At 49.7% G+C, this 133,617-nt stretch overlaps 3 protein-coding genes across 4 annotated transcripts; 2 read left to right on the plus strand and 1 right to left on the minus strand.

Moving 5' to 3' along the window:
- Positions 1-21,448: 21,448 nt before the first annotated feature.
- On the minus strand, positions 21,449-71,978 carry SLCO2B1 (solute carrier organic anion transporter family member 2B1). Of its 2 annotated transcripts, XM_032180564.1 has the most exons (15): positions 71,909-71,978; positions 59,813-59,916; positions 50,708-50,845; positions 50,400-50,562; positions 48,920-49,147; positions 47,666-47,764; positions 45,779-45,909; positions 36,945-37,053; positions 31,398-31,562; positions 29,703-29,895; positions 28,763-28,916; positions 24,375-24,544; positions 23,222-23,286; positions 22,662-22,782; positions 21,449-21,925 (listed from the first exon to the last, which is right to left on the minus strand). In XM_032180564.1, exons 2-15 carry the CDS (start codon positions 59,891-59,893, stop codon positions 21,751-21,753), a joined length of 1,992 nt encoding a protein of 663 aa, XP_032036455.1. In that variant the 5' UTR covers positions 59,894-59,916; positions 71,909-71,978; the 3' UTR covers positions 21,449-21,750. The 2 variants fall into 2 exon arrangements, with proteins under 2 accessions (XP_032036455.1, XP_032036456.1); XM_032180565.1 differs by lacking the exons at positions 50,708-50,845; positions 59,813-59,916; positions 71,909-71,978 and having other exon boundaries at positions 50,396-50,409.
- Positions 71,979-86,520: 14,542 nt separating this feature from the next.
- LOC116502059 (disintegrin and metalloproteinase domain-containing protein 21) lies at positions 86,521-118,735 on the plus strand. Its single transcript, XM_032207783.1, has 19 exons — positions 86,521-87,429; positions 95,898-95,962; positions 96,049-96,127; positions 96,674-96,750; positions 97,559-97,751; positions 99,703-99,777; positions 100,594-100,665; positions 101,241-101,410; positions 102,242-102,317; positions 103,307-103,461; positions 105,551-105,719; positions 107,948-108,140; positions 109,684-109,789; positions 110,696-110,879; positions 111,963-112,040; positions 113,812-113,923; positions 115,383-115,491; positions 116,520-116,574; positions 118,503-118,735. Exons 1-19 carry the CDS (start codon positions 86,521-86,523, stop codon positions 118,539-118,541), a joined length of 2,916 nt encoding a protein of 971 aa, XP_032063674.1. The 3' UTR covers positions 118,542-118,735.
- Positions 118,736-125,015: 6,280 nt separating this feature from the next.
- WDR73 (WD repeat domain 73) lies at positions 125,016-129,900 on the plus strand. Its single transcript, XM_032207794.1, has 9 exons — positions 125,016-125,202; positions 125,292-125,343; positions 125,483-125,550; positions 125,927-126,015; positions 126,660-126,748; positions 127,459-127,526; positions 128,243-128,407; positions 128,607-128,981; positions 129,500-129,900. The coding sequence occupies exons 1-9, from the start codon at positions 125,016-125,018 to the stop codon at positions 129,736-129,738; spliced, it is 1,332 nt and encodes a 443-aa protein (XP_032063685.1). The 3' UTR covers positions 129,739-129,900.
- The last annotated feature ends 3,717 nt before the right edge of the window (positions 129,901-133,617 follow it).

Raw genomic sequence — 133,617 nt, forward strand, 5'->3', positions numbered from 1 at the left:
GTCTGGAGAGGAGGAAGGTGTGCGTGTTTCTGCCCTGGACGTGTCCAAAGTGTGGGCAGTGTCCACCAAGGGGCTCAAGGACAGCCAGTCCTCGGCAGCATTTGCTCTGTAAAATCCCCCTGTGCAAAGTCAGGAGCATTCCTACAGCAGGAGCTCCTGAGAGGGAGCTCTCTGCTGGGTGAGACAGTGGTGGGTACCCAAAAAAATAATAAAAAAAAATAATAATAATAAAAAATAAGAAAATAAAAAAATAGGGCCAGTGTTGGGGAACAGCGTTGTTGGTTTCCTCTGCACAGCTTTCAAGCCTGTAGAGTTGCACGGTCCCTCGCTTGTCCCCTCTGAAGACATGCTGGGGAGCATGCACTGACTGAGACCTCTCCAACATCCTTCCCCCCTGTTTTAAAAGAGCTTTCTCAGATGGCACCAGGACACAGCTTCAACAAAGCCAGCACGAACAGGAGCAATGCGCCCAGACAGCCCTGGTCTCTGTTGGACCAGGGAGCCAATATTTGCTTGGGTGTTTGTTTTTTTTCCAGGAGAGGAAAGATTGATGGGAGAGCCGGGCAGGTCGCTCACCCACAAAGCCCACCTCTTCCCCTGCATGGTGTGAGCTCAGATGCAGGCTGATCAAAGCACCTTCCCCAGCCCACCACTGCCCACCACACTCAAATTTTCCTGCTGAAAACCAAACGAGTGAGGCTGGGTTTCTCTCAATCCTTTTGTTTCTGCTGCCAGGAGAGGTGAGCTGCAAAGAGGGGGGTGACCCCAAACAGCCAAGCAGATGGCATCTCCTAAACTCCTTTGCTTTCCTCTTAAGAGCTGAAGGCAAAGTCGTTGCACAATATGCATTGCCAGCAAGTCATCAGCCCCCAGAGATCTCTCTGCGCTCTCCCTCTCCGGAGTCTAAGTGGTTTTCTTGCTGTCCTCAGCTCTTCAGTGCCTTCCAGCCTCTTTTCTTCCCCGATCCTGGCTTTTTTGTACCCCTGCACTGCAAACGCCTCCTCATCCCTGCTGCTCTCCGTTCCTGGCAGATCTCCCCTTCCCTGACCTCTCCGTGGAGCTTTTCTCCCAGCTGCTTGTATTCGAGGACTTTTGTTCTGAGAGCAGGCCCTTCAATCATGAAGAAATACAGCAGCTTCAGAACTCTGTCTGAAGATAATTATCTGCACTAGCTTGAAGCCACGTGGCAAGTATATGGACTGAACGCCTGCACAGTGCAAGTTCATTCACACAGATAACATCTGCATGAGTGTTTCTCCTCTTTTACGCATCACAGGGTAAAAGGCTTTGAACCAGAGGTGGTTAGAGAGCATTCAGGGAGAAGGGATGCTGTCAGATGTTTCTGCAGTTGCTTATCAGCTGCGTGACACCAGCCTGGCTCTCTCCACCAAAACACGGACAATTTTGCTGAATGAGCCCACCAGAAGATGGGAATGCTCTGCTTGGCAGTCGCTGGTGTTGCCTCTCTCCAGCAGAGCCGTGCCAAGGCTCTGACACATCCCAGGAGCTGGCAGGAGCACCTGCCCAGCCCTGAGCTCACCTGCGACCCAACAAGCACCCTGGACTGCAAGGGACCGAGCATTTGGTGCCACCATGGCACTTCCAAGGCAGACGGCTGCCCTGCTTATCTCCCTCCCCCTTCCCATCCTGCCAGATACTGAGCAATTTGAGGCCAGATCCATGGATTTCAGATCACTGTAGACAACCATGTGGCACAAACGTGAGGAACAAGCCCATCTGCAGCCTCCCATCCCATGCTGCAACCCCCATGGGGTGGCAGGAGACCCTCTTTGCCCAGGTGCACCCTAAGGAAGGGAATGGAGGGGCTGAATTAGGGCACAGGGGCTTTCCTCACAGCCATGGGCTCCGTAACAGAGCTGTGCCCAAAGGCTGTGACACAGGACGGGCTGCTGGGATGATTTACACCGGAGGGCATGAGGCTCTGTAGAGCCTCCAGGGTATCAGGATGAATTGGCTGCCTTTATCTCTGCTTTCTTTCCTCAGCAGTTTGTCGCTAAATCAGAGGGATGTCAGATGTTATCAGCACCTGCAACTTTTTTTTTTTGGAAGTGATACAAAAGAACATAGGTGACTTTGAGAGTGCTGAAAAAAAAAAAGGAAGCAAGAGGTTAATAAATCTTCCTGTGAGCCATAGGCATGCCGGTGTCCTTACCCCATTGTGGCCTTGCACGGAGATGTGACACCCGCTTATTCCTTTGCCACGCTGTGAAGCCCTGCTTTGAGCTTTTTTTCTAAATAAAACAGAGGTGGGAGAAGGGGAATTATGCCAAAGATGGGTTATTGCAGGAAATTTCAAGGTGTCAGCCTGCAGCCCCTTCCATCATGGGTGGATGAGCACAGCCTTCTCCTCTTCCTCACCTTTCCCTCTTGAGGCAGGTGTGGCTGCCCCATCAAACATTAAAACCTCACCACCTCTTTCCTTTGCACTTTTCAAACCCTTTTCCAGCAGTGCAGCTCGGCGCTGGAGGAGATCTGTCATCTATTAATTAACTCGGTGCCTGACGAGTGTCATCTCGCTGCGAGGAGTTTTGAGGACGGCGCTGAAAGTGATTAAGGGCTCGAAGGAAGCGATTTATCAATGGGAGATTAAAAGAGTTAAATATGTAAAGCTCGAGTGAGTGATGGCGAAGGAGACTCTGACAGCTGCGCAAAGTGCTTTGAAAGGTACAGGCACCCCAGAGCAGTGACATTGCTGAGATGGGGCAGCTCAGCAAAACCCCAGGGGGAAGCTCAAGGCAAGCAAGGGGGCTCAAAGCAAGCTCTGCAAGCCTGTGGGTCCACACCGGGTGCTTCTTTAATGCAGTAGGGAGTAAAGAGGCATTGTTAGAAGGCCAGAAATTCGGTTTCTCCTCCTTTTTTCCCCAGCAAGGCTGCTCAGTGCCCCAAATTGCTGTGTGTTCAGCACTGCTGCATCTTCTGACAAAGCAGGGACCTGCTCAGCACCGTGCAGACTTGCCCTGGGGCTGGCACGCACTAATCATGTCAGTCAAGGCAGAGGCAGAGTGAGCAATATCTCCTTGCCTCTGAAGCACCGGGTTTTGCTATCAAAGACACGATCAAAACCTTGGGTCTGAACGCATTGCTCAGAGGCTGTCTCTGCAGAGCAATAGGCTGTAAGTCATCCAGGCTGGACAAAAGCACAAAAAAACCCTCACATGGGGCTGTTAACAGGCAGCATCCACCCAGAGGAGCTATGGATGGGCTGCGTTTCCTTTCCTTTTTTAATGTCCTGCAGAAATACTGGTTCCCAGAGCTGCTGGTTTCTTTGCCTCCCTGTTTGGCCGAGCTCATCGCTGTATCTCAGAGGGCTGCAGCGTGTTTGTGTGCTGCTCGGACCACGGTTAGATGATAACCCAGCTAATGAGCTCCTTGGTGCAAGCCCACGTAGCCGAGAGGTCACTGCCAAAGTGTTCCTGTGTCCTGATCCTTTGCTCTTCTCCCCATTTTTTCTGACCTTGTTCTTGTCCAGAACGGCTACATTACCCAAAGCTTCTAGAAAGTGAAAAAAAAGGAAGAAGAAGTGTTGCTGCTAGTCTAGTTCTTAATCATTTTTCCTTTAAAAAGTTTGTGCCTCTTAAACCAATGCTAATTATACTTTTCTTATGGGCAGCATTTTATCAATACAGCCAATTGGGACTGGAACACCAATTAAAGTCAGGGAGAGGAGAACTACAGCTGTAGCAGAGCACCTGATTTTTGCAGAATTATGACATCAACTTAATTGCAACTTTCCAATCCATTTTCCCCCCAATTAATCTAAAGTGCTCTATTCTTAGGAGAATTTCAGAGCCGTGATAAAGCAAGTCAATGCCCTGTTTTCTGACCCTCTGCTAAACTGCTAATGACTTTTTTGGCGGGTTTCATCTCTGTTTTAATTAATGATGGACACAGGCAAAACCTGGTTAGGAAGGTGCTAGCAAAGTTGTGTTCTCTCTTCTGCTGCCGGGCCATCCTCTTTGGCTTTGGATGCAGAGGAAAGAAGTGGCTGGGGTGACTCAAAACCGAGATGTCAGCTGCCCAGCTTGTCTGCTCTGTCCATCTGAGCCCCTTCTTCACCCCAGCACATCCCCAGGCCCCTTTCTTCTGCTCTGGCTCTCCACCCGAGATCTTTTTTCATCCCAGCACATCCCCAGGCCCCTCTCTTCTTCCCTGCCCCACCAACATACCAGCATGGTTGGGACCAAATTTCTCCCCAGCCCACTGTCCTGTGTCTAAAGCAATAGCCTACGGAAAAAGAGGACAAGCACACAGTGATGCTGTCCCAAAATGCTCTCACAGACATGCCGTTCCCTGTCCCTGTTCCCTGCCCCTTTGCCTCTTGGCCCTTGGTTTTCCCTGCAGAAGCAGATCCCCCCTTCTCCTCCATGGGGGATTTCCATCGCTCGCAGCTTCCAACGTCTGCGCTTGCCAAAAAGATGCCTGAGAAGGATCCTTGGGGCTGCAGGGAGGACTTGTGTAGGTCTGCAACTGAAATACCCGACTCCTTCAGGCTTGGTGAGTGCTCACACACTTGGATGGAAGAAGCACTTTCTGCACTGACCTCTCAGGAATGCAACCTGCAATTATCTGCACTGCTTAATTGCTGGCTCTCCCCCAGCCTGTGCCAGCCAGATCTTCTCCAAATAATGCCAGGACATGGAGTAGGATGGCACAGGGATGCTCCCAGGAAGCAAAGTGGATGAATCCTTCAGGTCTGGGCATGGAGGAGGTTCAGCAATGTGGACACCTCCATGTGATGCTGCCACCCCACCGGGTTTAGCACGATTCCCTTCTTCCACCTGGAGCTTCCAGCCCCGCTCATGAGCTCAGATATTTCCTCCAGCCCACGACAAACCATCGGTGTGTGACCTGCTGCTGTGCACGGGTCACAAGAAGAGCGATTGTGGCTTTCTGAGAGCTACGAATCGTTCTTTAAAGCGATGGAAAATCTCCACCTCCTTCCGTGATCCGCTCGAGTGGCTAATTGCTCTCCGTGCTAATTGCTCTCTTTGCCTTCTTGCAGCTTGGACGTTGCCGGCGTTAGCCTGCAGCATCTGGCCCTGGCTGTCTGCTGGCCCTAGCTGGCCAGAGGGAATCTTCCCTCGTATCAACCCTTCTCTGTCTTTTTTGGTAAGCACGGGCAGCAATTTAACAGCCTCTTAACCTTTGCCATAATTATCTCCGTAGCCAGGGCTCGTTTTGTCTCCTGCCGTAACAAAGGCTTTTCCAGCTCCTGAATCATCCTTATACCCCTTCCCTGAAGTCTCTCCCATTTATTTCTAAAGCTTTTTGGACCCTGGGTGCAGGAACAGATCCATCACCTCAAAAAAACTTCCCAGGGAGTGCAGCTACAGCTGTTGGCACCTCCTGGTCCCTGCACAACTTCCCCTTAGCGCATCCCAGAGCTGGGTCCCCCCCCAAATTTGTGGTGCTCAGCTGGCGTGCTGCTCTTGGTGCAAACCATTATGAGTGTGCGAGACCCAGTCAGGTACCCGATCAGGAGAAATCAGGACTGGGAGGGACTGGGGGAGCTCAGCTAGATGTGTGCTGTCCCAAAGAAAGCAACAAAACCATTCCTGGATGACGCTTGGCTAAAAACCTCCAGCAACAGACCCTTCCTCCCTCTCCCTCCAGAAAAAAAAATCTGCCTTAGCCTGGCTCTCCCTTGCTGTAATTTCAGTCCCCGACTTCTGCCCTGTCGCTGGAGGAGCTCTCTATTTTCCCCCTCTTTGCAGTGACCTTTTGAATAATTGAAGACCGCTGTTGTGTCTCCTCGCAGCCGCCCTTTTTCCGGACTAAATGACACCCAGCAGCTCGTGTTTGCCCAGCCTCTGATTATTCTTGCTGCTGTCACACGAGCGCTCTTCGGGTTGTCCTTGAAGGGAGATGTCGAAACCAGCGGTCTGTGAGTGGAGAAGAGGCAAAGTGCCACTTTTGTCGTCACCTCCTCGCTGTGCCAGCCCCTAAAAGTGGCCTGGGGGATGCCGGGGGTGAGGCTCCAGGTGCTTGCAAGGGGATCTTGCTTCTGGGACTGCACCCACCAGGCTTCCCAGCAAGGCTGGGTGCTGTGAGATAAATGGTTGTGGGTCTCCTGAACCGAGTTTCACTCGGGGGGAGCTGTGGTGACAGTCCTGAAATTACTGGGGACATTGCTGTCGCGGAAAGGAAGGCAATTAAGATGCTCCTGAGCTATCTGAGAGCGTGAGGTGCCATTCGTCTGTGCCAGAAGCCCTGGCATTTATCAAAGCTTAAAGAGAATCAGGCATGGCTGACCTGGAGGGGAAAAAACATCTGTGAGAAGCGATTGAGAGTTGTACAAATGATGCAGGTCAGATTCAATTCTCTGTTCGCAGGGGGAAACCATTAGAAATCACTGAACCAAAGTTTTGCTGGTGATGATGGAAGGGACTAATGAATCTGGAAGTTTTATGAGCAACTGCCTGGGCTGCCGGAGGAGAGTGATTAGTGGGGAAGGGCGTGCTATTTGTCATGATAACCCCGTCTCATATCTGGAGTATTCTAATGGAGAAAACAAAACAAAACAAAACAAAACAACTACAAAAAAAAAAAAAAAAAAAAAAAAACAAACACAAAGCCACAACAAAACAAAAACAAAACAAAAACCCCACAAGTATTTACAAGCTGCCCCCAATTTTAAAGTCTTCAGTCTGGTTTTGCTTGAGACAAATATTTCTAAGGGTCAACGTTTACACCCAATCTAAGCTCTTTTTGGTGCATTTGCTATATGTTAAAGGTCCCAGTGTCATCAGGTACAAAAAAAGCATCTGAGGGGTCACTGAGTGCTGTTTTTCTCCATAATGTTCCTTCACTCTTGTACTGGGTTTGTTTCTAGGTCTCGCTGCACTTATTTCTGGAAATCCCCAATGTGATAGCTGACGTTGGCTCCAATGTGGTCCACAACCTCCCTCCCAAACCTATTTTGCATCAAATCTTCTTTGTCTTCTCTCTTTTCACTAACCCATAGCAGAGATAGTGTTCTCATTCAGAGAACTGACTTGCTCAGAGCTTGCCAGAGACATGACAGAGGAGAGAAGCCAGGGACGTAATGAAAGAAGGCAGAAATGCTGGCTGAGGAAGGAGACAGAGCACTTTTCCTCTTGTAGTGTCAAAAAGCATCCAAATTCCACCCAGGTTGGTCTCGAGGATTTCATACAAAGACAAAAAGGTCACTTGAGTCAGAAAAAATCTGTACAGATTTGAGGGTTTAGCTATAACAGCCTTGACCTTATGGCTTCTACTTTCACTGCTGTTCCTATTGACATCCACCCAGCCCCGAGCACCACAGCCTGCTCCTTCTTGGGTGATCCACCTAGAAATGAAGAACAATAAGGTGACATCTCAGGAGAGTGCCCATCTCTTGTGGCAACCATCCATTTCTTAAGCTTGGACACAAAAAAAATCCTTTTTCCCATCAGCTCACTTGGGGGTTGGCAAGCAGCTGTGTGCTGGCAGAGATCATCGTGCCTCGACATGGGTGGATAACACGGTCCCAGGGAGGGAAGGACACAGATTTCTTCTACCTCCTGCAAAATGGGATTTATTTATTATTTTTTTTCCCCATTGCTCCTGCTCTTTTTTATTCTCAGCCTTTGCCACCATCCTGGGACTGGCTGGTGTGAGACGTCCCAGGACAGGAGATCCAGCTCCATCCCAGCAGGGCCCCAGCACCACAACTGATGGCACATGGGGTCCCTCAGCCACCCATGGACTCCTTCAGGATGGAGCTGTGGGGCCAGGGGACACCCTTGGGACTCACATTGGGCACCCTAAGAAATGTTTCCCCCCCTGGGTTTGAACAAGAAGCCTTGTCTGCCAACGCAGCCATGCAAGTCCTAGCAAAAGGTTTTCCTGAGAGTCTTTATCCCAATAGGAAAGTGATTTCCCAGTCAGTTTTAGTTCTTTTTGATATGCTGTCTTCATCTTTGTTGCTTTGTGGTGTTAAATAGCTGCTGTTTCACTCCAGGAGAGCACAAATCCCTGTATTTCTGCCCAAAAGGGGCAGAGGGAGTCACAAACGAAAGCACTCATTCTTTTTCTGTCTCCCTCTTATCTCTAGTGCTTAAACAAGATTTCTCTTGTGTCTTTTTCCTCCTTGATCTTGTGATTTTTTTTATTTTTTTTTCTTATCCTTTTTTCTTTCTTTTTTTCTGGTCCCATCAACTTATCCTCTTTTCTTCCTCCCCTGGGTTTCTGGAGTTCCTAACTTTTATGTATAAACCCAAAAGCTCTCTTTAATCAAGCACAGCAATTAAAAAGCTCTCAATTACAGATGTCACCCGATGTCATGGTTTACTCCTGGCTTCAGGACTGTGAATTCACCTATTATTTCAGTGCCTGAGGAAATTAGAGAGGAATTAAGCAAGGAGGATTGGAGCACAGAGGGAAAGCACCCCAATGAGTGGCATCCCCCTCTCCAGCAGCCCCAAAAAGTTATCCCTGTGGATGCACCAGCTGAGAGCTTTATCCCAGATCACATTATTGAATTTTATATTGTATTTTAGTGCTTTTGCAAGCTGACAAGCACCAGAGAGTTAGAAGTTTGCTGGGAAGCCTTCCCTGCACTCCCTAGGATAAATTAGGAGAATCTGAATGAGAAAGAAGACGTATTTCCTGGGGGTTTTCATGTCCCCATTTCAAAAGATAGAAAAAATAATAAAAAAAGAATAAAAAAACGATAATAGCAGTCCTAAAGATTAGAGGTAGTTTCCCAAAAGGCTGGAAACCAACTCAGGCAACCACGCCAAAGCTGCCTTGGCAGGCAGGCTGCCTTCAGCATCGCCTCTTCCCTCTGTGTGCACTCCAACCCTCCTCCTCCTCCTCCTCCTCCTCCTCCTCCTCCTCCCCAGGCTGCTCCGACGGGCCATGGAGAGACGTGCCAAGATACTCTGCCTTCTCTGAATTCTTGGATATCCGATGGGGACGGATGTGGGAGCAGTGCCCAGAGGGGGCCACGCTCATGTCCTGCATGCTGGGAAGCTGCTCGAGGGCAGCAGGTCAGCTTTCCAGCCGAGCGAGGGCTGTCTGGAGCATGAGCCATCAGCTGAGAGTCCTGAAGATTTGGTTTTGGCCAAAGACCTGGTTTTGCTTGATTTGGAGGGAGACTGGAGCTTACTTTGGGGAAGGAGGTGATTCCCAGAGGAGCAGACCTGGCATCCCAGAAGACGAGAAGACTCACAGTGTTTCCATGGTACAAAAGAGAGATATATTTTTTCTTTATCTAAGCTTCTTCCCCTTTATGGCAGGCAAATGTGGAAGTGAAATTTGCCTTCTCAAAGCCAAAGCCTCGCAGCTCTCCCTGCCCTAGCAGCTAGCCAGGGCTGAGCCACGATCTCTGGGCTTTGCCAGGGATATAAATTATTGCCTCAGTTCTCTGTTTTTTCTGGACCATGCTTGTGGCTGAGAGGACAGCATGGCCAGAGCTTCACCCCTGCTACCAGCACCAGGCTGTGCCTCTCGCCCTCATTATTTATTGACAGAGACACAGCCTTTAGCAGCGAGTCAGGGCACTTGCACCGGGGTTTGCTGCAGATTAAACGCTTTGCTGTGCGATTTGGTTCAGATATTCCCGAGCAGTGAAGTGTATTGCAGTGAAAATGAGCTGCAGAGAGCCTGTAAATCCCTGGCTGAGAGGCAGTGGAGCTGAGTAAGGCGCCTGGGTGCAGCCTTGGGCATCCCTGTGGGAGCTACACAAGGCTCTGCCGCTGTGCCAGGAGGAGGGCGATGTCTGAAAGAGGGCAGGAAAACCACGCAGAAGGTCTTCACCATGGATTTTAATTGATGTGAAGTTTGCTTTGGATCTGCTCACAGCTTTCAGTGCTAGCAGGCTGGAAGTTTTCCAGCAGGACAGCTTACGCACTCGAGTGTGCATTAAAATGCATCTTCAGATTCTCTCTCCATCCTTAATGCCCAGGAGCATCAGACTCATGGCGCATGTGTCCCTGTCCCAGCACAGCTCCTACTTCAAAAGGGGTTGCAAGAAGAAAAAAAAACCTCTCTCAGGATGGGTTTCCCAGCGAGAAGGATCATTCCGTGTCCCGGGAGCCAGGCTGGGCTAGCTGCAGTGATGCTGTCACTTTTGGCCAGAGGATTCACCCCGGAGCAGGCTGGTCAGCATTTACACCAAGCTTTTCATGCACACACGTGCATAAACCACAGCACTGAGCTCTGTGCAGCCGCAGCACTTCAGAAATTCCCTGCACTTAGGGCTAGGGTTGGCTACAGCTGAAATTTGGGGAAGGGAGGAAATTGCAAGCTACTGGGCTGCTGTGCTGTGTGATGGAAAATGCTGGTTCCCCTCGTGGGATTCACACGCGCTTTTTATACATTCCTCGCAGATCTGCCCTTTCTCAGGGGCTGGGCTCAGCACGCTGTCATTTCTGATTGCATTTTGTTCCTCGGGAAGAAAGCACAAGATGGCCATTAAGAAATGCCAGGAGAGGAGAGGAAACAATCTCACAGGAAAATGACAGCTCGTGGGGCATGGGCTGCCCCAGCCAAGGTCGGGGAGGGATGGATGGATGTCTGAGCCCTGTCTGGGGTGCAACAGGAGCTGCAGAGCAAGGAGACCTAGAAAAGGAGAAAACAGTTATATTTACTTGGGATTTACTGTATTTACTCAAGCACAAGGTGATGGTGATGGAGCTGGAGACAGTCCCTGTGACACCCCTTGCCCGCGAGTGCCTCCAGCCCTGCAAATCCTCTGCATTGACCTATACCATGATTGCAGAGCCATTGTCATCACTTCCCTGAGAATTTATTCATTAGGAAGTCTGAATATGGCTAAAGCAGTAAGTAAAGAGACTTTTTGCCCTGGCCACAGAGGCTCTGACTGGCCACAGCAATGCAGGTGGATTCAGGTGGTAAGCAAAGTGCAGAGCATCCCCTGCAAAAAAAAAGAGCTTACAAAAAAAGAGCTTCCCAGAGATGTCTGGGAAGATCCAAGCTGAATCCTGAGAGCTTTTTTTTTTTTTTGAATATTTAACATAGCTGAAGCTTCACACAGCACAGGAAAGTCAGGCTGATCTTTGTCTTCAAAGCATTTCCTTTCTACACCGTCTGGCCAAGGATCTCAGCTGGTGGCCACTGAACTTTGGTCTGGAGGGCGAGAAAAGCCTGGTGATCCTTTGCAGTGCTCAGCCCATCAGTTGGCTCGAAGCTCGTGCCTGAGCTGCTTTTATTCAAGGATTCCCACTTTGCGCCTGTCCAAGGGACCCTAAATCCTTGTGGCTACCTTGGGGGGTTGGTTCAGAGACCAGACAGTGACCAGGCAGCTCAGGAGCACATGGAGAGCATTTGCTGAGGAAAAGCAATCTTCAGCATCCTTCTCAGGATCCCACGCCGCCTTCCTCCAGCTCCAGAGTGCTTCTGAAGACCCCTGATTGGGGTCTGGGGGGAAAAGGGTGTCTGTGGCACGTGCAAGCACATGCATGGGGACACAGAAGACCATTTTGCTCCTTGGGTTGTTGTGCCACACTGTGGGCTTGCTCTTTTTTACCTGCAAATCCCACCTTTCAGTCTCAGCTGCTACTGAACACATGGCTCCATGATACAGCAGTACCATGTTGTGCTCCTAATCCCACCTCTGTGCCCGGGATTTCCCCCAAAATTGCCATTTCTCCTTGGCCAGACTTATAGAGCTGCATCAGATAAATGGTGCTTGCTCCATCCATCCCTGCTATGACAGCCTCGGGGCACGCACGGTGTGTTCAGTGCCCTCCCCACTGACCTTACCAGTCTTTGCTGGAGTGTGCTCCCAAAAAAACAAAGGGGGAGAACTGCAATTCCTCTGCCATGATCAGGGGAACTGCATGAAACAGCTTGGGAACATGAGCAGTGTGAGTGTCAGGGCTTGTAGGGTGGATGGGGAAGCTGAGCGGGGGCTCCTCCTGTGGCACAGGTTGGTGGTTTTGTGTTTTTATTTTATTTTATTTTATTTTATTTTATTTTATTTTATTTTATTTTATTTTATTTTATTTTATTTTATTTTATTTTATTTTATTTTATTTTATTTATTTATTTTTTTTTTTCCCTGGCGGTGACTTTGCTGTTGTTTTCTGGGCACAAACTCAGCAGATCTCCAAGTCCCCATCCCAGGGAATGGGGCACGATGGCTCATGGAGGCCTGGCCATCCGGGTTTCTCTTCCCAACCTTTTCCTCTCCAAGATGTCCAAGCCAAATCCCTTCACTCTATACAGTGCTGGTGTCCTGGGGCCAGGCTTTTTCATACCCCTGGATTGTCCTGTGATAGGGGTTATCACATTATCAGTAACTCTGCTACCCCACTAAAGCACTGTGGCTTATTTATTTTATTTTATTTTATTTTATTTTATTTTATTTTATTTTATTTTATTTTATTTTATTTTATTTTATTTTATTTTATTTTATTTTATTTTATTTTATTTTATTTTATTTATTTTTTAATGCAGAGAGCCCCAGTCATGAAATCAGAGATTCCATGAAATTCCATCAGAAATCCTGATGCAGGCACACGGGGGCTCTGATAACAATTTCTGCCTGTTTTTTGTAAAACAGAGATCTCTGCCTTGCAGGGATGGGTGTGCTCAGTCAGCCAGCAGCACGTGGAGGTTATGAATGGATGGGGTTAAAACGTGGGGCAAGGCTTTCCCAGCTCCTCTTCCCCAGGTTGCTCTGACCCCTGCAAGGGGTCCCCATGGGATAAAGTGCCCCAAATGGGGCCAGCAACCCTACTGCTTGTGAAGATGCAGTTATTTAAGTGCACCGAGGCACAATGGGAAGGGCACTGGTTTAAAAGTTATTATTACTATTACTATTACTATTACTATTACTATTACTATTACTATTACTATTACTATTACTATTACTATTACTACTATTATTATTAACAACTCTAATAACAATAATTTAATAATAATTAAATTAATTTATATTAATTTATAATTTAATTAATTTACTAATTTACATTAAATAATAATAGTAATAATAGTAATAATAGTAATAATAGTAATAATAGTAATAATAGTAATAATAATAATAATAATAATAATAATAATAATAATAATAATAATAATAATAATAATTTAATTAAGGGTTTTTAAATTAAAGCTGCAGCTGTGCATGGACCAGAAGGAATCAGAGCTGAGCTTGAAAGCCCCCCATTGCCCTCCAGGGCTGGGATCAGCCCCAAAACTGCTCTCCAGCACCCCCGGCATGATGGGATCTGAAGAGCACTCAGGATCTGACGTGTTTTACCAAACCGTGCTCTTCAGGACTTGGCTGCTTTGTTCACAAGCAGCGTTGCACTGCTGTTGTCTTTGGAAAGGTTTAATCCCACTGCCTGCAGAGCCATTGTGCTCCTCGGAGTATTTACAGGCAGGGGAAAGGAGCCCCGGAGGGGACCGCGTGCTGGCTGTTCTTCCTGGAGGAGACACGCAGAAGAATAATGATTTTTTTCCAATTTATGGACTCGGGGCACCCTGCAGTGGGACATGTTCCTGGTCGGAAAGGGATGTGCTGGAGAACATCCCCTTCCCCTGCCTTTCCCATCGCCTGCGCAATTTTCTCACTGCCCAGCCCATAAACAAGCGGAAGGAGCAGCTTCCCCCCAGGTACCCAGACAATCCTTATTATTATTATACGTTTCTGGAGAAAAATAAACATGAAATTTCTTGGTGGAAGGAGGCAGGGCAGCTCCATGTTAACCCTTGTTAGCCTTCCCTTTTCCCTCTTCCACGGGGATGCATGGACAGAAACCAGCCTGGTCCATCGCAGCTCCTTCAGTGTCTTCCCCTGAGCTGCTCGTGTCTGTCCCCATGGGATGCCCTTGGTGGATGGGGCATACAGGAACAAATTTCAGACCTTAATTAAGTCTTAATTGACACTGCACATAGACATTCATACAGCAAAATCGACTTTAAAAAGAACAAAAATAGAGCACACGGAGGCATGGAAGCATGGAATGGTTGGAAGGGACCTCAAAATCATCCCATGGGCAGGGACATCTCCCACTAGGAGACTTCTTTTGGACATCTCTAGGGGATTTGTTGGACAAGCTGAATCACCTCCCAGCTTCAGTGAAGATGCTCGTGGCTTGAAACTGGTGGGGCTGGGAACGGGATGGTGGGGACTGCAGAGGAGCCAGGTGCCGTGGGGACAAATTTTGGCCTGGCTGCCTGCTCTCTGCAGCCAGCACCGAGCTCAAATCACTGCTGACTGCTGCTCTCTGAGCTGCTCCTCACCTCTGGGCCCTCTGTTCCCAGAATATCGTCTGCAATTGCTCCCCAGAGGTAATGGGAATCCTGGACACTTTGCAGCCGGGATTTCAGGGAACGGCGTTGGCACGCTGAGCCGTTAATTGCAGATTTTCTCCAGCTTCCTGGAAACAATAAAGCTGTAATATCCTCCGAGCTGCCTGTCATTACCCCCGTGGTCCCAGAGCAACACTTTGCCTCGTGTGCCAAGATGCTTAAGGACAAACCCCAGTGTGGACACCAGGCTTCACTGCCGGAGATGACCAACACGAGGACTCTGCCTCTGCCTGCTCCGGGTGCAGGAAAATGATCCAACAGGACTCGATACAAGACCTAGAATCAGAGAATCAGAGGATATCCTGAGTTGGAAGGGACCCATAAGGATCATCGAGTGTCTCGGCGATGTTCCTCTAACCCAGATGGATTTCAGCTGTTTGCTCACAGATTTCAGCCACTCCGTCTCTCCTGCACACGTACCTGCTGGCACCAAGGTCTGCTCAGGACCACTGATGTGCAGCACAAAGGAACACGACAGCAAAATATCCAGTCCTCCCCATCTCTCTCTGATACCTCCTGACTGGTAGTGGCAAGCTGTTTTTTGGAAAGAGGTGTGTAAGGGGTATTTTTTTGCCTCAAAATCTTGCCTGATTTGGCTTTTGTGAATTTAAGCTTCTGCAAAGCTTCTTGTCCTGGGTTTGGCACAGCTCCATCCTGTCCCCGAGGGGATGGGACATGCTGCCACCTCCACGCCAGCCTCCTGCTGCCATCACTGGTCTGCACCAGAGGCAGCAGTGTGAGAGGTGTGAGCAGGACCCACATCCAGGTGGGAGCGGGGCTTTCCCAGTGCTCCCAGTTCATTTCCTGCTGGTGTGCCCATTTCTCAGCCTCCCAACCCCAGCATCCTCACCACGGACCCCCATGGAGACACAAGGGTGCACCCAAGGGTTTCCCGGTAGAAAATCTCTGCAAATCTTTGCAGGTTTCTCTCCACCTGGGTGCTGTTTGGTTACGGCCAGTCCCAACATACAATGAGGTCGTGGTGCTGGGAGAAGCAGGAGATGGGGATGGAGAGGAGAGAAACCTTTATTTAACAGCTCGTACAACAGCCTGAAGATTTCAAAGTCAAGTTGAGCTGGGGAATTTTTATTTTTTATTTTTTTTCCCCCCTGAGGTTTGCTTGGAAAATTATAACGGTGTGCAGAGCTTGGAACCATCTCAGGTTCCGGTCTCCTTAGCAAATGACATTTTAACTAGAAAAGTGAGGTGAGAGGGATTAAAACGTTATGACAGCCTTTATCGGCGCTGTCTGAAAGCACTCGTGTCCTTCAGCGCCCTGAAAGCAACAGATTAGGACGAAGCTGGGAATATTCTCAATGACGCAGTGTCAGCCCTTATCAGATCTGGGGGATAAGGGATGTTGTTCTCTCGCCGCAGTGATTTCAAAGCCTTCGACAAGAAGCTCCCGCACGAGTTTGTTATGAGTGCATTAAGCCCCAAAAGATGAATTTCATATTTCAAGAGTAATCATTACTCAACCTGTCTCCGAACACAGAAGAGGCTTCCTGATTTATTCTGCTCTGTTTGTCTTGGACCTTCAAGTAAGCAAAGCTGGAAAAAAAAAAAAAAGAAAAGAAAGGAGGGCACTCAGAAATAAGTAGGGAAATGCACTCAATTTGGTAATACTGGGACAAAGTTTTCTGTCCCAAGGTGCAAGGGATTTTTTTCTTTCCGCAGAGCCCAGCAAGTGAATTCTGGTGAATGCCAGTTTAATTTAATCGACGTTAAATTAGTTGATGGAATTTTCCCTTGGGAAGACGGAACTCTTTAGAGACTCTGTAGAAAGCACAAATTTGGGGTTGATAGCTGTTATGCAATGGAGAAGGATCTCTGTCACTTCAGTTGGGTGCAGCAGGAGCAGCTCAGACCCTTCCTGAAGCCATAAATCCCTCATCTCTTTCTCTCCTCCTCTCATTTGGGATGCCAATAAAGGCAGGTGACCCCTTCTTCACAATATTTCTGCATAAGACCTCAACCTGAGACCTGGGAAGCAGCACCAGATCATCCAAATAGGTGTGATTCAGTGATCCTCTGCCTGCTGCAGGACCGCAGGGTCTGTAACCCCCCCATGGACATGTTCAAGGACAAGGCACGTGCTGCTGGGACGTGGATGCTGCCAGATGAAATCACAGCAGCACATTTTGCTGCTCCCTGAACTGCCCAAGACATTGGCCTCAGCAGAAACCCCAAATGCAGGTTTTCCTGCTCCCCACTTCTCCGATGCTTTATAGGCTGGGCTCTTCTTTCCTTTTGCATTTGCAACCATACCTGATGCAATTAGGGGCATAACATTTATGTGGATCTTGCATCTTGCTCCTCTTTGCACCTCATTGCATTTTTTTTTATAACTTTTTTTCCTACTTCTCCATCTGCCTCTTCTGCCCTGCTGATGACTTCTGCACCCGAGCCCTCCTTCCCCGTTTGCTCCCCGCGCTGAATCCCAGCCCATCGATTTTGGGAGGTTTCTCCAATTTGCCACGAATGATTTGAATGCTAATCCTGCCATCTGCAGCGCTGCTGACCTCAGGCAGGAGTTTTATTAGCTCCTCTTTGCCTCATTATCCAAGTCGTTAATTAATCTATTGATCAGTGCCAGAGACAGGACGGACCCTTGTGAGATTCTGCTAGATAAATCCCTTTGGGTAGGCAGGAGACTGGAAGGGAAGCTTCCCAGTTATGCCTGCTCTTTTCCCCCTCTCTGCATGGCTGGTAATTATTTTCCCCCTCTCTTGTGGCTGGTAATTATGGGAATATTTTGGGGGTAGGGTCAAAATCCTTGCTGCAGTTGAGATATTTCCCCAGGTGGGCCAGCTGCGAGGTGAGAAATTAAATGTTTGATGTGATTTCTCTGTGTCAATCCGTGGCATTATCCTCCAAGTGCTCACATGGCAATTAATGACTCCTTCACCGTATTTCTGGTGGTCAGGGTCAAGAGGAGGGGTCTGCACCTCTCTGATTTCCCAGTTTTCCCCTTTCTAAGATCCTTCAGGAGCCCTAACCTCTGTGGATTGTGGGGTTAATTGATAGAAATTTAGTATTTGCCTCTCTGGTCTTTGCAGTATCTTGGTGGGAACTTACCAGAGCTTCCTAAACTGGGCTTTTCTCCCTTTCAGACACACATTTATATCCTCTGCCTTCCTCTTCCCCTGATTTGGGACTGGGTTTTCTCTTTCCACTCACCCCAACCCCAGGCAATGCCCAGGTGCTGGGATTCTCTGTATTTTTGCTACAAACCAGCTCTTTCTGCTGAGCATTTTCCAGGAGCACATTTCAGGTTGCCAGAGGCAGGTTGAGTGAATGCTAATGGAAACACCCAGGGGGGTTGATACAGGATTATATATATATTTTTTTGGTATTTTTGTGAGCAGTGACCAAGCCCACATGGGACCTTCTGTATCCCCCGTGATGGAAAACCCTCTCCTCTAACAGCAGCAGGAGAGCAGGAGAAATCCCTTGGGCTCTGATTGCTGCAGGGAGGTGTCCAGGAGCACCGTGGAAAGAAAACCAGCAGGGGTAAAGAGACCAAGGGGGTGCTGAGTTATTTAAAAGCTCCAACTTTGCTCTTTTCCAGAAGAATGAGCATCGTGCCTAGCTGTAAGTAACTCTCAGCTCTGTGAGTGCCTTGGATCAGCTCAGACAGCCAGCAACAAACCAGATTCACCGAAACTTTGGCAATTCTGTTGACAGTTTTCTTCTCCTGATGGTTTTCTCCTCCTGATGCTTTCCTCCTCCAGCCTGCATGGTCTGGAGCCAACAGTGACTATTCGTGGGCTGAAGACGACAGCCTGGTGGACAATCTATTTAGTGGGAAGGGGTTAAAACCCCATGGATGGCACCAGTGTTGCTGTCCACAGCATGCAACTTGTCGGAAACCTTCATGGAGGTGGAGGTTTGGGGTGTGGGCTCCTCTGCTGCAAGCAAAGGCTTTAATCATGGTGAAATTGGGTCAAATTGGAGTGATTACTGAGTTGCTGTGGTTTTGGGGGCTTGGAGGCGAAGCTGTGCCCAGCTGGGTGCTGCACATGAAGGAACCAGAGGGAGCCCTGAGGTGGCGGTGATGGATTTATTCAGTTTAGGAAACACAAGCCGGAGCGAGAAGTTGGATCTGTTGGGCTTGCTGACTCCAAAAAAAAAGGGGAAGGCCAAAGGGTGATAGATAAATAAAAATAAAGTTGTTGTCAAGAGAAGAACAACCAGGTTTTCCCCTGTGTCCCCCAGGGAAGGGCAGGAGGAAGTGTGTTAATTTTGCAACAGAGATTTCTGCAGGCTGGTCAGCATCATCTCATGGACAAGTATGCAATCAAGCCAGAAATTGGTATAAAGTTCATTACCTGGGCTAAAATAAACCCAAAATGGGTTTATTTTAGTTCTGGGGCTCCCAATTCAAGAGGGATGGGGAAAATCTGGAGAGGGTCTGGGGAGGACCTGGGGCACACGGTTGGTGAGAAGAGGTTGAGGAGCTGGGTCTGTGTAGGGTGCCCAAAAGGATGCTGAGGGAGATCCAAAACCATCCTGCAGCCCCTGAAGGGCGCTGACAGAGGTGGAACTGAACTTTTCTCAGCCTCAGCATGGAGCATGGCAGGGGAAAACAGCCACAAGGAGGGTCTGGGAGATTCAGGAGGAGCCCTTTTCACCAGAAAGGTGGTATTAGCCCTCATCCAGTGCTGGTGCTGGTCCTGCCAGCCAGGTCTCTTACAACAGCTCTCTGATTTCTGGTCCTCAGCTGAGCACTCGATGGGCTCCTACGATGCTCTAGCTGGCAGTTATTAAACTGGAGACTGCACTGCACTGGACACCAGCCACCACATTAAAAACATGAGTAAGAAGAGCATCACCATATGATTATATGATGAAAATATGCTGTAGACTCCAGATGAATCTGCAAGGGATTGACATGAATGGGGTGATTTAGTGACTCTACACAAAAGCAGGTCCCAGTCCCATTGATGTTTTCCTGCAGAGCTGTCTCTGCTCACTGCTTTCCTGCCTTTGCTGGGACCTGTGTCCCCTGACAGCTCCCTCCCACCTGGCAAAGCTTCCTTCTAGTTGGGGAAATCATCTTCCCTCCTGCTTTAAATCATCCTTTTGCCCCTGTGCAATCCTCGCTGGCCCAGGAGGCATCGTTTTACCTCCAGGTCTGCAGTGCATGCTCTTCCTCATCCTCCTCTTCCTCCTTCTCCTCCTCACCTTGAGCACCTTGCCAGGTTTCCAGGCTTTTAGCTCCCTCCCACTAGCAGCAGGATCAAGCCTTTCCAAGCAGCCTTCCCTTTATCTTCCCTTGCAGCTCAGCCCACTTCCAACACGTTTCTTAAACAGCTCAGAAGAGAAGAAGGGGAGAACTGCTTTCATTTCTCTTTATAGAACCTCCAGCCCTAATTAATGGAAATTGCAGCAGAAAAGAAAAGAAAACAAACAACCAGAAAAAAACCCACAAACTAATAATAGCTGATCACAAAGCTGAGAGCTGCTGTTTCCAAATGCCTTGGCTGCTCACCCACGGAGAGCTCTCCTCTGATGGAGGGGTTATGAGGAAAGTCAGAATTTGCACTGTACTGTGCATTGCTTGAGAAAAAATCTCTGTAGGATGTGAAAATATGGATACGATGCCGTGGCCATCGTGTGGGTGCCTTCTGCCTGCCCCAGGAGCCCAGGAAGCCTGGCTACTGCTGGGGCTGAGGGATGGACCGATCCTTGCAGCATGGGATGCTGCTGAAAAAACAAGCAAAGGGATGGCAGAGATGTTGCAGAAGGACCGTGCTGGTGGACCAGGACTCCTGGACCTTTGTGGTGGCCTCTGGTTCTCCCAGGCATGGTTTGGTCCACAGGTGGGTGGGAGGTGCAGCCTTTTGGGCTCCAGCCCCTGCCCAAACGGTTCTCCCCCCCAATCCAGGGGTAGTCCTGGCTCAGCACACCGCAGCCCTCAGCTTTTGGTGCTGTATGAAACAAATGGTGTTGTCGTTAGCTTGCTCTGGTTTGGAAAGTACCCTGGAGGAGCTTGAGGTTGGGCTGAACGAGGCAGGAAACCGCCTGCAAGCCGAGGACTTGTGCTTAGCCAGGAAAGGCCCTTCTCTGCTGGGTGCAGGGAGGGTGCCACCAACTCCTGGGCTGCCAGGAGCTGGAGAAACCACTCCAAACATCGTGGTCTGCCCCTTCCCTCCTTCTGTCCAAAAAAAGACTCATTCCTATTCCACACCTGCTGACAGTTTTGGTTTGGAAGCTTATTTTACCTGGTCACGATTTGGAAACCAAGAACAGTGCAGAGTCCCCAGATTTGTTTTTTTGATGCTCATGGTCAGAGTCACAGGGTCACAGAAAGGTTCACGTGTGTAGTGGGAAAGGGGAACAAAACCTCACCAGAGCCCAAAGCCAGGCAGGAAAGCAGGGGCTAAGCCCCAAACCTTAGTGTAGGATCAGCTGCCAGGCTGTGAGGAGTTAATAATGGATTTTCTCCACAGTGTATTTCTTTTTTTTTTCCTCTGCATATTTGGGCTGAACTTAGAAGTTTTGGTTTTGCTACTGAATTCTACTCTTGAGCCAAAAATTACAAGGTACCAATGGTCTGTGATGGCATGCGGATGGGACAAGGCCACCAACACAATCTACGCTTGGGTGGAAAGGAGCCCTGAGATGGAAAGAATGCGGAAAATAAGGGAAGCTGCACCAAAATAATACCAGGCTCGACCTTTGCCTCATAATTACGGCTCCCTCTGACAGCAACCCCTTCAAGGAGCACAGCGAGGCTGCCTGCTCTGTGGGCAAACCCATTAACCACGAGCTTTGCTCAGCCTGCAAAAGGGCTGGGCTCCCCTTCTGGTCCTGCACCCCTGGGAAAAGTTTTGCTTTTCCCAAACAAAAATATGGGAAGGAACCTTAATGTTATGTACTTCAATAAGGTACTGTGGCAAGATAAGGCAAAAATAAGTTATTTTTGTTATTACTGCAAAATGTGGCTGTGCTGCCAAGGTGCTACAAGCCTGCAGCTGGGTGAAGCCTTCAAGGATAGAGAACATCTTACAAGAGCAGAAGGAACAAGAATAATTAGCATTTTGGGGGAGCAAGGACAGATCATCATTCAAGGGTTCACTACAAAACACTTTTTTTGTAAAAACCATTTATTAAAAAAAAAAAAAAAAGCCAACAACTCTCAGGTCTCTGGTTTATGGTCAGTGCTGGCGTCGCTGAGACTGTCAGTGGGAACAAACACTTTGAAGGATAAAAATCCAGAAAATTGCAATGTCCAAAGGTTAATGTGCGTGGACTACCCCCCGTGAAGGTGCCACCTGAACCACTCATGCGTGGACGGGCTCCCAAGGCACTGCAGAGGAAAGTGGGAAGCAGCCCCATCGTCCATCACTCCGAGCATCCATCCTTCACAGTTCGAGTGCAGGGTGACTCACACAGCTTCGCCTCCCTGGGCATGGATGACCATTCACATTTTCAGCATCAGACTTTGGATTCTGGGCCCTTTGTGGTGCTTTCTGTCAGTTTCTTCTTCTCTGGGTCTGTCTTTGTCTCTGGTACGTTCCTGGCTTCCATCTCCTGCCTCCTGAGGATCATATACACGGTCGCGAAGCACAGGAAAGCGCCCACCTCAAAGAAAAACTGGAGGCCAAGATACCTGTGGTGTGGAAACACAATCAATCAGGGCAGGAAGGGCTTTGCTGTGTGAACCAAGCACCAAAACCCGACATCCCCAGGCACCCAGAAGACTCCGAGCGTGGGGTTGGGTTGCTTGGGCAGAGCTGGCCCCACTCAGCTGCAATCTGGGCTCCTAAGGAGGATGGCAGAAAGAAGAGGAATAGCCATCAAACCTCTTTGGTGTTGGGTTAACAGATCACATCTCCTGGTAAAAAGGAGACAGATAAAAACATGTCTTGGGGCTGAGGGTGAACAGGACTTGCTGCAGCTACCGGGCAGGGACTCGTTTAGCAAGGATGAATTTGCAGTGGGAATGGAAAAACACCTACAGCTCCCTTCCAGCCCCTCCAGGGTGCACAAATCAGTTTTGGTGTCCTCTGTGTGTCTCCCTGTGGGAAGACAGACCCTAGGGTGCAAAGTATCCTACAGGGACCCCGGACCAGCTTGCGGGTAGCATTGAGGGGTGATGCAGTGCTGAGTGGTGGTGAAGGGGTTGGGACAAGCACAGTCCTTGGCATAATTTTGGCTTTTGCCAATGATTTCCCTCCAAGCCTTTCCTGGACACCACTGTGAATTAGCAGAGGACCTACAAAGACCATGAAAAGTCCAACTGCTTGACCACTTCAGGGCTGACCATAAGAGCACGTTATTAAGGGCACTCCTGTGGCATAAAAGGCCGCGCTCCCCCCATCCCTCGTCCCCACCACCAGCCCTACCTGTGCCTGAAGAGGTTATTGTCGTAATATCTGCAGGCTGCATTCCTGTCACACTTCTTCTCCCAGAGGATGCAGGTGGTGTCGATGGCGCTGCCATACAGAACGGGTCCTGGCATCCATGCTGCAAGCAGAGGGGGTTTTGTTATGGCATGGGAGTGTCTGTTTGGGACAGACCCAGCCCCATCTGGCTGCAGTTCTGGGGGCCTCTGGGTGAAAAGGAATTACCACCACGTGAAAAATATCCTGTGGGATTGGGGGACGTGATTTGCAGCCACCCCAATTTGCCAGGAAAAACATGGGAGTGTTGGTACCCAGCCAGAGGCTGTCCTCCTGGACCCAAATTCACTCCCTGCCCTCCTTCACTTAGCCACATAGATGCACCCCGATGGAGATGCCTCTTCTCCTCCCCACCACGCACAGCCTGGGAGGCTTACAACAGTGTGAAAATCTGCACAGAGAACATTTCAGCGGCCCTGGGACAGCTCAGGGACGAAATCCACATAAATTCCAAAGAGCTGCCACGATTTTCCAGGGTGGCATTTCAACAGATTTTAACTTACCTAAAATTCTCAGCAGCATGAACTGTATCCCAACGGCAAAGGATTTGTCTTCGGGCTGGATGCTCCTGAAAAAAAAAAATATTAAAATGAATAAAATTGAAAGCGTGCCCTGCTGCACTTGTGCAAGGATGGATATTTCCCTCCCTGGCATCGCACCCCCAACCAGAAAGTCACCCTCCAGCTCAACCACCAGGAACCCGGGGCAGTTCCCACTGAGGTCAGCAGAAAGGAGGTCGGTTCATTAACTAGGGCTGGAAGCTCACCGCGGTCTTTTCTTGGCCTGGAAAACCTACCCGGCCCCGCAGGAAACAGGGAGGAGCTCAGCCAAGTATTTTTGCTTTTAATTTAAAGAGTCTGTATGAGTGAAACCCAAACATTATAGCCACTGGTTCTGCCGAACAAGGATGGCTTTCTGTAACTGAACAAGTGATTTACCCGTTGAGGATGTGACTTTTTTTTTGTGATGTGTTGTCCCAAGATATATTTTGGTGGCACCCCAGGGTTTTTCAGCCCATTTTGGGCTGTGGTTCCTGCCGGGGTCACACCAATAGCACCCCAAGCAGCAGCACACCTTTTCCTCTCTCTCTGGCATATGCAGAGCTCACTCGTGGCATAAATAGTGATTTAATATTGCCTGGGGGTCGAGGTAAAAATAGGCTTTGACCACAGCTCCTCCCTGAAAAGCAACTGTTCTGAGTGCATTAACCATGGAAATGGGCTTGAAGGTATCATTTATATACGATGTGCAATTAAACCTCCTAGCTTAACACAGAGCTGCATTAAAAAGTGATTAATTAATGGCATGGCTTGTTACTGAGGTATCAGCCGTGGGTGGGGAGAAGGAGCAGGAGGGCTGTGGGACCAAATGGGGAAGATGGACTGCCACGTGCACAGCCAGAGGAGAGGGGCAGGGAAGCTCTGCTCTCCCTTAGTCCCACCAACACGTGCCAAAACCCCATAAAAACAGCAGGAGGAACTGTTCACCCCGTGCTCTGGGGGAAGCAGGGCACGAGGCTCAGCATGAGGGTGATTCAACCCTCCAATCCCCCAGAGAGACCCTTCCTCCTCACTCCTCGGTTTCCCCAATTTCTCCGTGTCCTCAGAGGAGCACCCAGGGGTTTCACCCAGCCCCGTGCCACCCCGGTGTCCCCACCTGAGGATGAGCATGAAGGACGGCGTGTGGGACGTGCTGGCAAGGATCCCTGCCACACAGGAGAGCACCACGAAGGGCAGGAGCAAGTGGGAGCAGTCGGTGCCGCAGGTACCAGGCTTGGCGAAGCCCCCTGGACCATTTCTGGAGATGCAGCTGCAGTTGGTGTAATTCTGCAAAGGGGAGAGGAAAACCAGAGGCTGCTCATTTGATCACGGCAGTGGGGATGCCAGGGATCGCTGCCAGCTGTCAGAGGGAGGGCGGGTGTTTGGGTTTTGTCTGTAAATAATTAGCGGTAATTAGCACTCAACACTACTGGGAGCTGGGAAATAAAAAGAAATAATGAATCTGACAGAGGGTAGCAGGCCGAGCGGATGAGGAAACACATTTTTCCATCCCCACATCCAGCTCCCAACATGCTGTCCCCTCTGGAAGGAGGTCCAGTCCCACCAGATCCCATGGGCATCACTAGGATGTCGCATGTGTGAGCTCATTTGGCTGATGGGGAAGCAGAGCTGGGCCCACAGTGGGGCTTTGGTTCCATGTCTGTGCTTCCAGAGACACTTGGACGTGCTCCCAACCCAGACACATCCTTGTCTTGTCCACGTGAGCCCCAGCAATGCCTCCCTACCCCTGCAGCCATCCTTCTGGGCTCGTGCTCCCCGTCCTTTTGATCCCCGCCTGCTGTGCACCGAGGATGCTTGGACACGGGTTTATTTAATGCCATCATTTGTCAGCTGAATGCTCTGGCATCGTGAGTAAATCTGGGTTCTTGGCACGGAACAGTCTCACCAGCAGCTGATAAAACACTCGAACCTGACGTGAGCTCGCTGGCTTGCGTTATATTTTTGGGGCAGAAATCTCCAGGGGATCAGCCGGGCACCATCCTGCATCCCCAGCTTGTCTCCTGCAGGGGGTTTGGCTGCGAGATCCTGCACCCCAGGGTGATGCTGGGCAGGGCTGGCAGCCAAAACAGGCAGAGGAGCAGCCCCCCTGCAGCACCCAGGAGCTTTACACCCAGGCTCAGCGCGGTGTTAAACCAGGAAACAGCTCCTGGGAGAAAATGCAAAACCTCACCTTTGAGAGAGGGTCATAAATAAGCGGCACTCCGTTTGCAAAGGAAGGATGCCCCGGGCAAGGCATGAGATTTTCTTCTATTTCTCCAGCTTTTAGTTATAATTCTCGTTCTTTTTTATTTATTTACTTGTTTATTTTCCCTGAAAAACTCATTATTTGGAGGAGACCTTTAAATAAAGAGGGTGTAATCTTGGAGTTCCCTGAGGGGGACAGACTTCCCTGCTCCCCATCACTGCCAAGGGAAGCAGCGTGACTGATTCTTGTACAAGGGATCCACAAGGATCTGCTCCTTGCTGAGAGCAGGGGGAAGATTTGGGATGAAAGGGGACGCAGCCCCTCCTCCCACCTCCAGGAAAGAGGATTTAATATTTCAAATTAAGACCGGGATTTATCTCCTCCAGACATCGGAAGTGAGCTAAACCAAACCAGGCTCCTTCTGCAGTCATCGAAGGAGATGTGGGTCTCAAGAGGATGATCTAACCCCTCCATAGATAAGTGTCCATGATAGCAGAGATGAGTTTGGGCCAAAGCCGTTAAAAAAAAAGAAAAGCAATTAGATAAATTAAAGCTCTGTTGATCTGTGTGATCACCACCTTTTCCAGAGAGTCAGTCACAACATTTAGGGCAGTTGCATAAATATAAACGGAGAAAAAGGGCTGTAGATGCCTGGAGTGGAGCCCAAAAGCCATGCTCTGCTTCTCTCATCTGAACTCTTGGAGGATTTCAGAGCAGGGAGCATGAGCCCAGTTGCAAAACCCTCTGAGCAGGGGGGAGAAGCCACAAAGCCATGGGTGGCCCATCCCAGTGAGAGTCATCGTCTGGGACATGGTGCCACGAGGCTGCTCTGTCTGCTGGGACAACCACTGGAGCAGTGGGATAAGGAGGAAAACCGAGAGCATCCCCACAACAGGGCTGTGAATCTGGGCAGGAAGGGGCTGCTGGATGGCAGGCGGCCAGCCCTGGGTTTGTCAGGGTGGTGTGCCCAAAAAAAACATCGGGCAATTGTTTTCTTAAGAGGCAGAGAGGCTCCCATCCAACTGTGCATGCTTTTCTCTTCGCTTTTTTTTTATCCCTAGCTCAGACCGGGCAGCCATTCGCATTTTGGGATGTCCACAGACCAGCTGCCAGCAGAGGGATGTCCCTGCCACCACCCATGGCAACTTGTGATGGGTTTCTTTATGAGAGACAAACCCCATGGCACAGAGGTACCCTCAGTCCTGGGTATCATTCATGAACGACCTGGATGGTGAGGCAGGATGCACCCTGCAGGAGGCTGCAGGTGCCCAGGGCTGAGGTTTGCTCTGCAGATGCCTGAGCTCAGCTCTGAGTCCAGCATGGTAAAGAAGCAAAGCCCAGCATCTGCAGCCCCATCACTGCACCCCAGGGAAATGTAGCACGGTCCAGATTCTTCATGCTGGCTCAGGGCTTGGCATCCACGCTGGGGTGCAGTCACTGTGTGGAGGAAGCTCTCACAATTGGGCCAAGGCTCATCAATACTTGGAAAGAAGGTCTGGCAAATGGGCTCAGTGCTAAAGGAAGGAATATCTCTGGCTTTCCAAAAAAAAAGTGTTTTCATGACACCATAAATGGAGCCCTTATTTTGTTGTGGCTGTATGCAACAATACCTAAAATGACTAGAGGACTGGGCGATGTCCAGGAGCAGGGGATGTCAAAGGGCTGGAGATGTCTTTCCCAAGGAAGAAGCAGTTGAAAAGGATCTGCTGTACAAAAGGCAGGCACAGGAGTGCATAAAAGCACACTGGGGACTAAGCTCTGGCAGAAAATGTAAATGTTATTAAAATGAAGTGCTGTTAATTAACAAAATGCAGCTAAAAAGTGCCCAGGCGGTCCCACGCTGCTAATGTATCCTGTGCCAAGAACACGGCGGAAAACCATTTACCCTGTATGCATTGCTAACAGTTTTCAGCTAGGTTTTTGAACTGGCAAAGATTTCCTTATTATGCATTCGCTGAGCCGTATTGCCTGGAGACCCAACAGGCAAAGAGCTCAGTGAAAGCCCAGCCCTGGGACAAGTCTTCCCGGCCTGAAAATGGGAGAGAAATCATGCTAAATGTCAATGGTATGTGAGCTGGAGCAATGGTCCCTCTAGGTTTGGCCTGCCCAGAGCATACAGAATTGCTAAAAGAGTCCCCAAAAGTAAGATTTACCTCTTCTCTCTTCATCCCTATACACAATCTACAGACGCCTGATGTATGGTGTGGCATGCAACACCACTAAAATAAGCTATATGATAAAAACACTTGGGTCATTTTTCCCCAGTGTAGGTTTCAGATGTGTGTTTTGGGCTAATATTTCACCCCTACACTTCAGGGGGGCAGTTTGAGCTGAGGGCAGTTTTGCATTTTGCTGCATAAACTCCAAAGCCACCATGGCCTGGGTCAGTCCAAGCATGGTTAGCATGGGTGTGCTGCACAGTTGCTGACAGCATGAGGAGAAGAAACAGAGCTAGACAGATTATTTGAAAACTCATTCACTGTAATCTTTGAGCAGCATTTTGTGTCAAGCCAAAGAAAACAGTATTGGGTGAGCAGTTTGGGTGATGCCTGCTGCAGGAAAGCAGAGCTACATGAAATTGTGCCACCTGCGTTGCTATTTTGCCTTCACACCTTGCAAAAATGGAAGCACTCAGACCTCAACCTGTTTCAGAGAACTTGATGCCTGAATTAGGAGCCTGGTTTCCATAGGTCCCTACTCAAGGAACGCGGATTAGCCAATTCACAGCAGGAGCCTGGTGGAGGGGGGGCAGCTGACCCCATGGAGAAAGTGTCTCTTGAGTACGAGAGGTGTCACACTGGGTGACCAAAGTGCTTAGCCCCCTTCCCTCAGTGCAGGACACGCAGCTAAAGGAGGTGACCTTGTTGGTCACAATTTAGGATGAAGGGAAAGCAGAAGGTCCTTGTGTCAATTGTGCAAGAAGTCCACTCAAGCTCCCGGATAACAAGGGAGATTTTGCAGCTGGGTCCATGGTGCAGAACCCAAGCTGGGGTGAAGCAGTGGATGAGCAAGGACACCTCGATGTCCTCAGAGGCTGAATATCTGGAAGCTCTCTGCCTGCTGCCTTGGCCAAGAACCAGTGCTGGCATGGGCTCTGCTAGACAGAAAGTGCTAAGAGACACCGTCTACAAGGGGTTTTCCTGGGACTTTCTCAACCTTCCCCTGCTCGTCCCACAAGGTGACACAGACCTGGTACAATGCTAACGAACATCAGAGGACCTGATGGACCTGGGTGCTGCATTGATCATCACTCATCAGCTGTCCCAAGCCAGGACACTGGCTCGGTGGGAATAACTCACCAGGACTGAATTGTTGTCGATATTCACGACCTCACAGCCAGCGTGGCAGGGCGAGATGTACTCGATACCGTCAGAGCCGCAGATGGGGTTGTAGGCTTTCTCGGGGCAGTTACAATGGAAGCTGCACTCCAAGGTGTGGAGCCCAAAGTCAGAGCTACAACAGAAAGAACGTATAAATGCGTGGTACTGAGCATCATTAGCATGCATCTTATATGGGAGATATTTTTGGGGATTATTACTTGGAGGTATTACTTGGGGATTAGTAAAGAAACAATGATTGTTTAATGCTCCCCCATAAAAAAAAAGGATGCATAGAAATTCCACTATAAGCCACAGAGCCTTTGCTCAATGCCCAGGAAAAACATCCTGACCACCAATAGTCGTGGGAGTCGCCCACTTCCTTCATTCTGCATTCCCAGCCCTAAATGCAGGGTGAGGGCAGCGATGCCTGGCTGTGGGAGGTGGAGAGCACAGGGCTCGAGCCAGCTCTCACTGTGACTATGGGATGTGCACGAATCAGCTCGTAGAAACCCGGATCAAACCTTTGGAGAGGGCAGGCAGTGCAGGGAAGAAGCTCTGGCTTTGAGGGTACACTCCTTAGGCTGGCCTCTGGCCACATTACTGGCCTCATGAGTAGCACGCCAGGCTTTCCAGGATGAAATTTGTATCCTGCACTATTTGTGCCAAAGAAAGCATTCGCTCGGGTTTCACAACCCGTCAATGAAGCTAGAACGAGTAAGGACACAGCAGATTCAGGCTTTATTCACAAAAATGTAAATTCCTAGCTTGTTAAGCGTTTTGCAGAGGGAATAACCCCAGCCCTGGGTATATATAACCCCTAACTCCCATCTCAGCCCCCAAGCATGCAGCTGGGGGGGCCAATAGTGATGCTCCCACCACCAGCAGCCACCCATCCCAGCCCCGTTAGTGCTGTTGGTACCTCTCACTGTAGGTGACACCGGCGACCTTCTGCGTGGGGCAGCCGAGGAAGAGAAGGGGGAAGGCCACGAGCAGGCAGAGCAGCATGCCCAGGACGCACATGGCACTGCACTGCTTCAGGGACACCTGGAACCTCTTCAGGATGGCACCACCCACCACGATGCCCACCATCGCCCCAGGGATGTTCACAGCACCTGGGAAAAGACAGATCCTTGGTATCCATCCTCCAAGCCATCTCAGGCCCAGAGGATTTATCGTGGGATTTCTATTTTTTTCAGCATCACTGATCTGGAGGGGACCAAGGGTTTTGCAGAGAGACTGCTGGAATAATGCTAAGGTCAGAAAGCAGCTTTGCAAGGACAGTTGGCTCATGCAGCAAACAGGCTCTGTATCGGTGCATGGAGGAGATGGAGGAGCTAGTGTAAAACTGTGATTAATCCAGCAAACGTGATTTTTTTTTCAGACAGGAGGAAATAACAAGTAAACCCAGAGAGGATATTTAATTTCTGCATAATGAAAACATTGATATAATAATGTGGCTGCTTCTGTTGTCATCATTACAATCATTACTGTGAACATTCCCATGATGGACTTGGAGTTTTGAAAAACCCACCTTATATTGGGATACGTGTTTAATTCATCAAAAAATCAACAGGGAGGTTGCCTGCAGCCCATAAGTACCCACAGAAGGAAAGGATTTCCAGCTACAGAAAGCTTTTTGTATAACAGAGAATGATGAAGCAGCAGCTGGGAGAGCTACTGGGTAGATCCATATGAGAAATACAGTGCACATCTTTAACAAGTAACACCCTTTAAAGGGTAAATCAAGCCTGGGAACCACTGCTGCAGCATGTAATCTTCCAATCTGCTTACATTCTTCGGATTTATTTGTTAGAGACTTTAGGAGATACTTACTCTGAGGATGCATTGTTTAAAAATACATTTAAAATACTTCTTTGTCTGTTGTCTAGACCTCAGAATGCTCCAGTGGATTGCAAGCTTCATATTTGTGTTACCACAACAAGCTTGCACAGGCAGGTCCGAGCCCAGGGTCGTACATTCTGGGTATTGCAATGCAAGTTAAAGCAGTCTGGTCTCAGGAGAGCATATCCTGCTTACAACTTCTCCTTTTCCTTCATAACAATGCCAACAGCAAGAAATTAGCCCAACTTTTATGAGCAATTAGTCTAACGATAGTAAACATTTTGAAGAGCTTAGAGAGGATTAGCACACCAACCAGGCTGGTCTCTTGCTGCAAAGTGTCTCCAGAATGCAAGCGTGGATTTTTGCTCTTTTTCATTTTATTTGCTCTCTACTTTTGAAAAGAACCATAACTAATGATTAATGCAAAGTAATCCCTTCCATAGAAATGTGCACAATTCAAACACGATGTTTCTTTGCTCCTTTAATGCAATGAATTCATCTCCTCTCCTTGAATGTAGTGAGCTGCTTTGGATAAGCATTTCCCAGGTCTTAACAGGTTTTATCTGAGCAAAGCCAGGTGGGAGGTAAAGGAAAGAAGGTAGCTAGTGCCTGAGAAGTGAAACGGGCAGGGACCTCGTGCTGTGTCTCTCTGGGGGTGATGGAAGGAGACTGGCAGCTCTGGAGGGAGAGTTGCTCCTTCAATCATCTCCAGATGATTTTCTAAGAGGATCTCAGAAGCTGGCAAGCCCCTGAGCGTGACAGCAACACTTACCGATGATCATGTTGGCAAAGGAGGCCGTGAGGGAGAACTGTCTCTCCAGGAACTTCCCCATGAACGTTGCCAAACCAGCGACCATGGCTGAGAGGTTGACCTGAGCCAGCACCACCAGCAGGAAGACGGGGTGGCGGAGGTTCCTCAGCAGGACCATAGGAAAGTCTGAAAGGAAAAGGAGAAATCTGCTGCATCCAGGAGAGGTGAATGGCAAAGTATTACTCAAGGTAAGGCATTGAATTTCCCTGATTTTTATTTATTATTATTATTATTATTATTATTATTATTATTATTATTATTATTATTATTATTATTATTATTATTATTATTATTATTATGCAGAATTAACTACTTGGGAGGAGTGAGCTCTTCCAAAGATTTCATTCATAAAGGTCAAAATGTGTTCTTTCAGGGTTTACTATTTCAGGCTTGTGTGACAAAGTGGACGTGAAGAAGTCAGGAGAAAGCATCAGGACATTACAGAAACTGAATGCCTGAGCACTGCAAAACAAAAAATGTGGAAATTATCTGCTTGAAATGTTGACAAAATAAATCCTGTCCTGCACGGCATTTTGAGGTAAACAAATGAGCCATTTCTAAGGGAAAACTCTTCCCATCAGAGCATTTTTGGCTGCTTTTAGTAATCCAGTAGCAGCCATAGAAAAAGCACAGCTTTGGCTGAAGGCAGAGATGTGGATGAGCAGACACAGTGGTGTTGTTTGTTACCCATGGGACAGGGACCAGGAAATCCAGTCAGCCCCCAAAAAAGAGTTTTCTGCAAATAAAGCAGCTTCCTTCTCAGCTAACAGCAGCCGTCTAACAAGATGTGTCTTGTGGGAAAGGGCTAGAGGCGTCAGCAAGCTCTGAGTGAAGCATCTTGACCCAAGAAAACTGATAGCTGGCCTCGACACCTGGGCGATGTGCTCGAGCAACCCTGAGCATCTGCTAATGCAGAGGACAAATCTGTAGCAACACCTCCTGCCGGGCTCTTATTTTAGAGCTGCCAGGGACCTGGGATGCCTTAGGAGGAAACCAAGTGGTTCTGGGGTAGCTTTTCAGCCTCAGATGAAGCTCTGTGCTCATCTCCTGCCTCCAAAGGATGGGCTGTCCTGGGCTGGCTGAAATCTGTCCCCCACTGCCCAAGGGCAAGTCCTGAGGGCTGCAGCATCGAGTGGTTGCACACATGGTCCAAGTAAACACGGCCTCAGCTCCTTTCCCTGAAACTTTCTGGCATGGCTTCTTGTAAAAAAAAAAAAAAAAAAAAAAAAAAAAAAAAAAAAAAAAAAAAAGTATGAAAAGGAGCTGGGAGGTCATTAGGAGTTAATTTATTTCTTTGCTGTGGTTGCAGTTTTAATGTCCTTTCAGTTTCAGTGGCAAAGATGCATTTTTTTGATTACAGGCAAGACAAACACCAGCAGATTCCCCTGTGGCTGAACCCTCACTGCTTAAGCAAAGACCTCTTTGCTCAAAGGCATCCACCCCGCGGGATGAAGGCTGCTGAGCTCTGACACCCGCCAGCTGCAGCTCTCCAGCCTGGAGAGATTTCTCCCTCGTGCAGAGCCTGAGCCCCCTTTTTGCTCGTGCCTCTGCTCCCCCTCATTCTGTGCCTCCTCCGTGCTCTTCGTCCGGCTTTGCGGCACGCAAGCAAAGGGCATGCATAAAGGCAACTTCCAGACAAACAGTGGCTGAGCTTCCCAGATGAGGGCTCTGGAAGCCAATATGCTGGAGCAGAGATAAGGAATTAACGGGGAGGATTAATGCGAGGGCCTGCCGTAAATTAATGGTGTTAATTCTCCGCAGCTCACAAACAATCGGGACGATCTTTCTATCTGCTCCAGCAGAGGCTGCGGCAGGGAGAACCAACTGGGGCTCGCCTGGGAACTGCCCCAAGCTGTGTGTTTGTTTTAGCTCTTTTAGTCCCCAAAAAGTCACACGTAGAGCAGAGACCCATTGGTGGCTGCAAGGAGTGACCCGCAGGCAAAGGCAAAGCTCGTGTTTGCAGGGGCATCGTGTCCCCAGCTCGGCTCTCTGTGCTCAGGGTTAGGCAAACAGCTCGAGGCATTGGCGAGCAACCGAGGGCTCTAGGGAGGGTGCAAGGGTGCAAGGTCCAAGAGCCAAGGACCCTGAAACACCAAGATGCTGGAGAGCTGGGGGCTCTGCTGTCAACCAGGGAGGGAGGGGTTGTGACAATATCCCAGTGCTGGACTGACGTGGACCTCAACAAAAGGAGGTGATTTTGCTCTGAAGTATCAATGAAGTCTTTGGTTTTTGAAGCATATTTCTGCCTAGTTTGCATACTGGAAAATCTTAGTTGAAAAATTAACTTACTTGGAAAATCTGTTGCAAATATGAGACCATTTTCTTGCTGAAAGATCTCCAAGAGCTAATTCAGCTTTCTTTGCGGAAGAATCATCTACAAAAGGATTTATTTTTACCTAAAGTTCTCCAGTCTTTACCCTGTGGTCACCAGGGCAGAGCTGTAAGGCTGGGACAGCCGGCAGGTCTCCCACAGCACGTTGGGAGGCAGCAAGGTTGCTGCCCTTTGCCATCCCCCTCTCCTTACAAATTTGGTCTGCCTTATAGCTCCAGGGAGGAAGCTGGCCAGATACTAAAAACAAGTGGAAAAAAAAAGTTCTAAAAACTTTAAAATAATGAACAAAAAATCCTTGAAACCTTCTTTAGGCATCCTAGAGAAACAAACAAGTCACAAGCCCCAGGTTTTAATTGCTTTGAAGATCACCTTTAATGGATTAATTCCCAGTGTGTGCAACAGAAGCTGAACATCCTCCCAGGTGTTTTCAACAGAAGCTGAAAAATTAGCAATGGAAATGACTTCTAGCTAGCTAAATCCCACTTTCCTGATTGCTGTGAGCAGGGCTGCAGAAGGAGCACGTTGTGAGTATGAGAAGCAGGGTGCAACCCAATGTCACCCGGCGCATCTGTGCAGGAGCCAAGCCCGTTCCCCACGGTGCTCTGACTTTCCTAGTTTTGAATCACTCCAGCAAGCGGAGCCTGCTCACTTCTTGGGTAATCGACCTCATTGTTAGGAAAGGTCCCCAGTGCTTTGCCTGAGTGTTTATCCTGTACACAGCTCCATCCTGTTATTGCTGGTTGTGGAGGGAAAAGCTCTTCCTGTCCTTGAAGCACAGTTCCCAGGGCTTTGCAGAGTGCTCCTGCTGCTCATCACACCTTGTCCCAGAAAGATTTAAAGCCCAGTGGCTTGCAGAGAAACGGAGAACACGAAGCACCCCCTGGGATGGGCTCTAACCCATCCTCGCTTTGTTCCCAATAATATAAGTGACAAAAAATCCTTCAAGCCTTCTTTTGCTCTGTTATCTCCATGTGCACTGAAGCAACAGAACAAATGACAAAATGCATTTCCTTCTCCACAATCGTGCTCCATTTTGCATCATTTAAGCCGAACTAAGTGACTCAACGGCATTTCTGAACATCTTTCTCCTCCAGGCCAGCTTAGTTACTCAGTGCTCGCCTCTGCCAAGCCTTAAGAAAGTGATGAAGTCTAAAAGGCATTCCTCATCCTTTCACTGCTCCAGGAGGAGCTTCAAGTGCTCTGCTGAATCACAGCCTGAACAGGCAGCGGCTGCCTCACCTGGAGCTTCCTCAGCCTTGGGCCAGGTTTGCACAGGGAGCTGCATTTTCAGCATTTTACAACCTGCTTGTGGCATTCAGAAAACAAGCAGGGGGAGGACTCTGTGCGAGGGATGCAGGAGGAACAGGACTGAATATTGAGGGGAAGACATGAGATGTAGATCGGAGGACACCGCTCCTGAAAGGGCCTGCAAATCTGCTGAGCTCCATCAGTTATCTCAGCCTGCAAAGGGAGCGTCAGGGCCAGGGGCTCGTGAAGAAATCCTGGGTCAAAAAGCTCCTTTCTGCAGTCCACTCTGGTGGGCACAAAGTCTGAGCCCTGCCATGACAAATGCTAGCAGCCCTTAAGAGCCCTGGGACAAACATTCTCTCCTTTATGCCTCTGTCCATGTCTCGGTGAGTCCCAGCCCCGAGATTTGTCATTGCTGCTATTAGAAAACCCCAGGGATTTCAGCAAGGTTGCTCTCCTGGCTGAAATTGCAGCCACATCATCATTTTCTGGACTGGGATTTAGGGGATAAATTCTCAGAAATAATGAATTTATTAGCACAGCCCGGATGCAAACCCTGAGCACAGGTATTTCCTTCTCTGCACCCAGGCGCGGAGAGCTCATTTTTATTCATTTTTTTTTTTTCAGTGGCAGAGAGCAGAGTGTTGGTGTGAAAATCCCATCTGAGCACCATAAATCTGTTCCCACGCAAGAGCTTCCAGCACCGGTGTGCTCGGCGTGCAGCTCGGCACGCTGGTTTGCTAAATGATGGTGCAAGCTCAGCGGGGGAGCAGCCCCCTGGCTCGATCCTCTAACTCAGCATCAGGCTGCGATGAGCAAAGGGTGCAAAGAGCAGGATAGAAACCTGCCCACGCTCATCTGGCTGTGCATGCCTTCCACTGAGCTTACTAAAACAGAGAGTTCCTAATAAATGAAAGGGAATATGGAAGAAGCCGACGTGGGTTGGCTTTGTAGGGCTCCTTGCCTTAAGTAATTGCCAGAGATCCAAGTATTTCTTTCAAACAAATGTGACCCCTTAGCCGTAGCTTACAGAGACCAAAGCCCAGCTGATTCCTTTCAGCTCTAAGAGGCTCCCTCAGCCCACTGATTTCCAGACAAGCTCCTTGCACTGGATTAACACCACTCTACACAAAGATGCAGCTGATTTTAGTTGCTCTGACCCTGGCTCCAGGCAGCGCTGGCCGTCCTCAGCAGGACAGGCAGGGCAGCCAGGCTGTCGTATTGTCACCTGCCTTGAAGGATGGGACCTGGGGAGAGTTTTTTGGGACTAAGAGCTACTTGGGGTGGGACTGTGATTGCCTGGAAGATGAGAAATAGTATCTCATTGCACCCAAGCTGCAAACCCTGCTCTAGTTGTGCATCTGGAACAGGATCATCACTGTCCCAAGCTAACCCAAGGAGCTGGGGGTGCCCCAGCCCTGGCAGTGCCCAAGGCCAGGCTGAATGGGGCTGGGGGTAGCCTGGGCTGGGGGTAGGATGTCCTGACCATGGCAGGGGGGTTGAGGGGGCTTTAGGGTCCCTTCTAACATGAATCACTCCGTGATTCTATCAGAGATTCTCTCTCTTTCCCTTCCCATGGCTCCCTGCTTGGGCCCCACTTTCCCGCCTGGCTTTGGGTTCTGGTGAGGTTTTGTTCCCATTTCCCACTGCCCACATGAGGCACTGCTCCCAGGTGGGGAGATGGTGCTGAGCTCCCCTGGAAGGATGCTTTGATCAGCATGGGGTGGTCCCGAGGGCTTATATAGGAAGAGGCTGGCATTGCAACCTATCTCTTAGACACCTGCAGGGATGGGGACTCCACCACATCCCCGGGCAGCTCGTCCTGGTGCTTGACCTTACTCACTGAGGGTGCACTCAGTTCCCTCACCCAGATCATTACCAAAATGTTAACCAAAATCCCAGCGAAGCAGGAGGATGCACAGACTTACGTTTGATGAACTTGGATAGAGAGAGGTTTTGCACTTGTTCAGACTTTGACCTGAGCTGGCTGAGCAGATCCTCGCTCTTCTTGCTGCCACTCTCCTTCCCACTCGTCACCTGGGGACAGAAGAGAGTTTGTCACTGCCAGCCTTCCCACTGAACTCGCCTCTTCCACAGCTGCATTGCTGAAAGAAGGGAAAATCCCCCTCCTGAATCATGGCCTGGCTCTCTGCTGAAGGGAGAGGGACAGACAGCAGCCCACACTTCTTGCAGACAGAGCTTAAAATGTCCTGGGCTCTGCCAGCAGCATCTGTGGCTGCTGGGAGAAGCCAGGCAGACGCCCTCCCTCCTGTCCTGCCATCAGGATGAGAGCATCCACAGAGACGTCTGGGTTACAGGGGTAAAAGGCAACTTTCTCCCCTTTCCACACAGCACTGAATCACATTTCAGAAATACCCACGGACGCAGAAACTCCAGGAGAGATGCACCTGGACCGCGGGAGAAGGTCCACCTAAAGCAGGTGAAGGACACTGCGGTTTTGGATGGAGGATGAGCATTTCCCCTGAGTCTCGGTGCTTACCGAGCTGTGCAAATGCCTTTGCCCCTGGTATCAGCAAGGAGAGCAGCCTGCAATTACAAGGAAAAAAGGTGCAGGGTCTGGGATGGAGACGCTGACACAGAGGCACCAGAGCAAAGACTTTTGGAAGGGGAGCTTCCAACCTCCCAGCACCAGCAAGTGGGAGGCCAGGAGGGGAGGTTTTTTGGATGCATGATCCCCTGTTCTGCAGGCTTTTAGGGGACTCAATGTTTGGAGGATGCTAACTAGATGACGAGTGATACTACACAACTATAATTGCATACAGTGCTCAAGGGTAGTGTAGTTTTCATGAAAAAAAAAAAAAAAGAAAACCCACAGTGCAATTTTAGCCAGAAGCCCTGAGCCAGCAGAGCCCTGTCTGACATCCCACATCAGCTCAGCCACCGCTCTGCTGCAGCTCCTGACACAAACTTAACGTGAGTCAGATGAATGAGTTAATTCAACAGAAACTAGATGTTCTTCATTCCCCCAAAGAACTGGACAGCTCATCAGCTAAAATGAGCTCTAGTTCTCCGAAAACAAGAATGATTATTAAGCACTGGAGAGGTCAAAATGTCCCGTGCTGTGAATACCACAATCTGTTCTCAAGAGCCTCTGCAAGGCAGCGGTGGGATTTTTATAGCTCCTTTCCTGGTTGTCATTGGTGGAGCTTGGAGATTCATATATTTTTATTTTTTTTTTCAAAGGCAAAGACAAAATCCAGCTTCCTTTTGGTTTTCCACGAGGGTGTCTCATAGGACCAGAAACGCAGGTGCTAAAACTGCAGAGCTTTCCAAAAACGCATTCAAGCTCTTACTGACTGTGGCTTCCTCAGATGCCAGCTGCTGGCATTTCGGAGGGGTGACAGCCTGCTGGGCACTGCCGGCACATGCAGGACAAAACCCAAATCCCCAGGACAAAATTCCCCAGCTCGGGGTCTCTCGGCACGAGGAGGACATCTCCGTGCGCGTCTGCTGCCTTAGCACCGAGCAGCAGCTGCTCTCCGCAACGCAAAGCAAAGCCCTCGAGGAGAAGGCAAACTCTCCCCACAAAGGCTTGGCCCCGCTTCTGCTGCCTGAGTGGATCGGGAAATGCATTCCTGCAGGGTGAAGCAGGCACGTTTGGATGCTGGGAAAGCAAGCGGAGGAGGGAACGGGGTAAATCCTGCCCGCTCGCTGGGCACCGGCACGCTGCGCTCCTGCAGCTGGGGATTTTGGCATTGCTCTGTGCTGGTGGTTTGGCACACCGGAGTCGGCAGGTGAAATAGCACCACTGGGTTGGTTGTGCGTGGCTTCCCGGCCGTCTGCGGCAGCGTCTTGTCAAAAGAAAACAAACGAGTGTGGGAAGCGCCTTGCAAAACGCCCCCGCGCTTGGATTTTTCAGCATTGTTCCTCGGAGGGTTCAGTGAAGAGGCCCGCACTGCATTCCTGGTTTTTGCAAGCCTTTTTTATCTAAGGCTCTCTGGATACATTTAGGGGGGTGGAGGAGGCACACTGGGTTCGGGGAGGCTTAGTTAGGACCCCAAGGAAGCACCAGACAAAGCTGATGTTTGTGCACGGGGCAAAGCAGCACCCACAGGGGCAGGGAGAGGATCTTGCCCCCCCTGGGGTGCTCCTGGAGCCAGAGAGGCCTGGAGCTGGTGATGAGAGCCCAGCAGGGCCCCGAGGTGCCAGGCTGTGGGGCTGTGATCACGTCTGGATCACTTTTGACATTGGAGGCACCTCTGGGGATCATCTGGTTGACCCGTGCTCAAGCAGAGCCACCCAGAGCAGATCCCTTCCTGCAGCTCCTCAAGCACCGGGAGCTTTGCATTAGGAAGAGCATCCCCAGCCTGACCTTGAGCGGGGGGGAAATCCTCCACTTCCAAGCACAGACTTGAATAAATCAGCTACAATGGAGCAGGGCTGGGAGCCAGGGGAGGAGCAGGACCTGCTTTGCAGGAAAGGCGGATGAAGGTGGCTCTGCTGCGAGCCGGGCTCCTGGATATGGCACCTGCGACAAGGGCAGCCTGGTTTAATTCATGTACACCACAGGCAGAAGGGATAAAAGGTCTGCTCTGTGACAGAGAAATATTCTTTGCTTAATTTGGGGATTCTGCAGAGTTCCCCTCCGGCTGTGCAGAGCCTCGTGCTCCAGGCTCAGTGAAAAACAAGGTCAGCGAACCCATTTTTGTATTAAACAAACAAAATGTAAAACCTCGTAGACGGAAAAAGAACTGGTTTCCCTCCCGACAAGGTCGTGCTCCCTACAAACGCTCCTTTATGCCTCTCCCAGCACGTGTGGGTCCCGCCAGGGCCCCTGTTTCCTAGCGTGTTAAAATAGCCAGCCCACAGCCTCGCTCGTGCAAAACTGGCTGTTTTTAGCTGCCATTTATTTGTGCCTGTCTTTAAAGCTCCCTGGGGAAAATCTGACCATTGAGCCCGACCTGTTCCAGGAAGGCAGGCACCTGCATGCCAGTGCTACTTGGCCTCCGGATGCTCCCCAGATTGTCTTTCCAAGCTGCTTTTTGCTGGTGCTTTTGGGGGCTTCCCTATTAAAGGGAAGCCTCAGAGCAGCACAGCCCCGTGGCTCCGGGGACAAAGTTTTCTGACAAACCCTTTGATTTCCCCACCCCAGCTTCTTTCACCGTTCTCCAACAGGCAGCAACACAAAGAGGAACAAACTTCTAAGAGTTCCCTGTGGGATATTTTCCTTTTGGCTTTCCGTGTGCCCTGGGAGCACGCCAGGTCGCTGCTGGGTCAATGTGGGAGGGTCCGAATAAACGAGGACAATTTGTCCCAAGACAGAAGCTGGAGAAGTTATTTTCACTTCCCCTCCCTGGAGCTGTTGCACAATGTCCCCGCTGCACAGAAGGGACGATGAGTGACTGCCACTCCACCACACGGGACCTGGGAAGTTCACACGGAGCCCGAGGCCACCGCCAGGCAGAGCTGTTGGCTGTCTGCACCCTGCAGGTACCCTCGGTGGGCTGGGGAGCTCCCAGCCTGCAGGACACGAGGCTGTCAGCTCCTTGAAGGTTTGAACTCACTGGTACGATCCCCTGGCATGGCTCAGAGCAGTACCAGTGCCCATGGGGCATCTTCAGGGCAGTGTTCTACCTGTGGGAACATCTCATCACAGACTTTCTGCTTCAGGACTCGAGGGCCAGACATTCCCAAACCTCGCCAAGCAATGCCATCCCAAGCTCTTGCAGGTATATGGTAGCCAGGGCACATTTTCAGGGTTTCTCCATGCACTCCTATCTTTTGCCACCACGCAGCAGGTGCTTTTTGGGGATGAAACAAGTTGATGCAGTCTGCGGGCTGCTGTCCTGGATTTGGCAGCTCCGTGCCTCATGGTGTGAGGTGCTAGATGGATGGGTTTATCCATGGGAGATGGGGGTGACTTCCTAACGCTCTGCTCCGCCACAGAGGTCTCCAGATTGCGGCTGCAGGTCCATCTTGGTGCTCTCTTCTGTCCCCAAGCATCTCTTCAAACTATCTGGGGGTAATTAAAAGCAAAACCTGGAGAGATGAACAACAGGGGACTCATCTGCCCTAGAGACGGAGTCGAAATCCCAGCAGATGCACTTTGGGGGTCACCACAAAGCCCATTGTGTTGCTGCATGCCCTGAGCACTCCTACATTTCACATCCCTTCTCCCCCATCCTACATGCCCCCCAAAATGTTCCATTCTGCAAAGGATTTCATCCATTGGCCATTTCCATCCTGTCTTACAGGAGATAAACCTGCTGGCAGCAGGACAGTGGCTCCATCCATCTCTAGCAGGAGAACACAAGCGGTGGGTCCTGAGCAGAAACCAGGGAGCACAGTGCAGCTGGCTGTGGAGCTGAGCAGCTCATAAATGCACTGGATTTGCTGAGCTAGATGGAGTTTGCACAGATGTGCAGTGAGTGGTCTTCAGCTGTACCGTGAGGTTCCCTTTGGTGGCTTTCCTGTGACGTGGTGACGTGGTTCTTTCCATGTTTGTGCTTCCTTTCAGCCCTGTTTTTGCACTTCTCCAAGCCAAAGCACCACACGTGGAGCCTTGAGATGAAGAAGGACCCAACACGAAAGAGGCACCATCCCATTCATTTCTTCTGGTTTGCATCCCCATGTTCCCAGCTGGATGGGCAACCTTGGGTTAGGGTGGGTGGATCTCAGCAGCCTGTTCTCCCCTTTCAACAGCACCAGTGTTTAAATAAATAAAGGGAACCCAGTAAGTCTGGTCTCTACGTGCAGCACCATAGGGGAAAACAAGAGTTAAACTGGAAAACGTGAAAACTAGGAGACTAAACATGACATTGCTAAATAGAAAAAGAGAACAGAGCATCCCAGAGGGATGGACTGGGCTGCTGTGAAGTGCCAGTGGCTTCCTTAGTGGTTCGGTGCAGAATCCCCAGCTATTTTCAGCAATCCCCTTAGCATAGTAAGAAGACTTCATCTTCAGAGAAGGAAGGTGGGAATTGTGCATGCAGGAGGGGCTAGTATACAAAGCAGGAAAACCTAGGCAACTAGAGGGCTGCAATAACAGAAACCAAACCTAACTCTGTGCGAAGAGCATAGCCATGTACTTAGGGCTGAAAAAGAGGAATTTCAGCTCCACGTCTGGAAATGAGAACAACAAATTGCTCAGGTCCATCTCCACAGACACCTATGGTGCAGCCATGGCACACACAAGGATGCAAATTTCTGGAACTGTGTTCTGGGAGGTCTGGGGGTGAGCACTGATGTAATGGACCATTATCTGAAGGGGGCTGAGTGACAGTAAACCAGAGTTGCCAGGGCATGGACACAACAGGGACGTGTCGACCTGCTTCCCATAAAACCACCTGAGCTGCCTCACAAAGCTTCTGTTTGCATTTAATGTGTGCTGGCACTGCAGGGGAGGCTTTGTCAGGGGGGTGAGGCAGTGCCAGCCACCCCCTGCTCACCGTGCCTGGGAGATGGTTGGCTTAGCTTGATGGCTTTGGAGTCACAAAACAAAACCCAAACAGGCAGATAATGGAGTGTGCAAGACAGGTCTTGCACGCCAGAGGTTCTGAACAAGGGCAATGCCTCTGCTTTTGTTTAAGGTGCTCCAGATGGCACTTTTCCCTCATCAAACCCAGGTATAGATGATAGAGCACAGAGCAAACTGGCTACACAGGGAAATATTCAAAGGCTGTAGTTCCCCACAGTCCAGGACAAAACCCTGAGAAATGGTTCAGGCTCATGGAAACAGCTTTGAACTGGAATTATTAGGGAAAAACTGGTTTTGACTGGAAGCAGATTGTCCAATAAAAGCCTGTTCCACTCATCCTCCACCCGAGATCCTGACAATTTTATAGCTTTGTTGTGATTGTCCTCAAGTCGTGTTATTCAGGATATTTTGGTGCTAGAAACTTGCTGACGGGTTTCAAAGCAGAGAAACAAAAATGTTTGGAGTCAGGAGTGATTGATTTGTGAGAAAAGGTCAAAAGAGGGGTCTGGAGTGATCGATTTATGAGAAAAGATCAAGAGAGGGGTATGGAGTGGTTGATTTATGAGAGAAAAGATCAAAAGACTGAACTCTGTTCACATTAAGTGCAAAACGTGTTCATGTGAAGCGCAAAAGTCATTGCAGGAACTTCAAAGGAAGAAGCTGTAAGGTAAAGGCAAAGCTGAAATGTGGCTGTAGAATAAATAATACAGATCTGTCTTGGCTGATGGGAAGAGCCAAATAAATCTCCAAAGAGACTGTTATCCAGTTTGCTGGATGATGCCCACTGAGGAGGACAGAGACCTTGGTTTGGAGAGACCACCAAGAGCTGAGCTGAGTGAGCCAGGAGGGAGAAAAGAAAATGAAGGTGGGATGGGAATCAGAGAAGAGAATTAGCACTTTCAGCAGCAAGAAGGACAGAGCCATGGGCCAGCATATGCTATGGTGATCTTGCTTGGTGGGTTCTGCCATGGGGAAAGGCACCAACAAATTGTTCCCAGGCAGCTTCATCATCTACAGCAACGTGCTCCGGTTGGGGTAGACGAAGGCAAATTTGGGGTCAATGCTTTATTAGCATCAAGCTTTGCCTGGAGTCACACATTTCCTTCCTGTGCCGCATTTCTTCCCAGCTCTGCCCATCCTTCCTGCAGGGTTTTGCAGTACATCCCCGGCTGATGCTCTTTTGTAGGGGAAGTTTTTCTCTAATGAGCTCAATGGTGGGTGCACTAATTGGGTGGCTTCAGAAACGTCGCTGCCTCCAGCTCACTGGAGAGGAAAGGTGGCTGCCCTTTGCGACCGAAAAGTGTTCGTGTTTTACCTTTAGCTGAACACTGATTTACTGCAGGGGCAAGCAAGTGAAAACAATATTAACTTTTTTTTTCTTTTTTTTTTTTTTTTTTTTTTTTTTTTTTTTTTTATTTCCTGCAATAACTACAGAAAAAACTCCCGTGCAAATGCAGATTTCCTACAGAGCTCTGAATCTTCCACAGCAGATAGAGGTTTTACCCACAACAGCTTCTGGGAAAGTTTCTGAAAAGGCATTTTTTTAAAGCAGAACCCTCTGCTGCTGCTGGCAATGCTGAGACCCCGATGGGATGGGTACGAGCCCAGCTGCTGGGCTCACCAGGCCCTGGCATCTCCCACCCTGCAAGGGGGAGGCAGATTTTTGCCATCACTTGGAGTATTCCCTTATGTATCTTTTTAAACTCTAAGCAGTTTTCAAAGGCTTTCTGGGGGAAATGGTAAAATGAGGAGAAATTCAAGTAAAACCTGGGCTGCAAAGAGATAAATGGATGCTCAGCCACGTGGGAGCATCCCTTAGAGTTAGCAGCTAGTAGAGTGAGAGGATGTTGTTTTTGTTGTTTTTGCTGTTGTTTTTGCTTGTTTGTTGTTTGTTTGTTTGTTCTTTATATCATTATCCAGCCAAACTGGAAAACTCTGAAAAACTGATCGCATTGATCAGAGTGCAGCACTCGTAAAAGTACGGTTGGTTTAGTATGAAGCACGTTATTTTCCCTCAAGAGCCATCCACGAGATTAATGTTCTCATCAGCCCTAATAAAGAACCTTTCTGCCGATAAGGAGCGCACCCCCATCGCACACCGAGCAGGTTCTGCTAATACAGATCATCCGTAATGATTTTAAAGTGAACCAAGCTTCACATGGACAAATCAGGCCCATTGCATTCAGTGTCACCCTCATCCTGTGAAGGATGATTTTCCACCCTGTTACCTCGCCGGGCTGCAGCTGTTAGGGGAACCTGACAGCGTGTAAAACCCAGGGGTGGATCACCGTATTCCCCTGAAGTGCAAACGGCACAACAGGTTGCATTGTACAAAGCAGGTGAACCTTAAACCTTTATAAGAATCGCTCATCACTGCAGAAATTTCAGAGAAATGAGGAATTATCGTGCACCAGGCGGTGCATGTACTTGTTTAGACAAGAAAGCTTGACAGTGTTCCAAAATAAAATATATGTGAAAGGCAATTAGGCAGGCTGGAGCATGGCCAAGGCATCGAGAGGAACACAATTTCACCAACTAAGCGCATCCAAGGAACTCCAGCAACCAACAGCGTTCAAAGCCTTCCCACAAAGGGACGGCTGCTTCTCTAGAACAACAATTTGTTTTGAATTATTCTCCACAACACGCCTTTTGCCAGAAAGCCAGGACCTGCGGCCAGCAAAGCGCTTGGGAAGCTCACGAGCCATTTCACGTGCTGGCACGGGCCCTAACACACTCAGCAGGGCTCCAAAGGGATCGAGACCCTGGTAGAAAGCACAAAGGTGATGGGCAAAGCTGGATGGTGGAGCCCCATGGACAAGTGAGCGTTGAAAAGGGTTGTGGTTTGTTTTGTTTTGTTTTGTTTTGTTTTGCAATGGGAACAAAACAAACTGCCCACCAGCCTCAGTATTTCAAACACCCCCAGGCACAACCCACTTCTAGGGAAAGGCCGGTGATGCACTATTCATATTTCCTATGAAATGGGGCTGATCCTCAGGCACATGTGATCCTCCTGAAGGGAAGCAAGGGCCAGCAGTGCAACAGCTGCCACCAGCTCCCAAATGAGACAAAACAGAAGGAGCAGGACCATTGCTTCCCCAGAGAAGTGGGAAGTCCCAGCTCCACGTGGGCCAGGAGAAGGCAGGACGTCCGTCTGCATTGGGCTTGCCTGGTGCTGAATATTCCTACACTTCTGTGCTATTTTGGTGTGCCACCATGCAATTACCACATCCCAGAGATGAGACCAAAGCACAGCTCGCAGCAGGCTTTAAGGAACGGCGTGTTTGAGCACAATGCCACCAGGGCAACCCGCAGCACCTCTCCTACCTCTTTTGGCATTTCCCGTGGGAAGAAGAAGTAGGGCACCGCAGACACGGCCACCAGACTGGCTGCCACCAGGAAGCCAAGCCACCAGGCGCCGACCCACCGCGGGTCCTTGTTCGTGAGCTGCACCTCATCTGCAACACAGATAAAACAGCATTTAGTCAAAGGTGACCAGAAAGACCCCAAAGGGATGGTGCTGGGTGGCCCCAGGCACCCGAGACATGAGTGTGCTGCATAGTCGTGGCTCCCAGCTTGAGGACTATCAGTTTTGGGGCATGCTGCTATATCTCAGTTCATTTTTCAGTGTCACCAGGGTGTCTAAAACTTCACTCAGCCCTTCAGATGGGAGTGACTGAGATAAGGATGTCCTAGAGCTTCCCACTTCTTCACCCTTCAGAGGCTGATCTAGGTGATTCTAGAGGATCTAGATAAAGTCCATCCTGGCTTTTTGCTCTCAGCTCAACAGCAGAAGGAATCCAACTCCCTGCTGCTGCACGTGGCCTGAGGAGAGCTCATCCATCATCTCTGCAGAGATGGAGCATGCAGCTGTGGTGGTGAGCTTGCAGCGAAGAGCATGGCACAGGCCCAGGCACCTTTGTAAGGGTGGCAAGGGGTAAGTGAAAGATCATGCCTTATAGTAAGTTTGTTTTCCCTAGCACAGATTTCCTTAGTGCATCTGGGGTTCATGGCCAGGAGTCTTCACCTGTCAGGACTCCAGAGACATCTCTGAGGTTCACCAGCCAGTGAGGAGGATGTATTGCTGCAGTAATAAGCTTGGAGGTTGTGTGATAGGAGGAGGCATTGTAAACCATGTTCTTACTTTGTAAACATCATAAAAATATAAAATCATAAAAATATACAGTGACAAAGTCCAGGCAAAAAAAGTCTCTGGTGAAATCTGTGAGCAGGAGTGAGCCTGGGGCTCCAAGAAGGAGCCAAAGCTTCACCTACAGCACCAGCACCCACTGCTCATCCACCCCCTGCACTGGTGCTCTGGTCACCACCCAAAGGAGCCTGTCAGTTGTCCTTTTCCTCACGTGAGGATATGCTGTATAGTGTGAGTTTGCTCTGATAATAGCTGGGGAAGATCCACTTGTGCTCCAGACCAGCATCCAAGAGCAGCCAAAAAGGAGATGACTACAAAATGTCTTGTTAACATGCCTCAGGGAGAGACAAAGGTTGTAAAGGAAATCCCTTTCATGCTCTTCTCCTGCACTACCTGGCTTTCCTCTTCTACTTGTTTTCACTTTCCTCCCATCCTACCTTTCCCTCTGCTTTTTCCCATCTGAGTCCTGGTACCCATTCTCCATTCCTTGTTTCTTATTTCTCCCCTTCATCTTTCTTTTTCATGTTTCTCTCTGGGTTTTGCTTGTCCTCCACATCCCCCTTCCTCCCCAGTGCTGGCTAGAGGCAAGATGCTCCCACTTTTCCTTCTGGCATATGGCATAAAAATTGTAGAAGAGTGAAAATGAGGTCTGTTCTAGTATCACAATGCAGATGATCATCCCCCTAACCAGACCAGGCAGCAGCCCAGGGCTGAGAGTTTCTTTTGGGTTCCTTCCAACTCGGGATATTCTATGACCTCCAGGTCTGAAGGAGAAAGAGATGATTGAATACGGGTTTCCAGCAACACAAGTTGGATGGGAAGGACACACAAATCTGGGGCATCCACCCCAGATTTGATGAGACCAGTTCCAGAGCATCCCTGGGTGCTGGAAGTGACTTCTCAGGTGAGACAACAATCAAAGGGAGCCAGAGTATGCCCCATGGGTTGCACTCTCAGCCCTTGGGGGTCGGGATGCCCAGATTGGGGCTGGACTGCTGCTGGTTCAGTCACTGGGACGCAGCAGGGAGGGTGATGGGTGGCTCTCCAGGGGTGCCTTCACTCACCTTCGGTGATTTTGTCGATGTCGACGTAAAAACGCAGCATGGCAGAGCCCAGCATGAAGGCCACCCCCGGCCCGATGACGGTCACGGAGAACAAGATGCCTGCGGAGATGAGAGCAGAGAGGGACTCAGCCACACACGAAGAAACCATGGGGGACACAAAGTGGCTCAGGGCAGGACCATGGTCCACAACACTTTCCTCCAGTGCAGGCTGTTTCCCAGACAGCTTTCTGATCTGCCTCCTATGGGGATCTATCCTATCTACGGGGATAACAACCCTGTGCTTTTCCGGGCTCCCTTTGCAGGAAAGGTTTTGCAAAACTCAAATCTTTCCTGCTACTTTCCTCCAGCGCCTTAGAAAAGCTGAAATACACCCAGAAACAAGATGTGCCCCTTGACATAAGAAATCTGGGAAACACAAAGTTGCTCAAGGAACTCATCATGCTGTCTGAATCACTTTCTTCAGCATCACAGTTTACTGACTCTCCATTACAGGGTAATGGAGATAAAAGTTATCAGCAAACTCTCCTCTGTGAATTACTGATGAAGACATCAAACACGTTGAGGATTCCACTCCTATCTGACAGATGGTCTGTTTAAATATGCTGAACAGGTCTCTAGCACGTACTGGAACAAAATTTGATGTGGTACTTCCACTTTCTTGATGGTAATGACATGCTTTTGAGCCTCCCTTGCTGGCCCGTCCAGTTCAAAAGGCTGTCACAGACAGCAGCTGGAAAAGTGCTCAAAGGACCTGCAAGGGCCATCTCATCTATCCCACCTCTCTGTGACATCCCTTGCAGGCTGCCCAAGCTGTTCTCCAGCACTCAGTATGCTGACGGATGCTTGTCCACCTCCCAGATGATTGATCCTCCTGCTTTAGCTTCCTACCGTTTACCCTATACCTAAACAAAGTTTTAATTTCTGTATCTTAAGCCCACAGCTGCCTCCTGTGAACACAGGGAGATTATTTCATTTCTCCTTGTTGAAGCCTTTTTTTGTGTCTCTCTCTGGCTTTTACTCACAGGCCAAAAATCCCAGTAATCCCAAACTCTCCCCTAAATCATATTTCCCAGCACTGGTGTCTGTAGCCTGTCCAAGCTTGAAGCAGATCCACTAATTTGGAGAAACCTTCCCGGTGCTGGGAAGAGCAGAAGGGCTAGAACAAGCTCTCATTAGTGCAAACGAACGCTGTCCTGCCTTGCTATAGAGAGATAATTCTGGTTTCCCCTCTTTCCCCATTGTCCCCCGCCTTACCCAAATAGAGGGGAGAGTTCTGCTCGCTGGCGAAGTCATCGATGTAGGAGATCCCAAAGGGCTGGATGGGGACGCCGCCGATGCCCAGCAGTGCCTGGGCGATGAACATGACAAGGAGCACCTCGTGGTTCTCCCTGGCAGTGTGGGGGGCACAGACGGTGTCGCTGAGGTTCCCCTGGGACTCCAGCCCCTCGGGCTGGCACAGGTCGGTGGTGTTGCTGAACATGCCTGCGGGGACAAGGGGAGAGGGTCTGAGGGGCTCGGTCAGGAGAGAGCAAGTTTTCTGGAGACAGCAGCAAGCACGTGGATGTGCACGCAACAGATGTCGGGTGGGAAACATTGGTGAAAGGAAATCCCAAACCAGATAGATGCTTATGGAAGGGGAATTGGATAGGGTCATAATGAAATGGCACCAACGCAAAGGTTACTCTGCAGATGTTCGCAGCGAGACAGATGTGCGTGCCACGGCAAGCTACCTCCACGGAAAAAGCAGAGCTGAGATCGCTTCCAGTTTCTCACAATAAAGTGAGGAAAACTACAGGTTTTGTAACTCACTGCTCAGGAAATGAGAACGCATTTTACCCAGAAATGTATTACAAAACTGCCTGAGTGATAGCGCTGATTACAGATCATGTAGCATCCCGATCTCCCTTACATACCAGAGGGGAAATGTTTATAGCAGGATTTCCATGGTTATACCCCAAATCACTTGTAACTCTGAGCGCTTGACACAGGGCCACCAGCACCAGCCACTCCTAAAATACATGGCTAATTGTTTCCAAACTGTCGTTAGCATCTGACCCCATTTGTATCTGAGAATTATTCACCTATTAAATCTTCCTTTGTTGGCCGTAGCTGAGCAAAGCAGCTGCGCTTTCTCTGATGAGCCAGAGAAAAGCCATTTGTTGGAGGCTTCTAAAAGATTTGCTGGAGGTTTGTAGCAGGATCTGGGGAGTAATAAGAGGTGATTTCTCCCTTCTTTCTTTCCTTCTTATCTCTTCACCTTTCAGGAAGAACATCCCGGATCCACCCTGCTCCTGTTCTCCATGAGCAATATTCACCTGTGTGTCTCCCACAAGGGGCTGATTTTTGGATGGGGTCTAAAACTTCAAAGCTCAAGGAGATCTCAGGTGCACAGGGCAGCCAGGGGAGATGCCCCAAAGCAGGAGGGGTGCCCCTCTGCTGCCCCACTGGGTCAAATGGGGCTCCTTGCACACCTCTTCTGATTCCTTCCTGAAAAAGGCTTCGGGTGATAACGTTCACCACACCTTACTGAGGTCATGGGAATGAAAATAAGGAAGAAGCTGACGTGAGTGAGGTTGGCTTGGCACGGGTTGTGGGAAATGAAAGCCCTGATGGCTTGGGAAAACCATCCTGCTACCTGGAGCTTGCCAGCAGCACAGAGGCACAGAAGACAAGGGGGACCAGAGGTTCCTTTATCTGTCCCAAAAGGCATAAATTCAGTTCCTAGAGTACCTACTGGCAACGGACTGGTCGTACTCGTAGGGCCCTGTGATGAAGTGAGGGAGCGACATGAGGAAGCCGGCCAAGGAGACCAGGATGGCGCCGCAGCCGATGAAGCGAGGCCTGTGCACCCGGCTCCCGAAGTAGCTGATGAAGACGATCAGCAGCGTGTTCCCAACCTGCAGCAGGACACAAAACCAGAAAGGCTCAGAATATTTCTGGTTTGAGGGACACAGACCTCAGAAATGCTGGGCGAGGGAATGACAGGAGCGCGGGGAGAACGTCTGCTGGGTGGACAGGGTTTCAAAACAAGCAGGTTTTCACCTCGTTGAAGGATGCGAGGAGCCCTGAGGTCTGGCTGGAGAGGCCGTATCGTCTCTCGATGGTGGAGATGGAGCTCTTCAGGTAGCCAGAGACCAGGAGCTGGGAGAGCTGCAGGAGCCCATGGCAGAAAACAAAGAACTGCCAAGACAAAAAGAGAGCACCCAGCATGGTTACTGCAAGCTGCAACACCGCCACAGATACATTTCCATTCAAGAAGGCCAAAAACATCCTGGTTGTGTCAGGAGCAGTGGGGCCAGCAGGGCCAGGGAGGTGCTCGTCCCCCTGGGCTCTGCTCTGCTGAGGCCGCCCCTCGAGTGCTGGGTTCAGCTTTGCGCCCCTCACTGCCAGAAGGACATCGAGGCCCTGGAGCCTCTGCTCACAGGGAACCAGGGCCAGGAGCAGAGGGAACAGCCTTGAGTTGTGCCAGGGGAGGCTCAGGTTGGCAATGAGGAGACATTTCTGCTCAGCAAGAGCGGTCAGGCCTTGGGACGGGTTGCCCAGGGAGGTGGGGGAGTCCCCGTCCCTGGGGGTGTTCAAGGAGAGGTTGGACGTGGTGCTTGGGGACAGGGTTTGGTGGTGACATTGGTGGAAGCAGAGGTTGGACCAGATGATCCTGGAGGGCTTTTCCAACCCTAATGACACTATGATTCTGGGATTCTATGATCCCTTACACAAAAGCATGGTTATGGGATACAAACTTTAAATACTAGCCACGCTCCTGCTACTGGTGGTCATCTGAAATTAGGTCACACCATTAAGTAGCCTTCTGCCAAAAGTGACAACGTGCTTGGTGCTTGTAAGGAGAGTGTAGTTCCTTCAGCAGAAAACGGTTGGATAAACAAATCATTTTACTTTGCTGCTAGTTTGTGTTGGCTTCGATCTGACATCCAGCAGCAGCAGTGGAAGGTTGCACAACCTCCCTGCTCCCGTCCAACCCGACCTCCGAAGCCGCCCTGCGCTGGCAGATCTGCTGGGACAGGAATGAGCCCTTCCAAACGCAGCAACAAACAGCATCTCCAGAGAAAGTCAGGAGAAGGTCAGGGAGGAAAATTCAGATTTTTGTTTCCTTTTCTTTTCTCTTTTTTTTTTTTTTTTTTTTTTTTTCTTTTTTCATTAGCTGTTGCAAAGATCTGGAAGCAAGGATGTTATCTTGTACTGGAAAATGTGAGAGTTCTTCACTTCCAGAAGGAAAATTTATCAAAGACTGTCAGCTCCCAGAAAAATAAATAAATAAATAAATAAATAAAATAAATAATAATTTTTTTTTTTTAAAAAAAACAACACTGACCTCATCTCCTCCATTGTTAGGGACATATTTGTGCATGCCCAAGTTAACGTGTGGCTCGAGCCACACAGCCTGAGGGCAGCACCCATCGTCCTGCTCCTCGTGCAGAAGCATTTCTCAAGCACCGAATGAGCTGGCCCAGGAGGAACGGAGACCCCTTGCCCTTCATCCACATCTCTGCAAAGTTCTCAGCAAGGGAAGGGAGATGACAAGCGTTCTTTCCCTGCTGCCACATGGCTCACCACAGGCATCCTTCACTGTCGCAATGCCCCGAGGAGACGGATTGCTCATCCCTCTGCAGGACAGCCTGAGTGTCCCTGATCCTTCCAGACCTGTTGCCCTGGCCTTGGACACTGCACAATGCCACAGGGTACTGCTCTTGGCAGATGTTTTCCCAGCTGTGCATTGCTCTGGCTCTGACGGCTTTGCAGCCAGCTCCCACCAGGCAGGAGTTTCACTGGAAGAGCTGCTCAGCCTGGCCTGGGCTTCTGCTGTGTCTCGATCTGATCCAGGGCTGAAGCGGGGCCTCTGCCAATTTGGATTGCTCCATGAACCATGGCTGACATTTGCAGTGCAAAAAGGAAAAAGGAAGATTTTCAGGCCCTGTTGGCTTCCTGGGAACCAGAGCACCAGGGTATGGGTACCACCACCTTCAGTGATGTGTTATCATCCTGCAAGCAGGGTGCAAACCATGACTGTGCTGGGGCTCAAAAGATGTCACCCAGCCAAAGGAAAACTTTCCCAGAGACAGCTTCGCTAAAACTCCTACAAGCCTTGCTGTCTGTGTCCAGGCACTGTTTTCTGCATTCGTGAGATCAGCTGAGAATGTTGAGGCCAAATTCTTTGTTTCCAGCACACAGCCCAGCGGGTGTCCGAATCCAGGATCTTCACAGCACAGCTGACATCAGCTCCCTGCTCAGCAGCCCCTCAGCACTACCCCACATCTTCAATCCAGGAGGGCAAAGTGTCTGGGAACCTGGTATTTTATCATCTCCTATCTGAAGATGGGCAAAGTAAAGCACAGAAAATCAAATAAAAATTAAAGTAGCCTGCACAGGACCCGCAGTGGCTTGGTGACAGCACTGGGCACAGACTCTAGTGCTTCTGGCCCTGGGGACATTTGCTGTTAGCCACCAGATCACAGCACAGCTGGTGATCTGCCAGGAGGAGAAGGAATGAGCTCGTGGACATCAGATCTGCTGGAGGGACACGTCCCTGCTATTCAGCTGCACGCAGAGCGCTGCGTTTCGTCCTGCAGCAACAGCCGCTTGTTTACACTTCTCTATCCGATGAAGACATCTGGCTCTCTAAACTGTATGGTCTGGAAAGATGCTCTTCACGCCTGGAAGGAGAGACTGCAGCGTGACCCTTGTAAGGGAGAGATCTCCCCGAGCACTACCAGCTGCAGAGCATCAGCTCAGCCCTGCTCCAGAGCCTGAGCATCAATGCCTGCAGCAGCTCCAGTTTCCAGGGGCCATCTGCACAAGCATGCTGACATGCATTTCTCCTGTCACAGGAGATCTCAGTAGGGATAGCCCTGCAGACAAAGCCTGCTTGCAACTAAATCCTCCCCTGCCAGCAGAGCCTGAGTCTTCATACTGCCAGCAGAAGCAGCAAGAAGCTGCAGAGAGCAGTGCTGTTAAGGAGAAGGCAACGGCATTAAATTAAATTCTTTCTGTTTACGAGCTCCCAGCAAACAAACACCTTGCCCTAGCCCATCCCTTCACACCTCTGAGAAAACAGCCCCTGATTCCTGAGCTCATTACCAGCCTAACACAGGCTGGAATGAGGGGTGTGATGCCGAGCCCTTGTGTCTCCACCAATCCAGCTCACGGCTGCAAGCCTGAGTTTGGTCCCGTCCCAAAGGCGAAGTCTGTACTTGCAAATAAAACAGGCTGGGGGCCATTCTCTGCTGCCAACATCATTGCAAGCAGAAAAACCTGCATCCATCCTTCCAAACTCCCCAAGCCTACAGAGAAGGTGGTTTCATCCAAAATCCAGAGGACGTGAGCCAAGGAGGTGCCCTGATACTGCCCAGGGTCTTGGGATGCAAAATATCCTCTTGGAGGAGCCAACCTGGGGGGCAGGGGCAGCCTGCCCAGCTGTGCCCCTGGCCAGGGGTTTGGTCAGCCAGTGGTTTCAGAGCTCTTGGAGTTTGACACCAGCATGGTGTTTGCATTTCTATCTGCCCTTTGGTCCTGGAGCGTGCAGATTGCCATAAACAGTAGTTGTGATATAATCAAGGTTCGTATTTGGAAATATTGGGACTTCTTATTGTCACAGAAAAATATATATTCATGGGAGCATGTGAGAGCGAAGGCAGCGTTCAGAAAGGGAAAACACCAATTTTCATGTATCTTGCTATTTCTGCAGCCCACAGATCAAACCCTATGTGTGTCCCCATGGTCTGCTCAGGCTTGGGGATGTCCTCCAAGAGGGACAGAGAGCCAGATTTGGAGTGCGCAGAGCTCCTTCGCTGCAATCCACAGTGCATTTTTCTAGGCTTCTCCTTCTGTTTTCTGCAGGAGAAATGCAGTACTGCAGGTCCTGGCTCTGTGCAAAGGTATGAACATCCTGAGGGGATTGCAGCAGCTTAAGGGACCCAGTGGGAGCTACTGGAGGGACCAAAGCAAGTCCCAGGCCCCTCAGAGGGAGCAGGAGTCGTGGACGAGCTACAAAGATGACCCCCCCGGTATGAGCCAGCAGGATGAAGCCAAGGGAAGGAAATCCCTGTGGGCTTCCCAGCAGAGCTTCCTGAGATGGAGGAATCGATAGCAGAAGGGCTCCTTTGGTCTTTAATTAAACATTTCAACCTCTTTTCTTCAACGCCTGCCTATTTTACTGTGATTGCTAGCAAGGACATGAGAGGTGCTCACGTCTAACATTTCTGCACTGTTCCTGTGTGCTGAAGTAAAGAGGTTTACAGAAACCTGGATACCCGATTGCAACGGCTCTAGGTGCTGCCCAAAACATTCAGAAAGTCAAAATCAAGGTGGAAATGGTTGAGAAGGAAAAATCAAGCAGGAATATGAGGAATGTGAAGACCATGGTCCGCAATTTCTCCAACTTTTGCAGCAATTTTAAGTCAAATTGTTCTGGGGAAAAAACAAAACAAAACAAAACAAAAAAAAACAAAAAAAAAGCTCCAGAAAAACTTGGCTTTTTGCATAATCAGCAAGAATTTCTGTGCTTCCCATTTCTCCACCATGGGGATTTACTTTTCTTCAGCAACAAAGTGGGAGGCCGTGCAAATAAAGCTCTGCAAAGCCAAGTCTCCTTCTTGCTCCTCAGGGAGCCATTGTGGGCACCCACCCTGTCCATGGGGCACTTTTAGGCTGGGGAACATTTTAGTGAATGATAAACAGAGCTGGTAATTGCCAGTGTCTGGCTCCCAGTTTGCTTCCTCGGAGCTGTGGTGATGCTGGTGGGCTGTGCACCCCCTCCTCTGGGACCTCTCATGGTTTTTTGGTGCAAAAACCCATCAGAGCTGGACAAGTGAGGACCCAGATGACACCCTACAGCTTTCTCGGCTTTGCTCCTCACCATCCTTCTGTGCCATTTAGTTATTTTTCTCAAGGACTTCTTTGGATTTGGGACCAGAGGGATAATCTGACCTGGGTCAGACGGGCAGCAGGACTTGTGTCCCTGAGAGGCACACTCAAGGTCTTCCCCAGATGTCCCAGGGAAGTCCCTGCCATGCTGCTTCCACTTGGTTGGGAGCCTTTTGCTGGTATTTTAAGCATAGTTTTTGTGCCTTAGAATCCTGTGGCTGCGCTTGCAGAGAGGAGGAAATGGGACTGGGAGGAATCAGCTCATTCCAGTTTAATCACAACCAGTGGCATGTAAGTGGGTGCAGGGCTCCACCACTGCGCAGAATGACTTGTAACACGGGGCAGGAACAGCTCTGCTTTGCTTTTAAACTAAGGCACAGAGCAGAAAGCATCAAGGGCTGAAGCCAGGGTCAGCTGCACGACTGAAGGACAGGCGCTCCCTTCAACGGGATGTGCATGCTGTCCCTCGAGGAGGTGTGTTGGATCAGCAGCTGTGTCTGCAAATGAGCCTGGAGGCCACCTCTGGGATGTGAAGGTCCCTGGGCACATCCTCAAGGTGCAGGATGGCCACAAGCAAGGTGTGGTGAGGGAAAAAAACGTGGCTGTGGGACCGTGTGGTCCCTGAGGAGCTGCTCACCTTCCTAGGGGTTTCTCAGCACCACCACAGGCACGATGCCTGGGGACACACACACCTCCTGGGCAAGGTGAAAACACCAAGCAGGGATCAAATAAGCAGCCCCAGACTCCAAACGTCCAAGTAGCCTTTCAGTTGTCCGAGTAGCCTTTCAGATATATCCAAGCAGCCTTTCCAAGAAGCCTTTCAGAGGATCTCAATGTGCTTCTCCACATTTTGTGCTGCCCTGCAGGGAAGCAGCTTTTCAGCTGAGTGGCTCTTCCCCGACTCGAGCATTTGGCATTAGGTGCAAAACGCTGCTCGGAGCCAAGGCAAGATGCTGGACTTCGATGGAAGCAGCAGCAGACCTGACATTATCTGTTCTGACGGACTGCAGGAATTAGTGTCAGATAGCTTTAAAGGCTCATAGCTCATCAGCCCAGGGAGCATTCCCCGGGAGGACAGTTTGAGTTAATGCCTCTCAGTTGCATTTTGACACATGGCAATTAGTTTTCATGCCCCAGGATCTATATACATCTAGAAAAGGCATTCCTCAGCCACTTCAAATGCATAAACCACATTGTGCAATTGTTTTGTGTTTCTGCAAGAACCATTCAAGCCCTGGTCTTGAAGTTATCTGTTCTAAGGAAGTCATCTATTCATTTAGAAACCGGACAGGGTGACTTAACTTCTTGAAAGCCAAAAAAAAAAACTAAACAAAACAAAAAAACAGAGAGAGGTCTGAGGAAAACATCCTGTGCTAAGTACAATTGTGTACTTGGTGACATGCGTGGTCAGGTCAGCTCTGCCAGAGGGGTTAGAAGAAGTCCTTCAGCAGTTCAGTGCAGGGCATAAAAGAGGCTTTGCTCCCCGTGGCTGTGGGATGCAGCCAGGGCAGTGCCTGGCTGGGACTTTGTCAAGGCTGGTCCAGAGATTGCATCTGTGTTTGTCCCTGCAGCCTCCTGCGGTGCTGCTCAGACCTGAGGGGTCCATCAGGGTTTCCCTGCTGATCTTTCCAAGCAGAAAACCATCTTTACGGTGTCCACGAGGAGCAGAAGTGGTCTCCTCCACCCATTTCCACCCAAATCCCTCACTTTCTGCCCTTCTCTGGGTGGGTTCCAGGCACCCTCCAGGAATATTTTAGCAAACATTGCCAATTTGAGAGCTGGCCAGGTTTAACTTGCAATGATCCCTGCCCAGAGCCTCCTGTCCGTCTGCCTTCACAGACATCTCACTCAGCAAAATAGATGTGGACGCTGCTCATAGACCTGTGCTGATGTTGCACCTTGGTGCCTTTAATCTTTGCCATTTCCAACCACTTTAAAATATCTTCGCAGGGAAAAAAAATCAATGGGACTTTATTTTTAAAGATGTTCTTGCTGGCATGTAAGAAATAAAACTGCAAGGACTCAAAAGAGGCTGGGAGAGAAACCTCAGGACTGCGTGGCACTGAGCAAGCAGCGCTCCCCTCTTCTGTGCCTCCAGCCCATGCATTTCTGGTAACCCACTGCCTCGGGGACTCTGAGCTCATTTTGCCTCTTCCACAAGGGAGGAGCAGGGTTAAATTCACCCACATTTATGAAAAAAAAAAAAAGAAAGAAACCCACAAAGCTAAACAAATCTTCCCCACAAAAACGACAGAGAGATCTTAAGCTTTCAGCACTGGCTGCTGCCTTTTGCTCTGCAGCCCGATGAGACTCTAATGGTAATTGACGTCCAGCTACACCGTGTGTAGCCTTAAATTGGCAGTAACACCATCGCTATAAGTAAGGTGCAATTATTCAGCCAGAATAAGGTGCAATTATTCAGCCAGAGGAGCGTGAAGCAGGAGTTGAGTCCAGAGAGAGTTACACCAGGCATCTGATCAGGGTGCAGACCATGGTTGTGCAAAAAGGTCCTCAGCATGAGTCCAGCACGTTTCATTTCCATTAGAGTTTGAAGAGCAAGCTCTTACTTTCATTAAAATTAAATAAGAAGACAGCACAAAACTGGTATCCCACCTGACCAAGTCACTAAGGACTTCTTTCAATGAAACCACCGATTCCTGCACATGCTTGCAATGACTTGCTAAGAAAAGCTCACGTTAAGCGATATATGTACACACTACATATATATATATATAAAAAGAAAAATCAAAGAAAAATCCCCAAAGAAAATCCCCAAACCTGTGGCCACACAGTGACAGCTTGTTCTCAGTTTATTCCTCCAGCAGACAGATTTCCATCTGCTGCCATGCTGCAGCAACTTCAGCTCCCCCAGGCCTCTGTGTCTCAAGTGCCCATTTTGTAGTTGTCTATTCCCCTAGCAAAAAGTCTCTGTACCTGTCATCTCTGTTTAAACAAGAGCGTCTTGGAAGTTGATCTTCACAAGCCCAATGATGCACTCCACTGAACACAGAAATTGCCATCCAGCTGGGCAAACCGCTATCTTGGTTTTAGTTGTCTGCCTCTTTTGACATGAGAAAAGAGCACAAAACCTCCAACATGTCCTTTTTGCAGAAAAGGAGATAGAGATATGAACTGGTGCAAGGCGAGTGCTCACTTTTTCCTGCATCACAGTGGCCTGTGATGATTATTGCTTGCACTTTGCAGATGCTTGTCTTCTCTAAACGTTTATGCCTTTTTTCTCTTTAGAGTGTCTTTGCACTGTCTTCTCCAACAGGATTTTCTCTAGCAGTGCCTTGTGGCAGACCACCAGTTGCACAAGTGGTATGATAACACCATCATCATCGCATGGGATTTTTTAAACTACACACAGCAGAGGATTCCCCACCACCTCCGTGAGCCAAGGATCACAGCTCCTCCTTGTGCAAACAGCTGCAAGCACCTTCACAAATAGGAGCCGAGAAGCTCCCATGCTGCTGACAGAGCCATGGGTGACAGGCCCCGTTGCCAAATTTCGGCTTCTGTAACCTCACACCTCTTTCCAGCTTTGAGAAGGAGAGGGGAAGGCACCTTCCACCAGGCTTCCCAGTGGCTCGCCCCTTTGGGTGCTCCAGGGCAGAGGATACCTTGCTACCAGACACCTAAATTTTGGAGCTTCTCCAAAGGGTTTAGGAAATGCTACACAGCTGGCTGCCTGCTTTGGGCCCCAGCATTGCTCTTGGTGAAGGTGTGGAGGAAACACCTCTTCCTTCCTTAGGAATAAATGCAGACAATGGCAGGGTTTAAGCCAGCTCAGTGCCATTCCTCACCCTTCTGCAGATGCCTCAATGGGAGCTAACACCCCGAGCTCAGCAGTCTGCTGGGTGCTGAGCCTCAAGAGCAAGCACCGATTCTCCCTTTCTACCTTTGCTGCCCCCTGTTGTGTGCGTGAATTTAGCATGGATATCACCAAAAAAAGTTATTTTCATTAAGACAGGCTCATAGCTGTGGGAGTTGTTTCTCCTGAAGGCCTGCTGTGGGCACGGGGAGTTCCAGTGCTGGGACAAAAACACTGCAGGACCTCAAAGCTAAATGTGCATCACCGTCCCACCATGAGCTTTAGGGCAGAGAGGGCTGCTCCTCCAACAGCATTTCCACCACAGGGAGCACCCCCAGTGCTTTTCACGGGCGTTTGATAAGCGAAAATCCTCTCAACGCCTTCTGCAGGAACCTAACCTCCTCTTCTCCCAGCCAGCAACACAAAGGGGATTACAGAAAGCAGGAGGTATTTACCTTGATACTGAGAAATGGGTTCCTGCAGAGTGCTTTCCTGGGCCGATCCGGGTAGCTGCTCTTTGTCGCGGTGCTCGTCATTCTGTCAGGTCTGCTTTATCGGCCTGCCAAAATAAATCATGCGGCACAATGCTAAGTGCTCTGTCTGAATCCGCCTTGCTCAGCACAGCAAAATCCTGTCGTGCTTTGCAAACACCCACGGAACAGGCACATGGTCATCGGAAGCAGTTATTAATTATTCCTGTTTTTCGTTTCTTTCCGCGCTTCACTTCTGCAAAGCAGCGGAGCAGCATGCAAAGCACAAGCAGGCGAATCCCAAGGGCGCGCTAGAGGTTCAGAATTATCAATTGTTTCACTTCAAAGCAACAAGGCACAAACAGATTGAGTAACGAGAGCTGGGCCAGGATCCTGGTACTCATGAATCCCAGTGGTACCAGAGGGCAACTGGGGTTTGTGCTGTTTAACCATTATCCAGGCCAGTACTGATTAACATCATTATCAGTGACCTGGGTGAAGGGGCAGAGGGAGCCCTCAGCACGTTTACAAGTGACACAAAACTGGGGGAGAAGCTCACACAGCCTAGGGACGTGCTGGCCTCCTGAGGGATGTCATCGGGCTGGGGAAGGGGCTGCAGGAGCATCCAGACAGGCCTTGAATATCTCCAGAGAAGGAGACCCCACAACCTCCCTGGGCAGCCTGTCCCAGTGCTCCGTCACCCTCACTGGGAAGAAATTCTTTCCCATGTTGGTGCGGAACTGCCTGGGCTCCATTTTGTGGCCATTGCCCCTTGTCCTGTCCCCACAGACCACTGAAAAGAGGTTGGCCAAACCCCACTGTCTTCCACACTTAAGATATTTGTGAGATGGGGAAGATGCTAAAACTTATCCGAATTACTATTGCAACATATATGGTAAAATATCCTAAATGATATGAGAACCTAAAAATATCCCAATTATAGGGATGTAGATGAGAACCTTGGGAGAAGCAGATGTAAAAAGAAGATATCGCTCAAGGCCAACGGATGAGGGAAGAACGAACAACTCGTTAGGGAAGAATGAACAACTTGTTGGCAGGAAACAAGGCAAAGATAAGCAAAAAAGGCCTAAATACTGTCCAACAGAAGGTCAAAGTCCAGAAAGGTAAAACGTTTAACCTCCTCTTCCTCATTGCCTTCATCCTGAAAAACCCTTGCCCACGACCACCAGGCATCAGGGAGGTGCAGCCAAGAGGAACGAAGGGCAGGGAGTATGGAAATGAGTACTTGGAAGAGGTCCGCCTTTTCGGGGAAATTAATGAACTCGAGCTCATGTAATATATAACAGTATTCATGTATAAAATTGTGAGAGATGACCAGGCAGGTACGCACTTTTTGAGGGAAGCTATTCCCAGTGCACCACAATCAAGTACACCTACTTTACAACCCTATGGCTATGGAATATTTTCTGTGCATCATTTGTCCTCTGCAAGATATCCTCGTTTTTCTTCTGGCATCACCACACACCCTGATCAACGATCCCAATTAGTAACTGAATCTCCAGACCTCCCCTGGAGCACCAATCCCACCGTGAGCACCAGCCACAAGGAGTGTCCTAGAGCCTGGGACACGATCTGGTCCCCACCACGCTCGTGTAAATCCCCTCAGCCTTCAGCTTCTTCCCATGGTAGTGCAGCTGCATAAACTCCATGGCATCTCCTCCTCATTCCATATTGCTCTTGATCCTCTCAGCTTTCTAGATGGGTTTGCAATAAACACCCACATGGTTGAAGAGATGGGAAGGAAAGGAAAGGAAAGGAAAGGAAAGGAAAGGAAAGGAAAGGAAAGGAAAGGAAAGGAAAGGAAAGGAAAGGAAAGGAAAGGAAAGGAAAGGAAAGGAAAGGAAAGGAAAGGAAAGGAAAGGAAAGGAAAGGAAAGGAAAGGAAAGGAAAGGAAAGGAAAGGAAAGGAAAGGAAAGGAAAGGAAAGGAAAGGAAAGGAAAGGAAAGGAAAGGAAAGGAAAGGAAAGGAAAGGAAAGGAAAGGAAAGGAAAGGAAGAATATGGGTGAGCCTTGTCTAAGCTCCTGAATGGTGCCGGAGCAGAGCTTGGCCAAGCGTGAGGGACCTGCCTGGACACGACTATCACAGCAAGGCAAGACCAGGCTCACCGGTTGCAGCACAGCACTGGTCCACTGCCAAGCGTCCTCCTGGCCTCAAACTGGTTTCGTCTCCCTCTGCCTGCAGCAGGTGAGGTGCACTGAGGGGTGTGCAAGATCCCAGACAGTTCTGGAATCGCTGCTTTGCAGAACCGCCTTCCTGACAACAAGCTACAGACAGTCATTTTTCTGCCTAAAAAGGGAGGGTTTGGGGGCCCCCCTATGGGCTTAGAGGCAGGAGGCACAGGCAGCTCCATCCCTCCATTTGGTGGCTCTCAGCTGGATTAAACCTCTCCTCCCCTTCCTCTCATTTTCACCCAGTGTTTTTGCATCACACCTGGGAGCATCCTTCCCACACTCGCTTTCTGGCTGCACAACCACCCAAATTTAACTGCTCAAAGCAACACAAAGCCATGGGAATCCATCTCCCTCTCCCTATACCACTGACCTCCCTCCTTTCGGACCAGTTCCTAGACCCAGCTTCACCCTCCCCACTCATTGGAGTGAGTGATGTGCCGGAGGCTGATGTCTTTGTGGGGTTTTTAGTACCCAGACTTCCTGCTCAGGAAGCTGCATTGTTTGCAGGCATGTTAAACCCATTAGGCTTGGCCTTGTTGTTCAGTACACCCTAATAGATGTTTCCATCTCAGCGAGAGTGGCATCTGCAAGCTCTGCAGCAAATGGGGTGAAAGGCTTTACATTATTATTTTTTTTGTATAATTCTATTTTCCCCGACATGAGAAGCAAAGGAGCAAGTATCGTAACCTCAAACAAATTAACAAATGTACTGGTCGATGTAAATTCGAGCAAGGAGAAGCTGCCTTAATTGTAGTGCTTATACAGCCCTCAAATGCACTGCACAGGAGAGGTAAATTCAAGAGCGGGACCTGCATGCCACTGACTTACAAGCTCCTTGGCATCCTCTGCAAAAAGCAATCTCTGCCCTCAGCCCCATCTGAAGAGACGAGATATTGCTACAGCGAAATACAGGATGGGATCAATAAAGTAAATCTGATCATAAATTAAAGCATCCGTGAAAAGCTCCCCCGAACCCCAGGGGAGTTAAGCAGTGCAGGAGCAAAAGCACCCGCCTGTCTCCGGACCACGGCGTCCAATATTGCCTGTCTGACGGAGCAGCACGGTGATGAATTATTTAGAGCCTCTGAGTTTGCTGCTGGAACCTCCCGAAAGCTCAAGGGCGACACAGCAGGATGAAACAGGGTGCCAGGGTGGCAAAGATGAGCCCAGATTTCCAGCAATGGGCACAAATTCCCTGGCTACCTCAATGCTTTTGCAAGTCCATGTTGCCAAAGATCCACTCCGATCTACCTGAAAAGATGGGATCCTGTGGTCTGTAGAAGTATTTTGGCAGATGCACAGCCAGGTCTGCCTCCATCCCACCTTGCACACCTTCATCTCACCTTCAGCAAGGTGTCCTGCTAGCATTTCCCTATTCCCTTGCAGCGTGTGCTGCCTATTAAACACGGTGAGCCACTGAGACCCCCAAGGGGAAGGAGGCCTGAAATGCTGTAAAGTTGACAAGCCATTCAAAATGAGAAAAAAGCTATTGCATTTAGAAACTGTTTGTCAATAACGACTCTCTAAGAATAAAGTGAAACAGAAAAAAACCTTTTATCTCCAAAGGGCAAGAACCAGTCCAAAGACGAAGGCAGATAAGACAACTGACAGCCCAAACTGCTGATAGCAGCGTGCTGTGATCCTGCAGGTGGGGGTGGCAGGGGAGGGAGCAGGGAAGGGACAGCAAACACCAGAAGACAAACCCACGTCAGAGCGAGGAGAGGGGAAAGCAGAAAGGGCAAAACCCAGCGGGTTCCAAGCATGCTCCAGGGGCCAGGAAGAGGATGCACAGCCAGGAATTGTTATTTCTGCCCTGCTCCAGGTAGCCCTACTCATAACCATGGGGTTCTGCATGGGATGGTGGGCAACACGATTGGAAATGGTGAGAAAAAGCAAATCCCAGAGTGCCACCCTGTGATTTTGCAGGGGCTGACTCAAAGGCTCTCCCAGAGCAGCCGTGGCACAGGACTGGGACCAGCTCCCAGTGAGCTGCTTTAAACTGCAAGCCTCAGTTTCCCCAAGAACAAGCCAGAGAACCGATGCCACCTGCCTCCACACAGTGCTTTGGGTCCCCAGCTTGCCTGCAGCCTCTGTGCTTGGTTTTGGTGGTGATGGGAGCAGGGACGGCTCTGGTGCAGCTGCGGGGGGTGAGTAAGAGCCTTCCCAGAAAATCATTTTGCAAGGCCTTTTTGCAAGCACCCGTGCCGTGTCCTCAGCATTGCAATGAAGGAAACAGCCCCGGCTCTGCTGGAGGAGGCTCTGGCAGATGCTGCGCATGCAGAACAGCAGAGCCATTTACAAACACATCCCACCTATCTCAGTTAGTTATCCCGGAGCAATCGGGCTGTGCTTGCACAACAAGCTGTGTTTATGTGGTGAGCTTAAGGAGTGTCACGTAATGCTGTCGGCGAGCAGGGGATGATGTCTGGAGGCTGTCCAAAGGAGCTGTGCCTGTGCCTGAAGCCCCTGCACACGTTTGCACCCCCAGCACACTGTAGAGCAGCTGTCTCAGCCCAGCGAGGTATTTATTGCACCAAAGGCTGCTCCGTTGGAGCTCTCAGTGGCACATTTCCCCTTTTCTCCCCCAAATCACAAGAGTGTGCAACCCATTTTCCAGGGAGATTAAGCCACTGCAAGGACCCAGGGTGACAGCAGAGGACCTGTCACCACAGGCGACGTTGCTGGCCCTTGCACGAAGACCTTCAAGCCAGCGCTGTGCCCTGACGAAGCAGAAAATTGCTTCCTCATACGCCTGCAAGTAGACTCGCCAGCAATTTGCTCCTTCCATAAAGCATGCAGGGACTTTCCGTGCTCAGCAGCAGGGCTCAGGAGCCCAGCGAGGCGCAAGCGTGAGCAGGTCTGATGGGCAGATCCATCAGCTGATACTCTTCCAGCTTTGGATGAAGGGTTTGTCCTCAGAACCCACAAAATTGCCATTCATTACAGCCTTGCTTGCCCAACACCTCATCAACAGCTCCAGAAACCTGCAGAGGGGTTGTGGAGCCTGCCTGGAGATCTGCTGGAGTTTCCCTGATGGAGATCTTCAAAAGCCAGCGTGGCTCCGGGTGTCCCTTCTCAAGAAGGGTGTTGGACCAGATGGAGCCAGAGGAGCCCCCAACCTCAAGCACTGGGATCCTGGGTTAGAGCAGGGGCTGTGGTTTGGGGAATAAGCTCCATCTGTACCGAGCTTCCTCAGATTATCTCACAGACCTCTGAAACATAGCTTAAGATGTTCTCTCTATCCCCAAACTATCCTTTTTTTTTGACACCTGGGCAGCAGAAGTACCCCCAAACATCCCAAACACGACCGATTTCTCTAGGAATTGCACAATGATCCTGGCTGTGATAGCAGGGGACAAGGTCTGTGGCACCCCAGTCACGTCCTGCTCCCGAGGACATAACCCCGTCCCGATGCCTTTATTCATAGCAGCACAGCTCTTGTTAGCTGAACGAGGGACAGCAAGCACAGGGCTCGGCAGAGCTTCAATAAATAATGGCAAATGTAACACAGCAAATTAAAGCCCAGCGGGGAGACCAAATGCCAGCAAATATCCCGTTATTTGTCTTCTTCCTGCTGAATTTCTACACAATTTACATTCAGCAGCGGTAAAACAGGAACGGTGTCAGCGTGCTTGTGAGTGTGCCCATGTTGGAGAGGAAATAGTTTAGAAAATGTGGGTGGGAAGATGCTTTATAACAGAGCAGAAGGAAAAGGCGTTGTGTACACATCATCCCCTCCTTGGAACAAGAGCGAGGGAGGAAACAGATGCGTGGCTGCGCCCCAAAGCTGCATCCATCTTGCACCACCGAGCTAAAAGAAAGTGAAAATGAGATCAGCCCGGCCCAGTGATTCTTTGTAATGGGATGTGTCAGGGACGACACATGGCAGGGAGCACCCAAGAAGCAAAGTAAAAGGAAACGTGTTGCTAAGAAGTACAGGATTTAGAAGAACAAACAGAAAATCTGTGCTGAAAGCTGAGACATGACCAGGGGTGCTGAGGGACCAGGTGGGCTCTTGAGCCCCAGCCCCTTCTGATGTGCACAGGGGGTCCCCAGGTTTGTGACGAGGGGATGCTGGAGCCTGTTTGGAGGCTCCTCACCTGCCCCAGCACTGCAAGGCGTGGGGAAGGGCTTGGAGCTCTCCTGGTGGTACCGAAATGGAGATGGGGACGAGATTTTTGTGGTTGTGATCACCACCGTCACAACCTCGGGACCGGGAGAGCTCCCGGTGCATGGGCTGGGGTGGAATCATCACCTGCCAGAGGGGGAAGGCACCGCAGAGCAAAGGGAAGGGGACGCAGAGAATGCAGCAGGAGAGGGGAGACTTTGAGATCTCCAATCTCAGCAAATCACATCAGCAACGAGGCCACGTGCAGTCAGAACCATCCCTCGCAGGGGTTCATTTTCAAGGGAGCTGGAGGCTCTGGGTCAGCACCCTGCAGCCTGCCTGCTGCCACCACGCTCCTGCTGCTTCCCAAGATCTGTTCCGTGCAAAAAACCAAAGCCTCTCTGAGCCTCGCCGCAGCTCCTGCCCTTGCTTCTTGCAACCGCCAGCCACGTGAACTCTGCATTTGTTTGTGCTGGCAGTTTTACTGGGGTGAGGGCAGTTCAGCTCAAGGACACACAATGCAACCACCATACGAGGCTTTGCATGGTTAACTTGTTCCCTGGAAGGTTTTAGGCAGCATGTTGGATAATCGATCCTCTCATCTGGATCGTGCCAGACACCAAAGGTGCTTTGCAATCCCTTGCAGGGAGACAAACAGACGTGGGGTGTACCACAGCACGGTGATGCCTTGCGTCCTGGCGGGGGATTTTCTATTTTAACACCACCTCCTGTGTGCTTAGCGAGGAAACACACCCTCCTCCAAGCAGCTGGAGACCCGAGGGTAGGAGGAAAGACAAGGAGGGAGGTGTGAAAAGCCTTTCCCACCCGGGAGCTGCCTTTCCTTCTGCAAACACAGCGCCCGAGTCTGCAGAGAAACACCTGCCAACGCAACAGCAGGCTGGAGGAAGGTGATCCCAAGCCAGAGTTTTCCAGATTTGGGCTTTTTAAACCATTTATGTATTTCTGTTTGTTATTTCCCCTGTGCTTCGCTGAGGCTTGGGCAGGAGGAAAGACTGAGAAAAAGGATGAAGTTTTGCTGAGCATTTACTTCTGAAGAGCTGAGTATTTCTATTTCCAAGCAGCATCTGGAGGAAATGCGTGAAAACGAAAAAAAAAGCCGGCATCCAGAGAGGCTCTGGATCTGCCAGATGCAGACATGTTCCGATGAGAAAAGTCGGCTTTTCAAAGGGGAAGCTGCTGCAGAAGAAAAAAGCTGGAGATGCTGCAAAACCTCACACCTCATGAGCACGAGCAAAGGCTCCCTGGAGCAGTCCTCCACGAGCAATCCAGATGTTGCCTGTTGTATTGTCTATAATTCCTAGAAGTGACCCCAAATTGTCCATCGTTGGTTGTGGATTTGAAGCCCAATGCTGAGCTGCACGAGGAGCACCTGCACACCAGCTCACTTGCTTCCTACCCCCTGGCTTAGCATGTTCAAGAAAAACTCATTTTTCCTTCCAGGTGGTCCCATTTTTCATGGATTAACCACCAAAACAAACCCAGATTTTGGGGGAGATTGCAGTAAGAGTGGTGTAGAGGGAATGGCACCCACATGCCAGAGGGATTCATCAGGGGGTAGGCGCAGGGAAATGCTGCTAGAAGAAGAACAGGGAAGTGAGAGTGGAGCTTAGGAGAAGTGAGAAATGTCCTTAGCCAGCAAAAGACAGGCTGAGAGGAGCTGCTTATAAATACCCAGGAGGAAACACCGTGGGTGGGGAGAACTGGGGATATCACGGGGCAATGATGGGACAAGGAGCAAGGGTTGGAGCAAGGCAGGGTTGGTGGCGAGGGCAGCCCCAGCCCGGTGCAGCAACTGAGTGCTAGAACCAGCCAGGGAAAGAGGAAAAAAAAACAAATATTTTGGGCAAACTCAGGCAGCAGAGCTCCTCTGGTCTCAGGTGGTGCGAGGAGAGGTTTGGAATGAGCATTTGGAAGAATTTCTTCATGGAGAGGGTGGTGGAGCACCGGAGCAGGGGGGTGGTGGAGTCCCCATCCCCAGGGGCATTTCAGAGATATGAGGATGTGGCCCTGAGGGACACAATTTGGTGATGGGACTCCATGGGTCAGCTTGGTGGTTGGGCTTGGTGACCTTGAAGGTCTTTCCAAATCTGATTTCATGGTTCCATAAGTGCTGGGAGCATTGCCCAAGAGAAAAAAGCTCAGCCTGGGGTTGAGTGCCTGGACGTGCCCAAAGGGTCCAAGAGGGCTCCTCACACCAGAGCAGCCTCTGCAGCAGCTTGAGGCCACATCTCAGCTTGGCTGCCTCCAGGACACAGGTTTTCAGCTCAAATTCTTCTCCTCTGTGGGTCGTTCATGGCTGGTCAGGAGCCAAGCACCATCACGGGTAGGGCTGCAGTGTCTGAATCACGATTCAAGCCAGAAATTCCCTGCTCTGCAGCACTGTACCACGTCTGCATCGGCTGGATGGTTGCTCTCAAAGAGTTGTGGTCAGCAGCTCAATGTCCAGGTGGAGATCAGCAATGAGTGGTGTTCCTCTGGGGTCAGTACTGGCACCGGTGCTGCTTAACATTCTATGATTTCATTCTCAAAATTGGCAAAATTAAGCCTGGAGGTTAATGACAGGTCCCGAGGTGGGTCATGAGGCTCCCCAGCCACCCCTTGAGTCTACTTTTAGCGAGTTAATGGCTCAGGAAACCAAGAATTTGATCTGTGGGTGGCTCAGGATGTGGCACATGCAGCAGGTGCAGGATGCAACCAGGACGTGCTGCCAAATTGCAGTGAGAGCAGCACGATGCAGACCAGCACCAGGGAGGCACTGGGACCAAACTGGGAGCCAGGAGTTTCAGAGGGGGATTTTGGCTTTGGTTTTGGCCCAAGCAGGATCCCAGAGATCCCTGGATGTTGCAGAAGAGGCAGCACACCCCACATCCCAGCACAGCTGGGTTGGGAGCGCTAAGGGGAGCCAGGACGAGGTGTTTCAGAGCCAGGGAACGAAAAGCGAGAAAAATGGAAGAGCAGGAGAAAATGGGAAACAGGAAAAATTAGAGCACGTTACGAAACAACTAAATCACACCCAATAAAGCTAGGAGGATGGGAAACAGGAGGGTTCTCACAACCAGCTTAGTGCCAGCGGTTTCCCTTTCAGCCCTTCGCCAGCTTTTGGAGCAAACTGTCCAAAGCAGAGCAGGGTTTTGTGTGTGCCTCTGCAAACAGGGCTGCACGGTCGCGTTTCAGGGAACAGCAAAGCAGGAGGATGCCACAAGTGGACCTGAAGTGTGGGCACAGCAGTGGAAGATGTTTCTTCTCCTGCTTTTTCACCTTTCTGATGTCTTCCATCCGAGCACAGGACGCCACAGATCAGTGCAGGGCAGAGAGTGGGAAAAAAAATAATAAAAAACACGTGGTCATGAAATTTCTGCAGACAGCTGATAAAAAGCCCTTGGGAGCAGATCGATATGGCTTGGACCAGGGGTAAGAAATCATATCCTGATGGGAGCTCAGATAAAGGATGCTCCATCGCCGGCTGGAGAGGTACCAGCTGCGTGGCACTGCCTCAGATGGATGCTCCAGGAGGTTATCACACACGGCTGGTGGGATGAAATATAGACCTGGATTCTGATAAGCTCCCAGAGCAGCTCAGCCCTGGCCTCTTTGTATTGCTGGGTAGCCTGGGTGCTGCCCAGCTGCTCACAACCAGCCCTGAGCATCTCTCTCTGTCCTATTTATCCTTGTCCTTTGATTTACTCCAACGTCCTTGACTGCTATTTCCCTTCTCACCACGGACCTGGAGCACTAAGAGCTTTGCTCACTGGAGGAAGCCCACGGTGCTGCTTCCTAAGAGCTGCCTCGGACACACCAGGTGTGATGGTAAAAGCAACATGCCCTTCCCCAAAAGCACCCAGAGGGATTCCAGGGTTCATCCTCGAGGTGTTTCACGTGCTTTTTGAGCAAAGACAAACCAGCCGAGCACGGGAGGGACAACAGGTTTTACAGCTTCCATGGCTGGACAGAGATGAGGGCTGAAACCACGGAGGAAATTCCAGCTGGAAGCTGGCAGAAGGAGCAAACTCTGGCACAAACAGCGGGGCTGCACGAAGCACTGTGTCTTCTCCCAGCATTTTGGGTTTTCAAGGAGGATGGGCTGGTGCTAGAGCTGGGAACCAGGATGCTCCGAGGCTTTAAGGGACCGCACAAACCACCTCCACCATTTGCAAGCCCACAAAAAAAAAAAAAAGTGTATTTCACCCACAAAAAAAGCAAGTTTCACCCCAGAAGCATTTCACTCAAGAAGCATGTTTCACCCCAGAGCAGTTCAGCAAGGATCCAGCTGGGACCCGGTGCCCACAGGGCTTTCCCCAGGCACCTCTCACGAGCCAAAATTGCCCATCACGAGCAGCAGGGATGCAGCTGGTGCCCCGTTTGCAGGCACCCAGCCCTGCAGAGCTGCACCAACGCTTCCACCCTGCCCTACACCTTCCCCCCTGCCTGCCACCCCTTCCCTCTGGGGGTCCCATCAGCTTTCTGCAAGCAGTGATCCATCCTCCTTGAATTGGTGCAGAGCGGTTCCTCTCCCGAGAAATGCCCAACCTGAGAAGCTCCAGGCTGGGCAAGGTCCCCAGGTGCCACCGCCACTGTCACCAGATCTCGGGGATCCAGGGCTGCCCGGCAGTGCTCCCCCAAAACCAGCCAGGACAGGGGGTGAGAGGAGGTGTTCCCATAACCACCGGAGCAAAGATGCAAGAGAAAGGAGCCCTGGCAGCATAGGGGACAGGGAAAATCCCTGGAAAGTGAGAAATAAGTGAAAGCCTTAGGGATAAGGAAAGTGCAAAGTGGAGCTGCTTTACTGGAAAAAGAGGCTCAAATAAGTGGGAGCAGAGAGGGAGCAAAAAAAAATAATGTGCAGAAAGCCCTTGGAGAACTGGCAATGCAAAACATTTGCAATCACTCCTTTTTTTCCCCCTTTTCCCCTTCCTTCCTTCCTTCCTTTCTTTCTTTCTTTCTTTCTTTCTTTCTTTCTTTCTTTCTTTCTTTCTTTCTTTCTTTCTTTCTTTCTTTCTTTCTTTCTTTCTTTCTTTCTTTCTTTCTTTCTTTCTTTTTTTCTCTCTCTCTCTCTCTCTTTCTTTCTCTCTTTCTCTCTCTTTCTTTCTATCTTTCTCTCTTCCACTCTCTCTCTTTCTTTCTTTCTTTTTTTCTTTCTTTCTTTCTTTCTTTCTTTCTTTCTTTCTTTCTTTCTTTCTTTCTTTCTTTCTTTCTTTCTTTCTTTCTTTCTTTTTCTTTCTTTCTTTCTTTCTTTCTCTCTCTCTCTCTCTCTCTCTCTTTCTTTCTCTTTCTCTCTTTCTCTCTTTCTCTCTCTCTCTCTCTTTCTTTCTCTTTCTCTTTCTCTCTCTTTCTCTCTCTCTCTTTCTTTCTTTCTCTCTTTCTCTCTCTCTCTTTCTCTCTTTCTCTCTCTTTCTTTTTTTTCTTTTTCTTTCTTTCTTTCTTTCTTTCTTTCTTTCTTTCTTTCTTTCTTTCTTTCTTTCTTTCTTTCTTTCTTTCTTTCTTTCTCTCTTTCTCTCTTTCTCTCTTTCTCTCTTTCTCTCTTTCTCTCTTTCTCTCTTTCTCTCTTTCTCTCTTTCTCTCTTTTCTTCTCTTTAACTTTTTTTTTTTTTTTTTTTTTTTTTTAATCCCACCAGACAAACCCAGCCCAGGAACCGAGCAGGTTCAAGGAGCCGTGTGAAAGAAGGCAGCGAAGAAAGCAGCAGCGTGAGGAACTTCGCAGCCTCCAACCTGCGAGGCGTGGGGCAGGCGCAAGAAGAGCCCGGCCACCGCTGCCATACTCACAGTTGTAGGATTCGCCCCGTCCCCGTGTCCCCGTGTCCCCGTGTCCTGTCCCGCTGGGCTGGGAGCAAAAGTTTTCCTCTGGCAGCAGCTGTCCCCGGCCATTGGGTGCTTTTACTTCCCAGCCCGGAGGTGGGGATGGGTGTGCGGAGGTGGGGCTTGGGCTCCGTCTCAAAAGCCGGAGCACATTTTAACCCAAACTTTTGCAATCGTCTCCTTCGGTAGGATTTTATTTTCCTTTCCTGCAATCCGAGCGATTACAGAGCCGCCGATGTGGTTTGCTGATGCAGGGCTTTGCAAACTGTTCATGGTCACGGTGCAAGCTGGGTTTGCCTTTTTTTTCCCCCTTTCTCAAGGGTCCCATCCTTAGCAGGCTTTTTTTTTTTTTTCTTTTTTTTACATTCATGTTCTTATTCCAGCCTCTGCCTTTGAAGCTGTGGTGCTGTCCTGGGGTTTGCGATCGGGAGCTTTTATAACCCCGTGCTATTTACTTTTCGGCACTGTTTTTTTTGCATTAATCTACATTTTCAGATAAGGAACCGAGGAATTAATGCACAGGCAGCCCCGGTTCTATCTGCCAGGAGGAAAAGGGGATTTGTGCTGGGGGTGTCCACGTTTTGGGTTGTGGGATGGGGATGGCTGTGAGGGGGCGTTGGGGATCCCCTCTCCTTGGTGTCACTGCAGGGTTTGTTCCCTCTGTGCCACCTCGGCATCACCCTGGGATGGGGACAGAGCTGGCCCTGGTACAGAGATGTGATGGCAAATCCTCCGAGGCTCAGAGATGCCCTTGGTCCAGGGAAGCCCTGTTTTGGCAACCCTGCCACAGCCACCAGCTTCTTTGAGCTTCAGATGGGATGGAGAAGGCAAAGCAAGGCTGCTGAGAGATGCTGGGTCTGGGCAATTAATATCGAAGGTGTTGTACTGCTTTGCTTGATGACCCACAGTCTCCAGAGATGACATTTTCAGGATTAAATGCCACAAAACACCACGAGCAGTGGATTGTGCACCCTAATCCTGCATGAACTTTTTCATGTTCACTTTACAGTCCCCACAAAAGTCATTTGTGGGCGCCTTCAGATTGAATTGCTGCATCAGGCACTGCACGGGTGGCGGGGCTTTACACCAGACAAGTTATCTCGGACCCCCAAAAAAACTGTGTTTCAAATGATTTCAGAGCCCTGGATGTCTCAGCCTGGCCCTTCTGCTGCTGCTTGCCCAAAATGCTGCACCAGCATTTTGCTGGGTGCCCACAGCCCCCTCAGCAAGGTCCCAGAAGTAAGAAGTGGAAAATCCTACGGGGATTTTTCCCTGCCCATGGCTGTGGTGTAGCAGCAGCCAGGAGACCCACAACCACATTTTCCTCCTGGCATTTCCTGCTGAGGTCCCACAGGCTGGAAACGGGGTGCAATGGGCACAGGGACTCGATGTTTCCAAAGCAGAGATTATCTGCCGTCCGTGCACGAGCTCGTTAAATAATAATTAAATGCCTGCCTCGTTAGCCCTATCAGCAGAGATACATTTTGCTCGGTAGGAGACAGCCGAATCGGTGCGCTCAGAAATGCTCCTCGCCCGAGTGACCCTGAGCTGTCCTCCTCCCAGGCAGGGCTGCATCAGGCAGATAATGCACTGCGGAGAAAATAAACTTTATCAGCTCTCATGGGCTCTGCGATCTCTCAGGAAGGAGTTATTAGATCTCAAAAAAAAAAAAAAAAGTATTAATATTTTACAGCTGCGTAAGTCCGATCTTTCCAGAGAAGCTTTGCAGAGGGCACAGGCAGCCCCCCGGAGCTGGACACCCCTGCCAGCAGCCACGGCTGCGGCGTTGCACGAAAGAAGAGCACCATCTATTGATTCCTCTTGCTCTAGCTGGGGTGAGATGCAGCAAGTTCTGCTCTGTGCCCAAAACTTGGCCATTTGCTGGGACACCCCCAGCTGGAGACGTGCATGGTGCCCAGCACGGTGCCCTTATGGGGTGCAAGCAGCCCCCAGCAGAGCGCTGAGCTGTGGGGAGCCAAAATTTGGCTCTAAGGGAATGAACACCGCTGGCTGCAAACTCTCAGGGTCAGATCCTGAGCCCCTCTGCACGTTACATGGCCCCCTTTGTGAGAAAATGGGGAAAGGAATCCAGCAATAGGGGAGAGAAGGTGATGGCACACTTCTGTGCGCTCCTGCTTGCAGGATGCACATCCTGTGCAATCACAGATAAAAATGATGCAGCTTCACTGAGATGATTCTCTGAGCCCGGGCTCTCGGCTGCAAATTGCTGCTCACATCTCGGGCTGCAAATTCACATCGTGCTGTGCAGGGAGGGGATGCAGAAAAAAAAGGAAAGGGAAAGGGAAAGGGAAAGGGAAAGGGAAAGGGAAAGGGAAAGGGAAAGGGAAAGGGAAAGAAGAAGAAGAAGAAGAAGAAGAAGAAGAAGAAGAAGAAGAAGAAGAAGAAGAAGAAGAAGAAGAAGAAGAAGAAGAAAAAGAAGAAGAAGAAGAAGAAGAAGAAGAAGAAAAAGAAAAAGAAAAAGAAAAAGAAAAAGAAAAAGAAAAAGAAAAAGAAAAAGAAAAAGAAAAAGAAAAAGAAAAAGAAAAAGAAAAAGAAAAAGAAAAAGAAAAAGAAAAAGAAAAAGAAAGAAAGAGAAAGAGAAAAAGGAAAGGAAAAGGAAAAGGAAAAGGAAAAGGAAAAGGAAAAGGAAAAGGAAAAGGAAAAGGAAAAGGAAAAGGAAAAGGAAAAGGAAAAGGAAAAGGAAAAGGAAAAGGAAAAGGAAAAGGAAAAGAAATAAAAAGAAGAAGAAGAAGAAGAAGAAGAAGAAGAAGAAGAAAAAGAAAAAGAAAAAGAAAAAAAAGGAAAAGGAAAAGGAAAAGGAAAAGGAAAAGGAAAAGGAAAAGGAAAAGGAAAAGGAAAAGGAAAAGGAAAAGGAAAAGGAAAAGAAAAAGGGTTCCTCGAAGCTGGAGCATCCCTGCAGGTGCACCAGCCCTGAGGCTGCAGCACGGGGCCATCTCCTGCCCGCTGCTGCCGCTCTCCGACCAGGAGCCTTCCTGCAGCTCCCTCAGCTTCATGCCTTCTGCCTCCAGAAATTTGGGCACACATTGCTTTGCAGGTCATGGGTGCATGGAAGCAAAAAGGATAAATCCTTCCGAAAGCGGAGCGCTAAGAAATTCATATTGAATAAGACCTGTAAGGGCTACGTGAAATGCTGGAAGAAAAAGAAATGAAAAGTCTCGTTGCAGACAGTTCAATGGTGTTAAACTCTCTGGAGGATGTGGTGGAGGGATGATTCCTCGGAACAATTAAACCAGAGAGCAGCAAACGATCGCAGTACTTATCTTGTGCAAAGAGGTTGTAAAATGTCACGCGTCTGAGATTACAAATGCCCAAAAATGAAGAAATTGGGCTTTTCCAAAGGGCTCACAGCCTGGAATTGGCCGCACGGGTAAGCCTGCAGCTGCCTGGCTCTGCTGGTTGCTCTGACTCTGCTCCAGGCCCAAAGGAGGAAGATTTCCCACTCTGGCGATGGGATTCAGCTCTTCTGGTGGGGAGGAGGCTTTTCCACCCTTGGGGTTAGGAAAAAAAAACATCTGGGTTTGAGGGCTGGGATTTGACCCCTGGGCTTTGCTGACATCTCTCAGAGAACCAGCCAAAGAAATATTTTGGATGCTGCAGGAATTATTTGCAGGGCTGGGATCCAGCCTCCCGAGGGCAGCTCCCTGTCCCCATCCTGCCCCTGCAGCACCCCCCAAGCTCAGCAAAGCAAGGACCAAAAGGAAAAACAGAGGCTGAACTCGTGGTTCCTGTCCCTTGAGCAAGGGACTTTCCTTTCTGTCCTAACGAGGAATTTTGTGGGCTGTGCAAGTGCAAGGAGAAATGTCCTCGCTGTCCCGCCCGTTGCATTCATCCTGAAATTCTTCTATAGGAGCAGAGGAGGGAAATCTCAGGGCTTTTATTCAACTGAAATTTGAATTCTCGTGAATGATCGGTGCTACAGAGACACGCAGGAGAATAAATCGAGGTTTCAACATCTATAGAAATAGCTAGGAAGGAGCAGGAAGAAATCCTGCACTGGGAAAAGAGGAAAGCAAGGGAAAGGGAAAAGTGCAACTTTCCCCCGTTCTGTTTTTGAGAAACATCCACTGGGTGTAACCTCTGCTTTGTCACTGCTCCGGGACAGCTCTGCCTGCCATGTGTGCCATGCCTTCAGCCTCGGAAAGTCTTTCAAAACACAAGAATGTTTTTTTTTTCTGAATAACACAGAAGGAATAACCCAGCTGGGGATTAACGCAGTGCTCAGTGGCTGCCTGAGCCGAGAGCATTTGTGTTGTTGCATAATTGCACAAGGTTTGCTCCTCCAAGAGTTTCAAGTCTTTTACACACTTCGCTCCTCGGGGACGCAGCGCCGGAGAGGCTGTGATTTCTGGGCAGAGGCCACAGCGCCGAGCACCCTCGTAATTCAGCTGGGAAAACAGGTTGCAAGTCATGGTGCTCCGCCATCCCGTCCAGATTTCCACCCCTCGCCACGTTAATTGAGGTGTTAATTAGGAGACCTGAGGTCAAGATATAGAGGCAAGTAGTTAAAACCCTCTGTGCATACTTGCACAGAGCGCTGAGAAACAACTGCTTTTCTCTTTTATTTTATGAATTGTATCACACAAGCCTGAGCATGGTGGAAAACAAGGTCTTTCTTCGTGGAGGGTGTCAGCTGGGCGAGCACCTCCACCCACCATCCTTTCAGCATAGCCCCCGGGTGCAGAAGGTGCTTGGCAATGCCCGTAGGTCCCCATCCTTGTCCACACAGGCTCTGGGTTTTCCTTGTAGGCTGCAGGGAGATGCTCACCAGCAGCAGTGGGAGCAGGGCAGTGATGTATGGGAGCAGCTCCCTGCCCATAAAAGCCAGGGGCATCTTTCTCCAAACCCCATGGGGAGAGGTCCTGCCCTCGCATGCCGTTCCCTAAACCCTTCCCAGCCCTGCGGGCTCAGAATTAGTCTTAATTGCTTCTAATGACCTGAACACCAACAGCAACTCTATGCGGAGGGGGGAGAGTTTCTCCTCAGAAGGAGGATCTTACTGAAAAGTAATTAGTCACCCAGCCAGACTGCGCAGCCGAGCCCAACGTGGGCACTGCTGGGTGCTTAATAATTGAAAGGCTTCCTGCTTCTTGGAAGCGTTTGTAATTTGCAGCTGTTATTGAAGGGAGACTTCACATGGATTTATACTGAAACCCTCAGAGCTGTTCCTTTATCAGCCCTCGGAGCTATCTGAATAATAATACATTTTGTCTTTACTAGAGGAGGCTAAATAAATTGCTGTGCACCCAAATGTTATGATAGCTCTGATAAACCACTGCATTTTTCCCGTTTGCACCACTATCCTCACACTTTTCTACCTCAATTTTTTTTTTGAAGATGTTTGCTATCACCTCACAATTGAAATGTAATCCCCCTGAGCCCAAACCTAAAGGGATGAGAAATAATTTTGGTTGGTTTCTATAAAGGAAAAGTCACTGGGAAGGACAGCGAGGCTGTGGGGGCCAGCAAGGAGAGGTGCGCTGCTCGGGCAAGGTGATTTAAAAATAACTTTAACATTACAACAGAAAAGTCCATTTGGGATAATTTCAGTTGAAAATGTGTGGGACCAAGCAGCTCTAGAAGTAAATGAGATATGAAAACCCTCAGGTGACGAAAAGAGCTCAGGGATTTTGCTCTCTTTGATGACACAGAGGTGATGCTTTCTGTACCACCACGGAGGTGAGGGTTCATTTGGAGATTCAGACCATGGGGGAATTTGGCTGCAAGCCTGGAGGAGATGGGAGAGGAAAATGAACGCTGTTGTGTGGGACCAGGTGGAGGAAATTTTTATGGGCACCAAAGCTGAAGCTTACAGAAATGGGGGATTTTCAGGGGTGAAAATCCGTGAAGGGATGGGAGGGAAGCGTTGTGAGGATGCTGTGGACCCTTCACCTCATGCCAGGAAGGAAACAAAGAGAATTGGAGCTACCAAAGGGCAGTGTGGGCATGAAGGGGAGACGCAGCCAGCGAGGATGGGCACTGGAGCAGCACATGGGAGGCCAGAGGCACAGCAGGGACATCTCGGCTGCTCCGTGGTGGCACTGCCAGCCAGGGCTGACAAAAGGTTTGTGCACATCACTGCTCAGTGAAAGGCAGACACCTGGGAATTTGACCTTTTTGCCAGGATTTCTCAAAGGCTTCAGGAGCAATTGAAGAAAGGGCACTCATGTCCAGAGGGCCAGCAGCCTGCCTTGCCCATGATGTGGCCCCACGGCAGCCCTGGGAGGACACCCATCCACATCTCAGTGCTCCCTGGGGGCAGAAATAGCTTCAGATGTTTAGAAACCCTCCAGGATTTCTCTCCCAAGTCCTTCTTTGAACGTGTGTCAGCTTTTCTGCACTCGCAGTACCCCACAGGAGGGAGTTTCGTGGAGGGAAGGGATGCCACACGCAGACCCATCTCCTCTTTTTGCTTTGCAGCATCTCCTGGCACATTTTTGGGTATCCCCAGAGTCACGGTATGAATTTAGGCATTGAACATGGGGTTTGCAGAGCCCTGACCTGCCCACAACTCATTGTAGGGCTGGGATTCACCCAAACAAGTGGAGTTTTCCACCTCCAGGTGCATTCCCCAGGCATAGCAGTGATGACTTCGTCCCCAGCTCCTTCCCTCACCCTTTCTTGTCTCCTAGCACTGCACTAGGGAGTGTTAAGAGGGTAAAAAATGGGGTCTCAGCCCATTGTAAGTCATAAATCCACCTGAGACAAGGGGGTTGCCAGTCCCTTGGGCCGTGCATCCCCCAAAAATAAGTACCTGGGGGCTGTTTGCCTGCTGGAAAGCTGGAGGGAGCGCAGGGAGCCGTGATGGAGCAGTCAGCTGGCGGCGACCACTGCAGCTCAGGACGGATGGATGGACAGATGGATGGATGGAAGGATGGATGGACATACAACCTGCACTGTGAGCAAAGAGGAGAGGTCCTGGAGACGCTGGGAGCCGTGTCCAGCTGCGCAGCGAGGTGGCAGTGTTAGAGCAGGGAAGGGGGAAGCGCCTTGCGCTGCGAGCATCCTCCAGCCACAGCTCTCCAGAGCACCCCCGGATGAATTTAATCTCCGTGCGCACCCCTGGGCGAAGGGAGGAAATAAAAAAATAAATTAAAAATTATAATTTAAAAAAAAATCACCTGAAAACCTGAGCGAGGCAAAAGGAGGGACCCAACAGCTGCGCAGAGCTTGGCACCAGTGAGCACCACACATGGAGCGGGGTCCCCACCGCATCCCACCCCACGGGCACCTGGTTTCACAAGGTGCCAAGTGAATTCATAGCCCTTGAAACTTCACTACAGTGGTTTTGCTCTGGGTTTTGGTGTCCCAGTGATGCAGGCAGGTGGCTGAAGGCTGTTCTCCATGCAGGTTAGCCATGGGGCCCCTCCTGGCATAGCAGAGGTCCCAGCATCTGTGGGACCCCCTCGGAGCACCTCACATCACCCCCCATATGCAGACTTCATGTAGCACTTTTTATTGATTTAAGCCCACGTAACCACAGCATTATCACTGGCCGGGGACTCCAGGACCTCATTTTTATTAACCTCCCCTTATTAAGCTGCTTTATTAGGAATCGATTGTGCATGCTCGGGGGGGAATTGAGTAGCTGGCCAGCATTTCATGTGCATGAAGGGAAACGAGCGTTTCCTCACCCAGAAATTCCGACGTTTGAAGCCTGTGGTGTGGTCAGGGGTCTCTTAAATAAATGGGGCAAGTTGAGTTTGTTATTCCAAACTCAAATAGAGTGCAGGATCTCTCTATTCCCATATGCAATAAATCAAGCAGGGAAGGGAGAAAGCTGGTATGGTTGAATAAGGACTTGCTTGTCAAACCTAGGCAACAGAAAGCAATTCACACATGGTGGAAACAGGGACGTTTGCCCTGGGAAGAGTACAGAAATGCTGTCCTGATGTGCAGGGATGGGATCAGGAAAGCCAAGGCAGTGACAGAACTAAATTTGGCAAGGGATGAGAAGAAAAACAAGAAGGTTTTCTACAGGTACATTGTCCCCAAAAGACTCAGGAGAGTCTCTGACAAATGAAGATGGAGAACTGGTAACAGCAGATGTGGAGAAGGCAGAGGTACTTAGCAACTTCTTTGCCATGGTCTTCACTGGTGGTCAGGCTTCACACATCTCTCGTGTCTCTGAAACTCCAGGCAGGGGCTGGGAGAGCAGAGTCCCTCACACTGTAAGTGAAGAGTAAGTTTGGGACCTCCTCACCCAACTTAACAACTATAGGACCACGGGCCCTGATGCCATGCATCCCAGGGTCCTGAGGGAACTGGCTGATGGAGTTGCCAAGCTGATCTCCATCATATTTGGAAAATCATGATAGTCAGGTGAAGTCTCTGGTGACTGGAGAAAGAGAAAAGTCACTCCCATTTTTAAAAAGGGTAGAAAAGAGGACCTGGGGAGCTACAGACTGGTGAGCCTCACCTCTGTGCCTGGGAACATCATAAAACAGGTCCTTCTGGAAGCAATGTTAAGGCACAGGCAAGACAAAGAGATGATCCAGGACAGCCAGAATGGCTTCACTGAGGGTAAATCATGCCTGACTTATCTGGTGGCCTTCTGTGATGGAGTGACTGCATCAGTTGACAAGGGAAGGCTGACCAATGTCATCTACTTGGATGTCTGTAAGGCCTTTGACATGGTCCCACATGACATCCTCGTCTCCAAATTGGAAAGATGCAGATTTGAAGGGTGGACCACCTGGTGGATAAGGAGCTGGCTTAAAGGTCGCACCCAAAGAGTGGTGCTCAATGGCTCCATGTCCAGGCGGAGGCTGGTGACAAGCAGTGTCCCTCAGGGGTCTGTTCTGGGATCAGTGCTTTTCAATATCTCATTGATGACATAGACGATGGCATTGAGTGCACCCTCATCAAATCTGCAGATGACACCAAGCTGAGCGGTGCAGTTGATACAGCAGAAGGAAGGGATGGCATCCAAAGAGATGCTGCATCACCAGGGGAGGAAGGGGATCGTGCCCCTCTGCTCTGCCCTCCTGAGACCCTACCTGAAGTATGGGGTCCCCAGCACCAGAAGGATGTGGGGCTGTTAAAGCAGGTCCAGAGGAGGGCCACGAAGATGATCAAGGGGCTGGAGCACCTCTCCTAAGAGAAAGGCTGAGAGAGCTGGGGGTGTTCAGCCTGGAGAGGAGAAGGCTGCAGGGAGACCTCGTCGAGCCCTTTCAGTACTTAAAGGGTGCTTCTAAAAAAGATGGAGAGCAACTCTTTACTTGGGTAGATAACGATAGGACAAGGGGAAATGGTCTTAAACTAAAAGATAGATTTAGACTAGACATTAGGAGGAAATTCTTCACTGTAAGGGGTGGTGAGGCGCTGGCACAGGTTGCCCAGAGGAGCTGTGGATGCCCCATTCCTGGAGGTGTTCAAAATCAGGCTGGATGGGGCTTTGACCAACCTGATCTAGTGGGTGGCATCGTTGCCCATGCCAGGAGGTTGGATTTAAATGATCTTTCAGGCCTCTTCCAACCCAAATCATTCTATGACTCTATGACGATTCTGTACACATATAGGTTGTTTTGGGTGTGAAATTCATCCACTTGCCAAAATGTGCATTATGTGGGTTTGGGTGATAACCAACCTATGGAAAAGCATCTTCCTGCAGATCGTGTCTCCATGCTGCGCTTGAAGTGTAGCCCAAAATGCACCCTCTCTCCATAGACCAAGTTGCCTTGAGCTTCTTAGCACAGCAGAGCTGCAAAACCCCCAGATTTCAGCATTTAAGCCCCTTGTGACCCCCAGAGCATCCCCAGGCACCCTGTGGCTCACCAGTCCCCATGCAATCTGAGGCTTGGGCACCCTGAGGCTTCACAGCACCCCAGCGCGGGTCACGCAAGCCCTGATTACACCAGCCCTGGGTATTAATTATGATGGAAAACATCAATAAAGCCCCCAGGAGCTGCTACCGCCGAGAGACTAATTTGTGCTGTTTTCATTGGCATTGCCACCCAAGCGTAAGAATTAGAGCTTCAAAACAAACACGTTTGGAAGTGCAACTTTCCCTGAATGCTTACGGGAGTATCTTTAACAAGGGCGCCCAGGAGCTTTGCCATCAGAGGCCCCGCATCTCTTCAGATGGGATCAGAAATTCAAGGGGGAAATTGCTCCGGAAGATGTAATTTAGGAAATGTGTGGAAATGAGCGGAGTGGCTGCCTGCCCTGTTTGCAGGAACCCACAGGAGCCCAGTGGGACTCACGGAGCCTGGAGAAAAAGGGGAAGGAGGGAGGGGAAGGAGAAAAGTCGATGAAAATGGAAGTCTTAAGGGCTGTAAGCAATAAACTGAGCTGAACCAGCATGGGGCTTGGCTCTTCCACCATCCCAGCACAGGGTCCTAGCCACGAAGGGCAGGAGCTCTCAGGTGAAGGGACATGGACTTCAAGGGATGCCGTGGTCTTTTTTGAAGCCTGGTTGGCTCCTGATGTCCCAGTATGGGGTGTGTGCCCACCCCACAGCTGGCCAGGTGTGCTCACACTCTGCTGAAGGTATTAATATTTGGGATAGAGGACACAAACTCCTTGTCCTCGCCCTGCCATGGCCACCCAGCTGGGACAACCACTCCATGGTGTTACAGCACCGTGGTCCTGGGGGCAGATGTCTGATACCACCAGATATTGGCGTGCTCAAGACCATACAACACCTAAATCTGCATCAGCTCTTAGCCCTGACTGTGTGGGTGTTTCCCATAATTTGGGCAGTTCAGTAAAACTGATGGCCTGGAGAAGGGATCATTGTCCCGTAACACACTTTTCCACTGATTTGTTGAGAAAGAACAGAGCTTTGATAACCCCAGAATCATCTGTTGTGGGTATATCTGAAGTTTTTTTGTAATTAAAACTCAAATTATTGCTGACAAGACAAGATCACAACTTGAGTGATTTAAAATCAGCACTGAGTTCCTCTCTGTGCCCTGCAAGACATCTGGTTACCTGTTTTAGAATAAAAGTATTGGGACTAGATTTCTAGATGACTAAAGCGAGGGGAGATTTTTTCTTATCCATAATCAAAGCTCAGGGAGCCACAGTTCTGTGGGTTTGTCTGCTTGGAAATGTGGCCGGACCCTGGAGCAGGAGGTGGATGGCAGGATAACAGCCCCAGAAATGGGGTGGAGAAGGTGTGACACCTGTGGGTAGCACATCCCCGTTTCTATCCCTGACACAAGTGGAGAACGGCACGGGGCAAGATAATCCTGAAAACACACCTAGGATACAAAGACACACACGACTCACCCTTTACACAAAAAGCTTATTTCAGAGGTTCTGTTTAAGGCCAGCTGGCTCAGTCTGGCACCAGTCCCACCTCAGCTCCCCAAACCCAACCCAACTGTGGGGCCACAGGCTCCCAGCAGGGTCAGGCACTTGCCAAGCCCCCAGGGATGCTCTGCAGCCCCAATCTGCCCCCCTTTGAGGGTTCAGCCCCAGGGTAGTAGACCCAAAGAATTGGTCCCAAACCTGCATTTTGGCTTGTTTTCTCTTCCCAGGGAGCGTCCTGGGCAAAACGGTCTGGAGGAAACCCCACCAGACCGCTCCACCAGTAGAGCTCTCCAGCTCTTTCATGTATTAAAGACATGACCACAACTGGGATGAACAAATGGGGCTGAGGAGTACAGATGAGCACTGTTTGTGTTTTGTGGAGTGTCTCTACATGCTCCTGGGGTGCAGGTGGGTGCATTATTCAAGATAAAAATGCAATCAAACCTTTATTTTTTCTGCACGTCACCCAAGGATGCATCCTGCACTGCAGGCACCTTAGAGCCTCAGAGCCTCTTTACACAGGATGGGAAGGATTTAACCCTCTCAGATCACCACCCAACAGCTTTCCCTTAGGGATGGTTAGGGACATTTGTGTAGGTAGGTGGTGTCTGCAGGCTCCCTGCATGGTCAGTGCAAAGAAAGAGGCCACGAGGTGGCCAACAGACCCATCTGCAGCAAAATACCAGTGGTGCTTGGGTGTCTGCCAAGGGAAATTAGGAACCAGGGGCTGACCTGCAGCAGGGTCACCGGGGTTGTGCAGGGGGGGAGAGGGAAATGTCCCAATTCTGTGCCCTCCACAGCATGACCCAGGCATTGGGAAGGCAACGCCATCGAAAGGGCTGGTGCTGAACCAGAGCTGGGCAGGGAAGGCTGTTTCCCTCAAGGGTCATGCCCCAAACCCCAGCCCCACAGCCCACCTTCACCACGCCATGAATTTGGGGAGGCAAAACCTCCTGCCTTGCTGCTCCGGATTACACAAAATTACACAAATCCATCATTGCACAAATTACACCAATTTGGTGTGCGTAATTCCTGACCACTGCGAAGGGTGGCGAGCAGCAGGGGGATTCAGATCTGCTCAGGGGGCTATCAGGAGAATAAGTGTGGAGAACCAGGTCTGTTAGGAGAAGAAACGTGGAGAATTGGGGCTACCAGGAGAATAAAAGCAAGAAAACGGCCCCCAGAGCATCACTGGGGAGAGGGCTGGGAGCGGGGCAGCACTCCCGGTGCCAGTGGATTTATTGCAGGGCTTGTCACTTGTCACTGAGGATGACATTAAGGAAGGGGCAGACCTTGTTATAGCTTCAAACTGCAAGTGAGTTATCGCTGATGTTACTCTGTTAACACGATAATATTTCTTTTTTCAGCCTAATTAAGTGTTTCGTGTTGATTTACTTTTTTTCTCGTGGAGCCCGGGATGGAAAAATATGATTGTAATATATGTCAACAGGCTCGGAAGAATGGGAATTTGATCTACAGTGTCTGAAAACAACTTCAAATCAATGCTAATTTTAAGGACATTACATGCTGACAATTTTAATTCAATGCAATATATTATGTAGCTTTTTTTTTTTTTTATAGCACAGAATTGTTTGTACAAATTATATCCTCAGAGCTTACCAGTTTGGAAAAAAAAATAATGAGAAGGAGAAATGGAGATGGGTAGATTAGATGAGAGGAGAGAGTAAGCAAAATATCAATTGTATTTAAATCTCAATGGGGTAGAAAATCTATTTATTTGTAATATTAAATGGATCTCTTCTATATGGTTATGGAGATGACTTTCTGGGTGAAAGGTAAAACTATCTGAAAATTACCAGAGATTTAATAATGTTAGGAAATTGCTTGAGACCAGCCATCACTCTCAACTACTCGAGGCTAAGCACCAAACATTTCCAAGAGAACTTTTTTTTCCTTCTCTTAAATTGGGATAAAGAAACCAAAAAAAGGCACAAAAACTCAATTAAGCTTCATTTGTCCTTTTTTTTTTTTTTTTTTCTTCTCAGTATAAACCTAATGAAAACAAGGGTGCTTTTTATGTCTGTGGGATTATTTACTTATTTATTTTCTGAACATTATTTTGAGCTTGATTTTCCGATTATTAGACAAAACAGATGGATTATAAAGGAATTTGTGCCTGTGAAAGTGAAGCAGCAGTTTTGCAGCTCGAGCAGAAGACATCAGAAGTTTCCAAAATGCTGTTTTATTTTGCCACAGCAAACAAGCGTATTCCATAGGGCAGCATAGTCTTTTCTAATCTGCATTAAATCTTTATGAGCAACCAAGGAAGTATTTCTGTTGAGAGGAAAAAAGTCCTTGTAACTCAGAAACCTTAAAAGATCTGTGAAATAAGTGGAAAACTGTGGCACACACCTCCTGGCCTTTCCTGGAAAAAGCCAGGAAGTGTCACAAGCTTATTTGAATAACGTAATTGTAGGGCTAAATGATGTGAAATAAAGCTATGTAAGGGCTGAAAGCTGTCACGTAGTGTGGGCCAGGCCATCTGAGATGAAGGCACTGACTGATACTCGTTCCTAGCTTTTTATTAGTGTCTTTGAACTTATCTAAAGTATTTCTTACTATAGTAAAAGACATGATGCTGACCTAGATCAGCCAAAAAAAATAAAAGAAAAAAAGATTTGAAAATGCCCTTGTTTTCATGTCCCAAGAAACAATTTGGAAATCAAAAGAAATTCTGCATTTTTATGTGAATTTCAGCAACAGCAGCAGAAACCAACTGCATGAGGAACGTGATGAGCTGCAAGCAGACAACCAGGGGTAGCAGAGGCATGAAGAATAGTGATGAGGGTGACTTTCAGTATCAAACCTTGCAGCATCCTAGCAAAAGAGAGGCAGGTGTTTTACTGCTCCATAACTAAGTCCCTGAATTCCCTTAAGGGATAAAAATGGGCATTTTTGTAATGGGGCTCATCTCCTCCTCAGCACAGAATGGGGCAAAGGAGCTGTGTCCCCAAAACATCCCCCATGGACCAAAAAGGGACCCCAGAGGAGTGGTGCAGATGGAGACCACCTTCATCTGGGTGAGACTAGTCCTGCCCTTCATGTCCAGAGCTGGAGAGCATGCCTTCTGCTGACTTGGACGTGATCATCATCATCAACGTATAATTCAAATCACCTTAATTGCAGGCGAGAGACCAGAGGGGCTGAGCTGTGTGCTCAGCTCTCTGTGATTTCCCCGGTGTGTGCTTTCCTTGCAGAACCTCTCAAAGCTCCTCAGAGAAATGTGATGTGTTACTGATCCCTGTTTCCTTGCGTCCCCTTCGTCCTTGACCAGCCCCACCATGGAGAGCTGCAGCAGCAACGCTTCCACTAAAGACTTTTTCCTGGTGGGCTTCCCGGCTCTCCAGGATTTCCAGACCCCCCTTTTCTTTGTCTTCTTGCTGTTCTACCTGCTGATCCTGGTCGGCAATGCCATAATCACCACCGTGGTGGTGGTCGACCGCACGCTCCACAAACCCATGTACTTTTTCCTGCTCAACCTCTCCGTGCTCGACGTGCTCTTCACAACCACCACCATCCCCAAGATGCTGGCCATGTTCCTGGCCAACGCTAAAACCATCTCCTTTCGGGGCTGCTTTCTGCAGATGTACAGCTTCCACGGGCTGACGGTGACGGAGGCGCTGATCCTGGTCGTTATGGCTTACGACCGCTACGAGGCCATCTGCAACCCGCTGCACTACGCGGCCAGGATGACGAGGAGAGCAAACGCCGCGCTGGCCGCGGGCGCATGGATAACCGCGCTGCTGGTGCCCGTCCCTGTCATTGCTCAGACCTCTCGGCTGGCCTTTGGGGAGGCAGCCAGGGTCCGGCACTGCTTCTGTGACCACCTAGCAGTCGTTCAGGCAGCATGCTCCGACTTTAGAGCCGACTTCCAGAATTTCCTGGGGTTCTCCATCGCTATGACGGTGTCGGTCATCCCTCTGCTGCTCGTCACCCTCTCCTATGTCCGTATCATCCTCTCCGTGCTAAAAATTAGCTCCAAAGAAGGACGGGCAAAGGCTTTTTCAACATGTACATCCCACCTGCTTGTGGTGGGCACTTACTACTCCTCCATCGCCGTGGCGTATGTCTCCTACAGGGCAGACATCCCCGTTGACGTCCACGTCATGAGCAACGTTGTCTTCTGCATTTTGACCCCCTTGCTGAACCCTATCATCTACACCTTGCGGAACAAGGAAGTAAAATCTGCGGTTAGAAAGTGTATCTTTCCAAAAACGTCTTCCCTGTCTAAAAAAAATAACTTATTTGCATAAAATTTACAGCTCTGCAGAAGCCTCATGCTAGTTTCTGTTTCATTCTGCTGGTTAATTAATATATCATCACTTTTAGAGTCTGTTTGGGTCCCCTGAACTGTGGTATATCCTATGTTAATGTATTTCAGCCTACTTCTGTGAAGTTTTTAGTGTTCTTGCATGCAGTATTTATAATTTTTATTTGGTTTATATCCTTCAGTGACTAAATCACTGATGCACTAAATAAAGCTGAACTGGAGTGGCACCACAGTTCTTTACACTTCCCCCTCCGCATTGCACCGCGGAGAATTCATTAATTAAATTCCTCCGTTTACGAGTTCCAGAGGTGGTAGCTGTTATTTTCCCAGCACATGGCAGAGGTGACCCTGGGATGTTATTCCTAAGTGAGAAAACTGGAAAATTACTTTACAGGACTGCAGAACTGGGGGAAAAGTCAAAGAGAAATTTCGAACACAGCTTAAGGAAAAGGTGTCTGCATGCAGCCCAGTGCTATCGACTGCCTCTTTTATCAAGCAGCCAGATTCACAGGTTCCTGTGCTATGAAAACTAAAGTGAAGCAACAGCCAATATAGCACGATGGACCTCAAATTTAAGGTAGAGATGTTATTAAGAAACAGTGAGTGTGTGTGTTTATGTGGAATTTAATTCATGTTTTTTTCTCCAGAGCAAGCGGACAGTCTGGTACAAATGAGCTTCTGACCTTCTGAGCCATGCCTGACTTCTCCCAAGATTAACACACTGAAATATGTGTCTTTCCTACAGCAGCTGTTTGACAGACCCTTTCAAAACTCACAAATATAGTGGGGTCTCCAACAGAGATTTGGGGAAGACCTGGGCTGTCTCCTCACTCACTCTTCCATTAAGATGTTGATCTCAAGACTGTTGATTTGACCCAGACTCAACCCATTGCTTTGATTGACTGGGCAAGAGGGGTCTTTTCCAACAAAAATCTTCCCCCTGTGACACTCCTACCCTGCCCTGAGCAGAGGGTTGGAGAGGAGAAGACCCTGATGGGTGCAGGATGTGGCCACTGTGTTTGGGGCATATGGAGCAGCTCATCCACTGGTGCTGCCCACCACCAAAACACACACATAGCCTGGGGCTTAATCAAAAGAGAGTTAAGAAATAATTCATCTAAGCACAACAGTTGTTTTAGGCAGAAGATGTTTTTTTACTAAGGTGTTTTTTATTGTTCCCTCTGAACTGTGTCCCTAACGTGCAGCAGCAGGAGATGGAGCAGGGAGGTTCCCCAAGGGAAATGGGGGGGGCTGAGCCTTGGTGCCCTGCTCATGAGATAGGAGAGCCATGAACATATTAAGAACGAGGTGGGGAATTCTTTTTCTCCACCAGGGATCTGGCAGACTCACCGTGCAGCAGAAGTTCAGGTGCCTGAAGAGCTTTCCTGGCACCACGAGGTCTCAAATCCTTTTTTAAGACTTCCAGAATTAAAGAATTTAAGACTTCCCTCCTAACAAAGTGCATGGCAGAGAGGAACCCTTCACAGCACCCAGTTAAATATTCTCTTTGTTTTCATTACTCTTAATGTTAAAAACCTGAGCCTTACTTAATGTTAAAAGCCTAAGCCTTACTTTGACGTAACTCATTTCCAGTCATAAGATATATGTATTTTATTTATTTATTTATTTATTTATTTATTTATTTTTGTCTGGCACCAGCTCCCTGTTGGCCACGTAAATTCACGTACGAGATGATCAAACTCTTCCTTGTGAAACGAGTGCCTGGAGGCTCTCACTGCAATCTATATTTTCCGAACTTGTAACCGTTCTCACGACTCTTCTCCCAGCCCTCTCTGTTTTAAAATTCTTCAAGGATGATCATTAAAAAATGATGTAGTCATCCTGTATTGGCTGCTCCATCATCAGACGCAGAGCTTATCTCTGCCTGATGCTGCCAGAATTCCCCTGCTGATATACCCAGAAGCCAGTCCCACATCTCCCTGTACCTGCTTTCAGGTGCTGTTGGGGATTGGGGTCTAGAAAAGGGTCCAAAACCCATTGAAATCCAAAGGATGACCGAGCATGGTTTGAGAGGTTGTGGGTGACCTTGGCTGGTCAATGGGAAAAGAAAAATTAAGCCATGGAGAAAAGGTGAATTCGGTTTCCTCCATTGCCATGGGTAGGATGTTGCCAGCTGCCATAATAATTTCATGGGGGTCTTGGGTGATGGCTCATTATGATGAAGCACAGTGGAAAATCAGCCTGGTGCTGGAGAAAAAACCACCACAGCTGGAGGGATGAGACACTGAGACCCACCAGCAGCACCGCTCCTCCTCTGGGACCCCAACTGGGGTGAATAAAATAAAATAAAATAAAATAAAATAAAATAAAATAAAATAAAATAAAATAAAATAAAATAAAATAAAATAAAATAAAATAAAATAAAATAAAATAATAAAATAAAATAAAATAAAATAAAATAAAATAAAATAAAATAAAATAAAATAAAATAAAATAAAATAAAATAATAAAATAAAAACCACCTCTCCCTTCTCAGAAGTTTGCTTCATCATAAGAGAATAAACCTCCCATGTGTCCCCCTTGTGTCCTTCTCAGGGTCCATCTACAGGAGCTCCTCCAGCCCACGCCTTTAGCTGGGAAATAACCCAGACAAAGGCACTGCTTGGCCTTCGGTCCCCCCCTGCACACTGCAAACTCAGCCTCAAGTGGTTGTCACTGAGCAGCCAGCACTTTGTGGAACCCAGAAAGGTTTTTTCCTGAGCAGTGCCCGATGCTGGAGGATGCTCAAGGGGAAGCAGAGACCGGGGTCAGCCCCAAAGGCTCCTTGCAGTCACCCGAGCTCCTGCATTTAGGGGAAAGATTGCAGAGAGGCTTGCAAGCAGCATTGGGAATAACATTATGGAAAATAACTGTGAAGATAGGATGCTAAAGCCTTCTGCACTTCCCTCATTCATCACATTTGACAATATAATCATTCTGCCTAACAGCTAGAAACCATTTCCAGCTAATATTATTTGTTATCTGCAGCAATAGCATTATAATAGTATCTAGAGGGTTATGCAGCTGCCTTTTACAAGACATTGTACTCACATAATACATTTTCTGCTCCAAACCTTCCACTGTTTTTTTGTTTGTTTGTTTGTTTGTTTGTTTTATGAAACAAAAAATAAATAAGAATTACGTCGAGCATAAGAAACCGCAGACTCTGAGCATCACTTTTCCAGACGGAGCTAAGGATTGCTGAGCCACGGGAAGAGATCTGCGAATGAAAATGAACCCAAATCCTCCCCAGACCATGCGCCCAAGTTGTGTGCCAGCCAGAACAGCACAGCACAGCACTTTGCTCCTCATCCAACTTCTCTTAGCCAGTGCCCGGTACTGCCATTAAATGGCTCCAGGTCTCCCCATCTCGCCCTTCTGCAGCCCCTCCAGGGGCTGGATTGCTCTCCTTCCTCTGCTGCAGACTTGCAGAAAAACTTTTACTTTATTTTATTTTATTTTATTTTATTTTATTTTATTTTATTTTATTTTATTTTATTTTATTTTATTTTATTTTATTTTATTTTATTTTATTTTTTTTTGTTTCTCTTTCTATATTATTCTCTTTCTAATATCCCTTTTCTTTTCTTTTCTTTTCTTTTCTTTTCTTTTCTTTTCTTTTCTTTTCTTTTCTTTTCTTTTCTTTTCTTTTCTTTTCTTTTCTTTTCTTTTCTTTTCTTTCCTTTCCTTTCCTTTCCTTTCCTTTCCTTTCCTTTCCTTTCCTTTCCTTTCCTTTCCTTTCCTTTCCTTTCCTTTCCTTTCCTTTCCTTTCCTTTCCTTTCCTTTCCTTTCCTTTCCTTTCCTTTCCTTTCCTTAACAAAAGAAAACCAGAAAACAGCCAAGAAGTGGAATCAAATCAATCAGAAGATCCCAGGTTTTGCATCCATACAAAAATATAGGCACTCCAAGGAGCTCATCAGAGCGCACTTTTATTTCCTGGTCTCCTCTCCCTCGTGAGAGCCCTCTCTCCCTTCACCTGCTGCTTCCTCCTGCCCAAGGTGTCCTCCCAGTCAAGAGCTCATCTCTCATGGGAATTCGGCTCACATTAGAGCAAAGCAAAGGCTGGGTTTGTTCAAGTAATAACTGCAAAGGACATAAGAGTTAAAGTAACCTATTTGAGAATTAGAATTCTTCTACTTAATGTTCCTATAAAAATAGATGTTCTTTTTCCATGGTTTCTCCCCATTTCCTTTATACTCACCATTGAACACAAAAACTTCCAAATACATTTGTTTTTTTGTACATTTGTTTTGGCTTATTTATTTTTACATGGCACCCAGTGAAACCTCTCTATGCCCACCACGGTGCTCCGTGGAGAAAGCACCCAAGGGTGCCCACCCGCTCCTCCTTCCCCCTGGGACACCCAAAAGCCTCCAAAGAAACACGAGCACTGCAAGCAAGAATGAACTCTTCTTGATGGTTTTAGGCCATTTTTCATAGTTTAATTTTCATAATTTTTACTTTGCCTTGGCAAATTATTCCTTCCAGGCTGGTGGCAGCAGGGACGCCCCATGCCCAGGGCTTGCTCCTTGTTCCTTCCACAGAAGGGGTCTCATCATAAACCAGATCCTCTGACATCTGCTATTGGAAAGGATGTTTTTTTTTTTTTTTTTTGGCATCTTTTAATGTAACATCAGGAAAAAGTAGCAGCATCCTCCTGTAGCTGCTCTGGGAGTCGCTTGGTGCAATCCTGCTGCACGGTGTCCATGCCAGGGGATTGCTGCTCTGCAAAACCACCCAGATCCCAATTTCTTGGGGTTTTTGAGCTTTATGAGCTCGTCCTGTCTTTGTGCCACTTCTCAGCCCTTAGGTTTGTTGTTCCCGATGGTCAATTCATCTCTTCTCTCCCAGAAAGCTTTTGAGATTCCCAGTGGGTGAGTTCATTTTACAGATAATTGCAGGAAGGTTTTTCTGGTCAAGCCTGAATCTGTGACCAGGGTGTCTGTGGCACTTTTTTTTTGGGTGTGTTTATGATGTGTTTGTAGTGCCAGCCCTCTGCTTGATAGATGTGCTTGTGCTGGTTTGGTCTGCAATTAAAATGCAATCTTCCCTTCAGCCACAGGCCGGAGGGATGGAAATGCAGGGACACAGTTGTTGGTGACGCAGGTTTCTTATTCATAGCCTTGGTTATGGCTCCAGGAGTCACTGTTTGACTCGGGTGAAAATTATACCAGCTAGCATTTATCAAATTCATTGCTAAGGCAGGAGGATGAAGGTGAGTTGAAAACAAGATCTAGGAAAAGCGCTGGAGTCCTCAGCATGCAAACATCAGATTTGCTGACTGTGGTTCATTTTAAACAAACTTTTTTAACCTTTCAGATGTTAAGGAACACTCATGGATGAGCAGCCCCTTGCACAAGGCTTTATTTTGTAGGGAAGCTGAGTGTTTCTGCCCACACCTGGGAAGCTCAGCATGAGCTCAGTGCCTTGGGGCACCAGACACTTCCTTTCCTCATCACATCTTGAAAGCTGTATGATTATCATACCCCAATCACCCTTCCACTGGTGGGTGAGACCTGACTTTCACCCTATTTCTCACCTTCTTTCTACCCCAGGGTGACCTCTCTGCTGCTGCAGCTTCTCGCATCAGCTGTTTCCTTTGGTTCTTCCCCTGACATTTTGGTTTTACTTATTTTAAGCTTACCTTCCTTTGGCTGCTTGCAAATCAGCCAGGGTTTCTACTTCACAGACCAACAGGTGTCTGCCAGCGGTCTCTGTGTATTGTTCCTCCTTCTTCATGCTCGAATAGTCATTGCTTTCTGTCTTTTAATATCCCCCAAATCCAATATATACATATATATATGTATATATAAGAAAGCTAGCATGGGTTACAAGAAATTCTCCTACAAACCAGGGGTGGAAATCAGAGGGAAGAGAGCCAGGCATTGCCCTTGAGTCCCACATAGTCTGCAAAAACCCCAATCCTGCATCACCGTGCAATGGAGCAGCCCTTGCATGTTGGTGTTAGTGGACAGCCAAACTATTGAAAATCATCCCCAAATGGCCCCATTTTGCACCAAGCACAGGGAAACTGAGACCCTTGTTGGCCCAGCACCTTGCTGGGCTCTGCAGGACTTCATAAAGGAGCCACCAGACCCAGCGAGGAACATCGTGGATGGGCTGGGACCTGGGGGAACTCACCTTGCAGGGAAAGGACAACGAGGTTGGGTTTTTATGGGGTTTGGGGCATTTCTGGGGTTTGGGACTGGCAGCTCAGCTCCTGCTGGTGTCTGCACGACAGGCAGCAAGCAGGGATTGCTGCTTGGGGGATGAGGCAGCAGAGCAAAGAGGACGTGCGGAGGGGATTTAAGCACCTTCTCCCACTGCTGACAAATCCTTTTCTGCTCCGTTTGCAAACACCTCCTTGCACTCCCATGCTCTGCACACAGCTGCAATTGCTCTGTCCGCGCGCCTCCTCTTCCTTGGCACGGTTCGACAGGGTGAGTGCTGGCACAGAGGCTCTGAAGCGGGGCTGCAGTTGTGCAGAAGGGAAAAGAGTCAGCAGAAACAGCCCCAAAGGTGCAAACAGCTCAGAGGCGGCTCCGAGTCTGCTCCTGGAGCAAAACCAGGCATGGATGGCAGCTCGCTGGTGCCAGCCACGGGTTGTGCTCTGGCAGCTGCTGTCTGGGGGCTGTCTGGGGGTTTTCAGGGTGAATCTGCTCTTTTCTCACACTGGAAGTGATAAAAAGGGAAGATTTACTGAAATCCATCCTTGCCGTGGGCTGTGCAAAACCTGGACAGGGCCCCCCAGCACCTGTGCCCCTGGGAGGATGGAGGGATGAGAGCAGGGGGGTGGAAATGTAAAATGGGAAGTTTCTGTTCAAACAACCACAATTTGGGCATTAATGGCTAAATGGCCATTAATGGGATGGGATGGGATGGGATGGGATGGGATGGGACGGGACGGGATGGGGATGGGGATGGGATGGGGATGGGGATGGGATGGGATGGGGATGGGGATGGGGATGGGATGGGATGGGATGGGGATGGGGATGGGGAGGGTGAGAGGAGGAGAAAAGAGAGGAGAAGGGAAATGGGGAGGGGGTGGTATTGGAGGGAAAGGGATGGAAATGGGATAAGAGGCGGGTGGAGGAGGGATGGTGGCAGTTGGAGGTGAGAGCAGAGTGGTGGCAGGTGGGGGAACAGGCCCAGATGGCAGTTGGAGAAGGCATGGCCATGGCCATGGCGATGAGGGGGGTGGGATGGGATGGGACATTTTGGGGTGAGACAGGTTGGGGTGGAAGGTGGAGGGGCTCCAGGTGGCAGTTGGAGGCAGGGCTGGGTGGCAGTGGGGTGGGGACACAGCGGGGTGGGACACGAAGAGGCCCCACTGAGGGCTGGTGGTGGGAGAGGTTGGGAATGGGGCTTTGGGGGCAACTGGGGGGTTTGGGGCTCTGCTGGCAGCTGGGGGAGCCCAGCAAGGGGCTGGGGGAGCTTGGGAGGGGACCTGGCTGATGCTGTGTTCCCGCAGGCTGTGAGGGGCACAGGGATGGGGACGGGGCTGTGCCCACCCCTGAGGGGCACGGGGGTCGTGGGATTGATCCTGCTCCTCTGCCCAGGTGAGGGGAAGGGAGGCAGGGGGATGGGGAAGGGGGAAAGGTGGGATGGGATGGGATAGGATGGGATGGGATGGGATGGGATGGGATGGGATGGGATGGGATGGGATGGGGATGGGGATGGGGATGAGGATGGGATGGGGATGGAGATGAGGTTCAGAATGTGGGATTGGGATGGGCAATGGGGGTGAGGGGACATAGGCATGGGCTGGGGTCATGAGCAGGAGGATGTGCATTAGGTTCTGAATCTTGAAATTCTGGAAATCATCTAATTTCTCCCCTTTTCAAGAGTTCTCCAGAGTTTCTTGTACCTAAACTTCTTTAGAAGTTGGTGTTAGCAGTGAACTTCTCAACGCACTCTTTTATGCCTCTCGTTGAAGAATCTGCAGTTTTACATGTCAAATTTTTTAAATTTTCCCACCTAAAACCCTCCTTCTGCACTGCAGGGGTGGGAAATCCTCCCAGCCTGGTGTGAGCCATGTCTCTGCTCCCTAACCTCAGAACCTTTCCAGGGTTTGCTGAAGCGTCGAGCATCATCTACTCTGAAGTGACGGTGCCGAGGCAGCTGGAGCCAAGGCACGGGGCTGACACAGAGGTCAGGCGCTGGTTTGGAAATGATTTTGGAAACACTTTTTAGCCCCTGGGTGCCCCCAGCCCTGACCCTGCCTCTGCCCAGGGGGATGCTGCATAGGGGATGGAGAGATGGGAGGGGGTTGGCTCTGGATCCCAAAATCAGCCCACAGACAGGGCTCCCCCAGGAAAGGCAGGGACCATGGAAAATAAATTGGAAAATAAATAAATACCCCAAATTTTAACACACATTGCATTACAGGAGGACAAGGCTTACTTAATCATGGCAGAAGGAAATTACCACGTCGTCCACCTGACGCAGGCAAAGTAAGGCTCCTCAATTTTCCTTCCCCCTGCACAGCTCTGTGGCGGTGATCAACCCCCACCCTGAGAAATTCTGCTTCACTTTCCAGAAATCTGGTAGCCAAGGACCTCCCGGTTTTCACTTATGGGACCGAGGGGGAGCTGATAACCGAGTTTCCGTACGTTCAGGTGAGGGCTGGGGTCTGCCCAGGGTGCCCCAGGGGACAGAAGCAGTGCTGCTCGCCGAGGGGATGCCGTTTCTGAAAACATCCTTTTTTTTTTTCACTATTTGTTTGCAAAAGGAAGGAAATTGTACAAAAAGTTGCTAAAACCTGGTGAAAAAAAAAAAAAAAAGATCGATTAGAATGCTTGATTTTCCTTTCCAACTTTTAATGTTTTATTTTAAACAATTCAACTCCACCAAAAGAAAAATTGAGGAATCTGAACAAATATCACCCCAAAATCACCATTATCCAAATATTCCCTTTTCTATCAGCACTGGAGGCAGCACTGATCCTGCCACACTCCCTCAGCCTCCTCCACCCTGCTCATCCTCCTGCTTTTTCCGTGCTCACCTCCCGCACCTTTTATTTTCACCCATGAAGCTCCTGCCCCAAATGGAAGGACAGATATTTTTTTGAAGGCTGTTTTCTCGTTTTTCCCTTTATGGGTGCATTTTCTGAGCCCTGTCTCAGGAGCTTTTCCTGTGGCTGAGGCCCCGCTCGCCCCTTGCAGGACGACTGCTTCTACCAGGGGTTCGTGGAGGGCTCCCCAGGCTCCATCGTCTCCGTCAGCACGTGCTTTGGGATCAGGTAGGGTGCTGTGGGGCCGGGGTTTTGTGTCCCTTTTCAGAGCAGGTGATCCCCTTTCTGCCTGCCTCCTGCTCCATCCCACGGCTAGCGCCCAAATCTTCCAACACAGCTGAGAAAGTACAGGAGCAAATTTTAACATAGGGGTCTAAACAATGCATAGATAGAAGAAAATCGGGGACAGAGGTGAAAAACTGATAGAAAATCAGTTTTTAATGAAATATTTGGCCAAGCAGTGTGCTTTGCACACCTCTGGCAGGCTGTAGGCAGGTTTTACGTGCCAAAACACTGCAGAGACACTCAAAAAGCTCACAGTGAGTAAGTGCTGCTGGGGACACTTTCCTCCTCAGGTGCACCCCACATTTGGGGTATTTTCTGGGATATTTTCATGTCTGGCAGTGCCAGCTCCAAACGTACAGAGAGCCACCTCTGTAGGGGAATTTGGTTGCTCTTTCAAGGCTGTCTTACGCACACTAAGCCTTGGGCACGACAGTTTTTCCCACAAAAGGTGTTTTAGGTGAGCTCCTTGTGCCATCATCTCACTGCATCCCTGCCCACAGGACATGTTGTGGTATGAAAGAGCTAAAAGGAACCTTTTCCATCCCCTATTTCCAAAACCACATAAAATGCTGGCTTGTCCCAAGAGCCCTGAACCCCCGAGGATGCTCCTGGGGCTCCCAGTTGATGGCACAAGCTCCCGAGGGCTGCCCCGCACCTCCATCACTTTGGTTCTTTTTTTGCACTTCTTAAATAATTTAAGAAGCCATCTCCTTCACGTCTCTTACCTCCTTCTCTGCTGGCACATCCCCAGCGGAGTGCTGCAGTTTGGAGACCTGAGGTACGAGATCCAGCCGGTGGAGAACTCCTCGAGCTTTCAGCACCTCATTTTCCGAAAGGCGCTGGCAGAAGGCTCACCCCCGCTCTGCCAGGTGCCCAGGGAGCACCAGGACCTGGACACAAGGGGAGAAATCGCAAACGGGAGCAGGAAAATCCTGGTTATCGAGGTAAGGGCTCCCCATCCGCTGTGTTATGGTGGTGTAAAGGTGCGGGGCAGGGAAAATCCTGGGCATGATGCGACCACATATCTGGAAGGAGAGGATTTTGGCATCGTGTCCATGAGCTGGGTGCTTCCTTCCAAGCAGGAATTTTTGCTGAAGTTGACTTAGAAATTTCTGATCTGTTTCTGACCCCCTTGGCACTGCATTTATTGCATCTTTGCATCTGGGCAATGCACAGCAGCAGCTCTCCATGTGCCCAGTTTTCAGCTCACAACAAGCACAGCTGGGCTGTACCGACCTGCTTGGCTCAAATTATGTGGGAAAAGCTTTAATGATGTCAAAACACACACATCTGCTGCCTCTCTTTTCTTCAGAAACCCTGTTTCCATGTTATCAGAGGAAATTAGTTTGCTCTGGCTTCATTTGTTACGGGACCTCACTGATGTGCTCATTTTCGAAAACACCCTGGTTAAAAAAAAAAAAAAGATTTGCTTTGATTTGCCAACGCTTCCAGGGCTTGTGAGGACTTTTGTCGTTGCTTTTCCTGCTGTCAAAAGAGCCGAGATAAAGTGTTATTTCTGTACCTACAAGTGTGGATTATTTATAGCCGCAGCCTGGCCAATGCCAGCGTGTTACGATTGCATTCGGTGAAAGAAATAGAGTGACGTTCAGAGATGCTGCCTTCTGATAACAATACGAAACACTTAGGTGAAAGAATTACTTACCAGCTCCCATGGCGGAAATATAGTTTTTTTAAATTGCTACAATTTCACTGAATTTACCGAGAACCCGCCAGAGAGAGGATAATTTATAATAATAATGAAGTGGTATCTGTTCATCGGAGAAGAGAGATGAGTCCCCATGCTTAAATGGGTCTTAAGCAAGAGAAGTTTTGTAGCCATGCATTGCTCTGCAGCTGCCAAGCTGGTTGTATTTCTGAGAGCAAAGATCTTCTTCTCCTCTTCTTCTTCCTCCTCCTCTTCCTCCTTGTCCTCGTCCTCCTCTTCCTCCTCCTCTCACTCTCAGGGAATTACTAGGGCCAGGTGGTCCCCAGAGCCCCGTACAGTGAGAGAGGCTTTTGCAGTATTCTGGCATGCCAACGAATAAATTCAATTACTTAAAAGCAAAATTTTTGAACCCCAAAATGCCATTCTGGGGTTGGGAAGTCCCCGTGCCGCAGTGAAATCTCGACTGTACGCTGATGCCATCAGAGATGGGACATCGCTACCACTGAGGCTGCTGGCTGGACTCGATGACCCTGAAGGTCCTTCCCAACCTAGATGATTTTGTGATTCCTTGACTCTGTACCAATGCAGTAACCGACTGCGACCACCAGTTACCTTGCTGAGTGTCCAAACGTAGAGGCAAAGGCAAGAAATGCCCACAACTGCATGTCCAGAACCTGCTGGAGCCCAGGCACCACACGTGGGGCTTTCACTGCCTGAGCTGCTTTATGTCGGTGTACTGGGGAAAACGAGACAAAGCCAAGCAAGAGTAATTTCTGTGGCTTTCCTGTGGCTTGAGCAACTTCATCCCAGGACCACTTTGCCCCAGCAATGAGCTGCTGATGTCCCTTTTCTTGCCATTCGCACTGGATGCTGCAACGGTGCTGGCCCCACTCTATCCTCCCTGCAATGCAGAGCAGTGTTTGTGTGGCACCAAAATTATGGTTAAAAGTGGTCTGAGCGATAGGACGATCATGCAAAGGTTTGCAGCTATTTAATGTGAGCAATGCCAGGTTATCCCCTGCTACCAGGAAGCTACAACCATGTCCTGTCTCTGATTACCTGCGGCACTCATTAGCACTTTTCCTTCTCCAAAATATTTGCTATGTTCTTGTAGTGTGGGTACCAGGGAAATTCTGGACCGGGTTGAGTAACAGCACCTCGTTTTTTGCAATGTGGTGAAAAAAAAAGCACCTCACAGAGTGTGACCTGTGCCATTTGATCTTTTGCAGGAGGTCCCCGGGCTCCAGAGCCTGCCCGTGCCCACCCGGTACCTGGAATTGGCTCTCGTCGCTAACCAGGAGCTGGTAAGTGCCAAAACTCAGCGCCGTGGGGCTTTGATACAGCTGCTGCTGTGTGCTGGAGGCTGTTCTTTGCTCTGAGCCCCACTTCTGCAATCAGGGGGCTCCAATGTCTGTGTTTAGAGGAGAAGGGGCACTGGTTCTCAGCACCTGAGGGAACCAAAGCACATTCCCGTGCCTCTTGCCATGGGAAGGGGCTGCTGGTGCTCAGCCCGTGTGTGGGCGCTGCTGTGATTTGAGGCCGGGAGAAGAAATGGTTTTGAAATAAGTGATGAGGTCTGACTGCTGTAACACGCTCAGGGACGGACCCAAGCAGCCATTTCTGGGGTAATTGGAGCGTTTTGAAAACTACTCTGGTGTTGATTTGAACGGAATGAAATGGTGCAAAATGGTCCCATGGGGATACACGTCCTGGGAAGTTAGCAAAGCCCAGGAGCTGTGTCCCCTCTCCAACCCCACAAGAGGTGGGGATTCAGCCTCCCCACCACCCCAAGGCAACAGCTCTGCTCTGTGGGACCAAGTTTTTATTTAATGAAGGCAGATAATGGGTAGGCAAGTATGCCTCTCCCTGCACCATCCTATTGAATGAGCAGGACTCATTCAATTGGGCTCCTGTCGGTGCCAAGAGCCATCCTCTTGAAATAACAGAGCCCCAGTGGGGTGAGAAATCCCACACCGTGAGTCTGACCGATGTGGTTAATTAGGATTTTAGCTGGGGAAGGGCTGGTGCAGACTCACGGGGGGCTGCGGGTGCTGGGCTGTGGAAGGTGCAAGGGGAGCTCCCCACGTGAGGCTGTAATGCATCCTCTCTCCCCTTTTCAGTTCAAAGCTAACAGCTACAATGAAACCCTGATGCTGCACCTCTTAATTTCCATAAGCAACCTCCTGAACACGGTGAGCACCCACGCGGTCCCGACGGTGGTGGGTGCCCTGGGAAGGGCCGGGTGCTCAGCCTCTCATGGGGAAATGATGGGCTCCCAAGCGATGTAACTCCCACCCCTAAAAAATCCCTTTGGGTGTGAGTGAAGCCAGTGTAAAAATTATTACGAAATTATCCCTTTAAAGCTGTTTGATGGAATATGCATTATCGGTGCTAAGTGCTTCCTGGTGGCTCATTATGATCTCCGCTTCATCATCGCCCTGCTCTGAGCCCTAGAGAAGAGCACTGGGTGTTCCTCTGCTGATTCCTCTGTGTGCACACAGGGTGCTGGGGCATCAGTCCCCAGCTCAGCCATCCCAAAATGAGCTGCATGGAAAGCCCTATTAAATTGATATAATTCATGGAAATAAAGAAAATGCTCAGCTGTTTCGGCGAGCATCCCCAGGGACGGGGACCCCACCACCTCCCTGGGCACATCCCAGTGCCTGGCCACCCTCTCCACGAAGAAATCCTCCCTCCTCCCCAACCCAAACCTCCCCTGCTGCCACCTGAGGCCACGTCCTCGCATCCCACTGCTCGCCACCCCCAGGTGTACAAGCGCATGAAGCTGCAGATCGTCATCAGCGCCGTGGAGATGTGGACCAAGGGGGACCAGGTGACGGCCACCCACAGCCTGGACCAAACCCTGCAGGTCTTCACCAGCTGGTGCCAGAAGGACGCCGCGGTGCGCATCGAGTACGACCACGTGGAGCTGCTGCTGTAAGAGCCCTGATAAGCTGCCGATAAGCAGGAGCAGGGGGCACCCCCACCCCTTTCCCCTTCCATTTTTTGCGCCCATATACCATGCATGTTTATGTCCTGGTGGTACCTCACGGAGGAAAACGTTTTGGCTTAATCAGTCCATGTTTTAATCAGCGCCCGTTTGTCATGTAAATTGGTACAAGGAGGATTTTAAGTACCTTGCCCTTCCCTTTCTTTGCCCTCTTTTGTATTTTCCCATGCATGCAGAGCATGTATCATCTTTCCAATTCTCATGCCGCTGTCTGTAACTGAATTATTATAATCTCGTTTTTAATGTTAACCATTTTGTATAGATTAGCCATTCATTTTTAGACGTCTCAATTCATTGGTGTGTGGTTTACAGCACAAGATTTGAATTAAATTGTTTTGCTAGGAGGGGGAAGCTGGACCTCACACTGCCGACGCACTCACTTAAGCACTTCATTCATTCCCTATTTAACACCTAGTGCATTGTTTCTGTTTTGACTGCTCCTTTTACTTTCCTTTGATGGGAAACAAACCCTCTGCATGCTAAAATCTCCGGTATATGTGTATAAATATGTATTTACTCTATAACACAGTCACTGCACACAGGGAAACCTTGCTGAGCAGCCCCAGAACTCAGAGGGAAGCCAAAGGGATCCCCACTGATCCCTTCAAGGAAGGAGATCCCCATTGGTATAGATCTTCAAGAAATGAGTTTATTGCAGCCTGAAGCCATAATTTTCCAGCTGTAATTCCCGCAGGGTATCCTGTTGTTATGATGATGCTGTCGCTTTCCTTTAACACCCCAAACTCTCTCTGCTGCAGTGGCCAATATTACGCGGAGCGAGGCTTTACCTGGAAGGGGATGATGTGCCAGCCCAACTCCGTCGGCGTCGTCTCGGTAAGGGGACACCTCACAATTTGTAACATTGCCCCCATATCTTCCCACATAGCAGCTATAATGTCACAAAACCCCAGAATCCCAGAAGGGTTTGAGGTTGGAGGCACCTCTGGGTCCATCCGGAGCCACCCTTCTCCAGCAGGGACACCCAGAGCAGGGGCCCAGCACCACATCCCAGCAGCTTTTGGGGATCTGAGTCACGACAAGTGCCAGGCTGCTTTGGATGCTGTCCCCCAGCTCAGGATCCTGCAGCCTGAGCCCAACACTGAGTGATGTTCGCAGGCTCCAGCTGCATGGCTAAAGGAGAGCACCTTCCATTCACAAATTTCCCCTTGAAATCAGCATTAACCTGAGTTATGCCCAGATTTTGCTGTAACAGAGGACGTAGATCTCTCTGGACACCTGGGCAGATTGCAGACACCTCTCCTAGGATGCAAAGAAGACATTCAGGCATTCAAGGTGCTCGGTGACTTCCATCCAGCAGCTGGCACGTGGATTTTCCAGGGTTGTTTTAATGCCTGTCAATGTACACAGATGCAGTGTAAGGCTCAAGATAACTTACACAGCAAAGGTGATCACTGCTCAGTGTTATTACGTAAAAAGACACAGTTCCAACAAGAAAAAAAAAAAAAATGAGGAAAAATAAACTTGTCATATTCACATTGAACCCTGGGATTTAATTCCATGTCACTCCTGGGTTCAGGTTTTTCAGCAGATAACATCTAAACTGGGCATCTAAAGGAGGTGATGTTGGTCTTGTTTTTGGTGTTGCTTGAAGAAGAGGTGGAACAAATCCCCAGTGCTTCCCCAGAAAAATTCTTGTTAGGGGTTTTGGTTTCCCTAACTGGTTGTTTGCTCTGCAAGCCTCCAGCTAGCACAAATTGTACAATTACTGAGCAAAATTCAAGAATTCTGGACCTGAACTTGTCCACATCAACATCCCCTGCTTAAGAAAGCGTGGACCTGAGATTTTTTCTCCCCGCCTGCAGTTCTCCGGCCAGGACACCATCAGCAACGTGATGACCCTGGCGCATGAGATCGGCCACAGCCTGGGCTTCGACCACGACGACGCGAGACAATTCTACGACCAATTCTGCAACTGCAACTGCACCCACAGAGGATGCATCATGCGGTCGTCCCCGGGGTGAGTACGGCTCGGTTCTCCCGACATCATTTTGGGTGAAAATCAGGTCATTGCCTCCTGCTGCCCCAATCTGAGCAGCTGCTGGGTCGCTTTAGGGGAGTGCTTCTTTTCCCCTTTCCTCCACAACATCTTTTAATTCCTCTGTTCCAGCATCTACTTGGCATCCAAGCTGGCCCTGCTTTGTGCAGGTTGTAGGACCAGGGGCTGCCAATCTAAGTCCCTTCTAATTTAAATTACTCTACCATTCTTTATCAAGTTCTTAACAAGGTTGTGAGAATAGGTTTTTAGGTGAGACAAGGGACTCCAGCTCTCCCTGAGACACAAATTCACAGCAAACTCGGCTTCCTTGATCCAACTGGTGACATAATAATTTTTTATTAATTTTCCATCTGCTTTCTGCAAGTGCTGCTTGCTGTTGGCTTCTTCATGGCAGGGATTAAAGCCTCCTGCAGACCCAGGGGTTACTGCACCCTTCCTTTTGCACTGCCTCTGTAGGGATGCTGCCTTTGAAAATAAATCTCCCAGAAAAGTTGCCTTGCATGGGGCAGGAGCTGCTCCTCTTTCCTGCTCCCTCATTATATAGCCATAACGAAGACAAAATAATTCCACTAATTAACTAATATTTGCTGAAACCTGTGAAGGATATTTGGCAGATGTCAGCCCTTGTTCTTTCAGCATCAAAGAAACCATAAGATATTGCAAGAGCATCCCTGTGGCCAGCTCCCAGTAATAAGACTGGCATAAAAATGCCTCGTTCCTCTGAGCTCTGGAGGCTCTCCCAACGTGCAGCGAACATCAGCAGGCAGGGAAGGTTGCTTCATTGCAGATTTTTTTGCTTCTAAATCCAACGATCCTTTTCTCAGGGCAAAGAAATCCGATTCACTTTCTTAAATGCATCAACGAGAAGGACCCAGGCTCCTGGCTTAATGCTGATGAACAATATCAGATCCCTTTCGTTACAAAGACCCACTGAGCCTCCCTGAAGACATTAAGGATTTGAGAAACCAGCCTCCTACCAGCCGTGTCTGTGCTTTCAGTAAGATCAGCATGGGAACAGCCACTTTGGTGGGTGACCAGCGGTCCTGCTTCTGCCCGTGGCGGTGCCTCCCCTGATCTTCACCTGGGAGCCACCCAAAGGGATCGAGGACCCAGCACACAAGGGCTGGGGTGAAAACCTCACAAGTCAGAGCACTGCATCTTGGAGCTCCTTCAGTTTCTGTTCTCAGCTCTCGGATAATCACCTCGTTATCCCGAGGGACCAATTAAACGTATTTGTCTCCAACCTCTGACTTTAGGCGACAGTTCTTCCAGGACTCCTGCAGCGATTCCCATGCCCATACTCACATTTCCACGTGCACATCACCAGCCCTTCTCTCCCTGACTCATTCATCCTTCCATCCTCTGTGCTGCTGAGCTGTGCCATCGTGTCACCCCCTGCCCCTCAGCAGTCCCGTCACAGCCTTCAACATTTCCTTTGATACTGGCAGCATGCTCACAACCTTGCCATCTTACTTCAGCTCTCCCCCTAATTCATATCATTATCATTAATTCATATCATCAAATACAAACTGTATTTAGCTCCTCTATAAAACCAGATGACTTAGCTTCACTCCTGGAAATCCTCACGCCCACGCTCCTGCATTGCTCACCACTCGATGTCATTTACCTGAGCAGCCAGGCATGAAGCCACCCCGTTTCTCCCCTGCTTATTTTGCATGTTCCAGGCTGTTTTGTAGCAGTCACGGGAAAGCAAGCAGATCCCTTTCACCCCCCGTGATCTGCTTTGCTCACTGCAGTTTGTAAAGAACCACACTGCATCCTCCTGCCCTCCACCTCCACCTTTCCAAGGCCAAAGCACTTTCAAAACCACTTTGTGGTCTCTTCCTTCTCTCTTCCAGGCAGCTATTGCTGTCTCCCATGTCCTTATGCAATAAAAAGAGGGGGAAAAAAAAAAAAGCCTTTTTTCCCCTAAAATTTCCCATATTCCTCTTTGTTAGTTAATCTCTCTGTTATTCTTTGACCCCACCAATTACTTTATGTATATGGTATGGTTTTACATATATATATATAATCAATATTTTTCTTGCAGATCTTGCTTGGCATTCAGTAACTGCACTATGAGAGAATATTATGACGAAGTAATAAAAAAAAATAAGCCTTGTCTGTTCAACATACCATCTTTAAAACCATTTCTTTTTGAACTCTGTGGCAACGGCGTCCTGGAAAAAGGTGAAGAATGTGACTGCGGCAGTGACGAGGTCAGCAATTAAATATTTCTTTGCAATCTACAGGATAGAACGGTGTTAATAAAGTGGTTTTTTGCAACTATAAATGCTCACCAGCTCCTGGGAAGGAGCAAACACTGAAGGGTTACGCGTCCAAATGAGCCCGTTGGCTTCCACTTCCATGGACACCCTTGAAGTGGGGGTTTACCCAACCATGGCTTTATTTGTGTGCAGAATGTGCATGATTTTTGTACATGCAGAAGGTATTTAGAGGTAATTTAATGGTGTTTTTTTTTTTCCTAACTGTGGAGGGACCTTTCCCAGCTGACTGTGCAGAGCTAAGGGCGAGCTCATGCTGTGGGGGGCTCTGGCTGCAAGGGGCTGGCCAGGAGCTGCTGGGAGGGAGATGACTCCAAACCTTGTCCACCTGGAAGGGTTTTTGCCTTCTGGTTGTGCTAATGTTCTTAAAAATGGGGATCTGCAGACAAAAAAACTACCTGAGTCCGAAGTCAAAGCCCAAAAAGGGACATGTCCCCTCCAAGATGTTCTACAGGCAGATAATTGCCTGTTGCCCTCTTCTTGTCTATAAAACCAGAGTTTTCCTGTTCTTTCTTCTATTAAATTTACCCCGAAATCAGTGGAAGAGTTTTCTAAAAGTGCTTTTAAGAGCACTTGCGTGTTGGTATCTCTACTGCCATAATGCTAGGACGTGCAGCTGTGCCTCACCAGGACAGTTGTGCTTTCCAGCAAGAACGCTGGTTTGCAATTTGTGAAGTTGTTCTTTGTACAGAGCTTCTGCAGCCTGGTTAAGCCATACGAGCGTGCTGAGCAGATGCACTTTTTATCACCCTCTTTAACTTCCCTCTTCTCTATTTCCCACATTTATTCCTCCCCAATCCACCTTAGGCTCTCCCTTTCCCCCACTCTGGTCCTTCTCTCAGCCATCCCTTTTTGCATATCCTCACAATCCCCTTAAAATACCCCACAACAAGTTTTACAGCATCCTCCCTTCCCTCTCAAGTACCTCATTCCAAGTCTGGTCTCCCCAGAAGGCCCAAAGAAAATATTATTTTTTGTCAGTTACCTCCTTTTCCTTGGGGTTTGTGTGCTTGTGTGATAGTTCACTGCTGCTCCTGTCTCCTTTCATTGTTATTATGTCAGAAAGCCATTGATCAGCTCTTCTTACAAAGCAGATATCCCTACATTCCAGGTACCCTTAAAATCTCAGTAATTAATTTTCTTTATGGGACAAGGTTCAGAGCCCATCAGCACCTTGACTGCTTTGGGGCAGGGAATCTGAACTTTTAAAGAATTAAAACTCCTGAATAAATCCAAGTTCCCTGCGACACAGAGCTCCACAAACAAGGAACAGCAGCAAACAGCAGAGATTTTTCCCCGAATTTCCTGCAATTTCACGTCTCTTAAGCTAGAGAGGAGCATCTGAGTGAGAGCCTGTAACAGCGGGATGTTTTGGTGTCTCACCCCCAGGCATGCCTCGAGTCGGGATGCTGCTTCTCCTCCACCTGCTTGCTTGCACCAGGGGCTTCTTGTTACAGGGGCGAATGCTGTCACAAGTGCCAGGTGAGTTACAGCAAATAGGGTAACTAAAGCCTTAGCTGCTCCTCAGAGCTGTTTGTTCGGTGCTATCGTGTTTATTTCCCGTATTTCTCAGTATATTTGGTCTGAAAATATGCATAAGCATGATTGGAATCTGCTCGTGGTCCCACAGAGAACAAATTGTTCTGAAACAGTGAAATTATGTCAGAGGAAAACCGTCAGCAGGAGCAGCAAACGAGGGCGCAGGGACAGCACCGCACCCAGCAGCCAGCCACAGGCGTTGGCAGTCCTGGAGCAGACATCCCACGGCCACAAGAGTGGCCAAAAAGAGAGTTTTTAGGGAAGATCTAGCAGCAGGGTACCTCTAGAGGCATTTCAGACCCATTCAGCTTGAAATGTGTGAATAAAACCACATTTCTCTGCTGGGACGCCAGAAATCTCCCCTTGAACTCTCTCAGCAGGACAGCAAGGACCTGAGCCCCTCACGCCCTCCTCCGCTCCTTGCTCTGTCTGACGTTTTGCAAATTTAAATCATTCTTCATCTTACACTTTTGAGGCATTCCCTAAGATTTTGCCACGTGGATTTGAATAATTTGGACCAGCCATTCTGGAAAAAAAAAAAAAAAAAAAAAAAAAATCAATTCCAAACTTTTGTGTGCTTTTTTTTTATTTATTTTTTATTTTATTTTATTTTATTTTCACAGTTTCAGCCCGCAGGAAAAATCTGCAGAGAATACAGGAGCACGTGCGACCTGCCGGAGTTCTGCAACGGCTCCTCGGCCATCTGCCCCGAGGACGTGTTCAAGCAGGACGGGACGCCCTGCGGGGACAACGACCGCTGCTACGAGGGGCAGTGCCACAGCCACGAGGCTCAGTGCAAGGCTTTGTTTGGCAAAGGTAGCACATTGCCCGACCCAGAAGTAGCCCCTGCCTCCTCCCTTCTCCCTGCCCTCTGCTTTGAAAAAGTCCTTTTTATTATTTTTTTTCCACAGTCCCTGAAAATTCATTGTTTGCTCTTTGTGAGGCAGGCAGGCTTAGGTGTCTGGAGGGGTTACCTAAGAATATAAGTGATCTTAACCAGATCTACAACTCAAATCCTGATGATTGCTGCTGTTGTTGCTGATGGGGAAGCAATTTTTCTATGCAAGTACGCATAGAAAAATTACAGAATCACCAGATCATCTAGGTTGGAAGAGCCCTCCAAGATCTCTGAGTCCAACCTCTGACCTAACCCTAACCAGTCCTCCACTAACCCATATCACTGAGCTCTACGTCTAAACGTCTTTTAAAGACCTCCAGGGATGGTGACTGAACCCTGGGCAGCCCATCCCAATGCCCAACAACCCTTTCAGTAAATAAGTTCTTCCTCATATCCAACCTAAACCTCCCCAGTGGATGAAATATTACAGAATGCTTTTGAAATACCCCGTGATATTATATCATAACTGTACAGATGAAACAATATGTAAATAAATATAGTATAATATATATTTTTTTAATAGTTAGGGTAACAAAAGAGAGGTTTTCTCAGGCAGCAGTGGTTGCAGTGCCATTTAGGACCACTTTGTGCTCTGTTTCCCATGGGAATGGCTGATATTTGCCCGTAGAGAGACCCAGAAGTAAAGGTGTGCTGGCAACAGCCAGTGGGAACACCTTTATGCTACTGAAAGCAACAGCACCCCCAGTTTGTGCATCCAAATTTCCCCCAGTTCCAACTTGAAGCGATTTTTGGATACCTGCCCACATCCTCCCCGAGATATTTCAGTTCTGTAGGAAGTGCCCAACTTCCCCCGAGCGTGCCCTGGGCTGTGGCAGGGCGGGCACGTTCAGCTTCCCCATCAGCAACAGCAGCAGCAATCACCAGGATTTGAGTTGTAGATCTTGTTAAGAACGTATGCATGTCAATAAAACCAGGTTTCTCTGTGTTTGGGCACGTTTCTGAGAAGTTTGGAGACTCTGGGAAGCTGTAACCCTTGCATATGAAGGTGGTAGCGCCATGAAGGGCACTGCAAAAAGGCGAGGATATTGATAAGGCAGATTATTTCTGTCATCATCTTGGCATGGGAACTGTCGTGTGAAGGGCTGATATGGCCATCTCAGCCTTCTCTGTGTTATACAGCAAGTTAGAATTAAAGGGAAAAAAAAAAATAGGCTTGGGAAAGATTTGCAGTCTGTATTCCCATCTTGTGCTCCACGTTGTTCTGGATAAATGACCACGGTTTGATTGTTGGTTGATCTCTTGGTGGCAGATCTGTTCACGTAGCCTCTTCATTCTCACATTGACCAATCTGGTTCATAAAAGAACTGGGGAAAAAAATAAATTGAAAAATCCATAAAACGTGGCAGGTCCTTTCAGGACGATCCCACGGAGCAGCAGAAAGGGTTAGGGGTGCAGGCATGCACCTCGCCATGAGCATCTCTGTTTTCTTTGTCCCTGCAGCCGCCCAACGTGCCCCGCTGAGCTGCTTCAGGGAGGTGAACATCCGAGGTGACCGCTGCGGGAACTGCGGCTGGAACGGGACCTACTACACCAAGTGCCGGGAGGAGTGAGTGCCACCAGCACCTGGCTGCTCAGCAGGAGCAGGACATCGCCCCGTGCAAGGGGTGTGCAGCCCCAGCACCCTGTTCCATTTGATAACCAGTTTTTTTAGCCTTTTAGCCTTAATTCTTGTCATGTTGCTGCCACGTGTGGCATCTCCAAAGCTCCCTCTTTCTGCACCAGGACTGGCACGGAAAGTGCAGTCCTTCAGGCTGTGAACCCCCCAAGCCTTCCTCCTCGGTCCTGTCCCAAGAGTAGGATTTGAATTTGGGTACGGGTAATGGTCCAAAAGGATGGAGGTTTGTTCACCTTGGAGATTTGCTGTGCGTGTGCACATTAAGTCACCCAAAAATACACAGGCACTAGTACCTGACCTTTCCTCATGCTTGCACTTGGCTGTTCACCCAGGACTGGGACATTGCCGTCATCAGAGCAGACACTAGAGTGTAAATTCATAAATTGAGCTAATTTCTTATTTTCCCTCTGCACAGGCAGAACTTGAGCTTCACTGTTGCCATCTCTGAGCGCAGAGATGAGCTTTTGAGGAACTCCACCTGGCATAAATATCAGTATTTCTCATACAGTGTTTTTAAAAATGGCAAAACGTGAAATTTGAGGGTCAAAAAGACAAACAGATGTGTCCCTGCTACACTGACACCACTGGGTAGCATAGGATCCATGTCAGTGCTAGTCAAACACCTCCAAAAAGGGCTGGTTGGATGGGAATTGCCTACAGGGATCAACCCTGGACCTGTAACCTCTGACCATGCCCGGATTGCTCCAAGGGTGTGAACTGGAAGAGGTCAAAATCACAGCAGGGTGCTCAGACGGCCAACACCACGGGTCAGCACATCCTCGGATGTCTTCACACACCTTGCAGCAGCCTGTCTGTCCGTCTGTCTGTCTGTCTTAGGAACATCCTCTGCGGGAGAGTGCAGTGTGCCAACATTAAACGAGTGCCGGTCCGGCAAGACGGCGAGACCGTGGTGCAGACCACCGTGAACAACGAGCTGTGCTGGGGGCTGGAGTTCCACCTGCCCCTGGACACGCCTGACGAAGGCTCGGTGAAAGACGGCACCTCGTGCGGGAGGAACAAGGTACCCATGGATGGCCAGGGAATACAGGGATGGAATAGGATGGAGGTTAAATGGAAGGATTTGTTCCTAAAGAAAATGTTGATGATCTCCAAGATAAGCCCCAAAGTGTTAAAGGCTCCTTTAGAGGGGGGGAAAATCGCAGCACGTCACTTTGGTTTTTGTTCTTGGCTTTTTTCTTCTTCTTCTCAGGCATGAAAGATTCTCCTCTTCTTTTGAAGCTACTAACCAAAGTCAAAGTTTATCTGTTGCACATAAAAAAGGAATTTCAAATGTTCTTCCAAGAACAGGGCTCACTCCTTCCCTTTGACCCACACAGAAAGCTGAAGACCTGTCAAGCTGGTGACAGACTAAAGGATCAGTTCCCTGCTGTCATATGGCAGCAAAAATACCTCTAAGAAAAGCCCAGGCACTGAGTTCCACCAAAAGGGAAGGAGCTCATCAGTGCTGGCTTCAGCAGAGTTCCCCTTTCAGGAGAGATGGGACTCATACCACCCACCAAATGCAAATAGTTTTCCCCAAACTAACTAATTTGCAAGGCAAAAAGCCAAAAGTGTAACTCCTCCGGTCTTCTCCTGCCTAGAGGAGATACTTGTGTGCCTCCTGGAGATATGAGGATGCTCCAGGTTACTCACTGAGCAAACAAAACCCCTTCTGTACTTCCAAAGCCTTGTTCATGTCCTAGGGACTGGACAAGACGAGACAGGAGCCTACTAAAATTGGCACAACTGTCAGATTTTTTTCAGCTCTGAATTACTCCTGAGGTAGAAGAGGTTTCGGTGCCTTTTGTAGCCCTCAGTGGGTTTGTTCCACCTCCCTTTTGTTTGTCTTTTGTTCCATCTCTTCGGTTTCTCTTGACCCTGGAAGCAAAGACCTTCATTTTATATTCCCCTGGTGCTTGTTTGGAGAGAGGGGATGAAAAGCCTCGGATGAAATGAAATGAAATGAGTGAGAAGACTTGCTGGGCCATTTCTCAGTAATTTTATCCCAATTCGGCAGTCAGTGCCCTTTCCTGGCATCTGTCATTTCACCTTTTCACCGATGTAGATTTGTTTCTTTCTGCAATAAATCTGTCTCCTTCTGCAGATATGTATAAACAGGACGTGTGTCAGTGCAGCTTTTCTCAACAGCGATTGCACAGAGAAACAGTGCAATGGCAAAGGGGTAAGTAGAAAACCTCCAAGTATCCTTTAAAGAGCAGCGTATATGAAATGTAAATTTGTCTCTCAAAAGCATCAGTGGAAGCCCATAAAGGTTTCCAGATCAGCAGCACAAAAAATGTTTTGTTTTTCACCCATGGTTTCCTCCCAGATCGTGCTCTGACAGTCCACAGCTCTTGATAGCAGCGTTCATCGGTTATTTCTACCTCTTGTCTTCTTTGTTCCCTCGAATGTTGTAAAAGCTGACTTCTACATCGTAAGGCTTCATCCTTCATTGCACCTGTCAGTGCTACTGAATTTAAATTAGCTGGGGCTGGAGAGATCCTCTGAAAGATGCATGCTCGGTTATACAACGCTGTTTTCCTCGCAAGTAGCACAGAAATGGCAGATTTTGTACAACACAGGCTGCACTTCATCTTCCATAAAACCTACATTTCAGGCACTAATACTGGCAGAATTATTTCACGTGTCAGTTTTTTTCTGTGATGTCACTTTCAGGGTACCTGTCCCTCTTTCCTGATAGACGTTGTAGGCGAGCAGGAGATGTGTCTGGGGAAAGTCTGGGGAAGATTTGCTGTTGTGGGGCCTTTAGCTGTAATATCAGGGGGAATCTGTAAGAAAAATCATGCTGGAAACCCAGAGCTGGAGGAATCTGTTGTCTCCTTTTCTTCTGTTACCACGAGCTGCAGTTGGTTGGTCCACCTTTAGTTATGTTCTTGGTAAAAGGTAGTTGGAATAACCGTGTCTTTTTGCTGTCTCTGGAGAGAGAAGGGTTTATGACCCCAAAAGACACATGCTTTTTCCTCGGGAAGCAGTTCTCCGAACTAAGAACCCTCGAAATGTAATAATTATTGCTCTGTATGGCTCAGGCTCCAATGAAAAGGAGTGAAGAAAGCAAACCTCCACCCTGCCACTGCAGGGAAGGGGAGCGAAACGTCACTCGAAGCCCAGCCACTGTGTTTGTGCCTTTACCTGGGAAAGCAAGCAATTTTGGGATGGGGCAGCAGAGCTCTGGGTCTGTACAGCCAAACAGTATCACGACCCTGGGCTAACAGCAAACCATGCAAAATCAGCCAGCCAGCATCTAAAGAGAGCTAAAAAAGCTCACCTGGCACCGGCTGGCCCCGCAGCACGAGCCGGCAGCGGGGTGAGGTCCCATCTGGTGAGCAGCGCAGCCTGCACAGCCAAGGGAGTCAGGGCTCTGCCTGGTAGCAAAAGCCATGATTTCTGAGTCACATGGAGGTGACAAATGCACTTTGGATGTGTCTTTGACATTTCATGTTGTCATGACAGAAATAGGGACATTCGCAAGAGCAGGGTAGATAATAAAGACTACGAAAGTGCTTTCCAAATCTGCAGCGCAAACAGCTTGAGGATTGCAAAAAGCACTCCTACCGAGCTGGCAAAAAGGCAGACGTAGCCATCTTTCCTCTTCTGCGTGCTGCCACCTCCTCCCTGCTGTGCCTGCAGCCTGTCTCAGCAGGACCAACTCCATGGGGATGGTTTGGGGACTCCCACTGCCCTCATGTCACCACCGCAGCAGAAACCTAGTGATAGGTACAAGCCACAAAGCCCCTGACAGCCCGTGGCCAGGGGATCCTGTCCATCAGCTGTACATGAGCATTTCCATGCTGGCAGCTCAAGGAGAGGAGCAAATTTACCCCAGGCTGTGGAGCTCATCCTGCCCTTCGCTGCCGGTCCTGCCGCGACGCCGCGCTGCCACACGGTGTTTCTCTGTCTTTCATGCCATAAAATATTTATTTATTTTCTTCTAGGTGTGCAACAACAAGAAAAACTGCCACTGCGATTTTGGGTGGGCCCCTCCAGACTGCAAGCAGGAAGGATTTGGAGGCAGCGTCGACAGCGGCCCACCTCCTTCGTACTACTGTAAGCGCGGCGGGGTGGGACCGCCCTGCACATCACACTGCCTCTCTTGGCATTATTTGCTCTTGGACAAGCTCAGCAGTTCCCCACCTGTATTTCCAAATCATTCCAGACTTGGTTCAGGCATCTCTTTCTCCCTTCCTATTTAAATACATCAGATTTGGGCTTGCTGGTCTTTGTAGGTCCCTTCCAACTGAACTATTCTGTTCTGTTCTATTCTAATTTATTCTATTCTAATTTATTCTATTCTAATATATTCTATTTTTTTTCCTCTTATCTCACTTCTTTTTACCCCTCCAGTTGTGCTTGCCTTGCCTGCCTCTCTCTGACTACTCTCAGGGCACCCAGAGGAACTGCAGATCGATTCCATTAAGCACAGGGGCCAACGAGCCAGCCCACGGTTCATTAAGACAGCTGATGAGGAGTGTCTTTTGAGCTCATCAGAACCCTCTTAGGAGAATCTTCCTTTCCTCTTAACGGAGATCTCCAGCAGAGCTTCAATCCTGGGAGAACAGGGCATAAATAAATATTTTCCTGGCACGTACCCCTGAGATTTACCCTTCTGCTTTCCTATATATTATGGGCAATAACTTGCTGATGAGCAGAACGCCACAGTCACTCAGCAGCACTCCAAAACCCGACTGCTGGCAGCTTTCAGGCTCTTCCCTGACCCTCTTTGCTCATCAGTTCTGCTGCTGATGAAGAATGATGAGATTTTTCTGCTGCTTATTTGGCCGGGCTGATGGCAAGTCGCTCGAGCGGTAATAGGCCCAATGGCACTGCAGAAATCAAGCTCTTCTGGGCAATTAACATCTTTAATGCTGAATCAGCTGTTCCTGAAACATCAACCCATCGTGATACTTCACCTGCTGGCGTGGCGGTGAAGATGCCCAAGTGGCAACGTCGTGCTCCTCTCAATTCACGGAGAAAGGCCAACGCCAAATTTTAGGATCCTGCTGGAGTCTTCCTGGTGGCTGCCCAGGCGTGCTGGGAGGAGCGAGCCCTTTTCCACCTTCCCTAAGAACAACCTCCCATTCTCCTCCAGACACCAACTACAGGCTGGAGCCTCAGCCATTAGCAGAAGTAGATGTTCAGCTCAAATTTCTTATCCACTATATCTGGGTATTTCCTCATCTGTGTGCCCTTATCAGGGAACAACCTAGGAAGCTTTCCATTTTTTTCCCAACCTCACTGGTTATCCTCGAGCTCCTTACCACGCAGTCCCAAAAAGAATCCTTGCTTCCAGGCCCATGTAGAGTTACTTTACCCCCTGTGCTGCGTACCTCAAGGCTTTTGATTGTTTTTGAGAATGGTGCAAACACTGGTGGCTCCCAAGCAGGCAGTGGTGGAGGTGCCTCGGAGACCTGAGCCCTTTCTTCTCCATTTCTTCCCTTTTTGTGCCAGAAACGCCTGGTGTGCACAGAGCATAACGTTCTCTTTTTCTGTCTTCCTTTCCAATCAGGGGGAACTGTAAAGAATATGGGAAAAGCTTCTGGGACGCTGTTTTTACTCTTCTTGGTTTTGGGCATTTTGGTGTACAAGAGGGCTGAAATCATGGACTACATCCGAAGGTAGGTGACACTCCAACAATTTACAATTTCTAACCAAGGTTCTCGGCATTTCTTTGTTCCCTGCACAATACTGGCCACCTCTCTTGCAAACCAAGTTTCTCTTGCTTCAAAGACAACGCAGAGGAATGCAACCGGGAGTGCTCCGGGCTGGGAACAAAGCCTTGTCACAGCTGCCTCGTATCCAGAAATGGCAGCAAGAGCTTAACATTTTTTAATCCATTCTGGCATTTTTTAAAAGGTTTCCATAGAAGTTTTGAAATGAAAATCGCTGTCTAACTTCAGGGTAATTTTTCATATAGTTCTGTTTGTTTTGTTTTGTTTTCTAAGTGGCTCTTCCTTTTTTTCTCTTTGGAAATTTATAGTTCAATTCATTTACTTTTTCCTTTGAGGTTTGGGAAAAAAATAAAAGAAAAGAAAAAAAAGGGCAAACAAAAGTTGAAAAAAAGAGAAAGGTTTTAAAATAGTGTGCAGAGGATAAATGCTCTCTTATCCTCTTACTGGTTTGCACATTTTTCCCAGGTCAAATGGCTTTATAAGCTTAACTGAAAGAATATGGGAATGCGACTACAGGCGGGGAGAACGTTCCAAATCCCACAGCAGAAAACGAAAGCTGGCATTCCCCTCGATGGTCTCTGCACATCCACATGCTTCAGATTTGCCGGGCTAATTTATTGTGCCAAGAAGCAGGATGAACAGAAGTTCGCTCCGCTCTTGGCAGCGGGACTGCCTAGCACCCAGCCACCCTCCAGTACAACCAGTCTGGGTATCTCCACCCCATGCTGGAGTCCCCAGAGCAGCTCTAAGAAATGCTTCCCCCCTTGCTCCGGTGATCTGTGGTGTCTCTGGGTCTTGGGGAGGAGATGGGGTTTAACTTCACACTTCTGCTTTCTTGTCGTTTTACGTATCCATGCCATTGAATGTGATTTTGGGAAAACAGCCAGCGTTTCTCATAAGGTACCTGCACCTTTTTCTGCATGAAATCCCTGCCCAAAGCTCTGTTCCCTGAGAACTTTGACTTTCCCTTATAGGTGGCAGCTCAGAAGACAGGAAAAAAGACGTGAGACCACTCCTTCTTTAAAAGAGGTAAGAGGTCCTCCCATTCCCAGTTAAAAACAACATTTGTGAAGGGGTTTGGAGCACTGCAACTTCTCCATACTCTCCTCACATCTTTTTCCTTTCTCAGTAAGTGTTGCTCCCCCTCTTCTGTCAGTCCAAGTTGAAAGGTGCCAGGGAGGACAAAAACAGAGCTCAAATGCTCAGCAGCGTAACTGCAGAAATTTGTTTTGGTTTAGGTCAAAAGGCAGTTTAATGTAAAAATACCAAGTTCCTCCAAATAGAAGCGTGTTCAGACTGATTGCTTCAAGAGCTGACATCAGCATCACAACACAGCTGCAGAAAGCCCAAACAAAATCCCAGGGCTTGTCAGAAAACAAGAATTATGTCCACCTCGGAGCGAATACAAGATCTCTGCCGAAACGACAAAAATCAGACTTTGCAGTGTGCGGGCCTCTGCTCTGGTTGTGGCCGTGGGGTTTTCCTGCAGTGCCCACGGCTGCTCGGCGAGGCTGCAGCAACGGGGCTCGTCTGAACCAAGTCAAAGCTGCTTCATCAGATTAGCTTTTCCAAGGAAATCTCCCTCGGTAAATACATGAATAAGTCCTGCCTCGTCTAGTTACGAATGCAGAAGAAAAAAGGGGAAGGAACTGGAAAAGAGAAAATAGGAAGAAGGAAAAAAAATGATGGCCTCAACTCAAGCCACGTGTGCAGGAGGCTGAGAAGAGCCCTGGGATCAGAAATTCCTGGTCTTCAGGAAGAAAATGGAAGATGCTGGTCCTATCATTTGAAGAGGTGACTGAGGGGGATTATATTGGGTACTAACCCCCACCTACATCCAAGGCAACCACAATTCAGGCCTGAGTTTTTAGGTTTATTGTGGGCAGAACAAGAAGTGACGTGACTAAACTGCCACGTGATATTTCGGGTAGGAAAAATTAAAAAAAACAACACTGAATTTCTTTTTAAATTGCACTGAAGAGTCCACTACATCTTACAGAACAAGCAAACTTTGACACAGATGGGAAAACTTACTTTTTTTCTGTCGATAGTTAATTAAAGTCTGGCAGTTGTTGTCTCGAGATGCTGATGAAATCCAGCCCTGGACATAGCACAAAGGAGACTGGATAGAAAACACGATTAACCAAAATTTTAGCAGAGTGTGAGCATGACCTGCAAAACAAGAGGGGAGCAGAAAAGGGAGGCTAGGGAAGGTATGCTGCCTGCTGTCTTTGTTGCTAATCCATCATACGTGGACTCTAAACATGTCACAGGAGTCTAGAAGCGACAGATTTGATAAAATGCATGTATATAAATTCTGCTGAGGACACGCAGTGTAAGAATTGCACTGCAATTTTGCACACTCTATGAGAAAGAAAAGCCATTAAACACGGGAGAACACCAGGGAAACACTGAGGCACCAGGGAAGAGGTTGGAAACTGCAGCCCAGGGAACAGAAGCGAAGACAGGAGGTGCCTGGCAGGTAATATCCTGTAATATTCTGAGGAATGCAATATCCCAAGAAATGTCCTCTCATATATAGAGTTATACACACAGCACAGCAATGAACTGGCTCAGATCGAGGCCCATCGAAGCAGCACCTTCTCTCCAGCGTGCAGACAGCCTGGGGAAAGCCTCGCCACGGAGAGCTGATCCTTGTCCCAAGAAGCTCTGCTGGTGGCCACTGCTTGCTTCATTCAGAGGTCTTTTTGGATCCACCCTCCACAAAACGTGTCCACTCTGAACCTGCTCCTCCTCCCGTGGATCCCAGGGCTGTGAAATTCACACACAAAAAAGGTCTTCGTTCACTCTCTGAAGTGTGTCTTTCCAACAAATACAACTGCTCCATTATATACGTCTTAAAATATGAACACTGGGCTCTGTATCATCAGCTCGTTAACAAAATAACCTCCAATAAGTAGAGTAAATTGCACTGACATTCACGTTTTATTTTTCAGGAGAGCCTGGCAGAAGGAGACAGAAGTCCTACGGATTAAGCCAGAGCAGGGCCTCTTTGCAGGACACAAGCCCCCGAAGGATGGAAACAGCCTACAGAGGGCTCTGAACGCAGCCCCACGTACCGCTGGCTTTGTGGGAACTGGCCGTGCTTCCCAAACCTGTCACGTTAGTTTTGGTTTTGTTCCGCTTTAAATAACATTACCTCCACTGAAATAAACAATTTTCCTTCCGATTTCTGTTGATGGTAAATCCCTCATCTGCTAGGAGGCTGGGCTCCAGGCATCTCAGAGGTTTCCAGCTCTGGTCCAGCCGTCTCTGGTCCTGACCTGGAGAAGGTGAAAGAAAGAACAACCATTTATTTGACCCCATAGACATAAAAGAAGAAAAAAAATGCTGCATTTCTCTTTGAAATACTCACCCCTGGACACACAGAGCCATGCAGCTGCCTTGTGAGGGTCTGCCTTGCAGTGGGCTGTGGCCATAGGGATGTCCACGAGGTCTCCTGTGTTCAAAAGCTGAACGAGAACAAGGAACTGGAAGCAATATTGTGCCTGCACCTCACCCACACGAGCGATCCGACACAAACTGCTGGCAGCAATTCCTGTTCTGACTTTCAGTCTCCAAAAAGGCAATGGGAGATTTGACCAACTACAGTCCTGCAGCCTGATGAGCTTCCCATAAAGGCAGCCCCACTGCAGGCTGGGTTCCTGAGCAAAGCATACAAGCACCTACATACTCATTCTTTATATTTCCAGCCTTTTTTTCTCCCAAATCCTTCAGGTACTGTTCCTTTTTGAGGAAGGAGCCCTCACTCCTAAACCCTGGTTTCAAAACCAGCCTGCAAGTAGGCAGGTCTACCAAACTTCCCAATAATTCATCTATGCAAGGTTGCTAAAGGATTAGGAGGGGTGATGACTTTTGGTGTGCAGCCCACAGGAGCATGAAAGGATGATGAGTGCCTGAAGCTTGAGGAGCAGCTCGCTTCAGCAGGTACCTCATCGTACCCCTCTGGCCATCACCTCTGCTGCGTCCAAGAAATCTGTGCATTTAGGAACTTCTTCACCAAGTAATGGATGTTCTTAAGGTCCCTGGGGTACTAAACAGAAAAAAAAAAAAAAATCTTTAACTGTTGGATAAATACCCAAAAAAAAGCATACAAAAAGTCAGGTTTTGCTTACTAGAAGATGTTGGAGCAAGTAAAACAACAGCAACAGTGTCATGAAAAACACAAATAGGGGGTACCTATGGGTGGCTTCAGCCATAAATCAGCAACGACAACCTCAGCCTTTGCTGGCTTCATCCTCAAGACTTCAAGGCTGAGCAGTACGTTTCGTGGATAAGCACACCCTGCACATAATGAGTCTTGGAAAATCCGCCTAGTAAAATCTCTTTGATGAATACCGAGCCTTTCCTCCAGCCTTTCATCAGCTCTCGGTTTTTAGCTCTGCCAGGTCTGACATCTCCCCACGTGAAGATTCAGGATCAGAAAGGAGGTGATTTCTCTCGCGAGTTCAGAGAACAGAGCTGAAAGCAGCGCCTCCAGATTTCACAAAACCAAGGACTTGACTCCTCAGGAGGGGTTCGCTGAGCTTTTTTTGTGGGGCTCAGCAGCCAGGCTCAGCTCCCAGCAGCGGAGCTTGGCCCTCGAGGTCAGCTGGCATCCTGCATGTGGATCACAGATTGCCAAGCTCCTTCCCCCTGCACTCAAACTGTGATAAAAACGACTATCTGCCCACAGATATCGCTTGTGCATGACAGTAGCAATTCTCAGGAAAGCCTTGTTTAACTGATGGGAGGATTTTTTCCACATATGCAAGTGCATGTCGTTTTCTGCATCGCCATCTGGGGCAATGCTCATGTCAGCTAATCCCACACGGTGCCTGCAGACTCAGGGCTCTCTCGAGCTCTGGAAGAGTTTTCCCAGAAATACCCAGACCTCAAGAGCTGCTCATTTTGCTTTGTTCGTGTTTCTTCCTGGCCATGAAAGCTGAAGATTTCACCCCGTGCTGTTCCACTTCTGAGGAAGGGCTGATCTGTGGATCTGCACAGCAGACTCGAACTCCTCTGGTGGCACTGCCAGGCTCTTCTGATCCACCAAGGTCCTTGCTTCAGCCGTGCCAAAACTGGAACACAAGTGGGCAACACTTCATTAATACAAAAGGTGTTACCCTGCAGTATTGTTCCTTCACAATCCCTTCCAATTTAAGCAATTTCTGGGGTACAGCAACAGCAGCAGTCCATGTGGGGCTGCACACACATGTGTGCACTCCACGTGGGGACAAATCCCTGTTTTGTGGAAAAGCTACAGGGAATTAAGGCCAAATAATGTTCTGTGCCTCTTTTCAAGCTTCCGAGGGTGGCTTTTCTATAGGAATAGTAACTGGAAATAGTATTTTTATCCTTGTGAATAACTACTGTGTACCATTCAGACTGAAGACGGCTTCGACATCCAGCAGGCAAATACCATCTCATCTCATTTAGAGAGTATGTCAGGTCTCACACTCAGCATTTCCATTCCTGGGTCCTTTCACAGTTTTCTTCCCCAACCTACGTGTCTCCAAGGCTGCCCAAACCCTGAAACAGTGCTGAGTCTGTGGGCAGGGAGAAGCAGCTAAGGCTGGTGTGTGCTCTGAGTCTCCTTCACTTTGCCAGGCTCTCACCCTTTCCTTTCCCATTTCTCCTCCTCTCTGCCCTCACGTCCTGCTGGAATTGCACCGTGCGCCCACATGGGCAGTTGTCCAGCTCAGGCTAAGCTCCTGTCCTGCAGCTAATAAATACAAATAAAAATAAATAAATAAACAAACAAACAAACAAACAAATAAATAAATAAATAAAAATGCAAATGAGAAGAAAGTTAACAGGACAAGGTGATGAAGGGATGAGCTCTGAACCCACTGACTGCCACACCTCTTGTATTCTCAAGTGCAGCTGATATTATTACAGCTTTAATTTAAATTTAATCTAAGCAGGTTCATATAAAAAATAAAATTAAAAAAAAAAATCAGAGTCCTCTTTCAGATTCTTCACAAGATGCTACATCAAATTTTAATTCTTGAACCATAGCATGTAGAAAGAATAGGTAAGACAAGGTTCTTACCGAATTTGAGACTGTTCAGATATTTTACAAAAAATAATGTGAATGAACAACATTTTCCTCTGTACATGAGAATTCTTGCCACTCTTTCTCCAAACAAAATACAATAAATACCAGAGTATCTCAAAGTGACAAAGTGGAGATTTCAGGAATGTAACCACAGGTGAGAAGTGCCAACCAGATCCACTCCCTGCTTGCAGTGCCTTTTGGCCAAAGGCAGGGGTCTGGCTTTTGGTCCTTGTTTTCACGGCTTTTCTGCCTTTCTACCTTCTCTTGTTGCTTCTTTCTTGCTCAATTCTGTACTGACAGCCCCGAATTAGCCCTGAGCACAGAGTTCAGATGGCACATCTCACCCAGACTGCAGCAGCCTGAAGGGATCGTGTCACCCGGGGTGTCCTGCCACCTCTCCGAGGACACCAAGGTCCCAGAAAATCACCCAAATCATCCTCCTTCCTCTGACAACTGGTGCAGGACTGCCATTGACGGCGTGCTGAAAAGCGAGAGGAAAATAAATGGCAACAGAACATCAGATAATATAGGAGACACTGTACAGATTAAAAGGTTCACGTTCAGATGGATTTGTGTAGAAGCAGTGTTTATCTGATTACTGCACAGCCACCTCCGAAGCCGTAGGCTGCCACCTTGCAGTGTTACAGAAAATAGGCACTGCTTGCCTCACGGCACCACACGTGCCAGCTAAACCCTGGCCAGAAGACAGAAAAAGCACAATAATCTGTATGCTCAACAAGCTTCAAATTATCACGAGTGATCCCGAAGCATCACTGCTACAGACAGCGAGCCCACAGCTGGAAGCAAGCTCCAAACACCTGGCATCTGATCGGAACTTGTGCTTGAATAAATGAATTTATTGGGGAGAAATCGACCATCTTCTGACACAGTCAGCTCACAGCGAGGCCCAGCTTCGCCGTCTCCATTCGGACAGCATCCTCTTGGCACGGGCACCAAAATCTGTGGTAACACACAGCACTTCTGGCAGGAAAATAGCAAAGTACTTAACGGCGACTGACGTCTTTGTCAAAAACAAAAACAGCAACACCAGTAAGGAAGTGCTGGCTGGAAACCAGTGCATAACCCTCACATTACACACAGAGGAACTGGTGTAAAGGGCAGAGGTTACACTGGGTTTGCAGCTCATAAGGACTTGGCAGGCTTTGGAATTTATCCCCACCTGCACCTAGAGGGTCCTGCACCTAGAAGGGAATAACCCCAAGCACCAGTACGGGCTGGGGGCTGACCTGCTGGAGAGCAGCTCTGCAGGGAGGGACCTAGGAATCCTGGTGGGCAGCAGGCTGACCACAAGTTGTTTTGGGCCAAGAAGGCCGACAATATCTTGGGCTGCATTCAGAAGAGTGTTGCCAGCAGGTCAAGGGAGGTGATCCTGCCCCTCTGCTCAGCCCTGGTGGGGAGTGTATGTCCAGTTTTGGGCTCCCCAGCACAAGAGGGACATGGAGCTACTGGATCGAGTCCAGAGGAGGGCTATGAAGATGATGAGAGGACTGGAGCACTTGATGTAGAAGGACAGGCTGAGAGAACTGGGCCTGCTTAGCCTGGAAAAGCAAAGACTGAGGGGAGACCTCATTAATGTGTATAAATATCTGAGGCGAGGTGGCAAGAGCATGGAGCCGGTCTCTTTTCAGTAGGGCCCAGTGACAGGATGAGAGACAACGGGCACAAACTGAAATACAGGAGGTTACGGCTCAATATGAGGGGGGACTTCTGTACTGGGAGGGTGACAGAGCACTGGGACAGGTTGCCCAGAGAGGCTATGCAGTCTCCTTCTCTGGAGATATTCAAAACCCGCCTGGGTGCCATCCTGTGCAAGGTGCTCTAGGTGATCCTGCTCGGCAGGGGGGGCGAGCTAGATGATCTTCAGAGGTCCCTGCCAACCTCGGCCATTTGGGGATTCTGTGATACCGTGGTGTTTGTGAGAAGGACATACAGCCATGGGCACTGTAGTGTTTATGAGGAGGACTCATATAGCTGTGGGCACTGCAGTGCCTATGAACAGGACATATAGCTGTGGGCACTGGGGTGTTTGTGAAGGGACACAGAGCTGTGGGTATATTGGTGTCTGTTAGAGGGGAATATTGAAGTGTTTGTGAAGGGATATATATCAGGGGCACTGCAGTGTCTGTGAAGGGACATATAGCTGTGGGCACTGTGGAGTTTGAGAAGGGAGACATAGCTGTGAGTATTGTTTATAAGAGGGGAAAAACACATAGCTGTGGATATCGAAGTGTTTGTGAAGGGACATATAGCTGTGGGCACTGCGGTGTTTGTGAAGGGACACATAGCTGTGGGTATTGTGTTTGTGAGGGGACACAGCTGTGAGTATTGTGTTTTTAAGAGGGGACAGACATAATATAGCTGTGGATATTGAGGTGTTTGTGAAGGGACACACATGTATAGCCGTGGGCACTGCAGTGTCTCTGAACAGGACATACAGCTGTGGGCACTGGGGTGTTTGTGAAGGGACGCAGAGCTCTGGGTATTGTGTTTGTGAAGGCTGTGGGTATTGTGGTGTTTGTAAGAGGGGAATATTGAGGTGTTTGTGAAGGGACATATAGCCATTGGCCCTGCGGTGTCAGTGAAGAGGACATAGCTGTGGGCACTGGGGTGTTTGTGAAAGGACGCATAGCTGTGAGTATTGTGTTTATAAGAGGGGACAGACATATAGCTGTGGATATTGAGGTGTTTGTGAAGGGACATAAAGCAGTGGGCACTGCAGGAAGTTCCTTCAGTGTCTGTGAAGGAATATATAGCTGTGGGCACTGGGGTGTTCGTGAAGGGGCACGTACCTGTGGGTATTGTGGTGTTTGTAAGAGGGGAATATTGAGGTATTTATGAAGGGATATATATCAGGGGCACTGCAGTGTCTGTGAAGGGACACAGAGCTGTGAGTATTGTGTTTATAAGAGGGGACAGACATGTAATATAGCTGTGGATATTGATGTGTTTATGAAGGGACACATAGCCGTGGGCATGGCGGTGTCTGTGAAGGGACATAGCTGTGGGCACTGCAGTGTTTGTGAAGAGACACGTAACTGTGGGTATTGTGTTTGTGAAGGGACACGTAGCTATGGGCATTGTGGTGTTTGTAAGAGGGGAATATTGAGGTGTTTGTGAAGGGACACAAAGCAGTGGGCATGGCAGTGTCTGTGAAGGGACACAGAGCTGTGGGCACTGCGGTGTCTGTGAAGAATATTGATGTGTTTGTGAGAGGGAATATTGAGGTGTTTGTGAAGGGACACATAGCTGGGGGCACTGTGGTGTTTGTAAGAGGGGAATATTGAGGTGTTTGTGAAGGGACACATAGCAGCGGGCATGGTGGGACACAGAGCTGTGGGTACTGCACTATCTGTGACCAGGACACGTATCTGGGGGCACTGCAGTGTCTATGAAGGACCGCAAAGCTCCAGATCCCGACATGTTTGTGAGCAGCGCCCATGCCTCCACCCCCACCCCCGCCCCTCCCATCCCGGCCGGCGCCAGCCGCCCGCCACCGGCCCCGGGGGAGCCACGCCCGTCTTCCCGCCTCCCGGGGCGTGACGTCACTACCGCGCGACGGGGCGTGACGTCACAAGGCCGCGACGAGCGGGCGTTGCTATGGAGGCGGCGGGGGCTGGTGGTGAGGAGGAGGAAGAGGAGGAGGAAGGAGAAGATGAAGAAGAAGAAGGAGAAGATGATGAAGAAGAAGACGAATGGCTGCTGAGCTCCCTGCGCCTGTGAGACGGGCCCTGTGCCTTCAGCCTCCTCTCCCCAGCCTCTCCCTGCCCCCTCAGGCCTCTTCCCCCTCCCCGGCCTACCCTCACCCCCCAAGCCTCAGCCTCTCCCCCCCCCTCAGCAGCCCCCTGTCCCCCGCAGGTACGAGGATCTCCACACCTTCGAGCTCCAGGCTCCCACCCGCGTCATCGAATGGGCCCTGGGGAACCGTGAGTGTGGAGGAGAGGGGCTGGGGGGGCCGAGCAGGGGTCCTGAGGGGCTGGGCAGGGGTCCTGAGGGGCCAGGCAGGGGTTCTGGGGGCCGGGCAGGGGTTCTGGGGGGCCAGGCTAGGGGCTGGGGGTTGAGGGAGGCCTGGCCAGGCTGTGCTGGGGTCCTGAGGGGAGAATGGGGGCTGCATCACCAGGCTTGGGAGGCTGGGGAAGTGGGAGAGGGACTGCACTGGGGTCCTAGGGGGAGAAAAGGGGAGACAAGGGGCTGGGGGCGTACTGGGGTTCATCCTGGGGCCGTGCTGCAATGCGGGGGTCTGGCCCAAGGTGGGTGTGGTGAGGGGATCGCTCACTGTGACCCTGGTTCCTCACCCCACAGGTGTTTGTGTGGCTGGGTACGGGAGCTCCGACAGGAACGAGATCCTGCAGCTGCTGCCCCCGCCAACGCTGCAGGCGAAGGAGACCCAGGTGGGTGCTGCGGCTGGGGTGGCACCCCAAACCCAGAGTGTTTTGGCCAGCTCTGGAGCGGTTTCTGACCAGAAGCTGAAGCGTGTAGACCACCCGGCTGCTGTCCAGCTCGGGTAGGTCATGTTGGCAGTCTGGTTGTGAAATCCTGCTGCCCTGCAGACAGCGTGTGCCATGGAAGCTTCATCTCCAGATGTGTGAGTGAAAGATTTTCCTGGGGAAAGAGGAGAGGTGAGGAGACCCGGGAAAACAAAGAAGGGACGGGCTGAGATGCCTGAGCCTGGGGAACCGTGCTGCTGAACAGCGATATTGGCCCGTGATTAGGTGGTGTCTGAGCTAAAATAAGAGGTGGTGTTTGGCCAGGCACGCACAGCCAGCAGCAAACCCGGGCAGAGTGCTTGGCACAAGCTTTATCTGTGTTTTTTCCCCTATCATCAAGGATCCTTCAGCTTTTATATCTGTATTTTTTTCCCCTATCATCAAGGATCCTTCAGCTTTGTAGCTCCTGTTGGAAGAAGCGTTTAGTGGACAGGCAAGAGCTCTGCCATGCCAGAATGTCTCTCATGCCTCTGTCTTTTTTGTGTTAACTGACCGTAAGGGTTTTTGCTGCATTAACTTGAAGAAATGACTTTTCCTTTGATTTCCAGGGCCTGTGTCCAGAGAGAGACTTCAAGGTGGAATGCGGTGGGTTTTCCAGCCGCCCGGTGTACAGCCTGAAGCACGTCCCAGACACCAGGTATGGCCACGGGGTCCTAGCAGAGGAGAAAACAAGTGGAGGAGAGGAGCCTGGTGACTTCTGCCAGGAGGAATATTGGCGAATGTTTGCACCTCCTGATTTCTGGGTGCTTTTAGAGCACTCCCTGTAGCAGGGAAGCTGAAGCTGTTGGCTCAGGCTGCTGGAATGTTGGAGCTGGGTTACAACAAGCGAGCAGAAGGGGCTGCTGAGATCGTGGTGGTCACCAGGGATCCCTCCCTACCTCACTTGTGAGCAGGGGAGGGCTTTGTGGTTTCCCTGCGCTGCCTTTTTGCGTCGTTTCCTTCTGGATTTGGAGGTGCCCAGCAGGCAGAGCAGGTGGTGGCTGCCTCTGCTCTGCAGGTTCCTGCAGACACAGGTTCAGGAGGCTTTGGCTGGTGCTGGTTGTAGCAAACGAGCTTCCCTCTGGCTGATTCATGTCAGTTGCTCAGCTTTCACCTCCTACACCAGCCCCCGGTGCTGCTCCGGGGCTTTCTGCACCATTCCTAGTCTAGAGCTTTTGGGAAATGTGCTAATTAAATGCCATCGCCTGGGGCTGGGCTGCACAGATCGCCCTGGTGTGAGGAGTTGTGAAACTGCAGCCCTGACGGCTCCTGCACAGCCAGGCTGGGCCTCGCCAGGCTGTTTGGGAGGGGGAGGAAGGCTTTTCTCTGCCCACGACGAGCCTTGTGGGGTTCTTCTTGTTCCCGTAGCTTGCTGGTGACGAGCGGCCCACCTGACAGCTCCCTCCACGTCTGGCAGGTGTCAGGAGAGGACTCGGGTAAGGGCACACGCTTCTGATGTGAGTAGTTTCTCAGCGTAGACTGCGTGTCAGCATCTCCAGCTTCCTCTGCTTCTCGGGGGTAAAATGGGGAGAAAAATCCCAGTCCTGCTCAGTGAGTGAGTGTCCTCGTGTGGCAAGGGTTTGGGAACGGCACGACGGCTTGGAAAGGTGCTCACCCCACAGCCCAAACCTCAGAAGGGAGTCAGGAGGTTTTGGCTTGGCGCTGTGGCTTTCCACCTTTGCTTATCTGTGAGCTCTTACGTAAATACAAATCCCACTTGTGTGCTTAGCACGAGATTTCCTTAATAACTCGGGGGTAAGAAATAAATTTGCCCCACACGTCACCTTTTGGGGGGCACCGTGAGCCAGCTCAGCTCTCCACGCCTGCTTCTAGGAGAGGCTTGACGTTGTTCTGTCTCTTCTTGTGAAACACCACCAGAAAAGGAAGTACAAAGTGCTACTTGAATTTTCTTTTCTGCTGAAAATAAACACCTTGATTCACAGCTTTTTACGGGTTTTCCTCGATTTCCCAGGGTTTGGTGGCGGTCCTTGCTGGATGGGTTGGAAAACGTGGTTTTATTCTGGAGGCGAAGTTGTAATTTGATTTCTCGTTGGCGTAGCAGGTTGCAAGGTGTCTCTGTGAAGCAACTTGGTCTTGCGGATTGCTCGCTTCCTGGCGTGTTTTACAGCTGCTTATCTCTCTTTTGAAATAGATGTTATCAAACCTGTAAGTGCCATACCTGCAGAAAATAGCACTGGGCAGGCTTGGGCTAAAATCGCGACGATTTCGACCAAAGCCCCGTGGGTCCTTCACGGCTCCAGAGTCGACAACGTCCGGATCACGGAGGTGGAATCACAGAAAAACGTCTACGTGGCAGGTACCCAAACCAAGCCTGAGCGTGTCTGGCTTTGCAGAGCTGGATTTTGGGTGAGGCGAGGATAACTGCTCGGGTGGCAAACATTTCCTTAGCTGGGCTGCCTTCAGACACGTGCCAATGCTCTCACAATGTCCCAAATCCTTGTCCTTCCCGGCTTCCAGAAGCTGGAAATCCACAATCTTGTCTTTTTTTTTTTTAGCTTCCAGAAGCAGCGAGGAGCTCAGCGGCGTGGCCTTCCTGGACTGCAACACCTTGCTGCTGTGCTGCACGGGGGGGCAGCTGGGGCTGGCTGACGTGCGGCACCCCCAGAGCCCCGTGGAGGTTGCGGCCGTCCCCTCGGCGCCTCGTGGCGAGCGGTGGTGCGCGGGGGTCGGCCACGGACCCCCCGGCTCTGATTTAAGCCCCCAGCCCGTAGCTTGCCTCTCGAGCGGGGGGCACCTCGTCCTGGCAGACGTGAGGAAAATCTCCGAGCCTTTGGCCTCGGCCACGTGCAGAATTCCCTCTCCTGGCTGCGGGGCAGAGTTCCTGTGCGTCTCCTGGGCTCCTGCCCTGGAAGGCTGCCTGGCTGTTTCAGGTACGTGCTGCTGGGCTGAGACGTTCCTTTTTTTTTTGGAAGTTTTGAGCTTTGCATCATGCCCAGCTGTATTTTAACCCCCCCCGGTTAGGGAGTGGCTGTTCAGAGGCATCGGAGAGGTGAGCTGATAACCCCCGCAGCTCACCTTTAGCTGCTGCAGGACCCCAAAGCCCAGATCAGCTCCGAGGGGGGCTCGCAGCTTCCCTTCCCCAAAAAAAAAGACCCCAAACCCTTAGAAAATTCTGCCCTAAGCCTTAGCAAACGCTGCTAGTGGCAGTGGCAGCCTGGCCACCACGGGGTGTGCATCCATCAGGCCGTCTCCTGGCCTGAGCGTGGCAAATCCAGACTCGGGAACGTGCAGTCCTCATGGATCTGGCCGTGTTTTCCCTGCCCGCTGTTAGCTTCAGCCAAACTCCTGCTGCTCTGCTGTCACTCCGGGCTCTTCCAGCCCCTTGGGGAGGCAGCTGCGAGCCCGGGGTTGAGCTGGTGACTCCCTCATCTCTCTCTCTTCATTCCAGGCTTTGATGGCACCGTGCAGGTGTACGACACACGGCGCTGGGACCGCTCCGGCAGGGAGGCAGAGCCGCTCTTCGTCCACAGGGGCCACAAATTCGGCGGCCCGGCTGGCAGCGAGGGCCCTCCCCGGGTCACGGTGCACACGTGGCACCCGCAGAAACCCAGAACTTTGCTGTCGGCAGCCAGCGATGGCTCCTTGCACGTTTGGGACTGGGTTCAGCCCTGCGGGGGCTGTGGGTAGGTCACGCTTTGGGTGAGCTGGGTGTTTCCTGCCTGCCTGCGTGGGCCGGGAGGTTACGAGGTTATCCGTTTGCTTGAAGTCACCATTCTGAGACAGCTGTAGCTAACAGACACGGCTATAAAGAACTGTTTTTTTATATAATATAGCAAGAACTCTGCTTGTGTCGCTTCTTCTCCTGTTTACCAGCCTCCAAAGCGTGGCAGCCTGTAGTTCTCACCGCGTCCACTAGCGGAGAACATCCTGCTGTCGGCTCATCCCCCCGCCCACGTCGTGTTTTGCGCCGTGCCCTTCAAACGAGGAAGATAGATATAAAAAAAAAAAAAAAGGGCGAGTACAATTTGAGGAAACGGGCTGCTCGGGGGCACGTTTAACCTCCCGGTTTCCGTCCCCAGGCACCGCTGGGGTGGCTGCACGCCCCGCGGGGTGTTGGTGTTTCAGCACTTGTGCGTGGCCTCTGCCACAGGAAGCTGCAGCGTGGTGACAGCGGCGCAGCCCGCACAGGAACAGCCTTTCCGCCCCGGCCTGCTGCGAGTTCTGCCCTGCCCCTGTGTCACCAGAGAGCACCCGGCCTAGGAAAAGGCCTCCGTAGCTTGTGGGCCTTTTCTTTTCATCAAAAAGTTTGAATTTGGGTGGCTTTTTTTGGGCCTGGTGGTGATTTGTACAGTCCCTGCGTGTTACCAGGCGGTGCCTGGGGGCACGGGGAGCCTGCTGCCCCTTGTCCTGAACACCGAGGGCAGGATGTTTTGAGGTGGGCAGGGGGTTCTCACCTGGAAAACAGCCCCCAGCCCTGCGGGATGCTCACGCTGGAGTGGGCAACACAAATCTTGCACTGGCTCTGCCTCTGCTCCTCCACCCGGCGCTGGCCATCCCCTCTTGCCCCTAAACTCCCCCAAATGTGGTTATTTCTCCAGGAACCGCCGCTCCCCTTCCTCAGAGGAGAGGTGCAAAGGGCTTCCTGCCTCGCCGTGTGTCCGCAGCAGCGAGAGGAGGCTTGAGGACAGGCGAGGCAGGTGGGGACAGGGAGGTGAGCCGGGGCCGAGGCTGCGCTTCAGGGGGTGGAGGAGAGGTTGGGGATGCGATGTTCCGACCTGCGCCGTGTCCTGGCAACAGCTCTTTCCCTGCAGGTGCTAATGTTGAAGCCTGTTCCCGTGTCGGTGATGAAACAGAGGGGCTCTTTCCCAGCTCAGGCCATCCCAGCTTCCCGGCAGGTGCCACCCGAAATGTTCCCTGCTGGAGCTCTGAGGCTGTTTCGTCACCAACAGCAGGGCTCAGGTGGAGCTGAGAGCTCCTGCAGGGATTCCCCGTCCTCCTTTCCACCCCTGGAGGGTCTTCAGCAACACCAGGCACCCATCAGAGGGGCTCACCCATGGGTGGGCACTGAGCCCCAGGGGAGCCCTGTGGTCCTGAGCCTCTTCTTCCTCCCCATCACCTCCTCTTCCTCCCTGTTGCCTCCTCTTCCTCCCCGTCTCCTCCTCGGGGTCGTGGTGGAGGAGCTGGCGAGCAGCAGAGCCCAGCCTGCTTCACGTCCCCCTGCTGCAGAGAGGGAAGCAAATTTGCTTGGCTTTCTAGGGAAATGGTGCTTAAGCAACAGCAGGGTTTAGTCATCTAAACTTCCTCTCTTTTTTTTTTTTTTTTTTTTTTTTGTTTTTACCCCCAAAATAACTTCAGCCTCCTCGTCCAGCTTCAACCAGCTCCGCCAGAGGCCTGGAGATGGCCAAAAATGTGAAGTGCTAACAGCTGGGGCCGTGCAGGGGAGGGTTCTTGGGGGGGGGGGGGGGGGGTTATCGGGTTTGTGTCCCCGTCCTGCTTCCTCCTGCCCCCCCAGCAGGACGCCTGCCCAGCGCCACGCACGGAATTGTCACGTGTGGGGCTGTGCAGCTGGGGTCTTGTGCAACACCGGGGCTGCTGCTTGCAGTACTGCTGCTGGCAGCACTTTTGGAGGGCGCCTGGGCGTTTTTAGGGCGTGCTCGCTGGGTGAGCTGTGGCTCTGCGCCGCTCCCTCACCCCGCCGGGCTGTGTTTGTGGGGAGAAGACGGGCAGGGGCTGTCCTGGGTTGGATTTAACAGCCGGTTCTGGGGTTTTCCTGCTTCCCCCAGCAGCTGGAGGCTGGGAAACGTCTCCTGCTCCTGGAGATGTGGCTCTGGAGTGTCCCCAGCTCGCTCTTGGTGCCCACGGGCACCACCAGCTCCGTTTTCCAGCAGCCCACCCTGCTCCAAGGTCTTGCACTTCGCTTCCAAATCTCCTCCTGGTCCCCGCTGCTGGCTCCAAACCCTCCAACCCCTTGGCGCAGGTCCCTCAGCAGCATCCACGTGCCTGCGGGAAGGTCAGCGGAGGCACCAAGGCACCGAGGGGCTGGAGCAGCACCCCGAGGGATGGCCGTGGGCTGTTTCTCTCCATCCTGCTCATTTTGGACGTGCCCCAGCTGATGGAGAGCCACAGACATTCGTGCCGCGGGGCGCACGGCTTCGATGCCTCGTCTGCGCTGGCACAGAGCCCGGGCAGGGCGATTTGCTGTCCTTTTCACCATTTCTCACCCAAACAACCAAAAAATTCAGTGTTAGCCGAGAGCAGCGAGGCTGTTGGGGTGGGAGGGGGGCCGTCAGGAGCTGTGCCAGGGCTCCCCTGCGCGTCCTTGGGCGCGGTGGCATCGATTTGTGGCTCCTGCTGCAGCCAACGCACGTGGGCAGCGGGTGGGAGCCCAGGGCAGGCACCAAGCCCGGATTTACCCGCGGCTTGGAGGCCAGGGCACAGCCCTACAGCCAAAAAATGGGCTGGGGGGGGGCAGCGGAGGGAGAGGCTGAGTGTGGGGGGCCAGAAGAGTGTCCCAGTGCCGGCGTAGAGGCAGGGAACTGGGAACACTGGGGCTGAGCATGGGATGCGGGAGGTTTCCGTGGGTGTTGATGCACGCAGGGAGCCCCCCAATTCCCTCCCCAGCACCACCAGTGGGTGCCACGCTGGAAAAGACCCCCCAGGACTGGGCTGGGTCCCCTGTCCTGAGCCAAGAGATGTGTCCAGGCGCCGGGACTGCGTTTTTTTCAGCTTTCATTTTTTTTTTTTGGTGTTTTTTTGTTTGTTTGTTTGTTTGTTTTTTCTGAGTTTAATAAACTAGAATAATTTATTTGACAGAACACAGAAACATCACAGATACGGTGGAGAAACCAAAGAAGCAGGTATCCATGAACAAGTACAAAGAAACCACTTTACAAAAAGAAGTACCACGCTGCCCATCAGCTCTACCCAAAAACAAGGGGGGGGGGCTCAGCTCTGTGCCCCCCCCACACCCCGGGGCAGGGGGACGGAGCTCTCCGGTGCCGACGCCGACCCCACTGGCACGAAAAAAGGGTGGCGAGGGTCTCCCAGGAGCTGTGGGAGACCCGAGCCCCCAGCATTTTGGGGGGGGGACACCATGGCACGGGCCGGGTCCCTGGGTACAATCCGTCCTGGGGACCCCACGGGGTCCTGTAAGGGAGGAAGGGGGGGCCCCGGGACCGGCACCCCCAACCCGGGAGGCACAAGCACGTGGTGAAAGGCGGGTTAGGGCAGCGAATGCTGTGCTCCCTTTGTCCCCCCCCCAACCCCAAAGAGGTGCTTGAGCCCATGCAGGCACACAGAGGGGGGGAGAAGCATCGATGTGGGGGCAAAGCAGCCCCAGGGGGAAGCCCCCAGGCACGGCTCGGCTCCGTGGGGCACCTAAAAGCCAAATCCCCGGGGCTGGACCCTTTAGGATTTGGGGTGGGAGCAGGGGGAGCGCTCCCACTGCCCCCCAGCCCTGCGCCGGGCAGCACCCGAGGGTCCAAGCCAGGCTCGGGCACCCCGGGGTGGGGGGGGCACGCATGCAACGGGGCCAGGCTGTGGGCAGGAGTTGGTGGGGGGGGACAT

The sequence above is a fragment of the Aythya fuligula genome, chromosome 1 (genome assembly GCF_009819795.1).
Source record: "Aythya fuligula isolate bAytFul2 chromosome 1, bAytFul2.pri, whole genome shotgun sequence".
Lineage (NCBI taxonomy): Eukaryota > Metazoa > Chordata > Aves > Anseriformes > Anatidae > Aythya > Aythya fuligula.

Bases quoted from the DNA above. Each gene is read 5' to 3' on its own strand.
- SLCO2B1 (XM_032180564.1), bottom strand. From the start codon at position 59,893: ATGACGAGCACCGCGACAAAGAGCAGCTACCCGGATCGGCCCAGGAAA. The intron at 50,846-59,812 runs GTAAATACCTCC...TTGTCTTGGCAG, and splicing joins ACCCATTTCTCAGTATCAAG to TTCTTTGTTTTCTGCCATGG. The intron at 50,563-50,707 runs GTGAAAACCTGC...GTCCTGCTGCAG, and splicing joins TCCTCGCATCCTTCAACGAG to GTTGGGAACACGCTGCTGAT.
- LOC116502059 (XM_032207783.1), top strand. From the start codon at position 86,521: ATGGAGAGCTGCAGCAGCAACGCTTCCACTAAAGACTTTTTCCTGGTG. The intron at 87,430-95,897 runs GTTAGAAAGTGT...ATTGCATTACAG, and splicing joins ACAAGGAAGTAAAATCTGCG to GAGGACAAGGCTTACTTAAT. The intron at 101,411-102,241 runs GTAAGAGCCCTG...TCTCTGCTGCAG, and splicing joins GACCACGTGGAGCTGCTGCT to TGGCCAATATTACGCGGAGC.
- WDR73 (XM_032207794.1), top strand. From the start codon at position 125,016: ATGAAGGACCGCAAAGCTCCAGATCCCGACATGTTTGTGAGCAGCGCC. The intron at 125,344-125,482 runs GTGAGACGGGCC...TGTCCCCCGCAG, and splicing joins CTGCTGAGCTCCCTGCGCCT to GTACGAGGATCTCCACACCT. The intron at 126,749-127,458 runs GTATGGCCACGG...TTGTTCCCGTAG, and splicing joins AAGCACGTCCCAGACACCAG to CTTGCTGGTGACGAGCGGCC.